This window comes from Cervus elaphus, chromosome 13, assembly GCF_910594005.1.
Source record: "Cervus elaphus chromosome 13, mCerEla1.1, whole genome shotgun sequence".
NCBI classification, from domain to species: domain Eukaryota; kingdom Metazoa; phylum Chordata; class Mammalia; order Artiodactyla; family Cervidae; genus Cervus; species Cervus elaphus.
This window is the reverse complement of record NC_057827.1, coordinates 47,878,600-48,022,778: the sequence shown is the minus strand read 5'-3', so window position 1 is coordinate 48,022,778 and position 144,179 is coordinate 47,878,600. Positions and strand designations below refer to the sequence as shown.

The 144,179-nt window shown below is 37.6% G+C and overlaps 2 protein-coding genes across 4 annotated transcripts; both read left to right on the top strand.

Moving 5' to 3' along the window:
• The first annotated feature begins 36,530 nt into the window (after positions 1-36,530).
• Positions 36,531-120,132, top strand: BAZ1A (bromodomain adjacent to zinc finger domain 1A). Of its 2 annotated transcripts, XM_043921526.1 has the most exons (27): positions 36,531-36,668; positions 37,120-37,290; positions 48,779-49,057; positions 74,599-74,742; positions 76,564-76,665; positions 79,387-79,474; positions 82,589-82,723; positions 83,531-83,630; positions 84,387-84,553; positions 86,559-86,654; positions 87,642-87,780; positions 89,065-89,211; positions 93,408-93,503; positions 93,629-93,853; positions 95,002-95,167; positions 95,545-95,658; positions 98,500-98,624; positions 101,166-101,762; positions 103,646-103,809; positions 104,488-104,642; positions 105,695-105,843; positions 112,364-112,611; positions 112,697-112,923; positions 114,834-115,303; positions 117,200-117,342; positions 118,665-118,752; positions 119,140-120,132. In XM_043921526.1, the coding sequence occupies exons 2-27, from the start codon at positions 37,178-37,180 to the stop codon at positions 119,334-119,336; spliced, it is 4,674 nt and encodes a 1,557-aa protein (XP_043777461.1). In that variant the 5' UTR covers positions 36,531-36,668; positions 37,120-37,177; the 3' UTR covers positions 119,337-120,132. The 2 variants fall into 2 exon arrangements, with proteins under 2 accessions (XP_043777461.1, XP_043777462.1); XM_043921527.1 differs by lacking the exon at positions 93,408-93,503.
• Positions 120,133-134,422: 14,290 nt separating this feature from the next.
• On the top strand, positions 134,423-138,984 carry CFL2 (cofilin 2). 2 transcript variants are annotated; one of them, XM_043921981.1, is made up of 4 exons: positions 134,423-134,827; positions 135,904-136,211; positions 136,326-136,402; positions 136,487-138,984. In XM_043921981.1, exons 1-4 carry the CDS (start codon positions 134,825-134,827, stop codon positions 136,597-136,599), a joined length of 501 nt encoding a protein of 166 aa, XP_043777916.1. In that variant the 5' UTR covers positions 134,423-134,824; the 3' UTR covers positions 136,600-138,984. The 2 variants fall into 2 exon arrangements, with proteins under 2 accessions (XP_043777916.1, XP_043777918.1); XM_043921983.1 differs by lacking the exon at positions 134,423-134,827 and adding an exon at positions 134,874-134,964.
• Positions 138,985-144,179: the final 5,195 nt, after the last annotated feature.

The window sequence follows — 144,179 nt, the reverse complement described above, 5'->3', positions numbered from 1 at the left end:
AGATAATAAGCATGAGTTAAAACTGCAGGTAGCCATGTCCTACAGTGGTACAGAGTGGAGGCTCTGAGGTTTGCCTGAAATAGTCACATTTACTGGATGAGTAATATTTACTGGGTGAGTAACCTTAGACAAGTTGGTTAACCTCCTTTGCCTCAGTTTCTTCTATAAAATGCAGATAAACAGATTGTCTACTTCATAGGGTGGTTATAAAAATTATGGGCGATAATACAAATAAAGTGCTCAGAACACTGATGGCACATATCAAGTGTCCAATAAATATTAGATTTTTTTAAAAAAGGAAGACTTAAAATGGAAAGCTTTTGACATCAACTCAAAGGGAGATTCTAGTTTCCAAGTGGCATTTGTTTGCATACAAGATTTAATACAAGGATACATTGGCATTTTCTTTTGGCAGCCTGACTCATCTCGGTCCCCAATTACTGCCCTGGTAGGGCATCATTTTTGGTGTCCTAATTTCCTGGCTCATTTTGGTGCTTGACCTGATGTCAACATTCTCCCTGACATCCCGGTGACTAATGCTGAGCATACCACAACTCCCTTCTGGTTCTTACCTTACCTGCTTTACTTTGGCGACCTGACCCACCTGTTCTTCCGGGCTTTCGGGAATGCATCACTCCAGTAGCCCTCTACAACCTTCACCTTTCATCCATTTTAATAGTGCAGCATTCCAGCTCTGACCTCAGCTCCAAAGGACTCTGATGGTTTTGGAAAGTTGTTAGGAAAAAGAGTTGAAATTGAGTTGAAATTGAGGGAGGGGCTTTGAATAGAAGTGCTTGTGTGTCTCTATATCTTATTGACTAAGATGTCCAATGTGTGCCGTTAATGATTAAATTGGTCATGCTTTTAGGACTATTCTTTTTTTCAAAAAATAGATACAATAGAAAAAATTGGTTAGCTTATAGACTAAACTATATTCTCTTATCCAAATCAGAGAATATGCTAGACAGTAAGTCTGTATGACCATAAAACAGGCACTACTATCCACTTGGTGGCACCTGAATTGTAAATGTCATGGCTCACAGAAAATAATACATTTTCATAAGGTTGGCCCTACTAAAATTAAACCTATAACATGACTACAAAAAGTCATTTTGAAGTGATGTCCAGTGATCAATGCAATAATGCAGAGAAAAGAAAAGGAAAAGTGTCAATGTTGATTGTAAAGGTAAAGAAATAGAAATAAGTGGTTATGGGAATAAATGGTCACAGTATAAGTTGTGTAAAAAACACAAATTTGATGAAAAATTAATATTTGTATAGCACTTTACAATATACTATTTTATATACTCTACCTCATTTATTGGAACAGTATTATAACATTGATGCTGGTTATACATTGTACACTTTCATTGTACAATAAGAACATTGTTCTTATTTTAAAGAATTTTTGGAAAGACAAGAATTTAATAGACTAAATTAAGGGAGGGGGAGGTGAGGTGATTTGCTCAAGTTCACAATTTAGAAAGAGGCAGAACCGGTACTTAATTACATTTGCTCTGATTCCAAGTTCTGGACTTTTCCCATTATATCACGCTGCTTTCCTAGCACATGGACTATATTTATATGTGTTGAAAAACCATCTAAATAATCTTTTTAAATCTCCATTCTTATGAATCTTCAAGAAGAGAATACGTTTTACATAATTTTATCCAGTGGGTAAGCAGACTCTTTAGGCATAATCATCTTGAGGTTCTTTTTAATTTTTGATGACTATCAGCCTACTTCTCAGCAAAAGTTTGTGACTTATGATATCCACCCCACACGTATATATTAACAGAGGCGGCCAGAGCATCTGCTCTGAAAAGGTATCATTCAATCAAAGGCAGGCCTGTGTAGGTGACCAGGTAGATAATTGTCTTACTAGGTCATAACCGTCTGACCAGGCCACAATTCATAACCTCACAAGAGGCTGGGTTGTTTACGTGTTCAGGGCCTTTCGGCTCCCCTTTCCGCCCTAACCCCACCCTCGCCCCCAGCGATCCAGCGACCCAGCCTCGCCTGCTGTCGCGACTTCTGAAGCTCTCCTGGGGGGAAAGGCAGAGTTAAGCTTCCGTAGTCTTTGGCAAGAGCTGGAGCTGCGCACCCCCGCAGACCGCCCGGAGTTGTTGGCGCAGAGCGCTGGCCCCTGTCGCCGGCTGCGGCTGCCGGGAGCCGCGAGATGCGCGAGTCCGCGGCTCAAGAGGAGCGGCGGGCTCTGGGGAGGGCGGGGAGGATGGCAAGGCCCGCGGAGGAGTCGCGGCCCTGGGGCAGGATGCGAGGACCGCGTTTAGGGCGACCTGGACGCGAGGGGTGAGCGCCGGGCCCGCGGGGAGCGTAGCCGCGCCTCCCACCCGGGGTGAGTAGCCAAGTTCTTGGGTTAAGGCAGGCAGAATGCAAAACTGATCTGCTGCGAACAACCAAGGAATGCCTTTATTCCACAAGAGCATCGGAAGACTCCTGTCTAGACTCACTTTCTAATTATAAAAGTCCTTAATGGTATAGGCCCGGCTGGGGTCTTAACACCACTTGTTCCCAAACCTCTTGCTGAAGCACAGTGCTCATCTCTAGAGTTGACTCCTCTTCTTAACAACCTCTGTTTTGGTTGGTTTGTTGAAGTTCAGCCCGTGGTCCAGTTCTTTTCTTCCTCACACTTGATGTCTTGTTTTATAGGCCCCCTAATAAGATGCTGTGGTGTAGAGTGTAGTCAGCCTATGATATACAATCAACAAAACATGTCTTATTGAATTAAAACTTACTTTTAAAATTGCCCACAATGTAGTCATCTTATTAACAATATCATGTTAAATATTTGCTGTTGTTCAGTCGCTAAGTTGTGTCCGACTTTTGGCGGCTCCATGAACTGTAGCAGGCCAGGCTTCCTTGTCCTTCACCATCTCCCGGAGTTTGCTCAAACTCATGTCCATTGAGTTGGTGATGCCATCCAACCATCTCATCCTCTGTCTCACCCTTGTCCTCTTGCCCTCAATCTTTCCCAGTATCAGAGTCTTTTTCAGTGAGTCAGTTCTTTACATCAGATAGCCAAACTATTGGAGTTTTAGCTCCTGCACCAATCCTTCCAATGAATGTTCAGGGCTGGTTTCCTTTAGGATTCACTGGTTTGATCTCCTTGCTGTCCAAGGGACTCTCAGGAGTCTTCTCTAGCACCACATTTCAAAGGCATCGATTCTTTGGCGCTCAGTCTTCTCTGTGGTCGAACTGTCACATTTGTACATGACTACTGGAAAAACCGTAACTTTGACTGTATGGACCTTTGTCAGCCAAGTGCTGTCTCTGCTTTTTAATACGCCGTCTAGGTTTGTCATAGCCTTTGTTCCAAGGAGCAAAAATCTTTTCATTTCATGGCTGCAGTCACTGTCCACAGTGATTTTGGAGCCCAAGAAAAGAAAATATGTTGTTTCCCTGTATATTTGCCATGAAATGATGGGACTGGATGCTATGATCTTAGTTTTTTATTTATTTATTTATTTATATGTATATTTTTGATCTTAGTTTTTTAAATGTTGAGGTTTTAAGCCAGCTTTTTCACTCTTCTCTTTCACCCTCATCAAGAGGCTGTTTAGTTCCTCTTTGCTTTCTGCCCTTAGAATGGTGTCATCTGCATATCTGAGGTTGTTGATATTTCTTCTGGCAATCTTGATTCCAGCTATGAGTCATCCAGCCCGGCATTAGGTTTAAAAGAGAATATAAGATGTAGCTATTTTGTGCATGCTCAGTCGCTTCAGTTGTGTCCGACTCTTTGCAACACCATGGACTGTAGCCTGCCAGGCTTCTCTGTCCATGAGATTTTCCAGGTGAGAATGCTAAAGTGGGTTGCCATTTCCTCTTCCAGGGGATCTCCCCAACCCAGGGAACAAACCCACATCTCTTACATCTCTTGCATTGGCAGGCAGACTTTATCACTGAATCATCTGGGAAGCCTCAGTCATTAGGGCAACACAAATCAAAATTACAGTGATACTACTTATATACCACTTCACACTCACTGTGATGTCTATTATTTAAAAAAAAATAATAAATGTTGGTGAAGATGTGGAGAAATTGGAATTCTATGCATGGCTGGGGGTTGTAAAATGGTACATACTGGGAAACAATATGGCAGTTCCTCAGAAAATTAAACAGAGTTGTCATAAGATCCAGCAATTCCAATTCTGGGTATATACCCAAAAGAATTGAAAACAGGAACTCAAATAGATACTTGTACTTCAGTATTAATAACAGTATTATTCACAATAGCCAAATGGTAGAAACAATCCAAATGCCTATCAACAGATAAATAAACAAATGTCATATATACATACAATGGAATATTATTCAGCCTTCAAAAGAAATGAAATTCTGATACATAGTACAACATGGATGAACCTTGAAAACATTGTTCTAAGTGAAATAACACATTTTTATTTTGTTTCAATTTGATTAATTGAATAATCCTCCCCATATTAAGTAGCCGCTTTTATATTCCAGATTCTTTTGTTTTAAATTGTATTTCTCTGCTTACTATTCAATTTAGCTAATTTGCCTATTGCCTATTCATAATCCATTACCACAATGTGAAATTATTACTGCTTTACAATACAGTTTAATATCTTTTTTCAGAGTTGTATTAGCTTATAAGATAGACTTGAGATGTTCTCTGTTAAAGAATAAATGTCCTTCTTATTTACTTCAGCTTATGAAAATTTTTTTAATCTTAATTCTGAGATACTTTTTGCTACCTCTCTTTTTGTATGACCATAATATTTTATAACCATGCCTATAGATCTTAATTCAATATAAAATTTTCAGCTAGAAATAGAGTCCTATGACATTGTCCTACAGCTTTATTTATTACTCTCAGTATGGTCTATGGACTAACCCCACTAATGTTGTTTGGGAACTTGTTATAAATTCTGAGTCTCAGGCCCTAGCCTAGAATTACTAATTCAAAATCTGCATTTTAACAAGATTCCCCAAGTGATTTGTATGCACATAAAAGTTTGAGAGCAGTGTACAATAGAGATTTCCCTGTAGAATAGAAATTCACAACCTTCACTGAACATTAAAATCACCTGGGGGAGCTTTTAAAAAATACTGAGGATGGACTGCACCCCTAGAAATTGATTTAATTGGTCTAGGGTCAGGACCCTTGGCACTGGTATTTTTAAAAAACCTCAGTTGCAGCCAGAGTTGAGAAATAGTGCTCTAGAATTACAGTTTGCCATTGTCAGGGTCCCAGTTACTTTAAAAGCAGGAAAGATGCCTTTATTATCTGATGTGGTGTCATTAAGTTCAGTTCAGTCGCTCAGTCGTGTCCGACTCTTTGCGACCCCATGGACTGCAGCACACCAGGCCTCCCTGTCCATCACCAACTCCCAGAGTTTACTCAAACTCATGCCCATTGAGTCGGTGATGCAATCCAACTATCTCATCCTCTGTCATCCCCTTCTACCACCTTCAATCTTTCCCAGCATCAGGGTCTTTACAAATGAGTAAGCTCTTCGCATAAGATGGCCAAAGTATTGGAGTTTCAGCTTCAACATCAGTCCTTCTGATGAATATTCAAGACTGATTTCCTTTAGGATAGACTGGTTGGATCTCCTTGCAGTCCAAGGGACTCTCAAGAGTCTTCTCCAACACCACAGTTCAAAGAAGCATCAATTCTTCAGCACTCAGCTTTCTTTATGGACCAACTCTCACATGCATACATGACTACTGGAAAAACCATAGCCTTGACTAGATGGATCTTTGTTGGCAAAGTAACATCTCTGCTTTTTAATATGCTATCTAGGTTGGTCATAACTTTTCTTCCAAGAAGTAAGCATCTTTTAACTTCATGGCTGCAGTCACCATCTGCAGTGGTTTTGGAGCCCCCCAAAATAAAGTCAGCCACTGTTTCCACTGTTCCTCCATCTATTTGCCATGAAGTGATGGGACCTAATGCCATGATCTTTGTTTTCTGAATGTTGAGCTTTAAGCCAACTTTTTCACTCTTCTCTTTCACTTTCATCAACTGGTGTCACTGGGGTGAAAAAAAAAATGTGAATCAAAAGCATTATTCATGTAACTTGCATCTCTGAACTTAGTCTTCATGCCTAACTCACTTGGCTTTTCCCTCACCATTTATTTGGTTTCCTTGATAAATGACTCTTGCTTCCTGCTAGCCACCTCTTCATCTTTCTGTTCTGACACCCAGTAAAGATTTCAGACTTGTCTACCATTTCTAATAAGATTGATTCCTGCCTATGTTTCTGTTCTCCTGCCTTAAATATTCCTGTTCATGAACTTTATATAATCTGATCCCTTGCCTACTAATTCCAGGTTTGATTTAAGAGCTTTTAATTCCTTGTACAGCTAAAATTCCATACTCATGAATAGCTATCTCATAGTGATCAGCTCCACTTAACTGTTCACCCATGGTGATTAGCGAAGACGGACTAAAGAACTCCCCTGATAAAGCAATCCAGTAACTTTAGCAGAAGAGGAAAGAGGATTTGTTTTGTATGACATTTTGAGAGAATACATCTTATTTATTTTGGCTCCTAATCAGCCTCTGTGCTTCCATGTTGCAGGTTCTCAAAATCAAGCTTTACCCTGAGTATTATTGAAATATAAACTATTGAAAATTTGCAAAGTAACCAGTCTACAGTTTTCCAGAAACCTTCTTACCCCATCCCTTTAAAATATTATTTCTCAGAGATTACTAACACCGATGCTAAAATAAATGGCCAAATTCTTTCAGCATCAAAGTATATAATTCTCAGGAGTTCTGGAGTCTTGAACTCTGTTGGAGTAGCTGATTCTTATTATTTCTTCACCTACTATGAGCTTCTAGTCTGTTTTTAGGTTTGTTCACTTAACATACCTAAATGAATGAAGCACCATAGTGTGCTGAACTTGGACAAGCTTGAATAAGCAAGGAGTTTCTCTCCATTTAGAGGTGACAATATGTATGTCCCCAACCAGTACAGACTCTGTGAGAATGAAGTAAATCCCATGACCAGTATGAAAAGGCAAAAAGATATGACACTGAAAGATGAACTCCCCAGGTTGGTAGATGTCCAATATGCTACTGGAGAAGAGTGGAGAAATAACTCCAGAAAGAATGAAGAGATGGAGCCAAAGCAAAAACAACACCCAGTTATGGATGGGACTGGTGATGGAAGTCTGATGCTATAAAGAGCAATATTGCATAGGAACCTGGAATGTTACGTCCATGAATCAAGGTAAATTGGAAGTGGTCAAACAGGAGATGGCTAGGAATCAGTGAACTAAAATTAACTGGAGTGAATTTAATTCAGATGACCATTATATATACTATTATGGGCAAGAATCCCTTAGAAGAAATGGAGTAGCCCTGATAGTCAACAAAAGAGTTCGAAATACAGTACTTGAATCCAATCTCAAAAACGACAGAATGATCTCTTGTTTGTTTCCAAGGCAAACCATTCAACATCACAGTAATCCAAATCTGTGCCCCAACCACTAAAGCTGAAGAAGTTGAAGTTGAATGGTTCTATGAAGACCTACAAGACTTCTAGAACTAACACCCCCCAAAAGATGTCCTTTTCATCATAGGGGACTGGAATGCAAAAGTAAGAAGTCAAGAGATACCTGGAGTAATAGGCAAATTTGACCCTGAAGTACAAAATGAAGCAGGGTTCACTTGGCTAACAGAGTTTTGCCAAGAGAACACATGGGTCAACTCCCTCTTCCAACAACATAAGAGATAACTCTACACATGGACATCACCAGATGGTCAATACTGAAATCAGATTGATTACATTCTCTGCAGCCGAAGATGGAGAAGCTCTATACAGTCAGCAAAAACAAGACTGGCAGCTGACTGTGGCTCAGATCATGAACTCCTTATTGCAAAATTCAGACTTAAATTGAAGAAAGTAGGGAAAACCACTAGACCATTCAGGTATGACCTAAATCAAATCCCTTACGATTATACAGTGAAAGTGACAAATAGATTCAAGGAATTAGATCTGATAGAGTGCCTGAAGAACTATGGACAGAGGCAGTGATCAAGACCATCCCCAAGAAAAAGAAATGCAAAAAGGCAAAATGGTTGTCTGAGGAGGCATTACAAATAGCTGAGGAAAGAAGAGAATCGAAAGGCAAAGGAGAAAAGGAAAGATATACCCATTTGAATGCAGAGTTCCAAAGAATAGCAAGGAGAGATAAGAAAACCTTCCTCAGTGATCAATGCAAAGAAATAGAGGAAAACAATAGAATGGGAAACACTAGGGATCTCTTCAAGAAAATTTGAGATAGCAAGGGAACATTTCATGCAAAGATGGGCACAATAAAGGACAGAATGCTATGGACCTAACAGAAGCAGAAGATATTAAGAAGAGGTGGCAAGAATACACAGAAGAACTATACAAAAAAGATCCTCATGACCCAGATAACCATGATGGTGTGATCACTAGACTAGAGCGAGACAACCTGGAATGTGAAGTCAAGTGGGCCTTAGGAAGCATCACTATGAACAAAGCTAGTGGAGGTGCTGGAATTCCAGTTAAGCTATTTCAAATCCTAAGAGATGGTGCTGTGAAAATGCTGCACTCAATATGCCAGCAAATTTGGAAAACTCACCAGTTATCACAGGACTAGAAAAGGTCAGTTTTCATTCCAATCCCAAAGAAAGGCAATGCCAAGGAATGCTCAAGCTACTGCACAATTGCACTCATCTCACACGCTAGCAAAGTAATGCTCAAAATTCTCCAAGCCAGGCTTCAACAGTATGTGAACTGTGAACTTCCAGATGTTCAGACTGGATTAAGGAAAGGCAGAGGAACCAGAGATCAAATCGGCAAATTCAGTTGAATCATTGAGAAAGCAAGAGAGTTCCAGAAAAACATCTGTTTCTGCTTTATTGACTACTTCAACGCCTTTGACTGTGTGGATCACAACATACTGTGAAAAATTCTGAAAGAGATGGGAATACCAGACCATCTGACCTGCCTCCTGAGAAATCTGTATGCAGGTCAAGAAGCAACAGTTAGAACTGGACATGGAACAACAGATTGGTTCCAAATTGGGAAAGGAGTACATGAAGGTTGCATATTGTCACCCTGCTTATTTAACTTATATGCAGAGTACATCATGCGAAATGCTGGATTGGATGAAGCATAAGCCGAAATCAAGATTGCTGGGAGAAATATTAATAACCTCAGATATGCAGATGACACCACCCTTATGGCAGAAAGCAAAGAAGAACTAAAGAGTCTCTTGTTGAAAGTGAAAGAGGAGAGTGAAAAGCTGACTTACAAGTCAACATTCAGAAAACTAAGATCATGGCATCTGGTCCCATCACTTCATTGCAAATAGATGGGGAAACAATGGAAACAGTGACAGACTTTATTTTGGGGAGCTCCAATTCACTGCAGATGGTGACTGCAACCATGAAATTAAAAGATGCTTACTCCTTGGAAGAAAAGCTATGACCACCCTAGACAGCATATTAAAAAGCAGAGACATTTTTTTACTCACAAAGGTTCATCTAGTCAAAGCTATGGTTTTTCCAGCAGTCACGTATGGATATGAGAGTTGGACTATAAAGAAAGCTGAGCGCCAAAGAATTGACGCTTTTGAACTGTGGTGTTGGAGAAGACTCTTGAGAGTCCCTTGGACTGCAAGGAGCTCCAACCAGTCCATCCTAAAGGAGATCAGTCCTGAATATTCATCGGAAGGACTGATGCTGAAGCTCCAATACTTAGGCCACCTGATGAGAAGAACCGACTCATTAGAAAAGACCTTGATGCTGGGAAAGATGGAAGGCAAGAGGAGAAGGGGACGACAGAAGCTGAGATGGTTGGGTGGAATCACCAATTCAATGGACATGAGTTTGAGCAAACTCTGAGAGCTGGTGATGGACAGGGAGGCCTGGTGTGCTGCAGTTCATGGGGTCGTAAAGTGTCAGACATGACTGAGAGACTGAACTGAACTGACTGAGCTCAAGTCTCTTTTTTTCAACTTACAATCATATCATTCCCTCAAGAAGTAGGCCTATTTCTGTTTGAAATATTTCTTTCCACAACCTCCTGAAGAGAATCTGCAGGTCAAAAATAAAGAGAATTTTATTATCAAGAGAGAAATTTAACATCTTCGGTATTTTGGGCTTACAGTTAGAGTGCTAAAGGCAGACTTGGCTCAGCAAATATTTATCAACAAGTCACTTGTAACATATTTTATGATCTGTCTCAAAAATCTGTCTTTCCCAACTTCAGAATAGTAAAAGGGGAGAGAGTTAATTATGATGACTGAAAGGCTAATATTTACTCCATTCCTGGAACCCATTTTATTTGATCCTTAGAACAACCCTCTGAGGAAGGCACTAACTCCCATTACTGATCAGGAAGTAGACACAGGATCAGGAAATAAACACAGACACACATTGTTTAGTTGCAGCTATTAAAATCCCAGAGTTAGAATTCAAACCCAAGCCTGCCTGACTTCAGGGAAGAACCTGAAGTGAGAAACCATCACACAAACTGCTGTCTTATATGCTGTTGTTCTTTGCTACACTAGAAAGGAAAGGTACCTTCCTGCCTGCCTTCCTGCTGTCAGGGGGATAGCAAAGACTCAGATTTGAAATGGCGCTTGGAAGCTGCTGACTAAGCAATTTCATCTCTTGTTAATTCCATCCCTATTGTGTGTCTGGGGCTTCTCTGGTAGCTCAGTGGTAAAGAATCTGCCTGCAATGCAGGAGACCCAGGTTTGATCCCTGGATTGGGAAGATCCCCTGGAGGAGGGCACGGCAACTCGCTCTGGTCCTCTTGCCTGGAGAATCCCATGCACAGAGGAGCCGGGTGGGCTGCAGCCCATGGGGTTGCACAGAGTTGGACATGACTGAAGCACCTAAGCTCAGCAGCATTGTGTCTGTGGGCGTGGGTTTTGGTTTTTGATTTTGTTTTGTTTTTATTAAACATTCTGCTTTCCTTCAGGAACATGTGAAAAAAAGAAGGGTGGGGAAATGGTCCTTTTCTAGGGCCTCTGCTCTATTTTTGGAGGAGGGTATATGGGCTCAACAGTGTCCAGAGGGCCTATTTAAATGCATGCTTTCTTATCTGTCTTTGGCATCCCTGCAGGTATCTGAAACAGATGAAAATATGGACATAACCCTCCCTCCAATATTTTATCTATGTTATCTATATCTTTTTTTAAAAATTGTTTTAATTTATTTTTTAAATTTTTGCCAGTGCTGGGTCTTCGTTGCTGCACAAGCTTCGCTCCAGTTGCAGAGAGCACATGCTCAGTCTCGCAGTCGTGTCCGACTCTCTGCGGCCCCGTGAACTGTACAGCCCGCCAGGCTCCTCTGTCCATGCCCTCCTTCGGGGGATCTTCCCAACCCAGGAATTGAACCCAGGTCTCCCACATTGCAGGCGAATTCTTTATTTTCTGAGCCACCAGGGAAGGCCAAGAATACTGGAGTGGGTAGCCTATCCCTTCTCCAGGGGAACTTTCTGACCCAGGATTCAAACCAGGGTCTCCAGCATTGCAGGTGGATTCTTTACCAGCTGAGCTACCAGGGAAGCCCTATACTATCTGTATCTTTATATTTTGAGCACAGCACCTGATTATAGCCATATATCAAAATTGTGCACAAAGAATAACTGAGAAAAGAGAGTAAGAACATGCAGAGGGCAGGGGTCACGCCCTAACTGTGGTGCACGGACCTCTCACGGCAGTGGGCCCTCCTGCGTGGGGCACAGGCTGTAGGGCGCACGGGCTTCAGCAGTTGCAGCATGGGGGCTCAGTAGTTAGGGCGCCTGGGCTTAGGTGCTCCGCAGCATGTGGGATCCTCCTAGATCAGGGATCAAACCCATGTCTCCTGAACTGGCAGGCAAATTCTTTACCACCAAGCCACCAGAGAAGCCCTATCTTATCTGTATCTTTATATTTTGAGCTCAACACCTGATTATAGGCATATAATCAAAATTGTGTACAAAGAATAACTGAGAAAGGAGAGTAAGCATGTTTTTCTCTAATAACTTAAATGTTGAGTAATCTCAGCTTTCCTAATAAAAGAGATTGAAAACACATGTATATCTTTACTTCACTGTAATTGTCAATAAGTCACCTTTCCCACTTCAGGATTGGCTCAGTTGCTGATTATGGGCAACTTTAATAGAATGTTGAGGTTATACTACTGTTTTCCTGTAGGTTACTGGTTTTTAACTGCTGGGAGGGAAAAACCAGTAGAATAAATAGAATACATTCACAGCAATATGAAATTCAGCCTGTAACTTTCCAACACCAAAAAAAAGGTAATTAATTATTTCTTAGCTGTTTAGAACTTTTGTTATCTGTAACTGCATTTAGTATTTATGATTTGACTATTTTGAATACTGTTTGGAATCAACTGTCTAATACTCCAGCTTGTTTGAAAAATTGGGAACAAGGTGAAGTTTTTCTCATGAATCCTTTACTCGTTTTCTGTGGCATCTTTCTGCATTCTCCACCCTTCCAGGGACTTGTGTTCTGCCGCTGATCTCCAGACTGCCTACTGTCACCATTGCAGACTCATTAGCTTGGCAGCTGTCCTTTCTTTCCCTTTCGGCACTGAGCTCCTGTTTCCTGCAAGTCTTCCTCAGGTTAGTAACTGATAAAATAATTCAAAACTAACATGTTAATGGCTGACAGCTGCCTTGGGAATCTGGGGCAGCGGTTTGGGGAAGGTATCTCCCTATGGCTTTCAGATCCCACCTGGAAAACAGATTAATTAGCTTATCTCTAAGAGGGGTCTTGTTCCTAACCAAATTAACTGACAAGTACTGTATGTTTGGAAAGCCTATATTGTTTAAATATAAAATATTTCTTTATTAAGAGGTTATTTGCTTAGACTTAAGTATGTCTTCCACGTGGGAATTCTTTTTTTTTTTTTTGAACATCCAGATTTGAAGTGAGAATTAGGAAACTGATCCCAAAATCAATAGCAGAAACTTATCTTTTTTCTGGCTTTGTTGCTCTTAGATATACCCCTATATACAGTCTTATATTAATCTTTCATAAAATAGGAATAAAATGTGGCCATATCCATAGAAATGTCATGGAAATTAATGATTATTCATTATATTTAAAATATAAAATTAATAATAATTATAATTAAAATCATAATCTTGTGGTTTCTACAATATTACCATTTATAAAAGTACACAGGTCTAAATATAGCATTATACATTTATCCTTTAAAATGTGTATAATGTTAATTCATATCAATATTAAATCAGGATGGATAAAACTTTGGAAATGTTAGACACTCAAAATGAATTTGCTGTAGAATTTAACTTTTGTGCATGTGAACTTTTTCCCTACTTAGCAAGTCAATAAAATAAGAAAGCGATTGGAAATTTAGCACTAATTATTTGTTCTAAATCAATATTGCTGATTGATACAAACTGAGCTATAATTTTGTTTCACATATATATTTCAGTATATACATATTTTTTCAGTATATATTTCAGTTGCAGACCTCATGAATCTGGTTTTAAACTATAGTACCTAATTTGGATTTCTCCTTGAGGGAGAAATTGGAGGAAAAATTTGCTTAGCTTTGAAAGCAGAATTGTTTTCAGATTATGCTGAAAGATTCTTGTATATTTTTACTCTCATCCAGATACTTTAATTAACTTTCAATACTTTGTGGACAATTTGAATTATATGTACTTCTTTCAGTTAAATAAAAAGAAATTTTGGACTATCACATGATCATGATTAAACATTGTGCATCATTTTACCAAACATTATATTTGCTCAGTTATTTTGCCCATGTGAATGATGAATCATAACTTTTTGACTAATTGGTAGTATAGACTGAAATGTGCAGACAATGGGGTTGCTTTTTCATTGTTGCATCAAATTGTAAAAATTAAATTGGATCTACATTTTCAGAGTTTAATAAGTCAGAGATAAAACTCAGAGGTAATTTGCGAATTCTGCTTATTCTTTCTGATCCATTTTAAGTAGATTATTCTGTTTACCTGTGAATTCTTTAAACATTTGCTGTACAGTAATCACTCAGTTATTCAGCATGGATTTATTAGGTATCCTTTATAGGCATAGCACTTGGCTAAAGGGTATTTGAGTATAATGACCCTATTTTCTAAACCAAAACAAATAGGACTCATGCTCAAACAAATATCTCTGGTGACTGTGCTTCTGTATCATAGAAATGAAAACCATCTAGGACAATCTCAAGCACAATGTTGCCAAATACACATTACTTGGAAAAAAATAAAGACATCTAAAAGGTAATAATCAAGTGACGTGTTGAATATCAATTATATGTCAAGCACTTTGTATACAGTGTAGTGTACCTAATTTTTACAGCAACCCAGCAAGATAGGTGCAATTATTTCCATTTTATACTTGTAGATGATGATGTTTGGAAGTGGGAGTGAGATGGTTATGTAATTTGCCTGATATCAAATGGCTGGTCAGTGCCAGAGCTGAGTCTCAAAGTCAGAGCTGATCTAACATGGCCTATGGTGTCCTAGTATCTCAGTGTATTGATCCTCGTGGTTAGAAAAGAATGAGGAACTCAAATATGATACTAGCTGTGGGTAAAATGTTTGATAAATGAAGCAACTAAATTAAATTATGTTACTAAACAATTTTGAAACTCTGAAATGCACTATTAATATTCACATTTTTCTTTTACTCAATAAGGAGGCTTATTTATGAGATTCTATTGTTGAACCTTCTTTTCTAGAATAAACCTTGTAGAATTTGTAAAAAAAAAAAGTAAGGGAAGGAAAGGATGGGGAAGGGAATCAGAAGTCAGACAAATCTGGGCTGACTATTGGGTATATGGCCTCTACTACTTAGTAGTTGTCTGACTGAGCGAGTCGACTTAACTCCTCTGAGCCTTAATTTTCTTATGAGTAAAATGGGTTTAATAATACCTATATTGAGGGATTATGAGGATTTAATTGAGATAATACATATATAGCACTTAACACAGTGCCTGCACATAGTTAGCATTCAGTAAATGTCATCTGTTATTTTTTGCTGTTGTTATTTTTATTATTTCATAGTAACAGTTCAAAGAAGAGTGACATTGATATATGCTAGTAAAAATGTTATTGCTGGTAAAAATTTTTATAACATAGATCTTCTGATCTCATGTAATTCTCTTTTATCAGATTTAATAATTAAACTAATAAAACTATTTCTGAAAGGTAATTTCATTTTTTAGAATTTTGCTTTTTAAGAAGTTTATTACTTTTGTGCTTATAGTAAATCTAGATGAAGCAGTAATAGAACAGAATTAACAAATATTTATTGAGCAACTATGTGCCAGGCACTGTTTAGGAGTTGGGGCTCTAAGGCTGAGCAAATGATTTCCTCATGGAGTATACAGTCTAGTGGGAGAAGCAGAAGAATCAAATAATCACACAAATAAACATAAAGTGGTCCTTGTAGTAAGGGCTACAAAAAGATGCAGATGGTGCTATGAGAGATTGTAGAAAACATATTTAATTTAGCTGAGGAAGTTATGCTAGGCTTCCATGAGAAAGAGACAGATGAGCTCTGAAGGATGGGCACAAGTAACTAGCAGAAATGCCTGGGAAGAATATTCCCGGTAAAGAAAGCAGCATCAGGAAACATCAGGAGCGCCAGGGACTGAAAGAGAGTTTGGATAAGGATACCCAAGCAGTGATTGGAATAGGAACTGGAGTAGGTGAGAGGCTAGAATGACCAGGATTTTGAAGGCTGTGCTAAGGCTTTAAGGACAATAGAGAGACAATGAAGTTTGTAGAGTTCAAAGTGACATGATTCAGTTCAGTTCAGTTCAGTCGCTCAGTCGTGTCCGACTCTTTGTGACCCCATGAACCGCAGCACGCCAGGCCTCCCTGTCTATTGCCAACTCCCGGAGTTTACTCAAACTCATGTCCATCGAGTTGGTGATGCCATCCAGCCATCTCATCCTCTGTCGTCCCCTTCTCCTCCTGCCCTCAATCCCTCCCAGCATCAGGGTCTTCTCCAGTGAGTCAACTCTTTGCATGAGGTGGCCAAAGTATTAGAGTTTCAGCTTCAGCATCAGTCCTTCCAATGAACACCCAGGACTGATCTCCTTTAGGATGGACTGGTTGGATCTCCTTGCAGTCCAAGGGACTCTCCAGAGTCTTCTCCAACACCACAGTTCAAAAGCATCAATTTTTTGGTGCTCAGCTTTCTTCATAGTCCAATCTCACATCCATACATGACCACTGGAAAAACCATAGCCTTGACTAGACGGACATTTGTTGACAAAGTAATGTCTCTGCTTTTTAATATGCTATCTAGGTTGGTCATAACTTTCCTTCCAAGGAGTAAGCGTCTTTTAATTTCATGGCTGCAATTACCATCTGCAGTGATTTTGGAGCCCAAAAAAATAAAGTCTGACACTGTTTCCACTGCTTCCCCATCTATTTCCCATGAAGTGATGGGACCAGATGCCATGATCTTAGTTTTCTGAATGTTGAGCTTTAAGCCAATGTTTTCACTCTCCTCTTTCACTTTCATCAAGAGGCTTTTTAGTTCCTCTTCACTTTTTGCCATAAGGGTGGTGTCATCTGCATATCTAGGTCTTATTAAAAAAGAAAATCTCTAGGATGGAGAGCTGCTAAGAGAGAAGGAAGAATAACTACAGGTAGAGCAAGAGGGCATGGAACTATTTGAAGCCAGGGATGATTGGTTCACCTTTGGATGGTGTTCATGGTGGTGATAGGAAAATTAAATTTTATTTGAGTGATATTTAAAAGAAACAAAAAGTTTTTTTATGGATTGGATCATGAGAACTAAAGGACAATGAAGTAAGTGGTTTTACCATGAAATATAGGCATGCTTTAGAGATAAAGTAATTTGGGAGCTAATTGTATTCACAACCACCACAGCAATAAATCAAAACAAAAACGCTCCTAGAATGTAGCTGAAGACTAAATGCTATTAACAGATAAAATATTTTATCTACACATTATTGACTATAAAAAGCATTAGTGAAAATCTAAACTATTTCTGTTTTTTGGTGGTAGCCATGACGTGGAACATTTACATGTCTTCTTACAAAATTTGAAATGGTGTGTTAGATGTACTTTCAAATTTGCACATGCAAATTGTGGTTGTACTCTTCCTAATGATGCATTAATCTTGATCATCTTTCATCCCAGCATGGTAAAAACCTTTGCAGATGTTAAAATTCACAACCCCTCTGACAAACAGCTCATAAGTAATTAAATGCTGTCATCTACCCACTTGATGTATGAATCGTGTGTGTGTGTGTGCGTGTGTGTTCAGTCGCATCTGACTCTTTGTAACCCTATGGATTGTAGTCCACTGGGTTCCTCAGTACACTGGATTTAGTTTGCCACTTCCTACTCCAGGGGATCTTCCCAACCCAGGGATCGAACCTGAGTTTCCTATGTCCTCTGCACTGGCAAGCAGATTCTTTACCACTGAGCCACCAGGGAAGCCCCAATATATGAATCAGTTCCTGGTTAATATGCTCTCTTACCTATTTAAAGTGAAATATTAAAATTTAAATAATAATAATAATGAGACAAGTCACAGAGAAATACAAAGGAGTTTAAAATAACTAGGAAAATTCCTTTATTCAACAACAGAGCTCTTTTAGAAATATGTGAAATCTTAAGCTTATACTAGTTCACGGTGGACCTAAGACACTGAAAATTAATTCATTTTTCAAGAAATATTTATAGATGTCCACAGTGCATCAGACATGCACTGGAGGGGGTAATACAAAGATGCATAAATACAGCAGCACTGGGCCCTGTCCTTGAGGAGCTACCTGTCTAATGAGGGAAGCCATTAAGGAAGCAAATAAATACTACAAAGTGACAAGTGCTGTAACAGTTCCAGATCCAGTCTGGTCTCTCAGTTGTGTCTGACTCTGCGACCCCATGAACCGCAGCACACCAGGCTTCCCTGTCCATCACCAACTCCCGGAGTCCACCCAAACCCATGTCCATTGAGTCGGTGATCCAACCATCTCATCCTTTGTCGTCCCCTTCTCCTCCCGCCTTCACTCTTTCCCAGCATCAGGGCCTTTTCAAATGAGTCAGCTCTTCACATCAGGTGGCCTAAGTATTGGAGTTTCAGCTTCAACATCAGTCCTTCCAATGAACACCCAGGACTGATCTTTAGGATGGACTGGGTGGATCTCCTTGCAGTCCAAGGGACTCTCAAGAGTCTTCTCCAACATCACAGTTCAAAAGCATCAATTCTTCTGTGCTCAGCTTTCTTTATAGTCCAACTCTCACATCCATACATGACCACTGGAAAAACCATAGCCTTGACTAGACGGACCTTTGTTGATAGTAATGTCTCTGCTTTTTAATATGCTGTCTAGGTTGGTCATAACTTTCCTTCCAAGGAGTAAGCATCTTTTAATTTCATGGCTGCAATCACCATCTTCAGTGCTTTTGGAGCCCCCCAAAATAAAATCTGCCACTATTTCCACTGTTTCCCCATCTATTTGCCATGAAGTGATGCAACCGGATGCCATGATCTTAGTTTTCTGAATGTTGAGCTTTAAGCAAACTTTTTCACTCTCCTCTTTCACTTTCATCAAGAGACTCTTTAGTTCTTCTTCACTTTCTGCCACAAGGGTGGTGTCATCTGCATATCTGAGGTTATTGATGTTTCTCCCGGCAATCTTGATTCCAGCTTGTGCTTTTTCCAGCACAGCGTTTCTCGTGATCTACTCTACATATAAGTTAAATAAGCAGGGTGACAATATACAGCCTTGACATACTCCTTTCCTGATTTGGAACCAGTCTGTTGTTCCATGTCCAATTTTAACTGTTGCTTCCTGACCTGCATACAGGTTTCTCAAGAGGCAGGTCAGGTGGTTTAGTATTCCTATCTCTTTCAGAATTTTCCAGAGTTTATTGTGATCCATACAGTCAAAGGCTTTGGCATAGTCAATAAAGCAAAAATAGATGTTTTTCTGGAACTCTCTTGCTTTTTCGATGATCCAGTGGATGTTGGCAATTTGATCTCTGGTTCCTCTGCCTTTTCTAAATCCAGCTTGAACATCAGGAAGTTCACGGTTCATGTATTGCTGAAGCAAGGCTTGGAGAATTTTGAGCATTACTTTACTAGCGTGTGAGATGAGTGCAATTGTGCGGTAGTTTGAGCATTCTTTGGCATTGCCTTTCTTTGTGATTGGAATGAAACTGACCTTTTCCAGTCCTGTGGCCACTGCTGAGTTTTCCAAATTTGCTGACATATTGAGTGCAGCACTTTCACAGCATCATCTTTTAGGATTTGAAATAGCTATAACAGAGGTGCTTACAAAAGTGCTATTCTACTGATGCACAAGGATATTGTCCTGTGAAAACAAAAAATACCTTCCTAAATGTAATAACAATCACTTCAGAGACTCTGCTCATGATACCAATTTTTCTAAAGCATGAAGCTGTGTTCTTGTACTATGAAATAATGTGAGGGGCCTCACAAAATCTATGAATATAAGCTGGTTCTGTGTCAAGCATCTACTTTAAACCTCTGATTTTATAGATTCGTCAACCCACTGCTGAGAAAACTGAGTGCCTACCACTACCAGAAGTTTAGTGAATAGAGTTAATAGCAGAGACTAAATCTCTTTGGAGTGGGTAGCCAATACCTTCTCTAAGGATTCTTCCCAACCCAAAGATCAAACCCGGGTCTTCTGCATTGAGATTCTTCTGCTTTGCAGGCACATTCTTTATCATCTGAGCCACTAGGGAAGCCCACTGTTTAAAACATGTACTTCAACCTTGTTCTTGATTCAAAAAAGGAAAAACTACTTCAAATCTCTGTAAATTCATACAATAGAGATGCAGAAAATACAGTCCAGATTATTTCTAGTGTTCATTCGTTCATATTCCTTCACTCAGGATATATTAAATAGGGTCAGGTCTTATTTTAGGGGAGGAAGGCCGACTCCCATCCCAGGAATACTGACATGCAAACAAGTGGATACAATGTGTTACAGGAGCTCTGTAAGGGAGTAAGGACAAAAAGAAAGAGATTTGCAGCATTATGGGTGTTTGGGGGCGGGAGTACAGGAAGCGCTTCCTTGAGAAGATAGTGCTTAGTCTAATATGTATTCTTAATCTGTACTTGCAAAACAAGGGCTTGGTCTATGCAATTATATCTGACTTGTACAAAATTTGGAGGCAATAGTTGCTTTTTTTCGGGCCAATTAAAGTTATGTAAGAACTTTGCTGCTGCTGCTGCTAAGTCACTTCAGTCATATCCTACTCTGTGCGACCCCGTAGATGGCAGCCCGCCAGGCTCCCTTTCCTAGGTCCTGCTTATTTTGGAAATTTTAGCCCTAAGTTATTGCAATTTATGTTTTCTCTGACTGTTGACACACACTAATGAGCTTTTGTTCTTGAACAGACTGGTTGCAACAGCTTTGGAATGTGTTTGTTAAGTTAAAAGACAAACAGAAACACTATAGTTCAAATTTAGCTTTCTATTAGACCTGCTACTTTGCTTCAGACTTTCAACTGTGCACAGATAACGCAAAAAACAGATAAGTGCAAGTTGCTGAGAACTTTCTGTGCTGATTGCCTCTTGGGAATCAACATTTGAATATACTTCCCAAGGTCTGAACATACAGTAGGAGTGGACTCCGGAAGATACAGGCGCCTACCTAGTTGTGAAACCCATTATTATGAAGAACAGAGTCACAGCCAAATGAAATTTTAGGCTGTCCTTGAGGACACTCAGAGAGAGTTATGTTACTAATAGATGATTTGTAAGCCTGAAGCCCTTCAAAAGATTCAAGCAATATTCAGGCTGAAACAAAACCTGCTACTTTGTTAAAATAGAGAGAATATACTTTTTGTTGTGAATCTAAGTCCTAGGAGAGTCAGAGACAAAATAAATATAGATAGCAAGCCCCAAAGAATCTACTTTTATACTGAGTAGCATTGAGCTACCATATGAACCAAGGTGGCAGCTGTTTAGTTGCTCAGTTGTGTCCGACCCTTCTGTGACCCCGTGGACTATAGCCCTCAAGTGTCCTCTGTTCATGGGATTTCCCAGGAAAGAATACTGGAGTGGGTTGCCATTTCCTACTCCAGGGGATCTTCCCAACCCAGAGATGGAGCCCACATCTACTGCATTAGCAGGCAGGTTCTTTACCACTGAGCCACCAGGGAAACCCAAGACTCAATGACCTTCCTAGAAAAGTGAAGTGTTGCTGTTGCTTAGAGGCATCAGAGTGGTGTTTTTAGTGGGTTAGATCAGGGGACTTACAGGAACTCTGAGGAAGAACAGAAGCAGCATAGGAATAGAACTGAAATGTGTGAGTGGGGGTGTAACTTTGAGGGGAGGACACTAGGACAACATATAGACAAGGTTGGGCCCAGGTTGTGTTATAATGGGTGCCTGTACAGCCTTTTTTGGCCCAGCATTTTTTAAAAGGTAAAATCAAGTTAAAATGAACATGAAAGCCTAGAAGTAGAAAAGAGATCTCTCAGGTTGCAGAGATAAGGCATGATTAGTCCCATTCCTGGTGGGAGGGTGAATAAAAGCATTGACCACTGATTTTGCTCCTACATATAATAGAAAGGGCGGCATGTCTACAGTAGAAAAGTAGAGAGTTCATGATGGCATGGGCTTCCCTGGTGGCTCAGAAGTAAAGAATCTGCCTGCAGTGCAGGAGCTTCAGGAGACCTGGGTTCAATCCCTGGGTCAGGAAGATCCTCTAGAGGAGGACATGGCAACCCACTCTAGTGTTCTTGCCTAGAGAATCCCATGGATAGAGGAGCCTGGTGGGCTACAGTTGATAGGGTCACAAAGAGTCGGACACGACTGAAATGACTTAGCACACACAGGATGGTATGATAGTTCGATTTAGAATAGAAAACTTGCATTCCAGATAGGGCAATGAACCCATCTATCTCTATGTGTTGTTTTGTTAAGTCCCATTTTTCACTGGAAAGAGCATTCTACGTGCATCCGGTAAGGGTCTGGCACACCACAGATTCTAGTTCTTTTTCTTAGCTTCCACTGGTGGGCTGTGTACCATCTTAAACTTTTTATTTTGAAATTATGGTAGAGTCACAGGAAGTTGTTTAAAAAATGTACAGAGAGATCCTATGTACCCTTCACTCTCAGTCTGGGCACTTTTTGAGTGGGATCTTTCTTCCCTTATATTTCCCAAATGGTTACTGCTACTCTATGGGAAAGTTCTCTTGTAACCAAACATCTTTCTGAAACTCTCTTATTAGTAGTAATAGTTTTTTAGTTGACTCTTGGTTTTCTGGTTTTACGTCATCTATACATAGTCATAATTTCTCTCTCTCTCTCTTTTTTTTTTTTTTTTTTGAGACTATACCTCTTATTTACTTTTCTTATCTCATTTATTAACTAACTTCCTGAACCAATGTGAGGAATAGCAACAATTATGGGGATTTTTTGTTTTCTGTTTTGGTGGAAATGTAACCAAAATTTTAATGTTAAGTTTGAATTCTGAAAAAAAAGATGAATTTTGCTTTATAAAACATAAGCTTTATTGTATCTTCATTTATCCTTTTGTTTGTTTACAAACCAGGAACAGACATTGAATCTGATCAAGTTCTCTTTCGTTCTGTCTCAAAGCAATCTTGGATTTTTACTCTTTTGAATCATTAATGTGGTGAAATTAATTTATTGATATCCTAATGTTGAACCATCTGTGCATTCTTGAAATAAGCCCCACTTGGTTAGGGTGTGTTATTCTGATACTTTACCACTGAATTTGGTTGCTAGTATTTTATTTGGGAATTTTGGCATCAGTTTTCATAAATAGTGTTAATCTGCTGTTTTCTCTTTTTTGCCACTTTTTTTTTTAATTGAAGGATAATTGCTTTACAGAATTTTGTGGTGTTCTGTCATACACTGTAAGAATCAGCCATAGGTACACCCATGTCCCCTCCCTCCCGAATCTCCCTCCCATTTCCCTTCCCATCCCACCCTTCTAGATTGTCACAGAGCCCCTGTTTGAGTTCCCTGAATCATACTGTGACTTTCTTTTATGTGTGTCTGTGTGTATGCTGTGTGCTTCAGAATTTTGTTCTCAGATTATTCTAACTTTATAAAATGAATAACAATAAAGCTTTCCACAGCATTGTTTTCTAGATTAGATATTATTGATTGTAATCTATGTATACCTCAAGGTTTTGGTTGAATTTGTGTAGAAATATTTATGAGCCTGGAATCTACCTCCACTCTTTATAGATAAGGAAATTTCATTTCCCAAGGCTTTGTGTACCAACTGAAAAATTAAAACTTCCATCTTACCAAGGCATTTGCTTTCTGCAACAGCCTGTTGGTTTCTCCAGCATGATGAATTATCCTGAACTATTATAGGGATATCTGGCAAATAAGGGATTCTTCTCATCTGATAGAACAGACTTTATGAAAAGCTTCAATAATCTGACGTGGAGGGGAAATGAAACTTCTGTATTTGTGAATTTCCCATATATGATCACCCAGTGGTTAGCTGTCCCTCCCATCCCAGCCCCCACTTGCAGCTTCACTTTTAGCCTATGGGGGAGAACCAGTCAGGCTTATACTTTCTTTTGAAAATACTCTTTCTGGTTTTGAGACTTTCTGCTGCTACCAAAAACCACTAGAAACTGACTGAAGTCCATTCTTTAAGCTAATGCCTTCTCTCTGAACAGTATACCTCTGGCTCCAGCCTCCTTGTTCTTTTAGACTCCACAAAATTTACCTAGTAAGCTTTGAAACATAGACAAATTTCTCTAACGTCTATTAACAAAATAACATTTTCTCTGTATTTGCTGGCCTTAAGCTGAGTCAGTAGAAACAATAACTCTCCTTTGCTGTACAGGGCAACTTTGGGTCTTTTCTTCCCTTGCTCATAAAGCCCAGAAGCAAAATTAAAGCACTTTTAATAGCGGTTCTTTTGCCCCCCTTCCACCTAACAAAAATTATTCTGTTTATTTCAACCACTTAATATCAAAATCTTTTAAAATGTAAAGAAGTATCACCAAAGAAAAATCTGAATGGCCAATAAACATATAAAAAGATAATTAACTTCATTAACAATCAGGAAAGTGTAAATTTAAGCTACATTGAGGTATTACTACATACTCACCTGAATGGCTAAAAAAGAGACAATACCAAGTATGAATGAGGGTATGCAGTTACTAGAACTTATATAATGCTTCTGATGAGAATGCCAATTTGTATGACTACTTTGAGAGAGTTTGACTAATAAAGCTAAAAATACGTATGTCCTATTTCATTCTTATCTACACACTCACATGTCCAAGAAACATGCACAAGAGTATCCATAGGTAAAAACTACAAACCAATATTCATCAACAGAAGAATGAATAAATTATGGTGAATGCCCAGTGATGAAAATGAATAATCTACAGCCATGTGTAAAAATATAGATGAATCTCATAAAAAATGGAGTACAGGCTACCTTCTCTTTCTTTACCTGGGTAGTGGTTTTTTTTCTTTCTTTCTGTGTGTGTGTGTGTGTGTATGTGATAATTCATTGAGCTGTATATTTTGTGCACTGTTCCATGTAATTCACAATGGAAAGGATTTTTTAAAAGTGCATGTATATACAGTATATATATGTAGTAAATGTAGTATATACACACTGAGACTCTTGAACAGTATGTTGAATATCATTTTGTCTTTTCTTAATGATTCAGAGGCTCTAAGTTGTTGTAGTACTGGGCTGAAATAAACTTGATTTATGTGGAACTTTTTGTCCTACCATTAGATGACTCCAAATCCATGCTTTTTAAATTCTTGTATCTGGTTCTGAGTGTGTTACTTGAGTCAGAAGCAGTCTGAGTCACCTTCTGAGTGGTAGAAATGATATCTGACTTTTATACTAGCTTGTAGTTATCTCTATTTTTCAGTAAAATGTATGATACAATAAATATGAATATGTATTTTCTTGTTTGTATTAGAAAGCCCTTAAGATGTAAAAGGAAAAATTCCTCTAGATGATTTCAAGAAAAATTTAGCTAATTTTCTGTCTTATTCAACATCTTACTGTGATGACAGGAGATGGTCCTATTTCTCTCTTAAAGATACTCCTATGGATGTAGAAATACAGTTCTTTTAAAGCCAGGATAAACTGACTTCTTATCAGTCAAGGAAGGAGTTTTCAGGAGTGGTCAGAATGCTTAAATGTTAGACAAATTGAGAGGCATGAGAACTGCAAACAACCTTTGGAAGAAAAAAGAGGTAGCAGCGGGTTAGAAGAGTGCTGTGGAATATGGGGTATGGTGTGGAATGAGAAAAAGAAATGAAAGTAGGGACATAGAGTCATCTTTCAAGCTGAGACATGACATGTATATTTAGTGTGGTTGGATGGATCCAGTGAAAGAGGCAATAATGAAGCTGGGTTTCAAAGGAGTCTTGTGATAAAGGTGATAAAATCAACAGCTTCAGTAGAAGGGTTAATCTTGGGAAAATAAATTCATCTTTACGTGTGTAGATAGGTGGTAAGCGAGAAGACAGAGGTGTTGTCAGCTAACAAATATTAATGCCAAGAATGCAGGGATCTTGTTTTCTTCTCTGATGAAGCCCAAGTCTCTAGAACTGTATCTAACATATAAAAGCCACTCAGAAATATTTATTGAATAAATGGATTTTGATATGTAACCAATCTGAATTCTAATCCCAGCTCTTCTACCTACACAGAGAGGGATTTGGGTGATTTCTTTACCCTACTATACCTCAGCTTTATTATCTCTAAGACAAGAATAATAATATTGGAATGTAGTTCTCCTATACATGTTTGTAACATAAACCTTTAATCTGAGCCATTATGACTTTCTTATATTTAAATATTAAGCTCAGGGCTTGGCAAAGACCTTTACACCTAAAAGTTGCTCTCTAAATGATTTTAATTTAATTTTTATACTTAATTAAGAGGAATAAACTTGCTGTATTTTAGATCATATCTTTATATATTTTTCAGGAGTTTTCTAGCTGTGGGGCCTTAATTTTGTTGAGATAACATTAAATACACATTTTATTTTTGTGAAATTGCAAAAATAACTTTTTCTAAAAGTTGGTTATACAGTTAGTTTTTACACAGCTCATTCTTTAGCTCTTAAATCCAAATACTTAGCAATACATTCCAGCATGTTCTCTAACTTCATCAACAATTAGAAAGGCAGTATAGTGGACAAGGGTGAAAGGTATCTATTTTTTTAAATTTATTTATTTTTTAACTGAAGAAAGGTAGCTTTTTATGCTAGAAGGAGAATAAGGTGTATGTGTAGAGCAGAGAGGGGAAAGCACTGTCAACTTTCCTGATAGAAATTTCCAAAACGTAAATAACTTTTATGAAGTAAGATTAATTGTATCTAAATTAATAATGGAAAAAATTAGTATTCTCATGATGCCTTCTAAGTTTAAAACTGGAATGCCCACTTCTCGTGCTAGCATCTACATTTGTTGCTATAGGGATCGCCCAAGACTCACGCTTATGTTCTTAAAAGAGTATAATTGCTGTTGTTACAGACATCAAAAAAATTCTGACTTATGACTAAGAGATAACCATCACATGACAACTCTAAGTGCATTTACAATTTTAACTCCTTGGAAACAGATAAGGGCAAAGTAGTACTATATTATTTATTGTTTCTTAGAAGTCAGCCTCCCAAATCTCACAATTATTTCTTGATTAATCATAGCTGAAAATATTTTATGATTAATTTACCATATGATTTCTGCCCTACTGAAACTTAAATTTTGGAACCTGCGAGACAAACATATAGGATATACATAAATAAGACTGCTCTCAATGGCACCCCACTCCAGTACTCTTGCCTGGAAAAATCCCATGGACGGAGGAGCCTGGTGGGCTGCAGTCCATGGGGTCGCTGGGAGTCGGATGCGACTGAGCAATTTCACTTTCACTTTTCACCTTAATGCATTGGAGAAGGAAATGGCAACCCACTCCAGTGTTCTTGCCTGGAGGATCCCAGGGACGGGGGAGCCTGGTAGGCTGCTGTCTATGGGGTCGCACAAAGTTGGACACAACTGAAGTGACTTAGCAGCAGCAGCAGTGAGAATTCAAGCCACTATCAAGACAACGAGGTAAAGTTTATATTACTTAGTAACACCAAAAAAGAGTAGTAAGTTGGTAGTTCTGAGGGAATCAAAGTGAAGGAAAAAAAGGTTTTTTAAAGGATAACATGGGCTTGAATTTGTTAGCGGGTCAAAAAAGGAGCAACTGAGGGGAGATACTAAAGAAACAAGCATGGGATAAGATCCAAGAGGTTGAAAAAAATTATGGTCAAAAGCACAGCTGTAGCCTTGGAAAGAAGACAACAGAGAAGGAAAAGAGGGTGAGGTGAAAAGAAAATTTGGGTTGAGAACAGAAGTCATACTGAGTGGCCCAGATTTTGTAAATAAATGAGGAGGCAAGATGCAGCTAAGAAAGGAAGATGAGGTTGGAGTTTTGAGAAAAATGAAGAGGTTTAGAAAAACTGTTGTAGCATGGTCAATAGAGATGGCTTTAAAAGACATTAGTGTGTCCATGAGGCCCTAAGATTAGAGAGCGTGTGTTTCATAATACCTTCCAATGATAGATCAGGAAGAAGCAGCAGAAAGCAAATGCTGGGGCTGATTCATGGTGCGAACACCAGTGAGGAATTCTGGAGTGCCAGTGAGGGTCTAGAGCATCCTGACACTTGGTTCGAGCACCTGAAGAGCAGAAAGAGTATCAAGAGTTTTATTTATTTAGTAAGTATTATTTACTTTTGTATACCCATCAATTGTGTGTGTGTGTGTGTGTGTGCTCAGTCATGTCCAACTCTTTGTGACCCCATGGACTGTTGCCCACCAGGCCCCTCTGTCCATGGAATTCTCTAGGCAAGGATACCGGAGTGGGTTGCCATTTCCTCCTCCAGGGGATCTTCTCCACCTAGGAATCAAACCTGGATCTCTTGCATTTCCTGCAATGCAGGTGGGTTATTTCCCACTGAGCCCACTCTTCCTAATGCCCAGAGGGCATCACTGCTTTGATATTCCATGTCTAAAATCCAGTGCTTCATCTTCCTCCCAAACCTATTTCTATACCCGATTGCCCCAACTTTGTTAATTATGACCTTTCTGGTCTCCTATGTCTGAAATTTCTGAATCATCTCTGACTTTTCTTCTCTCTCCCTTGATGTGTAATCAAGTTCTGTCACTAAATACATCCACTGAAATATTTCTCCTGGCTTCTCTTCCTTCCCATTGCCAAGGCAATATTCAGGCTGTTGTCATTCCCTCGTCCTTCTCCAGTGTCCTCTCAAATGGTTTCCCTGCCTCCAGGCGCCACTCAATACAATCAGTCTTACCTACCACACCTAGATTAATCTTCATAAAATGTCAGTTTGTTGACTCATTTCTCATCTCAGAAAATCTTCAAGAAGCTGTGGTGGAGTCCCCAAGGGAACAGGAAGACCCTAGAAAAGCTCATGTTTCAGTGAGAATAGGGGCAGTTGATGTAGTCAGGAGGAGATGTTGGTTTTAGAGAAGGCTTCCCTGAAGAGTGACAGGTGAAGAGAATGGATGGAAGAAAGCTGGGAACCACCAGGGTTTAGGGAATAGGCTGAAGAGGAAGAGGTGATGGCTGTGACACTCAGGACAGTTCAGAGAGATAGAAGGAAAGCCAGAGTAGAATGTGTCACAAAGCCAAATGTAGGAGAGGATGCCAAGGAACAGAATGAATAAGGTGGACTCCTCCTTGGTTAGAGTCTATTGGATTTGGCAGTTAGGGGTTTAGAATCAAAAGCAGCTTCAGGGAGGAGTATGGGGAAGCTACAGAAGGTTGAGAAATAAAGAAGTAGAAACAAGGAGCATAGGTTTCCTTTTTTAAATGTTGGTTGAGGAAGAGAAATAGTGCCTAAGATCAAGAAAGATGTACTTAATCTCCTCCCCACCCCCACCCTCATGAAAGAAACTTGCAGCTAGATTATAGCTGAAGGGCAGAGATCTCAGTAGTGAAGGAAAGCCTAATATTGGATAGAGGGAAGATTGATGGAGCAAGACCCTAAGGAGGTCTGAGGAGATAGAAACTAATGAGGGGGGAAAGTCTTTGTTCACTGATAATCCTTTTACTATATACTGCTGCTGCTGCTAAGTTGCGTCAGTCATGTCCAACTCTGTGCAACCCCATAGACGGCAGCCCACCAGGCTCCTCTGTCCCTGGGATTCTCCAGGCAAGAATACTGGGGTAGGCTGCCATTTCCTTCTCCAACTATATACAGCTGATTCTAACTATATATATTATGGTTGTGTATGGTTATGGTAAAAATGCATTATGAAATAACTAGATGAATTTTTGCAACTTGGAGAGGTAGCAGTTGGATGAATCATGGCAGAAAACTCTAGAAGTAGGAATTACTAATAACCTCAGCTTGAAAGAGCTAAATCATTATCATTAAAGTTCAAAGGTATCATTCATTATTGCTGTGAAAATCAGCTGAGAATTAGGAATATTTTCATCACTGGATATATTATTTTTCTATTGCTTTTCTAAAAACTTACCAGAAACTTAGTGATAGGTCCACAACACAGGTCTCACTGGGCAAAATAAAGGTGTAGGCAGGTTTATGTCCCTTTCTGGAGGCTTTCAGCGGAGAATCCGTTCCCGTGCCTCTTCTAGCTTCTAAAGATCACTGCATTCTCTGGTTTATGGCCCCCTTTCTCCATTCCACACCAGCAACATCGTATCCCTCTGACCTTTATTAAGTCCTTCCTTCTATCTCTGACCACACCCAGAAAGGTTCCCTACATTTGAGCAGTCACATGATTAGATTGGGCCAACCTGGATAATCCAAGCAGCTTGCTTCATCTCTAGGCCCTTAACCTTAATCATATCGGCAAGTTTCTTCTGCCATGTACAATGACATTCAGACTCTAGGAAATAGGCTGTAGACATCTTTGGGGGCTATTATTATCCCTACCACACTGGAACCAAGAGGGAGGTCTTTATTTTAAGAAGGACGATTGAAATGGAAAAAAAGAGAGGTTATTTAGTATTGGGGAATTTGGTTTTTGTTCCTAAAATAGGCAAGATGTTTATTCTGGTAGATAAACTAGTTTCTAGATGCCAGGAATGTGGGGTCTAGATGCTAGGAAGTCATTGAGAAACATCTTACTGGTAGTTGAAAAAACTTTTTCGGATGAAAAAGATACATTTCAGTTGTGCTAAGACAATAAAAGATGGGTGTTTTGACCTAAACATTTAGACTAGAGAAAATAGGATAGTAGCATGACTGCTGGGTTCTAGGTCTGATGATGGCAATGGAGGTAAGAGGGAGAAAATCCTAAATGTCTTAGAGTAACATTAGCATGTTTCACCAGGAACTCTTAGATTAGAATTAAATGTTCAGAACTGGTTTCTGAATTTTAACTGTCTTAATTCTCTCTCTTCATCCATAATTGCCAGGCAGTCCATGCATACATTGCAATGTGGGGCTAGTTATTGGTGTCAACGTTGCAGTATGCCATGAATACCATGCTTCAACCACTTGAGCCAACTAGTAAAAAAGATGGTGGTCCTAATTACAAATATTATAAATAATAATCATTTAAATATTATAAGGAAAAAAATGAAAGAATTTAGCACATTTCTATAATAGGTTTGAGTGCTACTATGTTCCAGGCATGGTAGTAAACTTTTTTAAAGATTTTTAAAATACATAGTAATATGTAAAATGCTATCTGATGATAATAGGTTGTAGCCTGAACACTAAAGAGAAAGAAGAACAAAGTAGTATATTCCAGTATTTTATACTCAGTACTAACAGAAATTAGTAAATGAGATGGCAAATATTAGTGCAACTTTTATCTGGTAGCTATTTACTACAGATAAACTAAAACTTAAAAATTAGTTTTGCAATTGATAAAAATAAGAACCCTGTAATTCAAATTTTAAAACTTTCTACTTGTTCCTTATATGTCTTATTTTTAAAAACAATAATTAATCTATTTGGCTGAATGTAGTATAACTTTTTCTGTAAATTGATATAGAGATAATAATTAACGTAGTCTAGAGAGAGTTTCTTGGCTGTGTGTAATCTAAATTCTATTTCTAGGATAAGATGAAAGCAGCCACCCATCCGACTCTGTTTCTTTCACTGTAATCGAATTAAGTTTGTATTTTATATATCCATCTAACTTCTCATCCATCCAACAAATATGTATTGAACTCATGTCATGGAAAAAGCCCTGTGCTAGGCCCTGTAAAATATTTAACAGACATTTTTTACTTTGTATTTGCAATTCTAAACTTATTTCCAATTGTGTTGAGGACTTTATTATATTAGCTATCTGTCCTGACCTGGCAGCTTACCATCTAATCTCTGTATCTTAAAAATTTTTATTTGACTTTCTACAAGTGAAAAAATCTTCCTTTGATCCCTGTCCCCCAGCAACTCTTTTCCCAGAGGCAACCAGTGTGTTATTTTACAGTGTCTTTCCAGATATGTTTTATGTATCAAGCAAATATGTATATACATTAAGTCTGCATTTAATATACACTAAATGCATATTTTAATGAACTTTTTTTTTACTTTCTCATTCTTTCTTATGTCTGCATACCATTCCATTATATGAACACATCATACTTTGTTTAATTATGGAAATTTCCATTAATTTTAAGGTTATGCTATTTCTGACAAAGCCAAAATAGAGTCTAATATTCAAATATACTTATGGGATATTTTCCTAGAGATGGAGATTTTATGTACATTTGTAATTTTGGATAAATATCACCAATTTGCCCTTTACAGAGGTTGTACCTGTTTCCCCAGACTTACCAACATATGACGGTGATCTTTGCAAATCTGAAGGATGAAAAATGTCATCTCTGTGTAGTTTTAATTTTTATTTCTCTTATATGGGTAAGGTGGAGAATCTTTCTATATGTTTTAGAAGCCATTTATGTTCTTTTTTCTGTGTATCTTGGCTTATTGTGATTTATTATTATGATAGGAAAACAGGAAGTTATACATAAGGGAAATCATCCCTTTGTCAGTGAGTTGCAAATAATTCTTTCCCCAGTTTGCTATTTGTCTTCCAACTTTGTGGTAGCCTTTGTCATGCAGAGACTTTTAATGTTTATTTTACAGAATTATCTTTATGGATTTGGGACTGTGAGTTATAATACTTAGGCTTTCCCTGCTCTGAGATAATTTTAAAAATTCTCCATGGGTTCCTATAACAAACATTCTTGATCATTACAAGTTCTAAATGCATTGTATAGTGCATTGGCTCAATTTCCCTGCTTCAATTTATATCTGAGCTAGATTAGAAAATCAGTCCCTTGGAAATATAGAGTAGTAGTAAGGAGTTTGGACTCCATAGAGTTGATAATTTCATTTTTTCTGCTCCTGGGGTATCTGACCTTGAGCAAGCTACTTAATTATCCTCTCTGAGCCTCAGTGGCTTCATCTGTAAAATGGAAATGATAAATAGTACTTTGTTGAGAGAACTGCATGAGATGATTCATTTAAAGCCTTTAGCACAGTGCTTGACAAGCTGGAAGCATTCATTAAATGTAAACTATTTCTGTGATGATGATGATGGCCACAGACATTCTTTCAACTCCTACTTACCATCTCATAATTCATATCTTTAAGGGGTTGAATAAAAAATGAATTCAAAAATTGCCAACATTCCTACTTCAGCATTAACTATCCAATCTCCTCTTAGGAGTTCTCAACTTGGCAGTATATTAGAATCATGAGTTGATTTTCTTTTTTATTTGAGTTGATTTTTAAACCCCAAACACCGGGGTCCCTAACCCAGAGATTGTATTAATTAGTCTAGGATATGACCCAAGCATCAGTATCTTTCAAAAACCCCTCTGGTAATTTCACTGGGCAGCTAAGGTCTAGCACCTCCATCTTAATACAAGGCCAATGGTTTCGGGTACTCATTGCTTCTAAAGAATAATATATAAAAATATTTTATAGGCAAAATTGCCATGAATTATAAAGACATTAAAAAGAGATCAAGATCCCCTAGAGGAGTACATGGCAGTTCACTCCAGTATTCTTGCCTGGAGAATCTCATGGACAGAGGAGCCTGGCGGAATGCAGTTAATAGGGTCGCACAGAGTCAGACACGACTGAAGCGACTTAGCAAGCATGCAGGCACGTAAAAAGAGATCATAGAGTTGAGACAGGTGTCAGAGATACTAAGGAAAGGAGTTACGAAGTTGAAGATATTCCTTGTATATATTTATAAGACACCTTTCTCAGCTATCCTCTAAATACTTGTATAACTGCTACTTAGAGGCAAGGGACATTAAATGTTTATATTTGTTAGATGTGTTTACTGAAGCATGGAGATAGGTCTTGTCAGCTCTTCAATTGGACACATTTAAGATTTGTATTACCCCAGTTGCTTTTCTGGGTAATTCTCAAAAACTGTTGTTTCTGATCACGAGTAGTGTATCTTATCCCCTTACACATTTTAGCAGTTTAGGAAGGATCTATAATAGTATTTTAGCTCATTTATAGATACAGTGCAAGTAGGGTATACCAGAAAATTAAACGTTATCAAATCCACGTCTAAAGAGACTAGACAAGGAGTCAGGAGGCCTAGATTTCAGTTCCTGAACTTCCATTTCTTCAGCTGCAAAATGAGAGAATTGAGTTCCTAAAGCTTAATAAAAATAATTTTTAAAAAAATGTGTTAAAAAAAAAGAGTTCCCAAAGCTTTCTTTCAGTTCCAGATAATTACTGTCTCACCAAATCACCTAAGTAAAGCCTTTCTTAATCATAGAAGAAGACAGGCAAAGTATTCTAGCTCAAGCTTTTAAAAAAATACATATTTCATAGTCTTGTCTTCACCTATCCAAGGCAGTATACCTTCTCAAATATTAAACTAGTCTTGATGGTATTAGATTGGTATATGTCCTGCCTAACTAGTATATTTACACTTTACATTTAAGTGGGGGCCACTGGTTTCTTCATCCAGAGGGGTAATGGAGTGGAGGCTTGCATCTTGAGACTTGAGAGGATATGCTGGAACATGAGCTTTCTATTGCCGTTCAAATCATGCCCTGTGAATGACTTCATTTAGGACCCACCCTGGGTCCCCCTTCTATATTTTCTTTTAATCTTTTCTATGTCTCTTTTTCCATTGTATTACTCATGGTCATTAGGACTCACACAATTCTTGTATTAGTTATTTGCCCTTACATCATCTCTTTCCTACAAGATTATACATTTTTGAAGTCAGGATACACTTATATTGTATCCCTTATATAAGCTAGTACAGTGTCTTGGCACATAAATGGAGGACAAATGTTTAACTGAATTAAATTGATAAAATTTTAAATTAATTTCATTGTTTTCTCTTTTTTTCTTTGTGATACTCTTTCATAGTTTCCTTTACAATGTTTTCAATTTTTAAAAAACACAAAGTCCTATTTCACGACAGTATCCTTTCACTACTTTCTGAATACAGCAATCAGTTTTTCACTCTCAAAAGTCAAGAAGTAGTAAAGAAGCAAGAAGGTGATCATGATACCACTATATGAAATTAATAATACATTAGGTAAGTTTTCAGTAGTAAACATGTAGGATAATTTTAGGAGAAATGTTATTTTGAGGTACCTTAGCCATGCTATCGATTTGATCAAATATAAGCATATAAAAAATAAACTTTGAATGTTAATTATAGTTTACTAAACATGTTCCAAAATAATAACTATGTATAACAATGGTTAAATATCAGAAATTAAAGTAAATCCTATGTATGTAACTCAGAGAACTGAGTTATGATGGTACTGAAATTTGGGTATGGTAGTTGGGAAAATTAGATGGTAGTAGTTTGAAGTAGAGTAAAATTTTAATTTTAGGTTAGTATAAAGAATCCAGTTGTTTAAAAATTTGTATTTAATAAAAGTAAAATCAACATTACTATTTTTGATCATGATTTTAACAAGATTATTTTAGCTTAGCAAATAGTGAGATCTAAGAAATATAAATACTATATAATCGGATAAAATTTCATCTAATTTTAGCTTAACAGTTAAGGTGGGATTTTGAGTTGTGAGAGTGATAGTTCAATATTGGTAGAAAATTATCCACTCTCCTTGTCCCCATTTTGAGTTTATCTTTGCGGGTTCTAACATTTTTATCTGGTAAGTTACTTTATAGGTAGGGAATTCTATATTATCACTCAGTGTACTAATTGGAGACCAGTTTAAAACACCAAATCTTTGTGTTCATAATTTTTTGAAGACTTTATCCAGGCTAAAGAATATAGTTACTACTGAGAGCATTTCCAAGCTTCTTCGACTGTAGACTAGGTGCATTAATTTTATTAATGATTTTTGAATCACAAAGTTTTATTTTGCTAGCCACCATAGAAGTATCTTAAAAGAAGATTAAAAATAACTCTTGAGATTTGGATAGAATTCTAACATTTTCTGCTCCAATGTATATATAAACTTAATTTGAAGATACAGAGATGATCCCACATTGTTTCTATAACTGAGATCATTTCATAGTATTACTGCATCCTTTTTTGAATGACTGTTCTTCAGACTTAGTCTTTTAGACACATTCTTACATGTTAATCTGCAAATAAGCAAATTTCAAGGGTAGCAGCAAAAATGACCATTTAATACAAAGATGGCAAACATTTTGACAATTCTTTTTAATTCATAAGTCACATGTATTATATGCATTAAAATTAATTTCACAAATGGAAATCATAGATATGGGAAAGTTGTTTTAGGGGAAATTTCAGTAGTAAATTCATAATCTTTGAAATTCTGGGCGATTGAACTAAATATTGATCCCTTGCATATATTTTCAGCGGCGTATTCTAAACATTACTTTTTAAAGGTGTTGTTTTTAAATATGTGGGGGTCGTCCTGTAGGCATGATGACATTTTCTGCCGTATACTTTTCTTTTTGGTCTTTTCTTCTGCTAAATCTTTGAATTATCCTAAGTATTAAAGAGCACGGCTGTCAAGAAAAGTATCTTCTTTTCGAGATGAATGTTTACACTGGCAAAGTATTTTATTTTAGACATGAGAATTCTAATTCTGAAGAAGAAAATTTCAAAAGGTTATTCATTTCTTATTCCTTATCTCTCGTCCCATCCTTAAAATACAAGTTAAATCTTAACCGGAATCCTTTTCCCATCGTGGAACCAAGCGCTGGTACCAAACTTGAAGAGGAAGGCTTTTACTTTGTTAGCCATGTGTTTATGAAACCCCAGCGCTCTCCCCAGATCTTTGGGCTCATAATCGCAAACATGGAGGATGCTTCTGATTCTTCACTAGGGGTTGCTCCATTAATTAATAATGTAGCTCTCCCAGGCTCTCCGCCGTCTCTTCCTGTATCAGTGACAGGCTGTAAAAGTCATCGAGTAGCCAATAAAAAGGTAGAAGCGAGAAGTGAAAAGCTCCTCCCAACAGCTCTTCCTCCTTCAGAGCCGAAAGTAGATCAGAAACTTCCCAGGAGCTCCGAGAGGCGGGGAAGTGGCGGTGGGACGCGATCCCCCGCGCGGAGCCAGGCCGTGGCAGCGGGAGAAGCGGCGGCCGGCGGTGCGGCGGGGCCGGCGAGAAGCGACCCCCCGGGGGGACAGAGCCTCCCCTCGCCGCCTTTGTAGTTGAGAAGGTGGAGAAGTGGCAGCCGGCGTGCTCGCAGGTGAGGGACTCGGTGTGGTCGCTCGGTAGCCGGCCGACGCCGGCAGGGAGGTGTAGGCGAGCGGGGGAACAAAGCGGAGCGGCGCCGGGGTCCGCCCGCAGCGAACTCCCTCGCGGCGTCGGGCCGGCCGGCTGCGCGCCGAGCACGTTGTGAGCCCGGCGGCGGCGGCAGGCAGGGAGCGGGCGCTGGGGGAGGGGGCCGCCTCTCCCGCACCGCCCGCGGCAGGGCGTCCGGCCCCATTGTGAGCCGGCAGCCGGGCGTGCGGAGGTTGGGCGGCTCCGCCGGTTCACTACCCTGGTCGCGACAGCAGCCACCTCGACTCGGGTGGCAGCCGCGGTGGGTCAGTCACACAAAAGGCAGCCGAGCTTCCCCCGGCGCGCGGACCGGCCCACGCCGCCGCCGCCGAGCGCTCCCTACCTTACCGGCTTTCCTTTCCCTCCAATTTTGATAGGGAAGCGGGGCCGGCGCGGGCGGCCGAGGGTCCGGGTGAGCCCGCGGGCGGACGCGAGATGCCGCTGCTACACCGAAAGCCGTTTGTGAGACAGAAGCCGCCCGCGGACCTGCGGCCCGACGAGGAAGTTTTCTACTGTAAAGTCACCAACGAGATCTTCCGCCACTACGAGTAAGGGCCGGGCCGGGCGCGGGGGGTGCGAGGGAGCGTGGGGACTCCCTCCCCAGCGTCCTTTTGTCTCTCTCCTTTTCCTCGCCCCGGGCTTCTGGCGGGGCGACTCGAAAGTGACGGGTGGCTGCGGGCCCGCGTTTCTCTGGCCCCCAGATCCCGACCCGGTGACTGCGCAGGGGCCCCCGGCGGCCCGAGCGGCCGCGGCGCGCGTGAGGGACAGCCGGCCGGGGCGGAGGAGCCTTTGGTCCCCGCCGGCTGCGGGGACCGCTTCTAGTCGCGGCTGCCACCCGGCCGCCGAGCGGCGGAAACTCCCCGCCTCGCCCCTCCCCGCCGCGGCCACACGCGCGCTCCGGGGCCAGTTCCGGGATCCCCGCCCGGCGGCCGAGGGGATCCCCTCTCGGGTCAGCGGCACGGAGTCGCCGTCCCCCGGCCCGGGGAGGGAATCCCCGCCCCCGGGGGCAGGAAACGGCCGGGGCTGGGCGTCGTTTCCCTCGGTCAGGAGCGGAGCCTGACGTTGGCGCTGCCCCGGGTAGGGGCGGGGGTGGGGTGGGAGCAGAGTTGAGACTCGGGGAAGCAAGGGGGGGTCCCCGACGGGCCGGGGGCCGTGGAGCGCGGGACACCGGAGCCTCGGCGGGCCGCCCCCGGTCCCGTGCGGCTAGGCCTTGTAGTGTGCGAAACGAGCCGTGCGCTCTGTCACCGCCTCTTCTTGGTGACTAACTCCCGGCCCCGGGGAACTTGGCGTCTCCGCCCCCGGGAGACCGGGTGAGGAAGAAGTCGGGGCTGGGCGGGGGAAAAGGAGGGGGAGAGAGCCGGGCCATGGGCGCCCCCTCGTTTTCACTTTCCCGTAGCCCGGAGCGCGGCGGTGGGAGTTGGGGGAGGGGGTTAAGACAAGTTCAACTCCAACCCTAACCAGCCTCCTCTTTATCCCCCTGAGCATGTGGACCGCCTGACATGTGCCACTCGCTATTGTTTTGATAAGAATCCGGAGCTGCTGCGTGTGTAGTTTCAACCCCTAAAATTTTAGTCCCTTGCCTGATGTATCCCAAGAGATCGCCTTGTCCTGTGACACCTAACAACGGGGTGTTTCAGATCTCTGTGTTTAAGCAGGATCTCCAAGTGAGAACCTGAGTTGATCAATCGCTGGAACAGCCGGACCCTCCCTTTTTCTTATGCTTTATCCTCTCCACTCAGAAGGAATCCCTTTGTGGCTTAGAAACTAAGTGTTATAGCAACCAAATAAATTGTGTGTAGGAGGCACCTTTTCTGAGTGGGGGCTTGATGGAAGGAGAGCTTTAGGCATCTGCACCTGTCTGAGGAATGAGCAGTGGTTAGGAAAGACGTTTCCTTTAAGCTTTTATTTTTAAGCAAGTCCTCTTTTTCTCCAGCTCCACAGGAGTTACACGTAAACATGTTACATCTAAAGAAGTTTTTCAGCACACAATACTTTTAAATAAATAAGAGTGCACATCTTACTCTGCTCCTGTACAGACTTGTTTTGTTACTCAAATAGAATTCATTCTTGTAACTACTTAAGTGAATTTGGATTAAGTAACTTGACAAGGATGTTGTCGTATTTTTAAAGAAGATTTAAGTTAAAATCCTTGGTAATTCTGAATTTTTTCACAAAGTGTATTTAAAAGTGTCAACAAGATAGGAAATGGGGTTAAATTTCAAACTTTTCTTCTTTCATGTAAGCAGTCATAGTTTTTGAGACACTCTTAGAAGGGAGCATAAATATGACCATTATCCTTTTTGAATTAAACACTTTTCAAATACTTGGGTTCTTGATAATTTATTGTTAATATAATCATGGAGAAATCCGAAATGCCAAATAAAGGAAGAGACTTTTGATATTCCAAACCTACCTTCCATTAATTTTAAGGAACTGCTTTCTTTATCATCTTATGACTTTAAAATTTAAAAAGAAAAAAAAAGAACTAGTTTTTTTTGGTTTGTTTTCTGTTTTCTCTGTGCTGAAGTGTTTGGATTTTTGGAAATTACGAGCAGTTTAGAAGATAGGGTTGGTTTGGGAGCAAAAATACTTAATATATCCTGAGCAAAGCAGAACTAGAGATGTTCTTGGTTATTAATGTTTATGACTTTGAATTGCAAAATTGGAAGAAGATTGCCATTTGTGTTAATTAAAATTTATTTGAATTACTTTCTCTTATATGATTACAAAGAGATTTTTCTAAAAATGCATTCATGATGAATGGTATATGGTAGTCTGCAGATTATGGTAATCTGACCCTTGCCACAAATCTGGAGAAACTGTGATGGAAGCTTCTGTTTTCACTAACTCATTAAATTACAAATTGATTTATGTGAATTTGTTTGAAGACTATCCTTTAAGTGCATAAATTTGAATATTCTTTTGTATTTATTTGAAGATCACTATGGTCACCTATTTGCTCAGGTTTTTGATTTCTTGAATATAGCTTTAATCAGTCTTAAAGATTTTTACAATAGCTCTTCACCTCATTCACTTCCCAACACAAGGCAAAGTAACTGCCTCTAACTCTGGTTAATAGAGGTTGCCAGCGACTTTTTACACTTGATCTTAGCCAAAAGGCCCAGAAGCGATTGCCAGCGACCTTTTAATTGCTAAGTAGTGTTTTGTCTACCTTACTTGATATTATAGCCTAACACTTCCTCCTTTGTCCTTCCAGCAGCAGTGGTCACCAACCTCCATTTTATCTAGTGTAGCATCTGCAGTTATTGCTCTGTAATGTAACGTGTTTGTTGCATCACATTTTCTTTTTCTAGACTCCGAATTCTTTGAGACAGGGACTATGACAAAGATGTATTCTTATCATAAGTATAATCACTTATACGGTTCAAACTCCTTTATTTATTTTTGAACTATATACTCTTTAACTAATTGCTGACTCTTGTTTGACCTGCTTTCCACAAGTAAAGAAGACCTAAAAAATAGCACATTAACTGTAGGCAAATGCATAAGCTAGAATGCAGAAGAATGAAACTGAACCACTGTCTTATGCCATAAACAAAAATTAACTCCAAATGGATTAAATACTTGAACATAAGACCTGAAACCATAAAACTCCTAGAAGAAAACATAGGTGATAAGCTCCTTGACATAAGTCTTGGCAATGATTTTTTAACCCAACACCGAAAGTAAAAGCAAAAATAGAGGTTCTACATCAAACTGAAAAGCTTCTGCACTGCAAAAAGCATTAACAAAATGAAAAGGCCGCCTACTAAATGGAAGAAAATATTAGTAAGTCTTACATCTGATAAGGGGCTAATGTTCTAAATATATAAAGAGCTCATACAATTCAACAGCAAAAAATAACAAAACAGTTAGATTTAAAAATGGACAGATCTGAATAGATAGTTTTCCAAAGAAGATATTCAAGAGCCAACAGGTGCTTTACATCAATAATCATAAGGGGCAGACAAATGAAAACCATAATGAGTTATCACCTCACACATGTTAGAATGGCTATTATTATAATATCAAAAAGACGAAGTAATAAGGGTTGGGGAGGATGTAAAGAAAAGCGAACTCTCCTGCACTAGTGGTAGGAATATAAGTTGGTGCAGCCATTATGGAAAATAATATAGGGCTTCCTCAAAAAATTACAAATAGAACTACCATATGATCCAGCAATTCCACTTCTGGGTATTTATCCAAAGAAAATGAAAACACTAATTCTTTTTTAAAAGATATATGCTGCCCCAGTGTTCATTGCAGCATTATTTCCTGTAGCCAAGATAAAGAAACAACCTAAGTGTCTGCTGATGGATAGATGGGTAAAGAATACACAATAGAATATCATTCAGTCTTTAAAAAGAATGATATCTTTCATTTGCAACAATTCCTATGGACCTTGAGGACATTATGCTAAGTGAAATGTCGGGCAGAGAAAGGCAAATACTATATGATCTCACTTATATATGAAACCTAAGGGAAAAAATATAAGAAAAATGAAGCTCATAGATAAAGCAAGCTAAATAAAGTACATAATTTACTCTCTTAAATGAAATAAACATTTATTCTATAATTTAGTTAGCTGACAACAATTTCATTAAATTTTTTTTTTTTTTTGGTCTGTGGAAATGGAATAGTTAGGTCTGAATCCCAGAAATGCTAGTTTTTCAGGATAGGAAAATGATTTGTATTACCAGGTGACTTGAATCTCCTTAATAAAGTGACTTCTTTTTTTAGGCATGTAGACTCTTGGAATGTATTTCCCATCTTTATGTGAGTCACATTTTTCATATACAATACAGGAATCTCTTCCACAACATCACTGACAAACCAGCTTTATGTTTCAACCTGACTGCAATGAAAAGTGTGACTGGTTTATAAAACATCCTGTTTTCATTGTTCATCAGCTCTTCCCTTGTTGATTCAGTCCTTTCTGTCCTCTTTTTGCAGATGAGAAAGCTGAGATCGGGGTAAAAAGAATTAAGTCCAAGATCAGTGTCCCAAACTACCTGTCTAGCAATTGGTGACACTATCCGGTTCACATACCTAAGACTCTAGAGCTCGTGTTCTTAGTTACCAACACATAATGCTTATTACGTGTTCCCTGGTGGCTCAGATGGTAAAGCATCTGTCTATAATGCAGGACACCCAGGTTCAGTCCCTGGGCTGAGAAGATCTCCTGGAGAAGGAAATGGCAACCCACTCCAGTATTCTTGCCTGGAAAATCCCATGAACGGAAGAGCCTGGAGGCTGTAGTCCATGGGGTCGCAAAGAGTAGGACACAACTAAGCGACTTCACTAATGCTTATTTTAGAGAATTCTTCATAATATTTGTTAAAGTTTGCATAAGTATACACCAAAAACATAGGGACTGCTGCCTAGATCTTTGTGTAGGTACCACTATCTGCTGTCTGCTCAGATATTTGACTTTTTTACTATACCCCCAAGTATAGTTCTAGATATTATATGTACAAACCAGAATGCCATTAACTTAACAGTGGGCAAAACTGTCCTTCACATAGACAAGTTCCCAAACTCATAATCAACTATGTATGAAATCAACTAGGTTTATCAGAAGACCATTTCATGAGAAAAGGGTTTTCAAGGAAAGCTGGATAATCTCAATAACTAGTGACTTCAAACTAGATGTTCAGCTTCACTTTAGGAATAAGTCTGCCACATGGCTCAGATACTTTACCTGGTCTCAGAGTCCTTTTTCTGTGGATGGTATAGCAGAGATTCCTAAATACTCGTCAAGTTTTAACCTTTTATCTGCTTCGCAGGCTACCATGTTTCTCTTCTTCAGGCAGAGTATGTATATCAGTTACTTATAACAGGCCAGCCTGAAACTTAGTGGCTCAAAACAACCATCCCTTATAATTGCCCTCTATTCCTCGAGTTGCCATTGTGGCTTTTGCTGGCCACTCTGTGCTCGTTTGGCTCAAGTCAGGCTAGGCTGAGGCTAGATGGAGTGAGAGGTAGCCTCAGTCATATGTCAGGGACCTCAGCTCGGGTGGCTTTACTGAGATACAGTTGACAAATAGAAATGTAAGATACCTTAAGTGTACTGTGTGATGATTTAATATATTCATAGTATATGTGTATATTAAATGGCATTTCACACCATGTGGTCTTTCATCCTTAGAAAGCTAACTTGAGACCCTGTATTGCTATTCCTCACCTTGCATTCATGCAAAGTAGCTTAAGTCGTGTCTGACTCTTTGCGACTCTATGGACTGTAGCCCAACAGGCTTCTCTGTCCACGGGATTCTCTAGGCTAGAATACTGGAATGGATTACCATGCCCTCCTTCAGGGGATCTTCCCAACCCCAGGATCGAATCCTGGTCTCTTGCATCTCCTGCATTGGCAGACAGGTTTTTTACCACTAGCGCCACCTGGGAAACCCGTTCCTCACCTTAGTGTCATCTGAAGATTTTAGGAGCTTACCTTGTAGGTCACTGTCTAAGTCTGACTGAGGCAGCCCTGAGGGCAAAGTAATAGCTTGTTAAAGTGTATTTAAACTTTATATTTTTAATTAATTGACCTCCCCCCCACCAAAACAAACCTAATTTTCCTCTTGCAGCTTTTTCTGTCTATAAGACATGTTTAGTATACGATGCCCATAATTAACACTTAATCTGCTCTTGTAACCCCTTCAGTGAAAGCAATTGTTAGACTAACCCATGCTGTCTTTTTTAATAGTTACTACTTTTCTAAGTTCATAAACCATACTTTCCATCTATTGCATGCCATATGCTGTTTTAGTCCAGTCACGTTAGTTTTTAACCTATGGCTGCATTTCTCAGTTACTAATTATTTTGCTGATTCAGGAGTTTGCTTATGTCAGATTTTTTTCTGCAGTTTTGTGCTGGATCTTTCTTGTTGTATGTCTAGTTAATAGTTTGGGCCATTAAGTAAATAGAGTATGCTTTGCATTTATCTTTTCTTGATTGTATTTGGTTTCTGTTTTTTATGTCACTTCGTTCTTAATCTTAATCTGCTAGGTTTTTAGTTTTCCAGATGCTCAGCAAGTTAACAGAAATGTTGCCCTTAGAAGTGTGTTCTCACCAGCGCTTGACCTGGTAACTCAGAAGCAATTTTTCCTTAAGAAATAATAGTAAAGGACAGGGATCATCAAACAATTTCTTAAAGGGTCAGGTAATATTGTAGGCTTTCCAGGCTGTTAGGTGTCTGTTGCACCTACCCAACTCTATGGATGTAGTGAGAAAGCAGTTGTAGGCAATACCTAAATATATTGTGTTCCAATAAAGATAGAAAGACAGGTGGAAGTCTGGATTTGACCTCTGGTCTAATACTATGCCCATTTCTAGTAAAGAGGAGTGTTGAAGGAATGTATTATAGCAATCAGTTGGAGAAATAATAATCTATATTAGTCTAAACTGATATAAAATAGTACTTTGTATTTTATAAATTTTTCCTCACAATAATAAAAATGTGCTTCTTGGAAATTTTTCATTATTTATAGCCTTATAATATTGAAATTGAAGAGGCACTGTAACCTATCCCCTAGAGTTCAGTATTATTAACAAAACCCCACACATTTGAATGAGTATGATGAATGGGTGAAGAGCATAATTGCAGAAGTGGAAGTAAGTGAAGGTATATAATGTTAGAGATGGTGCCATGTTGGTAGGGGGTGTTGAATAGGGAGAGATAACTTCTGGCTTTTTTCCCCCTTGCTTCCCACACCACTGTGGTAGTATGTCCTGCCTGCCTCCTCCTAATGGTGGGTTTTATGCACAGCAGGGCTATAATGTAACAACAGCTTTGCAGAATAGATAAGCACAAAGGAAGCAAACAGTAGAAACCCTTTATAAGAGGCTGTGGAAACCCGGGTGAAGAAAGGTAGCTCTAAATCACTGGTTGTTGTCTGTTTACATGTTTAGTGGAAGTTTGTGGTACTTACACCATTCCTCTCCTTGGTACTTTGAACAGTGATAACAGATCTAAATAACGTTTATTCAGGGAGCTCAGCTCCCTGCTCTGTGATGACCTGGAGGGGTGGAATGAGGGATAGGGTGGGAGGGAGGCTCACGGATGAGGGGGGATATATGTATGCATAAGCTGACTCACATTTTTGTATAGCAGAAACTAACACAACATTATAAAGCAATTATGCTCCAATAATAAAAAATTAATCAAAATAAATAAGTAGTGTTTATTGCAGCGCAGTCTAAACTTCCCCCTGCCATGGCTGCAAATACCCCAGCCTGTCAGATACCGACTTACAAAGGCTAGAGCTGTGTTGTCTAATGCAGGAGCCATTGGTTATTAAGAACTTGAGATGTCACCTGTCAGAATTAGGATGCACAGTAAATGCAAAATACTTACTGGATTTTGAAGACTTAGTACCAAAAACAAAGGTTAAATATTTCACTATTGATTACATATTGCAATATTTTGAAATATATTGAGTTAAATAAAATGTATTGATTTCATTAGTATTTCTTCAAAAGTTTTTAAATGTGGCCACAAGAAAATTTTAAATTGTATGTGTAGCTACCATTTTGTTTTTGATAGCAGTGTCTTAAACTAGTTGGGCTTCCCAGGTGCCTCAGTGTAAAGAATCCAGCTGTCAATGCAGGAGATGCAGGAGACGTGGGTTTGGTTCCTGGCTTGGGAAGAGCCCCTGAAGTAGGAAATGGCAACCCACTCCAGTATTCTTGCCTGGAAAACTGCACATGGACAGAGGAGCTTGGCAGACTACAGCCCATGGGGTTGCAAAGAGTTGGATGTGACCGAGCACAAGCAGAGACTAGTTAATGTGTAAAATAGCTAGATTTGAAGTATATTTTTCCTTAGAGTTGGGGCTTCCCTGGTAGCTCAGTTGGTAAAGAATCTGCCTACAATGCAGGAGACCCCAGTTCGATTCCTGGGTCAGGAAGATCCGCTAGAGAAGGGATAGGCTACCCACTCCAGTATTCTGGCATGGAGAATTCCATGGACTGTATAGTCTATGGGGTTGCAAAGAGTCCCACACAACTGAGTGACTTTGACTTCACTTCACTTCCTTACAGTTGACTATGAGTAAGGAGAGCTGATTGTAAAGTTACATACAGATTTTTGGCATGTGGAGATTAGCACCCCTTCTTCCTCTCTCCTCACAGTGCAGAAGTCACCTGTAGTATACTGCCGCTGCTAAGTCACTTCAGTCGTGTCCGACCCTGTGCGACCCCATAGACAGCAGCCCACCAGGCTCCCCTGTCCCTGGGATTCTCAAGGCTAGAACACAGCTTAAATTGTTAGAATATCTCATGCACATTAAGTATGTGGCTTGGGAACCTATGTTTGTTTCTAAAGGAAAAAGTTTAAAACTTTTTATGAAGCTTTCTAAGTGAACTGCAGTTTTAGGCAGTAAAAAGACCTCTTCCAAGATCTATCTGTTCATTCATTTTATTCTGCACTGTTGATAACACTCGATTGGGTATGTCTCTTGCCTCTCACTTAGCTAAATTATTTATCTGACATAGATTTTATTATAAAAATCAGATTATATTCATTGTTTTTTCTGACATATTTTTTCTTCAACTCTACTTTTCCATTTCATCCTAATTCTTAATGCCACTTCCTCCCAAAGGTGTTTCCTAACATTTCTTGATCTTTTGTGCCTGTCTCTCCTTGTTCCGTTCCTGTGAATCCCAAAGGATATCTGCCTCTGTCTAGTAAAGATCATCACTTTTTATTTTAATGATGTGCACCCATTATCTCCATTACTAAAGGGTACATACTTCAAAAGGATTTTCCTTTGTACTGAATTAGTCTGGGCTTTCCAGACTGGGCACTAGTGGTAAAGAACTCGCCTGCCAATGCAGGAGACACAAGAAACAAGGAGGTTCAATCCCTGGATTAGGAAGATCCCCTGGAGGGAGGGCATGGCAAACCACTCCAATATTCTTGCCTGGAGAATCCCTTGGACAGAGGAGCCTGGCAGGCTACAGTCCATAGGGTCTCAAAGAGTCAGACACAACTGAAATGACTTAGCATGCAGGCACAGTCAGGTAACTTGGCTGATGTGTATTATCTCTTTAGATCTCATTTATGTTAAGGTATGATTAGTTTCTCTTTACTTCTATAGGTTTCATTTTTTGTTGTTCTTGTAGACTACAGACAAATATACAAATGAAACTATCTTAATGGAATTACTCCAAATCTTCTTTGGAAATCAGACCCTACTGTAGGGGTAACCTGTACAGATATACTAATGACGAAACATGCATGTAATAGTTTTTAACAATTTTTAGAATGACAGTAGAAGGAAAGGTGCATCTCAGGAAGGAGAAAAAGTTAGAGAATTGTGAGTTATGTTGGTTACACTAATTGTTGAAAAGGAGACCAAAATATAGAAGAGGGCAAAATATTCACCCAAATCTTGCCACTTAGAGGCAGTTATTGTTAATCTTTTTGCATATTTCTAACCTTTTCCATTTAAAAATATTTTTGTTACAAAAACATGAATACTCATCATAAAAATTCAAATAGGGACTTTCCTGGTGGTTGAGGGGCTGAGACTCCACACTCTCCATGCAGCGGGCATGGGTTCAGTCCCCGGTCAAAGAACTAGATCCCACATGCCACAACTAAAGATCCTGCATGCCTCAACAAGGATCAAAGATCCCGTGTGTTTCAACTAAGACCTCAAGCAATCAACTAAATACTTTTGAAAATTCAAACAATATGGAAATATTTAGAATAACAAATTTTCTTTTCTTCCTTCCCAGTTCCTCCCTTTCTCCATGGGGAACATCTGTTTTTGGTATTTGTATAAATACAAACCTTTGCACATTTTTGCTATTATTATATTAATGCATGTGGAATTGTATCATTCAGTGATTGAGTTTTTTCTACTTAATATACCTTGGAAGTCTATCTCTATAATAGATCTCTTGCATTTTAAAAGTGACTGAATTAAAGTTTTGAAGAGAAATCAGTGCCATAGTAAGAAATCCCAGCAGTGTAGAAAAACACCGAGTAGAATGGTCTCTTAATCCCATCCCCATTCTGTAGCTGTTAGCTTGATTTTTGTGTTAATATAACATATAATATATTTTGTATTATAATTCCAGAAATATTTTATGCTTCCTTAAGTCATCTTTCTCTGCTTTCCTTCCATCTTTCTTTTTCTTTCTTTTTTAAATTTTAACACAAGTGGACCATATTCTATAGTTTTAATAAGCTTTTTTTATACATTATTACATTTTTTTGGAGTGTAGTTGATTTACAATGTTGTGTTAGTTTCAGGTATGCAGCAAAGTGGCTCAGTTACACATGTCTACTGTCTACTTTAGATTCCTTTCCTGTAATAGGTTGTTACAGAGTATTGCGTAGAATTCCTGTGCTATTCAGTAGATCCTTGTTAGTTATCTATTTTATATATAGTAGTGTGTATATGTCCATCCCAATCTCCCAGTTTGTCCCACCCACTTTTTCCCTTGGGAACCATAAATTGTCTTGGTAAGCTTTTACTTTGAAAAAAATACAGGATGGAAGCAAACTGGAAAGTTGTCTTTCCTGTTTACATTATTTAAGAACTCTCTTACTGTTTAATGGCTGTGAGTTTTCATTGTATGAAGTACTATAATTTATTTAATTTTTCTCTTATTGTTAGATGCTTAGTTTTCCCAGTTTTTCACTATTATGTTAAACCCTTTCAAAATTCATAGTCAAGTGCTTGAATTCAGTGTTTGGACTGCTTTGAAATAGAAAGCTTAAAAATTAGAAGGAAAAAGAAAGCTGAGCTTATTTTGTTTCACTCAGTTTCAAAACTGATAGAAATCACAGTCCAGTCCAATTTTGGCTGAATGTACCTTTAAATTGAAAACTATAAATGTCTAGTTTAAATATACTTTTTCTTATGTTTGTATTAATGTGTAAATTGACCAGTCCCTAAATTTTTGTATGGGTTGTATGATTCTGTGTAAAATTTTGCAATAAAGGCTCAAGCCTTTGTCAGCTTTTAATATAAAACTTGTGAAATGACAGGTAATGCATTTTTGTTTTTGTTTTTGAATCAGTGACTTTTTTGAGCGAACCATTCTGTGCAACAGTCTTGTGTGGAGCTGTGCTGTGACAGGCAGACCTGGACTCACCTATCAGGAAGCACTGGAGTCAGAAAGAAAAGCGAGACAGAATCTTCAGAGCTTTCCAGAACCACTAATTGTTCCAGTTTTATACTTGACCAGCCTCACCCATCGTTCACGCTTACATGAAATTTGTGATGATATTTTTGCGTACATCAAGGATCGATATTTTGTTGAAGAAACTGTGGAAGTCATTAGGAACAATGGTGCAAGGTAAAGTACTTTTAATATTTTCTTTTGATATACATACATTCACATTGCTCAGATTCAAAATACACAAGCAGATGAAATGAGGAAAAGCTTAACTTTGACTACTTTCCGGCTACGATGTTATCCTCCCCCCAGATAACCCTTGTGTTAACAGTTTCATATGTATTTTTCCAAAGCTGATTTTGGTATAGACCACCAAAAACGTGTACACACATGCATACACACACACAGTTTCCTACCCCTTTCAATGCGAAAGGTAACATACTGTACATACTGTACACACCTTTTTTCACTCCAAATATCTTGAAGATTGGTCTATTTGCTTTATAAACCATTTTCCTTCTTTTTCATTTACTGTGTGTTTTATTATATTAGAGTTTCATCTCTCTTTTTTGACGGTGAAAAGATCGTAGATAAATATCTCTACTATGTTGTCATTATGTTATCTATTAAATATGCCTATATTTCTTGCTGGGTTTTAGTAGTTCTTTGATAAGATGAAGACTACATTTTTGATAAGATGAAGAGAATTTTTGCTAAGTTCTCTTCTCCCTTACCCAGAAAAAAGTGGATTTTTCATATATGAAATTTAAAATGAGTTTATCTGTGGCACTAAGTTAAAAATTATCATTGCTTTTCTGAAATGTTAAGAATTTATGATTGGCTAGTCACTGATGCTTATTATGGTAATCTTTATTTGCATTAAAACTTTTTATAGCCTCTTTTGAGACAGCAACTCTTTTGGGATGCCTTTTTTTCCCCTTCTTTGTTAACCTGAATGCAAATTTATTTCTTTTTGAATTTTAAACTTCAGCAGCCAAAACTTATTATATATGTTCTTAATTATATGTCAATAATTATGTTCTTTATTATCTTATTGTGGAGAATCATCACAAGTTTATGTGTAATTTCAGAATAATGTCCTTAATATAATCCATTTCACTTATTAAATGCTACTGTATATGAATGTTAAAAAGCCAAAAGATATTTATATTATGTTTGATTTTGGGTGAATTACTGAATAAGTTCTTTTAACTGTAGAAGTAAAAAATGGTAAAAATTGAAGCATTTTTCATTTGTCTCCTGACATTTAGTAAAAGACATGTCTTTATTTTCAAGAGGAAAGATTGGTATGTCACCAGTAATCCCACCAAGAACATACCAATCTGTATCACGAAAAGGGCCTATTTGGGGATGAGGGCATTTTTTTTCTCCTTATAGTCATTATTTTATTTGACTTATGCCAATAGTGTTTTTTAACTCACAAATCATTGCGATACATTAACCTTTAACACTAGGTTAAATATGGCTTACATCTAGGAATATAGTTGTTTAGTGTTTCTTGCATAGCTTTTTTTAGTTGTACCAACTATCTTTGGCTTCAGATAGTTATTGCTTTAATGACAGTAGTAAACTAGGATACATTGTAGAAATGGGAAATCTGAGAGTCACAATTTTGTTGTTTATTCATTAGAAATACACTTCTGCCTTATGAAGCTTTTAAATGGTAAAATATAAGAAATTGATATTTTTCTGAGTAATTTAAGGCTTTATTTTCATAATACATATTGGCTGTTCTTAATCTGTGTGTGAAAGGAGAAATCATGGATGACTCAATCTTTTTTTCTTTGCCTTTAGCAGCGGGGTGGATGATAAGATGCAGAGGCCTCAGGAAGTAATACTGTCAGAGCCTAGGCTGCTTCGCTGTCATCTCAGGCCCAGATATTTCTAATTGCTCCGATTTTGTCTTTCATGCAGATACTGCTTAGGTGATTCATGAGTGTCACTTAGCGGGTAGACGCCAGTTGTTGGAGATGTAAAAAGGATTAAGATGTCCTTTAAGAGTTCAGTTAAGGGAGAGACAAACATGTCAACTTGTGGGATATTAAAATAAACACATGAATGAGGTGATTCAGGAGCAACCAGGTCCAGAGTGCCTGTAGAGGCTAGGCTTGAGTTTCCTACCCTCGCGCTAACACTGGTTATTTTGGTCTTTTCATCTTTGCCAGATTTGATGATATCTCAGTGTTTAATATGCTTTTCAGGTCCTTTGCTCATTTTTCTTTTGGTTTGTCTGTGATTAGTAGATTTGTGAGAGGTCTGTTAAATATGAGACATGCTAAACTCTTTGTCACCTTGTTGCAAATATTTTTGTTTCATTTTTTGCCTTTTTTTAAATGTTCAGTAAATGTAAAGTTAAAAGGACTTTAAAAATATGCATATGGAATACTAGTAGAATTAAGGAATAATGAATAAAAATTCAATAAATACACATTCACCACTTGGTTTAATAAAATATCTTTGTCATTGATGTTTGTTTATAGTTTGAGAAAAAGTATAAATTTTTAGTTTTATAGGAGGCAGAGTTGTGTGATACTGAGGTTTAGGCTTTGGAGTCAGACTGACCTTGTTGGACAATGACATCTTTTCAAGTTTTTGTGAAACTAAAGTGAGAGCAGGGTGGGGAGGTTGGAGGGGGCGGGTACACGTTTTTGAACTGCTGTATAAATAGAATATAATGTCATTTTACTGGGGGAATAATGCTGCTATTGGCCCACAAGTCTTATGTGGAAATTAGTATTTTTCTTCTATTATTGGCTAGTTTTTCTGTTGCTTTATATTATAATTAGGCTTCAAGCCTGACTTGAGATTTCAGCAACTTTAGGTACTAGTTTCTGCATACACCCTTATCCTTTCACCTTTTTCACTTAAATTTCAGTTTAAAAAACTTTAATATATATTAAGCTTGACTAAATTTCCTTTGGTTGGAATTGTACCACCCCCGTCTATTTATTATGCTCATGAACTTGGACAAACTCCATGAAATTTAAGGGAGAAGCCTGATGTGCTGCAATCCTTTGGGTCGAAAAGAGTCGGACACGACTTGGCGCCTGAACAGTAACATGTATTTGTTACTTGTGCCCGTGTCTCCTACATTGGCAGGAGGATTCTTCACCAGTGAGCCACCAAGAAAGCCTTTGAATTCAGTTTTGAGGTGATGATGCTAGTGGTAAGGTTCTGGTGTCCTCTGGGTGGGCTAGGGCAAACCTAGCTTCAGTGATGAGAGAAGTGTCATTGAGTTTCCTCAGGCTCTCTGTTGACTTTAACTGCAGGCTCCTGTGGCCTTTGTACCTAATTGTGTCTTGAGGCTTATCCTTAGGGGACTTATTTGGAGAATTCAATGGATTTCTCCCAGTGGCTGAGAAATAGCAGGCACTCACTATCTTCATGGGGGTCCATAGGATCCACAGTATGAGATCTGTATTCCTACTCCCACTTGCCACTCTCTGAAAGTTAAGAGTGTGAAGTTAGGGGAATTTTCTTCCACAGTACATATATTTTTATCCACCTTTGCTTTTAAAGTTTATTGAGATATAAGATTCACACTCTGTAACATTCACCCAGTGTACAACCCAGTGGGTTTTAGTTATGTGACTGTTTCCGCTATCTAATTCCAGCATATTTTCATCACCCCAGTAAATCCTGTACCAATGAACAGGCCCTCCCAACTGCGTTTTCCCTCAGCCCCTGGCAACCACTGATCTCTTTCCCGTCCCTGTGGGTTTGTCTGTTTAGGATATTTCATGTACACGAAATCATGAAGTGTATACCTTTCTTGTATGTGTTTGGTTTCTTTCACTTAGTGTAGTGTTTTTCAGATTCACCTGAGTTGTAGTATGTATCAGTATTTTATTTCTCTTTATTAATAAATTCTGCTGTATGGATCTGATAAATTTGAGTCATTTCCACTTTGGACAATTATAAATAATGTTGTTACAAGCATTCCTGTACAAGTTTCTATGTGGACATATGTTTACAGTTTTCTTGGGTGTATACATAGAAGTAGAATTGCTAAGTCATATGGTAACTCTATCTTTAGCATTTAAGGCATCTTCCAACCTTTCTAAGCAGATTCATCATTTTACATTCCTGCTAGCAATGTATGAGTGTTCCTGTTTGTCCACGTCCTCACCAAGCCATACATGTTTATTTATTATTGTAAATCTTTTTTTTTTTATTTCTTTAAAAAATTAATTAGTTTAATTGGACGCTAATTACTTTACAGTATTGTGGTGGTTTTTGCCATACATCGACATGAATCAGCCACAGGTGCACATGTGTCCTCCGCATCCTGAACACCCCTTCCACTTCCCTCCCCACCCTGTCCCTCTGGGTTGTCCCAGAGCCCTGGCTTTGAGTGCCCTGTTTCATGCTTCAAACTTGCACTGGTCATCTATTTTACTTACGGTAATATATGTATTTCAGTTCTATTCTCTCAAATCATCACACCCGTGCCTTCTCCCACAGAGTCTAAAAGCCTGTGTCTCTTTTGCTGTCTTGCTTATAGGGTTGTCATTACTGTCTCTCTAAATTCCATATATGTGCTTTAATAAACTGTATTAAATATATACAGCATTAAGTATATATTTAATATACTGTGTTTCTCTTTCTGACTTACTTCATTCTGTGTAATAGGCTACAGTTTAATCCACCTCATTAGAACTGACTCAAATGCGTTCTTTTTTATAGCTGAGTAATATTCCATTGTGTATATGTACCACAACTTCTTTATCCATTTGTTTGCAGGTGGACATTGTCCATCTGTTTTATTTTGCCATCCTAGTGGGTGTGAAGTGGTTTCTCTTTGTAGTTTTGATTTGCATTTCCTTAGTGGCTGATAATGTTGAGCATCATTTTATGTGCTTATTGGTCATTTGTGTATTTTCTTTGGTGAAATGTCTACTCTGGTCCTTTGCCCATTTTAATATTGAGTTATTTATCTTTATTACCGAGTTCCAAGAGTTCTTTGTGATTTTGGGTACAAGCCCCTTAGCAGATATGTGATTTGCAAGTATTTGCTCCCTTTTTGTGAGTTGTCTTTTCATATTCTTGATGGTACCATTTGCAGCACCATTTCCCTTTGCTTTTAAGCTTTTGTGTCAAAAGCATCTACCTTTTGTTTCTATCTCTGTTGGTAGAATTTAGCAGTGGTCCTAAAGACCTCTTCATGCATTAAAATTAGATTTACTTGAAAGAGCATGCTACGTTACAGAGAAGTGGATGGGCCCCTTCTTAGGCTGAATTATTTCAGTATGGATACTCTGGATCTCCTCACTTCAGTATTCTTATTGTCTTCTTTATTTTTAGATATCCCTCCTCCTTTCTTTTTTGCATCTTATAGATTAGGTGCTTCCCTCCTCACCGGAAGTTAGGTGCTTGCCTCCTCACCGGAACTTTCTGTTCTGAAATTAGCAATCAAGCTGACAGATTCTTCTAGAAGATCCTTTGTCATTTCTGTGTTAGATAAAGAGAACAGCAGGCTACCTGACTGAGCCACACCAGTTTCGTTCTTTATACGCCCATCTGCATTACCACCACCTTGCCTGCCAGTCATGCTGAAATGTTTTCTGCTTCTTCCTTGGAGCCTATGTGAGAAGTGAGGGGATGGGTGGTCTTGTGAAAAAACCACCAGTCAGGTCTCTGTGAATTCTTAAATAACTACCAGATGTTTGTATATACATTGCATCTGCAGATATGAAGCAGGGACTTATGGTTTCCATTTACAGATGAGGAAATAGATCCAAAGAAGTTGTGATTTTGGGCGGTGGCGGCGGGGGGGGGGGGGGGTAATTTTTTTAACATATATTTACTGATACCTGCTATTTACTTGCACTGTTCCAGACACTGGAGATTAAGCAGTGTACAAAGCAGAGTCATGGACTGTCCATTCCAATCTTATAAGTCATAAATGGCAGGATTTAAATTCAGATAGACCTGACTTACAAAATTATTTCTTTCTCTGTATCACTGTGTCCTTGGTTTTGGATTCTGCCATTTGTGATTAGCTGCATGGTTCTGTGCAAGTGATTTCAACTCTGAAGTTTCTGTCTTTTTTTCGTGTGTTAAATGGACCCTTGACTTACAGGGTTGCCTCATGGGATAAAATGGCATAATAAATGTGAATTTTTAAAAGCTATGTTAATATAATACTGTCTGTGCTGTAATTGTCTTGCTAGCATTTGAATGTGTTTATTGGTGGCCATGCAGTTGTGTTTTTAAATTTATTTTTAATTGAAGGATAATTTCTTTACAGTATTGTGTTGACTTCTGCCATACATCAACGTGAATCAGCCATAAGTATACATATGTCCCCTCCCTCTTGAACCTCCCTCCTACCTCCCACACCATCCCACCCCTTTACGTTATAGAGAGCCATGCAGTTTTATTGTTTTATTTTTGTTTGTTGGCACTTGCTAGTAGTGATGTGAGGCTACAGTAGGCGCCTGGGACACTGTAACTGTAACTCGGAATCAAATTTCCGTTACAACTCTGAAAGGAAACCCCACAGTTAAGAATTTCAGTGTCTTAGAAGACATAGTTGTTTGTTTTTGAAGACAGTCATCCCACATTTTTATGTTATCTTCTAAAAATACTACACAAGCAGATTTAAAATGCTATACAAGCAGATTTCAAGACATCCAAGTTTCAACTAATTTTTTTTTTTTAACCACCTTGATAACCATTGTTTAATGAAAGGTTGGGAGGATGGTGAGCTAGAGCTCAAATTCTTGCATGATAAACCCATCTTTTCTACCTAACCCCAGAACTAGAGAATTAAATTAGGAAAAAGGAGGTAGAAATTACACAACAAATAAACATTTTGGACTGTTGAGTCATCGTTCAGTGTAAAGAAAGAACTATAGAGTTTGAAAGAATTTTTAAAAAGGAGTCAGAATTGCAATTTTATATTTGGTAATTTTTTTCAGTTAAAGTAGGCTTTGGGCAGCTTGTTTTCAGATATTTTACAAGCACAGTCAAGATGTTCTGGGAGCTGAAAGATTCATAGGAAATGTGAAGCAACAGGTGTGAGAAGGTACTTCTAAAAGTAGATACACTGACAGCAGCAAGAGATGGCACCTTATAACAAAGGAGGAGATGGACTAAACATTAACTCCAAAACACACTGACCTGGCTCAGTATATACTTTGGTAAAGTTTGAAGACATTGCAGAATGGCAGTGTGCTAGATGTTTTCATTTTAATTCTCACAGTATTGATGGGTGACTCAGAACCTTTGAAAGATTATTTTCATATTGGTATTTACCTAAAGGAGTTGAAAATTTATGTCTACATAGAACCTGCACATAATTGTCTTTAGCAGCTTTATTAATAATTGCCAAAAGTCGGAAGCACCAAAATATCCTTTAGTCAGTGAATGGGTAAATAAATGGCAGCACATCCAGACAATGGAATATTAATTCAGTGCTAGAAAGAAATGAGCCTTCAAGCTTGAAAAGACATGAATGAACCTTAAATGCATATTACTAAGTGAAGCCAATCTGAAAGGGATACATATGGTAGGATTCCAACAATATGATTTTCTAGAAAAGGTAAAATGTGAAAAAGATAGTGGTTGCCATGAGTTGAGAAGGGTGAAAGGGAGATGAATAGGTTGAACTTGGAGGATGTTTGAGGCAGTAAAAATAATCGGTGGTGCTATAATAATGGACATATTTGTCCAAACCCGTAGACAGCACCAAGAGTGAAACTTCGTAACTCTGAACTTCAGGTGATAATGATGGTCAGTGTAGGTGCATTGATTATAGCAAGTGTTACTTCTCTGGTGTGGGGTACTGAAAGAGGAGGAGGTTATTCATGTGTTGGGGCAGGTAGTATATGGGAGATTTTTGTGTCTTTCAGTTTTGCTGTGAATCTAAAACTGCTCTAAAAAAACATGGTCTTTAAATTTTAAAAAGTTATGCTCTGCTTTTTAAGACTGAACTTTCTCATTTTTTAAAAATTTGCTTTTTTTCCCTATAAAAATTCACGTGTAGCAGAGAAAAGTAAAAGGTGAAGGCCTGGAGTACATTTCCCAAGTGCTCCTTTCAGAGGTAACCACAGTCAAAAATATAGTGCACAGTTTTTGGGGGGTTTTTTGTATACAACACTAAATTTAAAAAAAAAAGTAACTTTTTTGGTTAGCAATGGTTTGGATAGCTTCTTATATTAGAAAACCATGCACACCGTTTCTAATTGATTTTTGCATAAACTAGCTAAACTGTTTAAAAAGCTTAATTGGAATATTGCTTTTTCTGAGGGTGAAGAAAGTTATTTCGTTTGTTAAACCTTGTGTGAATTTGCTCTTTGAAAATAATGACCTGCATTTTCTTTCACATAATCTGTGATCTATGACTTAATGACAGACCTTTTCTCCAATGTAGGTTAAATCAGTACAAAAGCAGAATTGGATTTGCACCAAAGAGTTTCCCCTGTAACTAGATTTTCCAAATACTATCCCCATACTATTTAGATTTAACATTTTGAAATGTTCTCTAATTAAGCATAAGAGACTATAGTTTAGTATTATTTTTAGAACTGCCTTGCAAAATGAAGATTTTGAAATTCCTTTTAATCTTACAAACTGATATCAATTTTGGCATGAAATAGGGACCAACCACCTAGTTCCTTGAACACTTATCTATTCAACTATTAAGGTATATTCCCTCTGGCTTTCTATGTTGCATTGGTGGGTTGCTTCAAGCACTTTAGTCTAATGAAGTAAGAGAAAATTAGCACATAAACCTAAAATATAGAGAGTAGGTACTTATTATATATTAGAATTGGAAATGAGAAAATGAACTTTTTATCTTTGAGCTCTTTTTTGTATTGCTAACCTAAATGCTATTAATGAATCATAATTAATTAAAATGCATTAATATTAGGACAAAGGGAAATACTGAATATATTGAGGCGATAAGAGGAACATAAAAGGTGTAAGTAAGGAACAATATAGTTATTTTGATTTAACAATATGTGCTTGGATATCAGCAACTGGATCCAGATGATGTTAATCCAAGGAGAAGTTTTCGGAAAAGGGTTATTTGGCTAGAAATTTGAAGACAGAGAAAAATAAAAATTAGCAGAAAAGATTGAGGGGGAAGGCTTCTTATTTAGGTGCTAAGATAGAGTGTATAACTTTTTCCCAGCACACCACGCAGCATACGAAACTGCCCTGACCAGGGATCGAACCCATACCCCCTGCAGACCACCACGGAAGTCCATGGTATATAAATTTTAACAATGTATATTAGTTGAGTTGATTAGAGTTCTTTCAGATAAAGGCTTTCTATTGGTCAGCTTACTCTGCTACCCTTTTAAGGTCAAAGTTCCTGGTTCTTAGGCAAGGAGAGTCCTAAGGATCATCCCCAAATTGATGTTTCATTCTTTAATTGCTGATGACCCTAGTATGTTGATGATATAATTATTAATAGGGGAAAAAAGACTATTTCGGACAGCTGTTCTTTCTTTGGAATTCTTTAGATGTATATTATTGTATATACCAGAGACCCAGACTTACAACCTGACTGCTGTATTGTTGGAGTTAAAATTTAGAATTCTTATTTACTTCTATAATAATGTAAATTGAGAGGCCATCATCCTGGGAAATACTTTTTATGCCCTAAAAGTCCCTATTAAGTAGTCACAAAGATAAATGAATTTGTTTTTCTAAACATGTTTAATTCAAATAACATATAAAACTTCTGTTGTAAATTTTCTGTATGGACTCAACTGCCTGATGCTTAACAAAATAGTTCAGTTAAGTTTGGGCTGATCATACAAACGTATTCATTTTCTTCAGTGTTCTGAGGGAGGACCTTCCCATTTGCATTGGCCATTAGGAGAATCTGTCTAGTGCCTCTCAAAAGTCTTTGGTAAATATTGGAGGAGGGTAGTTGGTGCATGTGTGCGTGCTAAGTCACTTCAGTTGTGTCCAACTCTTTATGACCCTATGGACCTGCCAGGCTCCTCTGTCTATGGGATTCTCCAAGTAAAAATACTGGAATGGGCTGCCATGCCCTTCTCCAAGGGTGGTTGGTATCTGTGGCAGTTTCTTTATTAATCCCTTGTGCTAATTTGAAGTCTAAGAGTCAGCTGAGTCTCCACCAGGACTTATGATCTTTATCAAGGGAATCTTACTTATAGTAAGACAGGTGATAAAAATGGGGGATGGCAAGTAAATTGAGGTCACCTTTTTTCTTATATAAAAGGAAATCAGTGTTTATTTCAGTTCATGTCTTGTTTAATCGATTAGCAGCAGGATGTCAGTAGAATAGTAGTAGTCTTGAAGTTCTTAGTTCATTGTGACCAGAGAATCTTAGAGACGAATCTCACAAAAGAGAAGAGACTATAGCTACTTCTGCCCTGAAATCTCTGTTAGGAATAAAAGGGAAGTCCATTTCTATGTGGTTGTTACACAGGCTCAGGTCTGGGAAATTAGAGGCCTTCTGAATAAAATCTCTCTCCTACATCATCTTCTACTTCCTGTATGGTCTGTTCTATTTGGCCAGTATAAGATCACAATGGTTCCAAGTTATCTGTCTTTCTTAGACCAATTCAGAGACTATCAAAAAATAAAAGTTAAAAAGAACCTAGAGAAATGGCATAAGCTCAAATAATTTCCAGTGAATGGAAAAGGGGTGATAAAAGTACAAAAAAAGTCTACTCATCACTAAATGCTAGGCAAGGTCCTTTGTTTAACTTAAAAACATATGCCAAGAGAGTAATTCTGAGCAGATATTGGCACACCTTTTTAAAAATAAAGAGCCAGATAGGAAATAGATAGACTTTGACGTCCATATGGTCTCCAACACAGCCAGCCAACCCTGCCGTAACAGTGCAAAAGCAGCCATAGGTAATATATACGTGAGCATGGCTCTATTCTAGTAATTATTTATGGACACTGAAATTTGAATTTCATATTATTTTCATGTGTCACAAAGTATTCTTATTTTTATTTGAAGCTATTTTAAAATGTAAAAACCATTCTTGGCTCATAAACCACACAAAACAGGCAGTGAGTTGAATCTGGCCCTTTGACCATAGTGTGCTGACTGCTGGTATAGAGGAAAGATTACTTATGCTTTAAAAAGGGTTATAGAATAAAGTTTCCAGAGATCCCCTTTTAATCTGGAACCTTGGGGTACAGCATAAAGAGGTGGCTTTGTGTGTGGGGGGGAAGCTTTTGGAACCAACCTGAGTTACTAGCACTGGGAATCTTCTTTGCTCATCTGTAAAACAGTGTCTCCATTCATATAGAGGTTGTATTTGGTTAGCTTTTGCTGCATAACAAGCTATCCCCAAAACTTAGTGGCATAAATCAATAAACATTCTCATGTTTCCTAGTTGACTGGAATGTTCTTATTATCTGGAGCTAGATTGTCTAAATTGCTTACTCTGGCCTTACATGTCTGGGGCCTCAGCCCGGGGTGGGTATTTTCTTGTGGCCTCTTATCAAGAGGCTAATCCAAACTTGTTCCCAGGGTAGGAGTAGAGTTCCCAGCAGCAAGAGAAGGCAGTGTGCAAGCACCTATCAAGCCTCAGCTTGCTCCATGTTTGCTAGTGTCATAGACCAAAGCAAGTCACATGAGCAAATCGAGAGTTAACGTGGGAGGGGATCAAGGATGTGGGGGCCGTAACTGCAATAGTCTGTCACAGTGGTTAATACTTTTTGGCGCCCAGCATAGCGCCTGGCACATAAAGCACTCCGTAGATGTTAGGTCCTTCCTGTTCTTGTCAGAGACAAGTGCTGCCAGCTGGGATGACTCATCTTTTCTTGTAGCCAGTCACTCATTTTCTTACATCATCGTCACTGCTCTACAGAGTTCACTATATGACATTTTAGGGAGGTGATGGCAATGCCAGTAAGCTTTTGAGAGCTTACTATATGCCAGGCAGTGTTCTAAACTTTTAACTTAGACTGTCTTATTTAATTCCCACAGCAGCCACATGTGATAGGTGCCCATTTGCTCATTTTACAGTTGAGGAGTTCATGCACAGAGGTTAGCTAACTGAAACTTGCCTACGGTCACAAACAATGATGTTATCAAGCCCAGACAGTTCTCCTCTGTAGTAGGAATGAATGTGAAAAAAATACTAAACGAGAGCCCTTAAGCAGGGTTGAAAGATTATAAATTGAGTGTACTTATTGATTATTTACTTTTCATTTTACTTGAGCATTTTATAGTTCTGTCAAAGTGTGAAGCAACATAGGATTGTATATGATGTGGTTAGCTTAAGCTTTTTATCATTTACTCTTAAGACTGATCCATATTGTTGAATGTCTGAAAATTAACTGTCTTATGATCGTTGATTCAAAACGAAAAAACCTCCTGCGTTTAAACAGGTTCTTCTGTTATATTTTTAACCATTGTACTTATCAAGGTGCCTTAATGATTTTACTTCTGCATTCTGGCTATATAAGCTTTCTTCTTTTCAAATATTTTGCTTGCAGATGAAAGAATGCTATTGAGTGGCAACAAAAGGTGAAAGTAACTGCAAACATGGGGAAAAATAGAATTTTTATTTATGTAATTGTTTTTCTGTCTTTTGGCTCAGTTTCAAGGGAAGAAAAATACAACAGTTTATGACTTTTACTTACAGGTGGTAGGGAATATTCTGATTTAGTATTATACAAAGTCAAATTTTTTGTAATTCATTTATTGAACATTGCGTGCTCAGTGCTGTTGTAGGTATTGGGAAGAGGGTAGTGAGTAAGACAAGGACTAGTGACTTACATTCAAGTACAAGAGAGAGAAACACAAATCAGGATAATTTCAGATACTGATGAGTGCTGTAAAGAAAATAAAACTTGCTGGAATAATTTTGAGTCATTTTTTATTTTAGTCACTTAAATTCAATTATCTGAAAATCACTGTGTTAGATGCAAGTGGTTAATCAAGTGTCAGAAAAGCATTAGTACTTATTGTTCTCTTAGCATTATATAGCCTGTTGGTAGTAGGAGTAGAATTTTTAGGGCAAAGATAAGCAAAATACATATGAGTGACTAATGAAGGATTGAATAAGATAAATGCATTAAGAGGACATAGAGGAAGGAGAATGGAGGACGGGTAGTCAAAAGGTGGGCTTCCCTGGTAGCTCAGTGGTAAAGAATCCACCTGCCAATGCAGGAGATGCAGGAGATGTGGGCTCAGTCCCTGGGTCAGGAAGATCCCTTGAAGAAGGAACTGGTAACTCTCTCCAGTATTCTTGCCTGGAAAATCCCATGGACAGATGAGCCTGGTGGGCTACAGTCCATGGGGTCACAGAAGCGTCAGACACGACTTAGCAACTAAAAAATAACAGTCAGAAGGTACACACTCCCAGTTATAAGATAAATAAGTACTAGGGATATAAGGTACAACATGATGACTATGGATAATACTGCTCAATGATATACAGGAAAGCTGTTAAAAGTAAATCCAAGAATTCTCATCACAAGAAGAATTTTCTTTTTTTTTTTTTATTTATGAAATGCTGGGTGTTATATGAGATGCTGAATGTTAGCTGAACCTACTGTGGTAATCATTTCACTATATATGTGAATCAAACCAGCATGTTATATGCTTTAAGCTTATATGGTGATACATGTCAGTCCAGTTCAGTTCAGTCACTCAGTTGTGTCCAACTCTTTGCGAGCCCATGAACTGCAGCATACCAAGCCTCCCTGTCCATCGCCAACTCATGGAGTTCACTCAAACTCATGTCCATTAAGTCGGTGATGCCATCCAACCATCTTATCCTCTGTCATCCACTTCTCCTCCTGCCTTCAATCTTTCCCAGCATCAGGGTCTTTTCTAAGGAGTCAGTTATTTGTATCAGGTGGCCAAAGTATTGGAGTTTCAGCTTCAGCATCAGTCCTTCCAATGAACACCCAGGACTGATTTCCTTTAGGATGGACTGGTTGGATCTCCTTGCAGTCCAAGAGACTCTCAAGAGTCTTCTCCAACACCACAGTTCAAAAGCATCAATTCTTCAGCACTCAGCTTTCTTTATAGTCCAACTCTAACATCCATACATGACTACTGGAAAAACCATAGCTTTGACTAGATGGACCTTTGTTGGCAAAGTAATGTCTCTGCTTTTCAATATGCTATCTAGGTTGGTTGCTACTTTTGTTCCAAGGAGCAAGTGTCTTTTAATTTCATGGCTGCAGTTATCATCTTCAGTGATTTTGGAGCCCAAGAAAATGAAGTCTGACACTGTTTCCACTGTTTCCCCATCTATTTGCCATGAAGTGATGGGACCAGATGCCATGATCTTAGTTTTCTGAATGTTGAGTTTTGAGCCAACTTTTTCACTCTCCTCTTTCACTTTCATCAAGAGGCTCTTTAGTTCTTCTTCACTTTCTACCGTAAGGGTGGTGTCATCTGCATATCTGAAGTTATTGATATTTCTCCTGGCAATCTTGATTCCAGCTTGTCCTTCATCCAGCCCAGCATTTCTCATGATGTACTCTGCATATAAGTTAAATAAGCAGGGTGACAATATGCAGCCTTGACGTACTCCCTTCCCCATTTGGAACCAGTCTGTTGTTCCATGTCCAGTTCTAACTGTTGCTTCCTGACATGCATCCACATTTCTCAAGAGGCAGGTCAGGTGGTCTGGTATTCCCATCTCTTTCAGAATTTTCCAGAGTTTGATGTGATCCACACATAGTCAATAAAGCAGAAATAGATGTTTTTCTGGAACTCTCTTGCTTTTTCGATGATCCAATGGATACTGGCAATTTGATCTCTGGTTCCTCTGGCTTTTCTAAATCCAGCTTGAACATCTGGAAGTTCATGGTTCGCATACTGTTGAAGCCTGGCTTGGGGAATTTTGAGCATTACTTTACTAGTGTGTGAGGTCAGTGCGATTGTGTGGTAGTTTGAGCATTCTTTGGCATTGCCTTTCTTTGGGATTGGAAAGAAAACTGAACTTTTCCAGTCCTATGTCCCCTGCTGAGTTTTCCAAATTTGCTGGCATGTTGAGTGCACCACTTTCACAACATCATCTTTTAGGATTTGAAATAGCTCAACTGGAATTCCATTACCTGCACTAACTTTGTCGGTAGTGATGCTTCCTTCCTAAGGCCCACTTGACTTCACATTCCAAATAAAAGGTACTGTAATGCCAAATTAATTTAGTACTTCATTAATAATTTCCTGTGATTAGCACTAGATGGGCTGATGTTTACCTTTTATCTTTATAAAAATGTGTTTGTATTTTTCTTTATCTACTTCTTAGTGATTCAGCATGTTGATTTCATTGTTACCATATTAAAAATGCTTATTGACCATAAGGATAACAAAAAGTATTCAGATTATTTTGTTTGAGCTTCTAGCTCAAAGAATCTGAGAATGCAGGAAGTAATATATAAGTATAATTTTGTCATCTTAGTTTGTTATATTAAAATCTCTTTGCAAATTCTTATAATTTTTTATACACTATTTTTATAGACAGAAGTCATCTGATTTTGATTGATTTGGCTATCTCAAGTTGTAAGAACACCAATATATTGAGCTTCTTTCTATGAAAAACAGGGATTTTAAGATGAATTTTTGTGATGTTGAAATGGAAACAAATTTTATTCTTTTACATTAAAGAATAAAATGAATAACTTACATTCAGATAGGACTTTATGCTAAGTAGTAAGCTAATTAATTTTAATTAACGTACATTGGGCTTCCCTTGTGGCTCAGCTGGTAAAGAATCCACCTGCAATGTGGGAGACCTGGGTTCGATCCCTGGGTTGGGAAGAGCCCCTGGAGAAGGAAAAGGCTCTTCACTCCAGTATTCAGGCCTGGAGAATTCCATGAACTGTATAGTCCATGGGGTCTCAAAGAGTCAGACACGACTGAGAGACTTTCACTTTCAAGGTACCTTACTTTCTTCTGATAAAATTTATCCTTTTTAGTGTATAGTTCTGACTTTTGATGCATAGTTGTGTAATCCATCCCAATAAGATATAAAACATTTTTACTATTTCTTTGTGCCTCTTGTTACTGACCACATGGATCTTAGTTCCCCTGACCGTGGATCGAACCCCTGCCCCCTGCAGTGGTATTTGTGCCTCTTTGTAGTCACCCTTTACCTCCATCTTCTAGACTCAGGCAACCAGTGATCTGTTTTCTGCCTCATAATTTTGCCCCTTCCAGACTATGAATGTAAATGGAATTTTGGGTCTATCTCTGAACTCCCTTCTATTGAATTGTATGGCTGTCCTGCCAAAACTACAGGGTCATTCTTTATTGTAGCTTTTTAGTGATACATATATATTACTTCCATCTTTTACTGATTTTTCCCCCATGATGTGAAATGAATGCTTTTAATTGGAGTTAATATTTTCCTAATGTTTATCATTAGCATTTTTAAACTAAACTTTCTATTTTGATATAACTGTCGAATCACATGATGTTGTAAAATAATTCAGAATAATACAGAATTTCCCCCACTGGTGCAGTATCATAACCAGAATATTGGCATTACTATATCACGGTACGGAATATTTGTATCACTGTAAGGATCTCTCATATTGCTCTTTTATGCCACACCCACAAATCAGAGGTTGTTAAACTTATTTTCCTACTTCAGACTTTATTTTCTGGAACAAATCTGACTTGAAAAATCTGTATTGCCAATGACAAGGTAACTTTCAAGTTTGAAAATCTTAACTCAGCTTTTTTGGCTGAATTGAAGAATACAGTACTCTGACTCAAAATAAATTTAACATATGTCAAGTTATAAACTGATTACTGTTTAATAAATAGAATACCTGATGGATTGCTCATATCACTTTTCCTTATCAGCTGGTATTTGACTCGTGTGCCTCTAATAGGACAAATATTAGTGGCATTAACAAAATAGGAATTTCTGTCTCACATAGAACCAGGTGCAGAAGTTGTAGTATAAAGGCAGGTCCACAAAGTTGTCAGGAACCCAGGCTTTTTCCCGTGTTCTGCTCTTTCATCCCAAGGTTGTGACATTGTTTTCTTTGTTCAGGATGGCAGTAAAATAGAGGAAAGGCAATAAGGCCTGCTTCTCTTCCTTGCCTCACACTGAGGCCAAGTTAAGTGCTCTAAAGTACTACTATCATTTTGAACTGAAGTGACTTGCTGCTGAGTCTGTTGTGGCTTTTCATTATGTTTAATGTTTTGTTTTTTCTGATCTGCATATGTTGGTCTTTCCTCCTCACAAGGTTATCGTTTTTGTTGGCATCAGCATAAAGCTGAGCCCACAAACACCTTAAATAACTATTAACTTGAATACACTAGTTGGAATTTTGTATAAAGTATTTTGGTGAGACTTTCATTAATTTGACTGATACTTCAACCAAGCTTAAACATGTGGCTTTAACATGATATTTTGAATACTAAAGAGTTTAAACAGTATATTGCTAATATCCAAGTATTTGAAACTTTAGAGATATGTAGGATATAGCCCATATCTTAAATATAGAATTTTTCTTTCTAGAGATTTTTATTTGCTATATATATCTTTTAATAAAAGATTTAGTCTTTAGTAAGAATCTAATGATTCTAGTTGTCTTAGGATATTTAGGCTTATAATAAGTCAAATGCCAATTGGAGAAATAATAAGATGTGGTTCTCAGGTCCACAAAGAGTCTCAGAGCATTTCAGGATGAAACATTCTTTGAGCTGCTCTGATCAATTTGTCTAAAAAGTGAGAGATTACAAACAAAGCAACCTTTCCTGACCTCTTCTTCCCCACTGACAAGTGATCAACATAATTCACAGTCTTTTTGTTTGAAGCAGCAAACTTGTTGAGTGGTCTAGTTTCCTCCACTTAAAATGAGGTATCACTTAACCTTGAGTTTTTTTAAACTCTAAACTTCAAATTAAGCAGGTTTTACTCTGTTTCTACCTATAAATTTGAAGTAATTATTCAAGCACAACATTTTAAAAATAAATGTTCTTGGCACCTATATTTCAAGGAAATAAAAGGTAGCACAGGTAAGCAAGTGTGAAGCATGCCATCAGTTCAGCATTTTCCATTTTTAGAGACCCAAACAGAGAAGGGCAATCTTTTATGTCAAGCAGGTCTCCCTGGGTTTCTAGTCATCTTTTCTTTTGCTGTTAATTAATTATCTTCTACCCAAATGCCTTGTAAATGCATGTTTCAATTCTAGAATTTACTTTTATATTAATTAATTTGTATTTTGGGATATAAATTAAACTATGTGCATGCATGTGTGCAAAGTTGCTTCCGTCATGTCTGATTCTGTGACCCATGAACTATAGCCCGCCAGGTTTCTCTGTCCTTGGGATTTTCCCGGCAACAATACTGGAGTGGGTTGCCATGCCCTCCTTCAGGGGATCTTCCCAACCCAGGGATCGAATCTACATTTCTTACGTCTCCTGCATTGGCAGACATGTTCTTTACCACTAGTACCACATGGGAAGCCCCAAATTGAACTATAACTATTATTAAATGACTATTAAAAACAACTTTTGTGGGGGAAGACATATACCATTCCAGAATATTCTAATGAAAGACTGTTTCCAGTTTACCTGGTCACTATTAGAAATTTATGACTAACTTCTGCTATATCCTCATCCTGTGCTTGCTGCTGTTCCACAGACTTGCTTTCATTCTGAAACATGTTTTAAGTTTGAAATGTGTTTTGGAGAGGCTCCAAAAGTGCCTCTTGACTACTTGGGCTTAAAGCTCTGAACTACTCTTGTGTCAACATAGTGTCGTGTTCCCCTTACCTCCAGTAATAGAGTGGAAGATTAGAAGATATATGGGCTTCAGAGTCACATCATACCATTATTGGTTGTGTGACTATAAGCAAATGATTTAACTTCTCTGACTCTGAGTTTCATCTTCTGAAAAATGTGTCCCTTGAGGAGTTGATACGAGGAGAGAACTTTGTGTTAATTATGTACTTATCTGGCACACAGGAGCTCTAGTAATAATAAGGACCATCTCTTGATTGTCATTCTCTGCCGCTGCTAAGTCGCTTCAGTCGTGTCTGACTCTGTGCGACCCCATAGATGGCAGCCTACCAGGGTCCCCTGTCCCTGTCATTCTCCACTCTGTCCTCAAATAATGGAGCATGATTTTAGAGTTGCCATACTCTCCAAGACCCACTGCTGCTGCTGCTGCTAAGTCACGTCAGTCGTGTCCGACTCTGTGCGACCCCATAGACGGCAGCCCACCAGGCTCCCCCGTCCCTGGGATTCTCCAGGCAAGAACACTGGAGTGGGTTGCCATTTCCTTCTCCAGTGCATGAAAGTGAAAGTGAAGTTGCTCAGTCATGTCTGACTCTGTGCAAGCCCACAGACGGCAGCCCACCAGTCTCCTCCGTCCACGGGATTTTCCAGGCAAGAGTACTGGAGTCGGGTGCCATTGCCTTCTCCCCAAGACCCACTAACTGGGTCTTAACTCATGATTCTTTAACCGTTTTTTAAACCCCAATCTTTTGGGGGTTTAAACTGCCTAGAACTAAGAAATTACAGCAAGTGGATTTGAAAGAGAGCCTCTGGAAATCTATTAGAACATGTTGACTTGACTTCTTGCAGTTAACTGAAGTTTAGACAGGCACCAATGAGAGGCACAGCCTTGATTAGATTAGCAGAACTTGACCTATGGTTTGGGTGTGGTGCGAAGTGATAGTAGCACTGATAGTAACTAGAATAATTTATATATAAAACATTTACTACATTATAAGCAGTGTCTCTTGGAAAACTCAGCAGTGGCCACAGGACTGGAAAAGGTCAGTTTTCATTCCATTCCCAAAGAAAGGCCATGCCAAAGCATGCCCAAACTACCTCACAGTTGCACTCATTTCACACACTAGTAAAGTAATGCTTAAATATCTCCAAGCCAGGCTTCAGCTGTACGTGAACCGTGAACTTCCAGCTGTTCAACCTGGTTTTAGGAAAGGCAGAGGAACCAGAGATCAGATAGCCAACATCTGCTGGATCATCAAAAAAGCAAGAGAGTTCCAGAAAAATATATATTTCTGCTTTATTGACTATGCCAAAGTCTTTGACTGTGTGGATCACATCAAACTCTGGAAAATTCTGAAAGAGATGGGAATACCAGACCACCTGACCTGCCTCTTGAGAAACCTGTATGCAGGTCAGGAAGCAACAGTTAGAACTGGACATGGAACAACAGACTGGTTCCAAATAGGAAAAGGAGTACGTCAAGGCTGTATATTGTCAGTCTGCTCAGTTAACTTATATGCAGAGTACATCATGAGAAACGCTGGGCTGGAGGAATCACAAGCTGGAATCAAGATTGCTGGGAGAAATATCAATAACCTCAGATACGCAGATGACCATACCACCCTTATGGCAGAAAGTGATGAAGAACTAAAGAGCCTCTTGATGAAAGTGAAAGAGGAGAGTGAAAAAGTTGGCTTAAAGCTTAACATTCAGAAAACTCAGATCATGGCATCCGGTCGCATCACTTCATGGCAAATAGATGGGGAAACAGTGGAAACAGTGGCAGATTTTATTTTGGGGGGCTCCAAAATCACTGCAGATGGTGACTGCAGCCATGGAATTAAAAGACGCTTACTGCTTGGAAGGAAAGTTATGACCAATCTAGACAGCATATTGAAAAGCAGAGACATTACTTTGTCAACAAAGGTCCGTCTAGTCAAGGCTTTGGTTTTTCCAGGAGTCATGTATGGATGTGAGAGTTGGACTGTAAAGAAAGTTGAACGCCGAAGAATTGATGCTTTTGAACTATGGTGTTGAAGACTCTTGAGAGTCTCTTGGACTGCAAGGAGATCCAACCAGTCCATCCTGAAGGAGATCAGTCCTGGGTGTTCATTGGAAGGACTGATGCTGAAGCTGAAATTCCAATACTTAGGCCACCTGATGCGAAGAGCTGACTCATTTGAAAAGACCATGATGCTGAGAATGATTGAGGGCAGGAGGAGAAGGGGAGAACAGAGGATAAGATGGTTGGATGGCATCACCGACACAATGGACATGAGTTTGGGTAAACTCCAGGAGTTGGTGATGGACAGGGAGGCCTGGCGTGCTGCGGTTCATGGGGTCACAAAGAGTCAGACACGACTGAGCGACTGAACTTAACTGAAGCAATGTCTCTATAAAGCTGTACTGTTTCCTTCTCCCTTATTTCTCTGCCAGGGAATTGTATTTCTGTCTGTTAATTTTCTTTTAGTTTTAAATTAATTAGCTGTTAAATTACTGTAGCTCTGTGGGCCCCACAGGAATCATAGACTGTTCCCTTCAGTGAGCTGTCAGACCATTTAGGCACCACACCAACTGTCCCTGTGCCCAGCATAGATGCATTTATTTTTCCTCTGATGGCAGCCACTCCTGCCACTTAGGGACACGTACCTGCTGCTGCTGCTGCTAAGTCACTTCAGTCGTGTCCGACTCTATGTGACCCCTTAGACAGAAGCCCACCAGGCTCCACTGTCCCTGGGATTCTCCAGGCAAGAATAGTGGAGTGGGTTGCCATTGCCTTCTCCGAAGGGCACGTACCTAGACTCTGCCAAATGAAAACCACCTATTTTTCCAATTTAAAGAAGCTTGTTGCAGGTTCGTGAAAAGCCTCCTTTATCACCTCCTGTTACTCTGAGCCGTATGATCCCTGCATGTCATATCTAGGCCCTTCAAAGTTGGTTCCATTTCACTATTGCTTATTTTTGTGCAGTTCATGTCACTTAAATTACAGAACTTTTTAACCATCAGACTACATAATTTCCTGTAGATGTTCCTCTTTAGAAACACTGGTTTGTTTCTATCAGCCAGTGATGAAAGTTGACCTGCAGTTCTTTTGACACTATTTCCATTGGCTTGGTAGGCTTGGTAATTGGGCCTTCTTCAGCTTCACTGTTGAGACAAAAAAAAAAAAAGTTTGTTTTTTTTCTCAGTTGTGGTAAATAAACATAAACTTTACCATTGTAATCATTTCTAAGTGTATAGCTAAGTGACATTAAATACATTCACAGTGTTGTGTAACCATCACTACTATTTCAAGAACTTTTTCATCATCCCAAACAGAAACTCTGTACCCATTAAGCAATAGCTCCCCATTTCTCCCTCCTTTCTGCCCCTGGTAACCTTTATTCTACTTTAAGTCTCTGCGAATTTGCCTACTTAAATAAGTGAAGTCATAAAATATTTTTTTTTTTTTAAAATATTTGTTTTTTTCAGATCACCAGCCCAGGTTGGATGCATGAGACAAGTGCTCAGGGCTGGTGCACTGGGAAGACCCAGAGGGATGGGATGGAGAGGGAGGCGGGGGGAGAGGGGTCGGCATGGGAAACACATGTAAATCCATGGCTGATTCATGTCAATGTATGGCAAAAACCACTAAAAAAAAAAATTTTGGTTTTTTGTGTTTGGCTTATTTCACTGAGCATAATGTTTCCAAGGTTCATCTGTATTGTAATATACATCAGAATTTTATCCCTTTTTACGGCTGAATACTATTCCATTGTATGTGTATATACTGCGTTTTTTAATCTATTCATTTGTTGATAGATACTTGAGTTGTTTCTGCCTTTTGGCCGTTGTGAATAATGTCATTATGAACATTGGGTTGTACAAGCATCTGTTGAGTTCCTATTTTCAGTTCTTTGGGGTGTGCTGGGAAGGGGAATTGCTGGGTCATATAATTCTCTAATTTTTTTAGTAACTACCATATTGTTTTCCATAGCAGCTGCATCAGTTTACATTCCCACCACTAGTGTACAAGGGTTCCAGTTTCTCTATCCTTCTCAATACTTTCTTTTTTTTTTAATAATAGCCATCTTAGTGGGTATGAAATGGTATCTCATTGCAGTTTTGATTTTTCATTTCCTTTATGACTAATGATGCTGAGCATTTTTTCATGTGCATTGGCCATTTGTATCCCTTTTGGAGAAATGTCTGTTTCGATCCTTGGCCCATTTTTTAATTAGTTTGGTTTTTGTTTTATTTTTAGTTTTAAGGTTTCTTTTGTTTTTTTGTCTGGTTTGTGTATCAGGGTAATGCTGGCCTTAGGAAATAAGTTAAGAACTGTTCTCTCCTTTTCAGTCTTTTGGAAGATTTTGAGAAGACTTGGTATTAATGTTTTAAAAGTTTGGTAGAACCTACCAGTGAAACCATCTGGTCCTGTACATTTCTTTGTTGGGACATTTTTGATTACTGATTCAGCCCTCCTAATAGTTACAGATCCATTTAGATTTTCTACTTCTTCTTAAGTCAATTTGTATGTTGCTAAGAACTTATCCATTTCATGTAGGTTATCCAGTTTGTTAGTGTACAATTCATGGTATTCTGTTATAATCTTTTCCAACTTTTACTTCTGGTTTTAATAATTTGAGTCTTTCCTCAATTCTTATTTAGAAGTAGATTAGTAAGGAATCATATATGATGCTTGAAATGAATTGAGGGAAGAAGATAAAATGCTTAAGGGTTTTGTATTTACCCACATAGTCTATATTTTATTGATTATTAAACTTCAGGGTTCTGTGGAACGAGTTGTTTTCTTCTATTTGTGTATAGTGCAGAATTCCTAGCAGGGAATCCATGGTCTTGATTTCCTCTGCCAACCCACTCCAGTATTCTTCCCTGGGAAATCTCATGGACAGAAGAGCCTGGTGGGCTATAATCTATGGGGTCGCAAAAGAGTCAGACATGATTTATTGATGAAACAACAACAAATAGCAATACTAGTTTTTGTTGGAGATACTTAAGATGTTCTCCTAAAGGAGAATATAAGCAAGCATATGCTAAAATGTACACTAATGAAAATAAGTTCAGTTATCTTGTAAACTTCAATCAGCTTCCCAAAATGAGTCAGCTCTAAATATAGTTTGTCTTTCTGGAATTATATGCTTCTGTTTTGACTATAAATACAACATTTTACTTTGAAAATGTAGGCAAAAGGCCAGCTTATCAGTTTATAGGATCAAAGGAAAGATAATAAACAACTTGAGACTGGGCGAGGTGCAGCAGGAGTAAGAGAACGAACTGCCTCTGGAACCCTTGCCGTCTCCTCTTCTCTCACTGCGCAATGACCTGTTGCACGTGGCAGAAAACTTGGCTGCTGGCAGCCCTGGAATTTTACATTATACAGATTCCATGATGGGAGAGGAGCTGGTTTTTACTTTTCGATTGCAAATATTTAAATCTTGGAAAAGATAGATTGATTCAGCAAAAAGGTACCCACTGGGTAGCAACTGACTCTGGCCAGGGTCTTGTGGAAGCAGGTCAGCTCTACTATTAATACAGGTGGAGTATGGAGGGAATGAAGTTCTTGGAAGAGGAGGGTTGAGTGGACAGGCAGCTTTAAAAATGCCCACAATGTATCAAAACTTGTTTATGCTATGGGATAACCAAATGAATGACACAGTGAGTAGACTGTCTAATTTTGAGCCACTGTTTCTCAGAGACTAGGGATTTATCCCATCGGTAGGTGTATATTTGCCTCACATATTCTTAGTTAGTTAATACCCTGGATTGCCTGAGACCTGTAGAGGAGCCATAGATAGAATTCCAGAAGTGCTCTCTCTTTTTCTCAGTTAGTGTGTGTTAGTCGTTCAGTTGTGTTCGACTCTTTGCGACCCCATGGACTGCAGCCCGCCAGGCTCCTCTGTCCATGGGATTTTCCAGACAAGAATACTGGAGTGGGTTGCCATTTCCTTCTCCAAGAGATCTTCCCAACCCAGGAATTGAACCCAGGTCTCCTGCACTGTAGGCAGATTCTTTACTCTCTGCCCCACCTATACCTTGCTATTACTTGTGACTTTTGTTTTTTAGCAACTTAGGATATATTTCACATACCATAGAAGTCACCCATTTAAAGTATATAGTTCAGTGGCTTTTAGTATATTCATAGAATTGTACAGCCATCACTACAAACTAATTTTAGAACATTTTTAACACTCTGCAAAGGAAGCCTATACTCAGCAGTCACTGCCAATTACGCTCCTCTTTCGCCTTCTCCCTTATTGCCCTTTACCTTCAGGTTCCTTGCAATCACTCATCTACTTTCCCTGTTCTGAATGTTTCATATAAATGGGATCATATATTATATGACCTTTTCAGTCTTGTTTCTTTAATTTACCATAATGTTTTAAAGGTTCATCCATACTATAGCATGTATCAGTATTTCATTCCTATTTTTTGCTGAATAATGTTCAATTGTAGGGCTATACCAAGTTTAAATTACTTATCAATTGAAAATTGGCACAGTAAAAATGAGATTGAGGAATATTTCAGTTGTGGTGAGTGAGTCTGAAATTGCAGCCCATAAAATCCAGATACAGCAGGCAGAGGTAAGGGAAGCCAAAGTAGGGTAGAGTTAGTGAGTAGGAAGCTTTCCAGAGATCAGAAATCACAATAAATGTTACTATGAGAAAGGTTATGATCAGAATTTCAGAATTTAAAATATTAAATGCTTTAAAAAAAATTCTCATAATACCAATCTGTATAATGAGATATTATGTAATATTTGATTTTCTAAACTTTAGTGATAAATATAATTGCTAAGAATCTTGATAGACTGATTTTTAAAATAAGTTTGTATTGTTTTAAATTGTAGCTAACCTTTACTTAAATTGGCTGTTTCTTAAATTGACGGCTTTCTTTTGTACTAAATTGATTATATTAATCACCCATAGTTTCTACAAAATTGCTTTTTACTTGTTCAAAATAGATTGCTCTGAAATGTTTGATTATAAAATATCAAATGATTTATGTTTTTAAATGTCTCATTTTCTTTCAGATTACAGTGCAGGATTTTGGAAGTCCTCCCTCCATCACATCAAAATGGTTTTGCTAATGGACATGTCAGCAGTATAGATGGAGAGACTATTATCATCAGTGATAGTGATGATTCAGAAACACAAAACAGTTCTTTTCAAAATGGGTAAGTGATTTTTATCAGCTTTTGAAATGTATGAATTCTTTGGCTGTCCACATTTTCACTGACAGGGGCCCAGGTTCAGTCCCTGGTTGGGGAAATAAGTTCCCACAAGCCACACACAGCTTAAATAAATAAACAAGTGTATATATTATGTATGTATGTATGTCAGATTGGGTACTGGTAACCCACTGAAGTAACTTTTTCTTCTTTCTAACCATACACTGGTATATACTGTGCATCTAAACAATGTGGTTCAACAACACATGTTAGAGTTTGCAAAACTGAAATTTACCTAGTTAATTCTAGTCAGCTATTGAAGAGCAATTGAAGCTCACTTCATTCACTTACACTTATGCATTCCACTTTTGTTTACTTGGGAAAATTCATTCTGTACTTTATTTTTCACTTTATGGTGTATATAGTAAAGAAACTGTAACTTTCTGAGCTTTATGTTTCACTTTATAGTACATATAGTAAAGAAACTAACTCTGAAATTCAGTCAATTGACAGTTTTGGTCAGCTGAGTGTTCTCAGAGAAAGTCATATAAATCCCTATAGATTGACTCTGCAGTGTGTGTACTATATTTGTATCACTTTGTATCTTACTTTCGTTGCCCTATGCTTCTCTTTATCATCCTTTCATATCATTTTTTTCTCTATAACCTCCACTTATATCCCCTTTACATATACACTGGCATTCTAGAGGCAGCTTTTCTAGAATCTAACCATTTCACTCTACTACCTTATTCTGTCCTGCCAACATTTTTTTCTGCTCAGTCTATTGTATTGCAGTTTTCCCACTGATATCCCTGTTTTCACTCTATCCCCCTGTTCACAGCCAAGATGATCCTTCAGAAGTGTTAAGTTAAATCATCATCACACCAGTATTCAGAATCCTCTGGTGTCTTTACTCAGAGTAAAATTTAAAGCCCTTCATGGTGACCCCATCACCTGTCCCAGCTTTCACCTCTCTGACTGGACCTTCTTTTTTTTCTCACTGTTTATTCTGCTTCTTGTGCAAACCATGCATGCTTCTCTGTCAGGACCTTTACACACTCTTTCTCTCTTACTTTAAAAACTCATATCCCCAAGGTTTTTCTCATGAGTTGCTCACTCATTTCTTTCAGATCTCTGCTTGCATGTTAACTTTTTGGAAGGCCTACCCGGTCCATTTATTGGGGACCATCACTCTGTACTCATTCCCTTCATAGCAGCTCACCCCACCCTGTTGTGTATTTCGTGTGTCTCCTTACTGTGTTTCTGTTCTGCTCACCACTGAATCCTTCGTCTTGATTAGTATTTGGCACACTGTATGCTCTGAACTGTTTAGTGAATGGATGGATGGATGGATGGATGAATGAATGTACCCTCAAAGGGAGGAAAAAACGAGAAATTGGTGGGGGTGGGAATTAAATGTGTAGCCCTTTGCTAGTTCTTGAAGCAAGGTAAACTATATTATCTCACTTTTGCTCTTGGATTACATAGCTAGGAAGAAGAAAGTAAATCCAAGAAGAAGTAAATCCAGAGCTATTTGTTTGTTTATAAATTTGTCTAAACTGGGTATTCTGCTTACTTATCTGTAGTTAATTTCTTCACTCAAGGAAAACTTATTGAATGAGCAATTAAAATACCTATCTAACATAAAATAGCGCTTTGTACTATTTTGGCTAATAAAATAGTGAGGCATATCAGTAACATAAAATCATAATTAAAAGCTAAATGCATTCAATTCTGTTATAGTATGTTTTTCAAAACTAGATTTCATTTAAAACATCTTGTTTCTAAACAAATTATTAACTTATTCATATCTTTGCTTTTTTTTAGAAAGAAAAAAGATGTAGTTGATCCCTTATTATTCAAGTACAAGGTGCAACCCACTAAAAAAGAATTGTATGAGTGTGCTATTGTTAAGGCAACACAAATCAGGTAAAATTCCATATCTTCTCTATGCTGGTTTAAAGTAGAATAATTATATTGTTCAGTTTATGGACCAATGAATAGTCTAGTTTTACTGAGTTTTTTCCTTTTTTTGCTTTTAGCTCAAGATATGTTTTTTATATAATGTAATCCCCTGTTTAATATTTTTCACTTTTCTATTTAATTTTTGACTTATACTTTAAATACAATTCTGCTAGATCTTGGTTACGGTCTTATTAACTCATTTTCTTCTTAATTGGTGGACCAGAGATTATAAGATGGGAAAGTTATGCTTGATAACAGAAGACTTAATTGACTTGCAGCTCTTTATTAGCATCAAATGATAATACTATACCTATAATAAAGAAATAGTAATATTCCTGTAAGGTAGCCTTACTATGATAGAGTAGCTCTGACAAGGAGGACTTCCTTCAGTGACCGAAAGGTTATATGTGCGCTGTCTAGTATGATGGAAGTGTGGCTAGTAATAGTGCAGAATTGAAGTTTTTATTTTAATTTTATTTATTTAAAAAATATGGCTAATAGGTGCCATGTAGAACAATACATTTCTTGAGAACTAGTGTATTTAGTTAACAGCCAAAAGATAGTTACTTTCAGTTAGTATATGGTGCTGGGCTCCTTTTTCAGACTTCTTTTTCATGTAGTCCTTCCTATAGTTTAGGAAAAAATACGTATTTTGGGGCGGGCCATTACTTAAGAACTCCTATATTGTTTGTTTACTCATAGAAACTTTTAACATAGCATTTTTTGAAAAGGAATACATTAAATTCAATTGAAATATTTGCCTTCTTTCCAGAACCTTTCTAGAAATACTTGTATGTTTATTTTTTTGTCTTCTGTGTGTGGTGATGGTACTATTGTGGTTGCTGTTTTTTAAATTGGAGCCTAAGGAAAATGAAAAATAGAGTATTTTTAGTTTTGATGTAATATATTTATTTGTGTATTTATTGTCTCTTCTCCACTAACATGTAAGCACCCCAAATGCAGAGATGTCATCTACATTGTTCAACTGCTGTGTCCTTGGGCCGAGAAGAGTGGCAAGCAAATGTCACTCCAAAATATTTATGAGCATCTGCTATGTGGCAAGCACTGTTCCAGATGCTGAGCATATAGTAGTGAACTAAACATAATCTTTGCCCAAAGGAGCTTATAATCTAGTGACACATAGTGAGTGTTTGATTGGTATTTGTTGAATGAATCCTCAGGATTATAATCAAAATCCACTAAAATAAACATTTAGCTCTATGTTGTTCTTGTTTAGTCGCTAAGTCGTGTTTGACTTTTTTGAGCTCCCATGGACAGTAGCCGGCAAGGCTCCTCTGCCCATGAGATTTTCCAGGCAAGAATACTGGAGTGGGTTGCCATTGCCTTCTCCAGAGTATTTTTAGTTTTAATCATTCTCACTCTTTAATTTTAATCTCATGAATTTGCTGGCTGCCATATGAAGTTTAAATACAAAATATTTTACAATTTGATAAAACCCATGTTCACTTCTGTTCACAATATCCATTTGAATGTTGATTTATGTAGCACTATGTGAGCTCAGCATTTAGAAAACTGAGATCATGGCATCTGGTCCCATCACTTCATGGCAAATAGATAGGGAAACAGTGGAAACAGTGTCAGTCTTTATTTTTTTGGGCTCCAAAATCACTGCAGATGGTGACTGCAGCCATGAAATTAAAAGACATTTGCTCCTTGGAAGGAAAGTTATGACCAACCTAGACAGCATATTAAAAAGCAGAGACAAAAAATAAATAAATAAATAAAAAGCAGAGATATTACTTTGCCAACAAAGGTCCGTCTAGTCAAGGTTATGGTTTTTCCAGTGGTCACGTATGGATGTGAGAGTTGGACTGTGAAGAAAGCTGAGCACCGAAAAATTGATGCTTTTGAACTGTGGTGTTGAAGACTCTTGAGAGTACCTTGGACTGCAAGGAGATCCAACCAGTCCATCCTAAAGATCAGTCCTGGGTATTCATTGGAAGGACTGATGCTGAAGCTGAAACTCCAATACTTTGGCCACCTCATGCAAAGAGTTGACTAATTGGAAAAGACCCTGATGCTGGGAGGGATTGGGGGCAGGAGGAGAAGGGGACGACAGAGGATGAGATGGCTAGATGGCATCACCGACTTGATGGACATGAGTTTGAGTGAACTCCGGGAGCTGGTGATGGACAGGGAGGCCTGGCGTGCTGCGATTCATGGGGTCACAAAGAGTTGGACACGACTGAGTGACTGAACTGAACTGAACTGACTACATGGTAGTCTGTGAATTTTGATTATGTTAAGAATTTTAATGGTAATACTTGTAGGGATGATCATCTAATTTATAATATTTGGTTTACTCTGTGTAGTGTATTTTCCTTGAGGTTTATTTGATTTCTAAGTGGTTCCTAAGCAACAAATGCATATACTGTTTTTGTAATAGACTTTTATGGTAGATCCACTCAAGTAGATCTCATAACATTCTACATAAATACTTCTTTACATATAAATATATATATATATTCTCTCCATCATTTTTGTTTAATGAAATAGTAACATAAATACTTCTGTATAAGTTTCTTGTAACTTATAAATACTATTGGAAAATGAAATGTTCTTTTCCTAGGTTTGAAATTGAATTATGGATCTAAAGAGATTATGGAGCTCAGATTGAATTCTTGGATATTAACACTTTTTTCTTTCTCCTCCTTTTCCTTATAGCCGGAGAAAACACCTATTTTCTCGTGATAAACTAAAGCTTTTTCTGAAGCAACACTGTGAACCACAGGATGGAGTCATTAAAATTAAGGTAGTTAGAACAGTGATATTATTTGTTGAAAAGAAGGAAGAAAGAGAAAAATGAGTAGTGTTATAAGGTTGTAACATTGCAGAAATGTTACTCCAAAGTTGCTTGAAAATAGCTTTCTTTATCTGGAGCCAGTTTTTAGTAATTTTCTTTGTATTCATTGGATTAAATACTGTTTTTATGCAATTGCTAGACATGCTAGATGCCTCAGTTACTTCCACTGTTCTCCTTGTATAAAAAGGTCCACCACGATAAATGTGAGTAAATGGAAAACTATGGGGGAAATTCCCTGGCAGTACAGTGGTTAGAACTCTGCATTTCCATTACACGGGGCTCAGATTCGATCCCTGGTCAGGGAACTAAGATCCCACAAGCTGCACGGCCAAAAAAAAAAGGTGAATGGGTAGTGCAACTAGAGTTTTCTAATAGTGTAATGCTGGCTCAGAAAAACAGATCCAAAGAACAATGCTAAAATAGATCCTACTAGGTAAGAAGATAATATATATAATAAAAAGAATCTCAGAGACCAATACTAAGCAGATAGATTATATTTCATTAATAACTATTTAGAGGGAAAAAATCAAGTTTAGGAACCTCATATTGTATACTCAAGTAAAAAGTTAAATGGTAAAATAAAACTAGTGTTTTTAAATGAGAAATACTTATATTGGGAGAGAGACATTATCTAAGTAAAACAATAGAATGGATTAGAGAAATTATGCATGTGTCAAAAGTCAGCTACTGTATGCCTAAGATTTGTGCATTTCATCATATGTATATATTACATCAAGAGAAAAGATATGAAGGAAAAGGGTATTTGAGTTTATGTGAAAAGTAGTATTTCACCTCTCTAGAGACAAAGATAAATAGAACTGGGACACTTGGTTAACTACTTGGAAAATAGTTGGATCTATCTGGAAAAATGTTGGGTCTAACTCAAAAAATAAAAAGGACATAAAATAAATCTTAATGTTATTTATGCTAAAGTACTTAGGTGGAGCAATAGAAAAGAAATACCAAAGATGAGATTGATTTGACAATATGAACTTATGTAGAATTAAAAATGTCATGAACAGATTTAAAGGGCAATTGCTGAAGGGAACGATACTTTGAGTGAATACATTGAGGAGCTCAAATCAATTATAAAACATGAGCACTCCATTAGAAAAACAGACATCAAAATTTACAGTGGATGAAGTATAAAAACTTGAAAACATGTAAGGTAAAATCATCTGAAAGAATTTTTAAAGTGTTTTTCTTGATAAGAGAACATGATTTAAGTATTCTTCTGTCTATAGTATTGAACAGGTAGTCATGTAAAATGATGCTTAAAAAAGTTGATGATTTAGACACTTGTGATAAATGGCTAGAACAGTGCCTGACATTTGATAGACAGTCAATGAATATGTGTAAAGCTGCTTATGTGTATCATAAATAGCCAGTTGGCCAGTTCATCTCATTTTATAAGATTTCTTCCACATCAACGAACAAAAATAGCCCAATTAAGGAACAAATGGTGATGGACATAAGTTTTAACCAAGGAAAATAAAGTCAATAAGTTTGAAAAGTTCAACTTTACTTAATAAATAAAAATTATAGTAAACATTTTTCTCTTATGAGTATAATGAAGGATGGTTAGTGGCTATTCTAGTATACTTGTACACACACACACACCCTTAAAACAACCAAGTTTGATACCTAGTATGGTGAAAGATGGTTAGTGGATATTCTGGTATACTTGTACACACACACACACACACACACACACACACACACCCTTAAAACAGCCAAGTTTGATAACCAGTATAGTAAATGTAGACTGTTGTTAGGAATACCTGCAAGAACACAAAGATGTGGGATTTTTTTATTGTGTGTGTTGTGTGTGTGAATAAGGATACCTTGGCAGTTAATATATTAAAGCCTATTTGATCCTTTTTGGGTATGTGTTTCAGAAGAAGCCATCCACTCATACTTAAAGTACTGTTCTTTATGAAGTGAAAGTTGCTCAGTCATGTCTGACTCTTTGCAACCACATGGACTATACAGTCCATGGAATTCTCCAGGCCAGAATACTGGAGTGGGTAGCTGTTCCCTTCTCTGGGGGATCTTCCTAACCTAGGGATGGAACCCAGTCTCCCACACTGCACGTGGAATATTCACAGGTTATTTAAGTGGTACAGTAGACAGCCATCTTAATGGAATTTAATGTGAAATCTTAATGAATTCTTCATTTACTGTGTTAGGTATTAAAAGCTATGTTATACCAAAAGTAAAAATATTATATAGTAAATTGAATTCCCAGTAGAAGCAATCCTATTTTATTAATAACTTAAAATTTATATCATCACATTTTCTGTATTTCTGTAAATAGCATTTTTTTTGGAGAGGAAGAAAGAAGATAGTCTTTGCTGTTAGACCAAAACTTACCTTCAGAATTGCTAATCGAAAATAAAAGAAGTTTAGAGTTGGACATGGATGAAAGTAGAAGGAAAGAAAACTCTTGATTTTAGCAGATATCCAGGAACCACACAACTTACAGTAAAAATGAGGTTGACTTCTATGAACTTCAATTTTGAGTTGAAACTTTATAGAAATTTATCAATATTTCTGCTTTTATCCAGACCAGCTTTAAAATTTGATACATAAAGTATTTAAGTTATCACTTCAAACTGGAGGGGGAAGTCTAAACGTTCAGCAGTTAGGCTAAGAAAAATTTATTGATTTAATATAGTGTATTTTTTAGTATTTAATATATGGATTATTTATTTACTAGAAAGCCTCATACAAAATTAGTCAAAAGCAAACAAAAAAGATTATTGTATAAGTGAAATTTTGAGATAATTTTAGAATTCAGGAAACCGTTGAAGCATTCTTGAAAATTTTATGGTGAAGAAATCCTTTGAATTGTAGTTTTCTTCCTGGTAAAGCTGATTAATTATGCAATTTTTAAAAGGATCAAGAAATAAAATGTATGTTACTACACAATACACATAAAATTCTAGTGCTTTTGACCTGGTTTTTAACAGTAATCATATGACATGTTAGAGCTTATCTATATATGATTTACTAATGTGTTATTATTGTACCCTGTGTCTTCTCTTTTTTTTTTGAATGAAGGAATCATCTCTTTCAACGTATAAAATATCAGAACAAGATTTTTCTTACTTCTTCCCTGATGATCCACCCACATTTATCTTCAGTCCAGCTAACAGAAGAAGAGGGAGACCTCCTAAACGAGTATCTGTTAGTCAGGTAAATAGAGAACAGATAAAAAGTACTCAGTAATTCTTAATAAAACTAACCAAAATTAAGAGTAGGGTTTGACTCCCTTCACCCCTGGACCCTGTAGGAAGGAACACTTTCCTTCACACAAGAACAGGGTGTACTGTATGTTGACAACTGCTTAGCAGTGAGGCTTGTAGAAGTTTCAGGTGTGAGTTAGATATGAGTCTCATGCCACAGAGGTTTCATTCTGAAATGTAAGCAGTTACTAAAATGTAAAGCAGGATGAAATACAGGGAATAAAGTATGGAACTGAAATGTAAAGGTCATTTGAAACATAAGAGATAATATCACAATTAAGCAGGCTAGAGACCTTAATCTACCAAGAAAGAAAGTAAAAATAAACTTGATATCTTTAATATTGGCTACAAAAATGTCTCTGATGTGTGTTTACTCTGCCTCTTTCTTATTTGATGTCTACACCAGGTAGTTTTAAGTACCCTGGAATGTTTTTGTTTGTTTTTCTAATGCATATTTTTAAGGCTCCCCTTATGTATTACTGGTTGTTTTTTCTGAGAGGTTTTTGTACTAATTTGTTGAACTACAGAATTAACTGATATTCTATATGTTACTATGATTAGAATTATTAGAAGTTCAATTATATTTTAGAATAAAACCTTAGTATAAAGAAAGTATAATTGATGAGGGCTTTAAATTTTGTCGTTTTTTATTTTAAGTGTAAGAAAAAAGTAGACCAGTTTGTAAAAGTTGTGGTTCTACAACTTTAGTTTCTTGGGTTTTATGTGTGTGTTTTGTTTTTAATTTTATTTTTTTTAGGAGGACAGCATTGCCAGTAAACAGACTATTGCAGGTTATAGGAACAAAACTACTAAAGAAAGAGACAGACTTTTAAAGCAAGAAGAAATGAAATCACTGGGTGAGTTTTAGTGCAAAGGATATACCAAAGACCTTGGCAAACAGAAGAGGCTTAATAAATGTCTCCAATTCCTTCACCTTCATTTGTTGTCTGCCCTCTTAATACCTTTTTTTGTCTCCAAAAACTGTTTAGTTACAGGAAAGTGGATTTCTCTGTGCCTAGGTAGGGAATGTTTCTAAAATGTCTTATTTCTGGTTTTGTCTTTCTTAAGATTAGTTTTTTCCCTCAAGATAACTATTAATTTCTTTGATAAATGAGACCTCTGTTTATCTCTTAAAACAACATTTCAAGGTATAACATACCCTCTGTTAAACTGACCTAACGCTCGATTAAGCACAAGTTGGCGGTTTCTAGCCATTTTTGTTTGATTCCTAGAGCCTTATAAAACATTGTTTCCCAAATGTGACTATATTCATGAATCACTTGGGAATCTTACTAAAATGAAGATTCTAAATTAGTAGGCCTGAGTGGAAGAAAAAATTCTGCATTTCCAACAAGGTGGTACCTTGCTGCTGGTCTTAGGACCACACTTTGAGTAGCAAGGCTTTGAAAGGCAGGTCTGTGTTTGTCCTATGGTAGAAGTTTGTCGTCAACAGAGAGGACTCACTCTTCCCGTTTTAATCACCAGCTGACTCCCTCTGTGAGGTTTTCTTGATCTCATTTAAACCTTAAAATATTTCTGAGGTTCTTTTGTTACATTTAAAAAGTGTGTTATTTTCTGTCTGTGTATAATTCTAAGTCTGATCTTATCCACAGCTTTTGAAAAGGCTAAATTAAAAAGAGAAAAAGCAGATGCCCTAGAGGCAAAGAAAAAAGAAAAGGAGGATAAAGAGAAAAAGAAGGAAGAATTGAAGAAAATTGTTGAAGAAGAGAGACTGAAGAAGAAAGAAGAAAAAGAGAGGCTTAAAATAGAAAGAGAAAAGGTATATCCAAGTATATTAGTTATACTCTCCACAAATAGAAAATAGTATTCAACATTTTGTATATTTAAATTCATGGTTAATTTTAAAATACTTTTATAACTCATTTACATTTATAGTTGTACATAGAGCACTGATAAACTGTTTTGGGATATCTCCATTTTCCTTGGAAAATTTAATGAATGATTTAAGGTTCAACGTATATGAGTGACTTTACACCTCAGAGCCTCTTCCGAAGTACAATTCTAACATTGCTTTTCTTCATTGTTTAGATTTCCATATTTAGGGAAGTAAAACTTTCAGAAGAAAGCTACATTGTTAGAAAAATACAATAAAATGTATGAGCAATAAGAATTAGTATAGTGTTCTTATTTTCCTTGAAGAATAAATATCTTTGTTTCGGCAAATCTTTGATTATCATCTTCAATGGTAGATATTTCGTAGAGAATTCTATAGTTGGTCTCTTCTGAAGTCCATCATTGTCATTGGTTTTCTGGATATTCATAAGTCCCCTTGGAGAAGGACATGGCAACCCACTCCAGTATTCTTACCTGAAGAATCCCATGGACAGAGGAGCCTAGTGGTCTACACCCCATGGGGTCGCAAGAGTCGGACACGACTTAGCGACTAAACCACCACAAGTACCCTAGGTGATCATGTTATATATTATGTTCATTTAAATTGCATGTGTTTCTTGAATTATTTCAGATAGGCCCTTGGGTAGAGGTAGGGAGTGTCTGATATGTGTTTACTCCAGAAAGTGTAGAATACAAGGGAAAAAAAACCACTTGTAATCTAAATGGTAATATTTAGAGATAGCATTATTGCTTTGATTAATTTATTTCTAATCCTTATTGTGGCACTTAAAGAATAAGATCCAGCATTTATAATTTTGTATATATATATTTTGTTTAACATTATTATAAACATTCTGTCCTGCTACTAAATAAACTAAGTAATGTGAAATTTTTAGTGACTGCATGTAATATTTAATCAAATAGATACAGGTAAGCACTTTACAAGGATTGTGTCTCTGGATTCATTTGTAGAAGTGAAATATTAGGTCAAAGGGTAAGAACATGTTAAAAACTTTCTGTACCTGGTAAACATAGGTATTTGTTTGTCAGATGTGTTGTACTTATGTATACTGTTAGCAACAGTGAATGAAAATACCCATCTTATTACACCCTACAAGAATTATTCGGGTGGAGGGAGGGCTTATTTCAGCAGGCCACTCAAAGCACAGGTAAGTTCTGTAACTGTCTAGGTGTTTTCTGTTAAACTTGAGAAGTGTCCACCTGTTTACTTTCAGTGTTACTAAATTTTAAAGAAAGAATATTAACATGCATTAAACATATATGTTATTACATAGCTAATGTATATTTATTAGAAATAATTATAAGAAATATTTTGTTTACATTCTGCCTTACCAGAGACTTTTTAGGGTCAATATTTATCCTGCAGTTTCAAATACCAGAACCAAGAAGAAAAGTTGTCAAAAGACCACTGAGCAAAAAGTCCACCAATTGTACTCTAATATTGCTTTTACTTACTGTCCCCTCTGTGTGTCTCTAGGCAGTTAGTCAGGTTTAAATGAATCTTGAAAACTAATGTATTACAAATATGGGGGGGTATTTTAGGTACTCTTATAATTTCTTATCTCTTCACTTGAGATCTAATTGATTTAAAGTAGAGAAAGCACTGCTATAGACAAGGTCAGATTGAATTCATGTTTATCCAGGAGTTGCTATGTTGTCAAACATCTTTCAACTTTGTAGCAGTTCTATCAGATAGGCATTGTTTTGATCAGTGGTTTTCACACTTTTATGTACAGCAGAATCCCCAAAAGAGCTTATTAATACATCAATTGCTGGGTCCCAACCCTAGAGTTCCTAGTTCAAGAGATCTAGGTAGGGTGCAAGTATTTGTGTTTCCTACTAGTTCCGAGGTGATGCCGGTGCTGCCTTATAAATATCTCATAAGAATTTTTATTGACCTTTCATTTTAGGAAAGAGAGAAGTTGCGTGAAGAAAAGAAAAAGTATATGGAATACTTAAAACAGTGGAGTAAACCCAGGGAAGATATGGAATGTGATGACCTTAAGGTATAAGCATGTTATGTGATATTTCACACACCTGTATAACAGAGGAGATAGCCGATTAAGCAAATATGTATATTTAGAGTACCAGGATAGCATTGTTAATATTTTATAACAAGCTTTGATAATGATTCTTATCCTGTGGAAATAGTTGGTCATCTGTGCTATCCTTGATAGTCCAATAACCACTGAGGCCAGGCAAACATTTAATTTGGTTACTGGACAAAGATTCTGCCTGCAGAAATAACCAGAGTATCTATACCAAACTCATTCATCTCATTTTATAAGGAACCATTTCTAAGACAATAGATGGTGGATTAATTTTGTTCCATATCCTAAGGAAAATACCACACTGGTGGTCATATTGATATGGCTAATGCCTTGGCCTCAGAATCTAGATTAGGAGTCACTCCTAATGTAGTCAGAAGTACAGCTCAACCTAAAGTTATGCTGTTAGTTGAATGAAAGAAAAAGTGATTTAGTAAGTGATTTAGAGACTGTGATTTAGTAAAGTTGAATTAAAGCCACAGCATCTATAACTTTTTTTATTTTTTTATTTTTAAAGTTTCAGATAACAGGGTTTCATTCAGGATAGGAAAGAAAAAAGTAGACAATTATACTCAAGCAAATAGAAGGGTAGAGTTGGTATTAAATGAGTTGGGAAAGGCTGCATGCATTACAGATTTTAGAGGGAAGGAGTTCAGCTTTGGACCTGCAGTTATATACATACACCCTGATGTTTGGGAGAGAAGTCTGGGTTGGAGATAAGTATTTGGATGCAGTCAGCATACTAATAACATTTACAGCCATGAAACTTTATTATGAGCTAGCCTAAGCATCTATAACTTTTAAAGTTCCAAAAGTGATTATAATGAACATCCAGGGTTGAGAAATGGGAAATAGTTCTTATTAGGTAAAGAATATATCGTATCTGTCTTTGTACAATTTCCTATACTTGGTTCAAATAGTTATATAAATTGTTTAAACTTGCAGGAACTTCCAGAACCAACTCCAGTGAAAACTAGACTACCTCCTGAAATCTTTGGTGATGCTCTGATGGTTTTGGAGTTCCTTAATGCCTTTGGGGAGCTTTTTGATCTTCAAGATGAGTTTCCTGAGGGAGTGACCCTAGGCAAGTGCTATTGCTATGTGATAATTCACCCTAAAATTAGTGGTCTAAAAGAACAAATTATTCTCTCTCAAAGTTCTGTGGAGTCCTTGGACCCAGCTAGCCAATCTTCTCTTAGGGTCCTTCATGTGATTACAGTCACAGTGGCTGGGCCCGGAGTCCCCTGAAGGCTCACCTGGCTCAGTGTTCAAGGTGGCTTCTTCACACACATGCCTGGGACCTCGGTGCTCCTCCACACGGTGTCCCGCTTTGTCAGAGCAGCCTGCACTTACGTGGCAGCTGAGTGCTCCAAGGGGCTGGACACGGAAGCTGTCACTTTTCTTAAAAGCCAGGCCTGGAACTGGCAAGCCTTGCTTCTGCCATATTCCATTAGTTAGGCCTGCTGGGATTCAAGTGGGTGAAGGAATAGACCTCATTTCTTGAGGGTTGCATGGTATGTAAGTGCAGGGAAGGGAGGGATTGACGGCCATATTTAAAGACAAGTTACTGCCTAACTTTAACTTTTGATTGTTTCTCCTCTGCATTTACATACTGTTACTTTGTATGTACATCATTTATAAGAACTAAATTAGTATGAGAAGGGCTTTAAATCCCATTTTAGATTTTTAGCTAACCTATAGAAAAATAATCTTCTTTAGATCCAAATAAAAATTCTAAAAGGATTTTAATGCCACTCTTATTTTATCGACTGTATTCTTTAGGAGGGCTTTCACATTCCCTTAGTTTTTCTTTATGAGCTAGGTGAGGCATGAATCACTGTGCCTTACAGATCAAGAAAGTCTAAACAACGCTGGTTGAGGTAAGACGTTTAGGGTAGGTGAATTAGATGAGAAACACTTATGACCTGAACACAATATTAGGATTATAGCTAATGCTGATGATTACCTCTTATGTGTACTATTTGGTAAACAGTAATGTCCCACATAGCTCTTAAGAACACTGGGACAACAATAACATCTTTGGTGTCATTACTCAAATTAGAGTAAGATTATAATTTTTAATATATGACTAATTTGCATCTCAGGCTTAAATTTAGATGAAATATTGTATCAACTGAGGCTAATTTGGCTTTCTTTGAATGCAGTGATTTTTGGCTTATGATTTTATTGTAATTACTAAAAATTATTTTGTGATTTCGCCTTAAATAATATTTGGCTTTACTTTGATGGGCACATAAGAAAATAGTTACACAGGCTATTGTTGATTAAAATGTTTATTGTTCCAATGGAGTTGTTTTTCCAGTATGTGACCAGAACTTTAAATTCATTTTAAACATTTTATTCACAGAAGTGTTAGAGGAAGCTCTTGTAGGAAATGACAGTGAAGGCCCACTATGTGAATTGCTTTTTTTCTTCCTGACTGCCATCTTCCAGGCGATAGCTGAAGAAGAAGAGGAAGTAGCCAAAGAGCAAATAACTGATGCTGACACCAAAGGTCAGAATTCACTATTATTGCTGGCTGTGATAGTAGCTTTGTAGTGAAATAAACTTTTAGTTAAGTTTTAAATTAATTTGGCTTTTACGGTTATAAAACATGGTTGTTCAAGTTACTTGATTTTTGAATCATATACTAGCAACACATTATCAGTTGTTTTACAAAAGCTTTGTTTTAATATATCCTGTTTCTGATGACCTTAAAAATGCTGCAACCCTCACCCCGCCAATCTATCTTGTTTTTTATTCCTTTAGATTTCTCCTGTGATTTAGGAACCTTACAAATTTCATTGACCAGTGTCTGTAATTCCAAGAAATTTACTGAATAGCACTGAGTTTTTGTCCCCATCCAAGAAAATACTTCAATTGTTGTTATTAATGCTTTAAAAGTATTATTATTGATTTCATTTCATATCTGACAATTTTTAGATCAGAGTTAAGTAACATTTAATTTTTAAATTTTGCTACTTTGAACTAGAAATTTTGCTCTTTAATTTCTGTACAGTTAAGTATCTAGAATCTGTGTGGTACATATTAATATAGTAATAATTCTTGGGGAAACCTTTTTTATTTTTAATACAGAGTAGAGTGTTCACTGTTTTATTTAGGTTTTACCTCAGTCAGAGGAATTCTTAAGCATTTATATTAACAGGTTGATTTGACTTCCTGAATAATATTCTCTGTGAATTTTGCCACCTATGAGATAGGACCATTAAATAAACTTTAGTGTATTATATAGAAATACACGATAAGAAATAGTTTAGAGCCATCTTGATAGCAGAATCTTAGTAGGAAAAAAAATGGGACATTTCTCCATTCAGGTAGCATGGTTGGCCTTAGATAATTGGAGCTAATTTCCTTTATGCCTGGTCGATGGAGCAATAGGAGAGTCATGAGTATGTAGTCAGTTCGATTGTCTTTTGATTTTGCAGCCTAAGTTCAAGCAAAATATATTCTCTTGCTTGAGTGCTAATCACTCTAGCTCCCTTATCAAGACCATTTTAGGAATGTGGTCTTCATTGTCATCTCAGATGATTTACTCAGTTTCATAAAAGGGAAGGGAAAGGGGTATATCCATTTATAAAACTTCCAAAGATTTTCTAATGACAAGTACCACCGCTAAAGATGGATGATCTAAGACAGACTGTGTAACATATATTCATTCTTTTAGCCTTTAGGTTGTCTTAATGACCAATAACATCACAGGGTTATTGACCAAATTCTGACCTTAATACAAGACATAAAACTTTGTTTAAGTCAGAATTTGAATTAGGTGAATTTTGTAGTTTTGGAAGCCTTAATGACAAAAAGTGGGGTCTAAAGGAAATTGTATTGGAAAAATACAATGTAATGTAAAGGAAAAATATATGTAACTGTTGATGCTTATATTGCCATTTTATTTTCTATTCATGACTTCTTGTTCCTGTAATTTTTTAGTATATGTGCTGCCAAAGCGAGCACTCCTGTAATTTCTATAGCTCTACTCCTATACCAACTGTCTATAAAGTCTGCCTCGGAATAAGTATTGATCATTAATAATGCTTCTTTCAAAACTATTTAAATGTATGGAGGGAGAAAAAATTACTTCAAAAATTTCGCTCTGCTCTCATTTGCCTATTACCACACTTTAAGTGGTGACTTCAATTTCATTAAGGGCCCCAGACTGTTCCCCCAGGTATTTTTCATATATTCTGCCATCTCAGTAACAAAAAGGCTTTTCCGTAGTCTTCCTGAAAGCACCTGAATAATCACATGGGATTGAATATCATTTACTTCTTCATTAGTTGGCCTTATTTTGTAAGGTGTTTCTTGATCCTTTTAGAAATGGGGAAATTGGGCAGACAATAAAAGCATGTATTTACCTCAGTGATGAAAAAACATGAGGTTCAGTGAGGTCATTTACTGAAGATCATGTAGAGAGTAAGTGATTGCATAACTACTAAGACACCATATATGTGTTGTTTTATCCTCATACCACCGTTATAAGGAAGATGTAATTATTTTCTGCCTTTATATGTAAAAGAAGCTTAGTCTTAAGGAATTTAATTAACTTGCCCAAAGACATGTGGCTAATAAGAACTGATGGATACAAACTCAGGCACTCTGGACTGGAGCCTCGTAATGATTACATTTTATTACCTTATAATATGGCAAAGAAGTAACTATCTGTCAAGAACATGTAATTTTTTTGGCCTCCTTGTTTTTATATCGAATCTTGGAAATTTTGACCAGCAATTTTTTAATTCTTACATTATAAATATCAGTTCCTCTCTTTAGTCTTACATCATGAACTTAAATGCCTTTCACAAGTATAGGGACAAAAGCATTCTCCTGATATATAATAGTTTTGTGTATTGCTGAGATGTTATTGTTTAGTGTTGAAATTATGTGTACCTGATTGTAGATTATGATGATGATAAATGTATCTGTTTCAGGTGGTCATCCCCCACACAGTTTAGCTGTATTCTCTTGGTATGATGTATCCAAGTGACTGTATCAGCAGATAAATCCTAGAGTGATATTTACAGTTTCATGAAAGAGCACTTTGGTAGATAGTTGAGTTGAAGAATATGTGTTAGCATGTTAAACACAACTGAAAGTAAACCATCATTTTGTTGGTTGTCCATTTCCTGAGGCCTTTATAGCCTTTGTCCTAGGAAGTTATAACTTACTATAGATAAAATAAGTTGAATTGCTGCAAAGGAAGAGAGCCAGTACACTTATACAGCTTTTTAACTAGGACTTGTTAATTTTAGAGTGCCTATATTAATTTTAAGTTTGTATGGCTTTGTATGTACAACGAAAATTGAAAAAAGTTTTACATCTAGTATTTCCCTGGTGACAAACATTATAAATGTCTGTCATTTCGACTAAGTTCATGGCCTGGTAGGAATAGCTTATGTGTATATGTAACATTTAGTTAGGTAACTTCTCCTGTGTGGTACTGTTTATGCCTCAAATGCCGTGGAATTGTCAGTAACTGTAATCAGACATTTATCCCAAAGGGCCTTTTTCCTTTAGTAAAGGACAGCAGTTCTTTTCTCTAAGGTTCATTTTTTTTAGCTTGTGAACTTTGAGGAGGGAATCATAAAGTAGAAAGTGAAGGACCCACAGAACCAGGTTAGCTAAGTGATTTCCCAGCTGTAATCCATGGAGGCCTACAAATTGTACAGGGGTTCCTCTCTGCTAGTGGCGGAGAGTTGAAAAGATGAATGGGCAGGATTATCATCTCCATTCACTTTATATGGTGCTTCCAAGAAATACTTGAAGAATTTGAAAACTGCTGATCTTGACTTAGCGCTATAAAAAAAAAATGAAGCCAATTAAGTGCCTGATCTAAAGGCTACGTAAGTAGGAACTAGGGATGGACAGAGCTAAGAGTAGAATTTACATTATCTGAGACTTAGTCTGAAGCTGTGTCTACTGTGGTAGAGCAGAAGGTCTTTTTATCAGCTTAAAAGTTTTTTCATTGGTGACATTTTAATTTTATTTTCTATGTAAGGAATAATTGTATATCCTAATGGTTTAAATATATTTGTGTCAGTAGACTTGCTCTTTGGTCCTATTTGTAGCTTAAGCACTGTTTTCAAAGCTGAAGCAATTTACTTAGAAAATACAGGGATATCTTCCTATTGTTTCATGGATCAGAGAGTTTTCAAAATAAAAACAGGCAATTTAAATGAAGAGATAAATCTGTGGTTAAGTGACAGTAGTATTGTCTTTAAGTTCTTTTAGCTCTTTTTCTGTGTTGGTTTTGTGATGATTACAACTTATACTTTGTTATGATTCAGTATTTGTAATTGAATATTTATGAAAGATTTGGATATCTTCAAATAGATTCTGATTTTCAAAGTAGACTTTCTTTAAAGTTATATTGAGCAAGGTAATTTGTCTTTCATTTTAAAGTGTATTTTACCATTTTTTTGGAATGTGTATGTGTATCTTGTTGGTAACTTGGAAATTGTCTTCTTTATGTGAAGTAAGGGGAAAATTAGTGTGTAGTGCATATCTTAGGATTTATAGTTTTAGTTGGAGCCTAGGCAGAATGTGAATGATGCTTGTGGTACTTAGTGTCAGTTCTTTTGAGGTTCCTGAATGTTAAGCTGTTTGCTGTTTCTTTCATCATTTTAAAAGGGCATTATTCCCAAATATTCAAGCTTTGATTTGCACTAGAATAAAGTATTTATTTCCTTAAAGATCTAACAGAGGCTTTGGATGAAGATACAGACCCCACAAAATCTGCACTGTCTGCAGTTGCATCTTTGGCAGCTGCATGGCCGCAGTTGCATCAGGGTATGTGTGGGTTTTATTTTTTTTATTTTTTTGATTGCCTTTTTATTTTTATAAAGGTATATTTTACATTACTGAGGATTTATTGTTTACATTCTAAATGACTCTTTCGTTTTTGACGACTACAGGCTGCAGTTTGAAAAGCTTGGATCTCGATAGCTGCACTCTTTCTGAAATCCTCAGGCTACACATCTTAGCTTCAGGTGCTGATGTAACGTCAGCAAATGCGAAGTACAGGTATCAGAAACGAGGCGGGTTTGACGCCACAGATGATGCCTGCATGGAGCTTCGCTTGAGCAACCCCAGCCTAGTGAAGAAACTGTCAAGCACTTCAGTGTATGATTTGACACCAGGTAAACTTTGCAAGTTAGAATTTGTATAACCTTCCTACTTATGCCCAGAATACTCGGTAGCTGGTGAGAAAATTTTAGATGACACTCAGTTTTAAAAGAAAGAAAGAAAGCAGTCTTTTAAAATAAAATTTTCAGAATACAAATAGTGACCTAAATTAACTACAGTTGTTATATTATTAACTTTAATTATTTATGATTTTCTTGTCTTTTTCTCTTTGGATTTTCTATTACTTTAAAAATGGTTAGTTTACTACATCTAGCAAGTCTAGAAGGATAAGTGGGAATTACCTAACTTTCATTTTTATTCATTAGTATATCAGAAAGGTAAGCTGTAGCTGCAGAATTCTAACATTCAGTTGAGTAAATGTTTGAGCAGTGAGGCACAATATGTAAAATTAAGATGGTTATTTTTCACTTCCTTTTATAGATAAAAGTAAAAATTGTAATGTACAAATATATAGTATTGAATTTATTATGCTTATTTAAGGAAACATATAATAAGAGTACCTAATTCCTAAGAGTCATGTAGTTTAAAAAAATTTTATTGTGGTATAGTTGATCTAGCATTCATATAATTTTTTAAATTTGTGGTAGTGTTTTTGTACAGTCTTTTCTGAGTAGCAGTTTACCTGTTGCCATTTGTGTGTGTGTGTGTGCGCGTGCGTGTATGCGTGCTCAGTCACTTAGTCATGTCTCTTTTCAACCCTGTAGACTGTAGCCTGCCAAGCTCCCTCTGTCCAAGGGATTCTCCAGGCAAGGATGCTAGAATGGGTTGCCATTTCTTCCAGGGGATCATCCCGTACCAGGGATCGAACCCATGTCTTGCGTCTCATGTGGTTATAACTTAGTTTTGATTTGAACTTCATACATAAGCCTAAAATTAAAACTTAAAAATTAACTCTTTGCAATTAGAAAGTTTTTCATGTCTGTTTCACTAGTATATAAGGTTGTTATTAGTATTTGAAATGCGTTGTATATCACATAACTGTTAATTGGATTCAAAGTTGTTTTTTTTCCATAAATGCTACTAGCCTAGTTATTCTTAAGAGACTCTTCCCTAGTCTTTATTAAATATTTTCACATTGAGCCACAAATTAAATTTTTTCTTGTCATTGATAATCCAGAAGTTTTTTACCAATTTTTGGCAGGAGAAAAGATGAAGATACTTCATGCTCTCTGTGGGAAACTACTGACCCTAGTTTCTACTAGGGATTTCATTGAAGATTATGTTGACATATTAAGACAAGCTAAACAGGAGTTCCGGGAGTTAAAAGCAGAACAACATCGAAAAGAGAGGGAAGAAGCAGCTGCTAGGTGAGAGAGAATTACAGTCCGTTGTGCTAATGAAAGCTGTTTATTTCTTTGCCTCTAAAAACATGTTGGGGACTTCCCTGTGGTTAAGACTCCACACTCCCCATGCAGGGGACATGGGTTCAATCCCTGGTCAGAGAACTAAAATCCCATACATGCTGTACAGCACAGCAAAAAAAAATAAAAAGTAATAAAACTTATTAAAAAAAAATAAAACCATGTTGGGCTGGAATGTGGCACTGGTGTACCACTGAGAGGTTCTGAATAGATTACTTTATAATTTTGTGATAACATTTGGAGCATTTTCTGTAATTGGGTGGTTAAAGATACTAAAAGTTAAAAGTATCATATAGACTATAATATTTTATTTTAACTTTCAGAATTCGTAAAAGGAAAGAAGAAAAACTTAAGGAGCAAGAACAAAAAATGAAGGAGAAACAAGAAAAACTAAAGGAAGATGAGCAAAGAAATTCAATCGCAGATATATCTGTTGGGTATGGTTTGAATTACACTGCTTATCTGGATGACATAAAGAATAAAAATCAGCACCTTAAACTCTAAAATGCTTTAGAAAACTAATTTTCTGTAGTTTTGTAATAGTGTCAGCAAGCTTGTGAAGTTTACATACAGCCAGTTCTCAGATATACATGTGGTTTTTTTTTTTTAAAGCACTTTCAGGGACTCTAAAACTCGTCCTAGCATCACTGATAGTATCTCTCCCTCCCGCCACCATCGTCACGGTTGTACTCTGGGTTTCACAGAGTTCCTTCAAGCCTTTTGAGGAAGAGATTGGAACTTTCGGTAGAAGGTGGAAGGAGAAGATGTCAGCGCCTTAAATAATTCAGTGACTGCCTAAAGTATTTTATTACATAGCGACATTATTAGGGATGAAGATTGGCTGTGAAGACAAGTGGGAACTTTTCCTATATTGTAGATGGCAAATCATATTCAAAATTAACAGAAATAATCATTCTAAAATAAAATTTGCAAAAGAAATTCTAAAAATCTCAGTATTCCAAATTTAGTATATTGACTTTTGATTATACTTTACATATAAAAATACCAGTTACATCTTAAGATCATAGGTCACAAACTTGGAACAGTTGTATTTTATATGGCCATCAATAATACTTTAAGGGATTTATTTGGATACCTTGAGAAAGTTAATATTAGATATGACACCTAAAGTACAAGCAACCAAACAAAAAATAGACTTCACCAAAATTGAAAACTTTTGTGCTTCAAAGAACACTGTTGAGAAAGTTAAAAAAACAACCCAGAGAATAGAAAAAAAATTTTATAAATCATATATCTGATGATGGTCTGACATCCAGAATGTATAAAGAACTCATACAACTCAATAGTAAAAAGACAACGCAGTTTTGAAAATGGGCAAAGGATTTTAACAGGCATTTCTTCAAAGAAGATCTATATGAAGCACATAAGAAGATGCTCAGCATCATTAGTCATTAGGGAAATGCATATCAAAACCATGATGAGATAGTACTTCACACTTATTAAGATGGTGGTATTTCAGTTGAGGGACAATAACATGTTGGTGAGAATAAAGAAATTAGAACTCTCATACATTGCTCACAGGGATGTGTAAAACAGTGTGGCTGCTTTGGATAAGTTTGACAGTTCATCTGACAATCTAAACCATATGTTACCATGTAGCCAGCAATTCCACTCCTAGGTATGTACCCAAGAAAATTAAGAGCATACATTCACCCAAAAATGTATACATGAAAGTTCATAGCAGCATTATTCTTAATAGCCAAAAAATTGTCCAACCCAAATGTCCATCAGTCCATCAGTTGATGGATAAACAAAATGATATACTGCTTCTGTGGTATATCCTTATAGCAGAATGTTATTCAGAAATAAGAAGGAATGGAATTCTGATACATGCTACAACATGGATGAACTTTGGAAACATTATGCTAAGTGAAAGAAGCCAATCACAGAAGACCATGTAATTATTCCATTTATAGGAAGAGTCCAGAATAGGCAAATCCAGAGCAGAAAGTAGAATCAGTGATTACCAGGGGCAGTGAGGAAAAGGAATTGAAAATGGCTATCCAGTTTTTCTTCTGAGATGATGAATTAGATAGAGGCAGTAACTGTACAACCTTGATAATATTACTAAAAACCACTGAGTCATACACTTTAAAATGGTGATTTTTATGGTATGTGAACTATGTCTCAATTTTTTTTATATACATATTTTTCCAATTACGTCAGTTATACATAAAGTACTATATTCATTTAAAGTATACAAAATAATGATTTGATCAGTGTATGTATTGTTAAATGATTACTATAACTTAGTTAATATTCGTTGCCTCATATAGTTGAAATTATTTTTTACTTGCAATATCTCAGTTTTTTAAAAAAAGAAATTAGGCATGTAATAGATCCCACCACTTCATATGTTTGTACTCATCTAACCTCACTCATTTACATTATCCCTCTGTCTCCTAAATACATTGAGTTTGCAAAACTCTTTGAATGTAGAATGTAAATGGTGGAATTCAAATTCCACACAACTTTAGTTTTGATTTGGACAATCCAGTGGTAAAACATCCATATTGTTCCTACTTACTGTACCTGAATTTGTCTACTTCTCCCTTCTACTGTTTGTCTGTTTATATCCTTTTATACTCTGAGCCACCATTACCTCCCACCCAGCTACCTGGACTAATTACAGTGGCCTCTTGACTGGTCTCCCCTCATCTGCTTTCTATCTCAGATGATTTTCCACATAGCAGCAAGAGTACCTTCTAATCATGTCATTTCCCTTTTCTAAACTCTTCCACTTTTTCCCTGTAGCTTCTCCCCACCCACCCCCATTACTCTTTGAATAATGCCCTACTAGGCCCAATATGATCTTGCCCTGATTTTCCTCATTCGTATCTTAAATTGCTTCTTTTTTGTTTACATTCCTGTTAAAATTACAAGCTCCTTCCTTTTCCCTGAGCTCAGTGCATTTGCAGGTTATTCCTTCTTCTAGGAATAAAGATTTCTTCTTACCTGCCACCTCACCCCTCCCAGTCTCTTTAGTCTTGCAGTTTAAACATCACTTCTTTAAGCAAGCATTTCTTGATCCCTGAGATTAGAGATCAAGTTCTCCTCAAAATGCTTTCATAGCATTTGAACTTCTTTTTTAGTATTTATTACATATTTTAATTTTGCAATGATTTATATCATTATCTGCAAGACTATAAACTCTGTATTATCTTGTTCACTACTTCCTGAAGGATAAAGCCTGGCACTTCATAGGCAGGCAATAAATATTTCATGAATGGAATTATAAATATTTTTTTCTCCTTAAGGGAGGAAGAAAGGGAAGATTTTGATACTAGCACTGAGAGCAAAGAAATAGAGCAAAAGGAACAAGATCAAGATACAGTTACTGAAGATGAAGATGACCCGGGACCACATAAAAGAGGCAGAAGGGGTAATACAGAATTTCTTAAGGGCATGCTTGCTTGTTTTTAATTGATAAGGAATATTATTAATTCACTATTCTGAAATATATATTAGATTACTTCCATTTGTGATTCCAAGGTGTGTTGTTGCTTTTTTGTATTTGCTACTTTATGTTGACCAAATAGAAATTTTTATTCTATAATGTACCCATTCAACATTGAATGCCTTTTAGATGCTAGAGATGCAAAGATCAGTAATGCTTGTAACTGGTGTCATATTGCTGAGAATGGAAATCTCTGCTGCCTTAAAGTAATCTCATAAGTTGGTGGAGTAAAGGAAATACATTTTTTTTTAAAGCTTGTGATACAAGTTACTTCTGAGGATCTCTAACCATTTTCACTTGATAACTATTAAAGGAGATACTTAAGTTTATTCTGTGCCTGTAATTTGGACAGTATCTCTTTTTTTACATTATTTTTTAAATGGTTATTGTAAGTGGAAAGAAAATCTCTTATACAATACCATGGAGGCTGTATTCTCTGACTACAATGCAATTGATTTGGAAATCCAAAACAAATCTTACACTATTAGAATTTAGAACATACTTCTAAGTAATTAGAGTTTCAAAAGAGAAGCCCTAATAGAAATTTAAAAATATTTAAAACTAATTAATACTGCATATTGATGGATACAGTCCATACAAGTCCATACTTATTGGATACAGTCCCTCTACTTACAGGAAAATTTATAGCTTTAATACATATTAGGAAAGTAGAAAGGCAAATTGTGCTAGGCATTCATGTAAGAAGTTAGAAGTAAAAACTAGAATACTCTCCCTAAATATAAGGAGACAATAGATATGAGTAGAAGTTAATAGACAATAAAACTGTAATAGAGAAAAACAACAAAGCCAAAAATCTGTTCTTTGAAAAAGACACAAACTAGACAAACCTTGGTTTAATTGATTTTCAGGGGAGTAAGGAATCACAATAAACAAAGTTAGGGCTAAAAATTGAAGCAGCATAACTAGAGATAGAGTAGAAATGTAAAGATAAGGGGATAACAGCAATTTAATACCAATAAATTTGAAAATAGAGGGCAAAAAGCAAAATCCTAGAAAAAAGGCAAATTATAGAAATGAACTAATACAAAGATTAAAAATGTGAATGGCCCTAAACCATTAAAGATCTTGAATTAGTATTAAAAACCTTCCTATAAAGAAAACATTGTTCCTAGGCAACTTTGTGGTGAATTCTGCCAAATTTCAAAGAAGCAGATAATTCCAATCGTACACAAACCCTTTCAGGCAAAGGAAAGAGAGGAAACAGCCCCCAACCATTTAAACAATTTGACAATGACTGAAACAGGAGAGAAGTCTAATTCTTCAACACAGCGTAAAAGGCCAGCCAGGAATCTAGGTCCTTCTGTTTGTTGGTACTGTCATCCTTGAGGGTTTGCTGCCATCCTCATGTTCCAAAATGATTTATCACCCTGTCTCCATTCTATCTAGGGAAAACGGAAAAGAGGCATAAACCCAGAGGTTACGTAGAATGCTTCTGCTTCCGTCTCTTTGACCAGCAGTTTCTAATGTAGCCATGTTTACTGGGGAAAGAGGATCTGGGAAATGGCCTTCTCTTGGATTGCTAGGTGCCTGCTGATAATTAAGGCTTCTGTTACCTTAAAGCAGTGGTTGTTAAAGTACAGCCCATTGGCCAAATCCTCCCTGCCCCCTGTTTTAATACCACCCATGTTTTTACATTTTTCAATAGTTGGAAAAAAATATTTAAAAGAGTGATACTTTGTGACTTGTGAAAATCACATGAAATTCAGACTCAGTGGCCATAAATAGAGTTTTGTTGGATGTAGCCATGCGCATTCATCTGCGTGTTGTCTGTGACTGCTTTCATGCCACAGTGGCAGAGTTGGGTAGCTGTGATGGAAACCATATGACCCACACAGCCTGAAATATTGACTAGCTAGCCCTTCATAGAAGTGGTTTGCTAACTTCTGCCTTAGAAGAAGGACTGAATGTATGGCAGAATAACTAGCAGACTCTGGCACACTCTCCAGTATGGAGATAGAAGATTTTTTGAGGGTCTCTTTATATATAAGTGGGCCGATTTCTTACTAACATAGTGTATTAGTCTATTCATGCTGGCATAACAAAATGTTACAGACTGTGGTTTAAACAACAAAATGTTTTCTCACAGTTCTGGAGACTGGAGGGTACCAGTCAGGGTGCCAGCAGGGTTAGTTTCTGGTGAGGCTTTTCTCAGCTGATGATAGCACCTTCTCACTGCGTCCTCACATGACCTTTTCTCACCCACAAGGGGAGAGAGAGTGCCCTGGTCTCCCTTCCTCTTGTTTAAAGACACCAGTCTGACCTTAATTACCTGCTTAAAGGCCCTGTCTCCAAATTCAGTCACATTGGGGTTTAGGACTTCAACCTACAAACTGGGGGTGTGTGGGAGTGGCACATAGTTTACTCCGTAATGTGTAGTAACTTGGGGTAGCTTGTGTCATGTTTTTCTAGTGAAAAATTAAAATATGATGATTGTTTCAATTACAGGGAAAAGGGGACAAAATGGATTTAAAGAATTTACGAGGCAAGATGAGGTCAACTGTGTAACAAGAGAGCCTCTTACTGCTGAGGAGGAAGAAGCTTTAAAACAGGAACACCAACGAAAAGAGAAAGAGCTCTTAGAAAAAATCCAAAGTGCCATAGCATGCACCAATATCTTTCCCTTGGGCCGTGACCGCATGTACAGGCGGTATTGGATTTTCCCTTCTATTCCTGGACTGTTTATTGAAGAGGATTATTCTGGTCTCACTGAAGACATGCTGTTGCCTAGACCTTCATCATTTCAGAATAATGTACAGTCTCAAGCACCTCAGGTATCCGCTAAAACTGGAGATCCTTTGATGTCTGAATCTACCTCCAGCATTGACCACGGTCCGTGTGATGATAGTGCGCAGCTGCCAAAACCGGTGCACAAGCCAAATCGGTGGTGCTTTTACAGTTCCTGTGAGCAGCTGGACCAGCTGATTGAAGCCCTTAACTCTAGAGGACATAGAGAGAGTGCCTTAAAAGAAACTTTGTTGCAAGAGAAAAGCAGAATATGTGCACAGCTAGCCCGATTTTCTGAAGAGAAATTTCACTTTTCAGGTAAAATTGCAATGAAACCTGTTTCCTTTATTTTTCTCTTCCTGTAATCTCTGGGTCAGGAGTAAACATTTTTCAAACTATCAAGAGGTGTATTTAAAACACTTTCTCTTTCATCTGGACAATGCTGTCAGTTCTTGAGTTAGAGAAATTTGCTAGTTAGAGAAATAAGGTTTTCTAGATTCTCCTGGGTTCCACTTGGGTTATGAGAAACACATCTTAACAATATGAGAAGTTACATACTCTTTCTGAGCTCATTGTTTGATCAGTAGATTGAATACTTGAGGCACTAGGGTTACCATCGAGTTTTGAGATCTGATAGTGAGTGAGGTCACTTACTAAAGGTTTTAGCCGAGGGTCCAGGGACAGGTTCTATTAGTGATCACACCTTAGGAGATGGGCTGCAAGGACAGTTCAGGCAGGTAGCAGTATTTCCTATTTGATGACTGGTCTGTTGATGACAAATAAGAGAAAGAAGTAAGGCATTTTTAGGTGTAAATGGGGTTTTATAGGTAGAGTGATCTTAAATTTAGGGTTATATTAATACCATGACTACTTTAGTTCTCTAAGAATTGTTGATCACAATTCTTTAACAGCTTTGTTGAGATTTAATTCATTTGTCATACAGTTCACCCTTAATTAAAGTGTACAATTCCATAGTTTTTTATATATTCTTAGATATTTTACACAGTGAATTTTAGAACATTTTCATTATCCCCAAAGCTGGTATTGTATAATACATGGTCTTTTGTGACAGGCTTCTTTTACTTAGCATAATGTTTTCAAGGTTCATTCAAGTTGTGCCATACATACATCAGTACTTCATTCTCTTTATGTTCATTGTAGACTACATTTTAGTGCATTTTACGGATCCATATGTTAGTTGATGGACGTTTCTATTGTTTCTGCCTTTTGGCTATTATGGAAAATGCTGCTTTGAACATTTGTGTATAAATTTTTGCTGACATATGTTTTCGTTTCTCTTGGGTATATACCTAAGAGTGAAATTACTGGGTCATATGGCTTCCTCATTGGCTCAAGTTGTAAAGAATGTGCCTGCAATGCACGAGACTCAGGTTTGATCCCTGGGTCAGGAAGATCCCCTGGAGGAGGGCATGGCAACCCACTCCAGTATTCTTGCCTGGAAAATCCCATGAGGAGCCTGGTGGGCTACAGTCCATGGGGTTGCAAAGAGTTGGATACAACTGCAGCAACTTGGCATGCACACATCATCACTATGCACTATGGTAATTCTGTTTAATCATTTGAGGAACTGTCATCAGACTGTTTCCTGAAGTGGCTCACTATTTTATGTTGAAGGTTAAATTTCTCCACATCCCTCTCAATGCTTGTTATCAGACTTTTTTATTCTAGCCATTGTAGAGGTGTGAAGTGGTATCTCATTGTGGTTTTGATGTGCATTTCCCAAATGACTAATGATGTTGAGCATCTTTTCATGGTTTTATTGGCCAGAGAAAAAATGTGTTCAGGGAAATTCCCTGGTGGTCCAGTGGTTAGGACTCAGCACTTTCACTGCCATGGGCCTGCATTCAATCCCTGATCATCAAACTAAGATCCTGCAAGCTTCATGGCACAGCAAAAAAAAAAAAAGAGAAAGGAAGAAAAGTGTGTTCAGATCCTTTGCTCATTTTTTAATTGTATTATTTGTCTTTTTATTGAGCTGTAAGAGTTCTTTATATATTCTGTTGGATAGATACAAGTCCCTTATCAGATAAATGATGTGCAAACATTTGCTTCTTTTTTTCCCTGTACTTGAGGACTTACTAGGTGTTTTTATATCTACTGTGTCACAATCATACAGTCATATGGGTAATTATATTTTTTAATGAGAAAATCATAATAAAGATGTCTGATAACTATTTCAGACAAACCTCAAACTGATAGCAAACCTACATATAATCGGGGAAGATCTTCCAATGTATATGATCCATCCCAGATGTCTGCAGAAAGACAGCTTGAGTTGAGGCTGAGAGATTTTCTTTTGGATATTGAAGACAGAATCTACCAAGGAACATTAGGAGCAATCAAGGTTTGTACCTGTTCCCATTTTTAACTTGCCTAATTACAAGAATTTTGGTAACTTATTTGATATTTTATGTTTGTTAACTTATTTGATATAGTCAAGGCATGTGTGTTCTGAATAAATAGCAGGAGTGATACATTTTTTATAATTAATTTTATTTCCCTGTATCAAATTATATATATATAGATAGAAATCTTTCTTAAAACCTTTTTTAATATTAACTTTTGGTATTTAAAAAATATCTGTTTTACGGTATTTTCATCCAAGATGTTGAAATGTGTAAGGATATTTTCTTCTTCCTTGACTAGCTCCTGCCTGCTCTGCTGAGTCTGGTTTGTTTATTGGTTTCTTTGTTACCTTTTTAAAATCTGTAAGTAATTCATGCTTGATATGTGTGTTCTGTTCATTCCTTTGCTATCATCTGTCACTTTTTTGCTACTGTCAGGTGACCAACCTTAGAGTCATTTATAATTTCACTATATAGAGAGTAAGGCATTAAAGCTTCCATCTATGATTGATATGAACTCCATTTTGGCCACTTAGGAACCTTATTTTTAGATCTCTCTTTGATTCACAATCTGTTCTAGAATATTCATGAATTTTTCATATGTACATTGAACTTCATACTTCTTAGGAACACTACATGCCATTTTTCAGGGTTAGTAAATTTGAGTTTTGTTACAGGTTACAGATCGACACGTCTGGAGATCAGCGTTAGAAAGTGGACGGTATGAGCTGTTAAATGAGGAAAACAAGGAAAACGGGATAATTAAAACTGTGAATGAAGATGTAGAGGAGATGGAAATTGATGAGCAAGCAAAGGTCATAGTAAAAGACAGGTACAAAAAGGATTTTCTAAAGTAACCATCACTTTTTCTTGCCATTTTATGTTTGTTTTTAAGAAAATGTTTCTTTTTCTTCAAAACATTGTCTTAAAATCTTATTGTGAGGACAATAATATTTATCACCACTGAAATGATGACTTTGCTAAACCACAAGTTCTCTCTTACCTCTCTTAGTACTAAAGCAGCCAGAAGACAGCTTGTTAGGATGATGGTGGTTATTCAAGTTTCTAAAAAAGTCTTTGAACTTAAAGTTTTATTAATTTCAGAAAGTAGCTTTACATTATCCATTTTTCTTTTCTGTAAGAGAACTTGGTAAACTGTAATAGACTAAAATATTATTTGAGCTATTAATCAGAACTGATTTATCTACAGACAGATAATTTTACTTTTTCAGATAGCATCTGCCCTTAGGAGAAGTTTATTGTCTAGAAGGAAATGGTGGAGGGACCTTAAGCTAGCAATTACAGAGCAGGGTCAGAGTTCTGGTAGAAGTGACTGTGAAACTGAGACCTAAAGGTGGAGAGGATATGAAACTGGGAGGAAGACGTTATACAGGTTTTCAATAAATGAGCTTGCATTTTTAAATGGTCGTTTTAGGTGCAGCATGGAGACTTATTACAAAGAAAGTAGGATTGGAGGCCAAGGAACTAGTTGGTTAGGAGGCAGCTATAAGTAAAAGTTGAAGCATGAGATATAGAGATGAGCTGCCTGAGCTACTCCTCCCTTAAGGCCCATCTGGTATTACCTCTCTGAAACCTTTCCTTAGCCTTCTAAGGAAAGGCTTCTTTCCTAAAGCCTTCTAAGCCTTCTCTCATCCACCTTCCCACCTCTCTGTATTTGCCCTTGTGATGTGCCTAAATGACATGATAGTTTAGCTCTTGATTCATGTTTTTCTCTCCCTTTCCTGGTGGCTTATGAGAACTCCTAGAGATTGAGGAAACCATTTCTTACACAGGTATAAGTAAGGATTTGGATAAGTCAGTGGACTCAAGTTTCATCTAATAGTGGTTTTAAGTACTATAAATGCTTCAATGTTTTAATTGTAGACTTTTGGGCATAAAAACAGACTCTCCAAGTACTGTCTCAACTAATGCAAGTACACCACAGTCAGTGAGCAACGTGGTTCATCATCTTGCAATGGCACTTTTTCAAATAGAACAGGGTATTGAGAGGCGTTTTCTAAAAGCTCCACTTGGTGAGTATCTGTTTTTAATTCAAAATATGTTATATTTTAAATGCTTTTCAATTACCCCTTAATTAATAGAACTTTACTGGCTGACAGAATAAAATTGATCAACTAATCTGAAAATATAAGTTCTTTCAGGTAAGATTTATTTAATAATACTTTAAAAATTTATTCTAGGTATTCATTCATTTCAATGAATGTCTGTTTAACTATTTCTGTCAGTCTCTTTTATGAATGTTTCTTCCAAAGAGATTACTAAGTCCTATGACTCTCCAGACCCTGAATAATCAAACACTAAATGTATTGTCATTTAAAACAGAACCTCAAAGAAACTACTTAAATGCCCCCCATTAAGGGTATGGTTTAATAATGTGGGTCACTCACCTGAGCATGTGTACGACGTGCTAAATCAGAAATATCAAGTGTTTCAGGGTACATAGATGAGGAGGTGCTCTACAATATATGGTTAGGATGACAGAAATGATTCTATCATGAGTGTGTTTCAGTAGTTATGAAATTAATCTGCTTTTTAGGACTAATCTAGGAAACATAATCCTTATGTTTTTAGGAAAATATGTTTCAAGTTCCAAATCAGTTTTCATATCATAACTGCCTCTAGTTCGCTGTGGTCTTTCTGAAAAACTGAATTAATTTATAATTCATTATATTGAGATAGTTTATATCTCAATAATAAAGTACTAGAAGAAACAAGTTGTTTTAAACCATATCTTTTTGATCTCATATTGAGAGAGAGACTTGAGTAGACTAAAATCCTTTAAAAACAATTTTAATGTTAATTTTTTGAGTAGTAAGAACAAAGTTTTCATAAATATATGGTACTTGAAACATTAGTATATTCATAAATTATCTATTTTTAAAATGAAGAATTTGTAGTCAGTATCTCATTATTCTAAGCCTGTCCATATTTTAATTTTTTTTATAAATTGATAATTCCACCATGAGCTTCATAACTCACTTTTCACATTGAAAGTAACATTTGTAAGAAATAGAATACATATAATCACAAAGATTCAAATTTGTATTTGTTGTATCACTGTTAATTTTGTCTTTGGTATTTCCTAATACTTTCTGTGTTGAAATCAAATTATATATATAAGGGATCTCTGTATTGTTTCTTAACAAACACATGTGAATTTACAGTTATTTCAATTAAAAGTTATTTGTAAGTCATAGGACTCTTATAAATGTAAAATGTTATTACTATTAATTCTGTGATTCCAAAAGGGGTATGGGAATAAAATGTAATTCTGCTGATTTTTCCACTTCTGAAATTGCCATCAGTTAAAGCTATTTATAGGTTTGGTGAGGGGGGGATCAAATTTATTATTTAATATATTTGTATTTTCATCAGTACCTTTTATTAAATATTTAGACAAAGGGAAAAGTTGACACTGAGCGATATTGCAGTTTACTTCTAATAGATTATACAAGAACAGAGAACTATAGTGTTCCCTATGCTTGTTTGTATACAGCAGTGTTTAGACATTCATTTCATCCTGAGACATATAAAAGAAAAAATAAATGAAATAAGACAAGTTCAACTTGCCTTACTTATTTTGTAAGTGTTCAGCTTACTTTACTTTGTAAATGTTGGTCAGAGTCAGATGTTGATCATTTGTAATAATGGATGTTACCATCTACCATTGCTGCCTCAAAGTTAATAGAACTGGTGTCTGTAACTTTTTAAGCCTTTGAATGATCTATTTGGAATGAGACAGCAGGAAATGGAAGTGCCTCTAGGGTTTTAAGGTAGTCTAAATATTTGGAGCAAGGTAATCAAGAATATATACTTAATCCAGGAGAGAAAAGGGTATTCCACTTTATGAATGTTTGAGATAGAAAACATTAAAATTCTCTGGTTTTGATAATTTTTCAACATAGCAAATTAACTATAGTAGGAATTTTCCCAGTTTAGCTTCAGAAATTATTTCAGTTTCTTGAAGAATCAAGTAAGAAATAAAATTTCTACTTATATTCCACCTTCTCTAGATGTCCCTCTTATTCTAGTGATCAATCACATTGATAAAACTTGACTTTTTAAACTTGGGGAACATAATCATATTTCACTTAATTTTAGGTAAGATGTGATATTTGTTTTAGGTTGGTAATATAATTTATTAAGTCATGCTTATGGTTAAACCCTTAAGCTATGGGGAGGGGATTGTCAAACTAACTTTATCAATTTGAAACTTGGTAGCACAGAAATTAATAAAGATCAAAAGGGAGATAGAAAAAAAAAGGGGCAAGAAAAAGGAAGATCAGTCTAGTGTGAGAGATGGTAAATATTTAACTTTTTAAAGAATTTTATATTTTTAAGGAATAATGATTTTACTTTACTGCTGAATATTGATTTACATTTTTAGCTTTTGAAGGAAAAACCTTAAATTTGGTTTTTTGGAGAGAGTAGGGTGGAGGGCAAGCTTATATAAAACAGTATCTTCCTAAAATTTTTCTTTTTCTTGATACATTTCATACCTCAGCTAATCAAACTCTTTTACCCTGTTATATAAAAAATTGACATTGTTGAACCTTAATATACTTAGTTATTGTTAAAGAATGAACATCTATGGAATTTACGTGTACTTCTTTTACATATAGTATTTATTCACATTGTTTTTTCCTTTATGAGCATAGGGAGAATTCTGGAGTAGGAGATGTTATTGTTTTATTTCCTAGGGAAGCCTGCATGGCATGGTGACATGAATTACTGTGTAGTGGTAGTTAGCAGCATAAAATCTCCTGGTGTGATATTTGATCATATGAATCTACCAATATTTTATATTAGTAAAATGCTTTTAATTAGCCATATCTTGAGGAATTTATCTGTGCTAGCTTAATGGAAAATGAAAGACATTTCTGCCCTTGAGAATTGTATAATCTGGAGAAGCAAAGTTTAAGATGAGAAAACAACAGAAAAAATGGAATCAATTTTATATACTATTTTTTAATCCTTTTTTAAGTAGTTATACAAAAATAGAAAAATATGGACATCCATTTATATTTCATATTTAGAATATTTTAAATGGATTGGAGTAGGTGGGATTAAAAAGGGAGCTACCACTGGGTTAATTTTCTTAAAGCATCTTTTTTGATCAAAACCTATAGTTTCACCAGCCTTTGAGTCAAGAACCAGTCAAATTGACTTTTAATGTTCCAAAGGTTTGTCATAATTTTTCTTCCATTCTTTCACATTGGTCTCTGCAATCTTATTTCTTGCCATTACCAATAAGAATACCCTCTGATTTACCCAGAAATATTTCTTTAAGATCTTTGAACTAGCAACTCTTGTTGCCTTCTTCCTTGGAGAGTCCCACTTAGGGCAGAACTTTCCATAAAGACTTATGTTAGAAAATTAGGATAAATAGAAGCACAAAATGAGAGGATGGAAGAAAATCACATGAACTATATTATTGCATTTATGTCCCTCTTTGCTAATATTTCTCTTTAGCTTTGTCTAAAGAGTCATTTGACCCATCCATTTTTCTCCTTCTCTCATTGAGTTATAAATCTCAATTATTTTTAGAGATCCAGATGCTTTTTCAAATGGCTTGGTCATTTACACATACCTTCAAATGTTTATTTCTTAAGGCATATTAAACAGTTATTTTATATAGTGTCTAATTCTGTGTCTCATGCCTCTTTATGGGTCAGATTCTGCAGGCTCTTGATGATAGTGTTTTGTTTCCACATGTGCCTTGTGGTTGTTGACTATTAACTCTCATTCCTTAGAACTTAATCTGCAGAAGTTGCTTCATTACAGAGATTTGCCCTTGTTTCTGTCATACCTGAGGTCACCAGTTCAGTTCAGTTCAGTCGCTCAGTCATGTCCGACTCTTTGCGACCCCATGGACTAGCACGCCAGACCTCCCTGTCCATCACTAATTCCCGGAGTCCACTCAACTCATGTCCATTGAGCTGGTGCCATCCAACCATCTCATCCTCTGTTGTCCACTTCTCCTCCCAACTTCAATCTTTCCCAGCATCAGGGTCTTTTCAAATGAGTCAGCTCTTCGCATCAAGTGGCCAAAGTATTGGAGTTTCAGCTTCAACATCAGTCCTTCCAATGAATATTCAGGACTGATATCCTTTAGGATGGACTGGTTGGATCTCCTTGAAGTCCAAAGGACTCTCAAGAGTCTTCTCCAACACCACAGTTGGAAAGCATCAATTCTTCTGTGCTCAGCTTTCTTTATAGTCCAACTTTCACATTCAAACATGACCACTGGAAAAACCATAGCCTTGACTAGACAGACCTTTGTTGGCAGAGTAATGTCTCTGCTTTTTAATATGCTGTCTGGGTTGGTCATAACTTTCCTTCCAAGGAGTAAGCGTCTTTTAATTTCATGGCTGCAGTCACCATCTGCAGCAGTTTTGGAGCCCGAAAAATAAAGTCTGCCACTGTTTCTCCATCTATTTGCCATGAAGTGATGGGACCGGATGTCATGATTTTATTTTTCTGAATGTTGAGCTTTAAGCCAACTTTTTTCACTCTCCTCTTTTACTTTCATCAAGAGGCTGTTTAGTTCTTCTTTATTTTCTGCCATAAGGTGGTATCATCTGCATATCTGAGGTTATTGATATTTCTCCTGGCAGTCTTGATTCCAGTTTGTGCTTCATCCAACCCAGCGTTTTTCATGATGTACTCTGCATATAAGTTAAATAAGCAGGGTGACAATATACAGCCTTGACGTACTCCTTTTCCTTTTTGGAACCAGCCTGTTGTCCATGTCCAGTTCTAACTGTTGCTTCCTGACCTATATACAGATTTCTCAAGAGGCAGATCAGGTGGTCTGGTATTCCCATCTCTTTCAGAATTTTCCACAGTTTATTGTGATCCACACAGTCAAAGGCTTTGGCATAGTCAATAAAGCAGAAATAGATGTTTTTCTGGAACTCTGGTCACCTGGACCACTTTAAAATCTTAGCTTGTGTTTTTTTAGGTTTTAAACCTGTTCAAGGCTTTGCTTGTAGTTACATAAAATAGATTTATTTCCGCTTTCCACCCAATACCATGGTCCAGATGAGCAGATTTCCTTGCCTGTTTCCTTCCTTACCTGTTTCCACCCTGACACTTTCAGGTGCAGCCTTTTGGGGCCCTAACTTTTAAGGGAGGATTCACCACATTGAGTGGGCCCTAGGTTTCATGTCCTATCTCTCCCTCTGGCCTAACAGTCAAACAAAAGTTCAAAATCTGCTAATGTTTGACTGGTCTCTTGCTTTATGACTTCACCTCATTGTGTACATCGTCATCCTCCCAGCTATATTAAAATTTTCTTAAAAGCAGGGGCCATAGAGTAGACTTGTTTCGTATCTTCTAAAATGCTGCATATTGGAGGGAAAATACAATGCAGGAATAATGATAACAGCAATAGCATTTGCACTGTGACAGAGTTTACATGTCTTATGTGTATTATCTCATTTAATCTTCCCAACAGCGCTCAGAGGTATAAGCTAGCCACATACTGCTGCCGAGGCACCTTAAGTAACTTGCCCAAGCTATATAGGGGAGCTAGTACTCACCTCAAGGCAGACTGACTCCACAGCCAATGTTTTCTTAGCTGTCATGCTACTATCCATGAGATTTCATTTGAGGATATATCTTGCAGAATTTTGATGTGATGTGGTAGGCGCTTTATAGTTAAGTATAATGTCTTAGGAAAACAAAGGTAGTTGCAGTAGTGAAGATCAATTCGAGGTCAATGTCACATGCCAATGTAAAATGATAGACTTGCTAGATTAATAGGGTCCAGTCAAATGATTCTTAATAGATTCAAATGTTTCTGTATAAAAATTGGTACTGAAAGTCCTTTTTAAGGGGGTATTAACATTTTTTAAATCTACCTTATTTTAAAAACAATATTTTTTTAGATATAGAAGGCAATATAGTTGGCATTTATACATACTTGATATTGTAGTAACAGTTTTATTGAACCATATTTCACATATATAAAATTCACCTTTTTTTAAAATTGTTCAGTTCAGTGGTTTTTAATATATTCACAATTGTATAGTTATCCACCACTATCTAACTTCAGAACATTTTCATTAGCACCAAAAGAAACCTCAAATATGATTGATACTTAACTTAAAGAGCAATTCATCTTTTATCTGCAAATGAGGCAATAACATTCTTGATTCATATGAATAGTGGCTGACTTATTATTGTATTTAGCCAACTTTCAATCAATAAGATCAAGATTTGATACAAAGAACTAGATTGCTAGATTCAGAACACATTGCCCTAAGTTATTTTTCTCTTTTAACTGTTGAAATCCCCAAGCATTTGTTTTACAGATTTAAGTAATTCTTCATGTCATAAACAAGGTGTGGCTCAGCAAATTTTCTTTATCTTGAATTTTTTGTTTCTAATATCAACATGGTCTTTTTGTGAAGTATTAGGAGAGAAGAACTCTAAATTCTTACCTACTTAACAATACCAAGAAAAATAGTACTAGGAGATGTCTAGGGTTTGCCTAGGAAGTTTTAATTACTTTCCCTTTCATTTAAGATGCCAGTGACAGTGGGCGTTCTTATAAAACAGTCCTGGACCGTTGGAGAGAGTCTCTCCTTTCTTCTGCTAGTCTATCCCAAGTCTTTCTTCATCTCTCCACCCTGGATCGTAGTGTGATATGGTCTAAGTCTATACTGAATGCCCGTTGCAAGATATGCCGAAAGAAGGGTGATGCTGAAAACATGGTACTTTGTGACGGCTGTGATCGGGGCCACCACACCTACTGTGTTCGACCAAAGCTCAAGGTATTTTTCTTCTGCTTCTGCTTCTCAGATTAGAATTGAGATTTTGAGTGAGAGATGATTACTGATCATTTGTGTGATTTATCAGACTGTGCCTGAAGGAGACTGGTTTTGTCCAGAGTGTCGGCCAAAGCAGCGTTCTAGAAGACTCTCCTCTAGACAGAGACCATCCTTGGAAAGTGATGATGAGATGGAAGGTAGTATGGAAGGTGAGGATGATGAAGTTGATGATGATGAAGAAGAGGGTCAAAGTGAAGAGGAAGAGTATGAGGTAGAACAAGATGAAGATGATTCTCAAGAAGAAGAAGAAGTCAGGTAAGTCCTAACATGCAATAAAACGAGAGTTTGTGAGTCATGACTAGGCAATCTCTTGACTTTTCAAATACAAATGGAGTGGTTGGGGCCTCTAATTTTTAAAAAACAAGTGTGCAGTATAGTGTCGTAAAGTTCCCCTTGTTTTTTATGTATTATAAACATATGAAATTATTCCCAAGGGAGTATGGTCCTTGTGTGAACTTAGCCAGATAACAAAGTCAAGTATGAGTTTAAGTTTGGATAGGATGTCAAGTCAGAGCCTCATTAAGGTTGATATTACTTAATTTTTTACTTAAAGTAGCAAATAAGCAGTCCAAAGGACAGCTAGGAGATACAGATGAGCACAGCTCTGGGTGCATCTTTTGCTTTCTCAAGAAGTTATACCCAAATATTGGTGATCTTGGTAGTCAACAGAGAGAAATGCCAGGAAGCACGTTGTATTTTTATACTCCCGCCACGTCAGCACCTACTATACTACTGTACCACACTACAAGTATTTGACAACTTAGTGCAAGCTGTGTCACCCAGCCCTCATGAATGGATCTGGTTATTCCTGCTGGGCAGTCTCTTCCTGTTTGTCCCTAAGACTCTCCCATCCCTTTTCAACATTTGAACTCCATGCATGTGGAATCACTTCCCAGGTGGTTCAGTGGTAAAGGATCCACCTGCCCACACAGGAGATGCAGGTTCAATCGCTGAGTCAGAAAGATCCCCTGGAGTAGGAGATGGCAACCCATTCCAGTATTCTTGCCTGGTAAATGCCACAAGAGAGGAGCCTGGAGGGCTATAGTCCGTGGGGTTGCAAAGAGTCGGACAGGGCTGAGCGACTGAGCGTGCACACATACACGTGGAATCCAGAACGTGAATGTGCAGCAAGGGCAGCTGGCACTGACACAGTCCCGGAAGGTCACAGCCTGAGGGAGGTGAGGAGAGAGAGCCAGCCCCTCTGTTACAAGCAAGTTCTTTAGTAGCTCCAACTCAACAGTGTTATATTAAGCATAAAGACAATAAAGAACCTGGAAAATTCTTGGAAATATTTTAGGCAAACCAGAGGTTCAGGTATGTGGGGAGATGGATATAGGAGGCTTAATGGGATTGTATCATCTTTGTCTACAACATAAAGGCAATTAAAAGGTTGAATATAGTTTTGTATCTTACAGTAAACATCAAAATATAGCAAAGAGATTCTTGGCCTGGTGTTGAGGAATAGTAGGTTCAAGGCCTACTTTTGTGGAACCCATTGGCCAAAACTGTAGGTTACCTCGGTATCAATAATAAGGAGTGACAGTCTCCTGAAGCATAAGGAAACTAAAGATTTGCATTTTAAGTTTTCAACATGATCAAGTCTATTTATTCAGTTCTCCTGAGGATCTGATTATAGTTTATTCATGACTTAGGATTTGATTTTTACGATGATGTCCTGGAGTTACTGAGAAATATTATATGTTCTCCTTGCATTACAAAGAAATGAATAAATAAATAAATAAATGAAAGCACATTTTAGATTTCATCAGTTCTAAGTTTTAAAAAAAAGTGAAAGTTGGTCACTCAGTCATGTCCAACTCTTTGCAATCCCATGGACTATAGCTCTCCAGGCTCCTCTGTCCATGGAATTCTCCAAGAAAGAATACCAGAGTGGGTTGCCATTTCCTTCTCCAGGGGATCTTTCTGACCCAGAGATCAAATCCAGGTCTCCTGCATTGTAGGCAGATTCTCTACCATCTGAACTACCAGGGGAAAAAACTGAGTAATAAGGATGTTGCTTATCCATGTGTTACTGAGGACAAGTCTCAGTAACACATAAGTTATGTGTGTTAAACTCATTGGCTGAATAGTAGAACAAAGGGGATAAAAGTATCATATGTGCATCATTGCTCTGTACAATAATTGTTTTCTAACACTGTTTATAGCCCACCAAAACGAGGAAGACCTCAAGTTAGATTATCAATTAAAACAAGAGGGAGACTTAGCTCTTCCTTCTCAAGTCGTGGCCAACGACAAGACCCTGGAAGATACACTTCACGGAGTCAGCAGAGTACACCGAAAACAACTGTTTCTTCTAAAACTACTGGTAGAAGCCTAAGAAAGATAAAATCTGCTCCTCCTACAGAAACTAAATCTTTAAGAATCGCCAGTCGTTCTACTCGCCAGAGTCATGGCCTGCTGCAAGCAGATGTATTCGTGGAACTACTTAGTCCTCGTAGAAAGCGCAGAGGCAGGAAAAGTGCTAATAATACACCAGAAAATAGTCCCAGCTTCCCTAACTTCAGGGTGATTGCCACAAAGTCAAGTGAGCAGTCCAGTCCTCTAAATGTTGCTTCAAAGCTTTCCCTCCAAGATAGTGAATCCAAGAGAAGAGGCAGGAAAAGACAATCTGCAGGTATGAAGATGTCTAAATTAATCTATTTTCACCTAAGAAAATTGAGTAATCTGAAAAGATTGAATGTTTAGATGGTTTGTATCCTTTTTGAAAGGCTGTCCACTGTACAGAGTTTTTAGGGAGCAACCTGACCTGAAGCATAATGTTCAAAGAAGGGGCAGCTCTTTGGGGAATAAAGGTCAACTACACTGCTAGTATCGGTGGTAGTGTAGCAGAGTACTTGAAAGAAATTTGCTAACAGCATTTTGTGTTTAATGGAGAGATTTGGCCAATACTTGAACAACCTCAGTATATCACATTATAACACATTTCATTCTCATCCACCTTTGCTTCCTTCAAAACACACACACTCAACATCACCTAGACAAGCTACAATTGGTAATTTGGTAAGGTTCCCACCTGACATTGAATTTGGGGGCAAGGGAGAGTTGGAAACATTAGTATTGTTAGGGAGCGATTACCAGCTATCTTTTTTATTCTGATAATTATTTTTAATATTTATATATAATATATAAATTGTTTACATACTATATAGGGTTACATTTTTGTCATGTTTATTATATGATAAATTATTTGTCATATTTATCTATGTAATAATCTCTTTACCCATTAATCTCTTTAATGCTATCCTCTTTTTTCTTTATCATAGTGGTAATAAAACCTTGGTATTTCAAAAAGAAATTACACATAAAAAGTGCTACTCGTCATTGACATAAATACACTACTGTTTGTAAAATAGATAGCTGATGGGAAGCAACTGTCCAGCACAAGGAGCTCAGCTCTGCTCTTACGACCACCTAAAGGGGTGGGGTGGGGGAGACAGCGGGCGTAGAAGGCTCAGGAGGGAAGGGCTATGTGTATACTTACAGCTGATACACGTTGTTGTCCAGCAGAAGCCAACACAGCATTGCAAAGCAGTTATCCTGCAATTAAAAAAAAAGAATGCTAATTACTGTTCTTTGAAGAATTTTAGGTAGCTTGTACTACATAAACACGTGACAGGATTAATTCATTGGTGAAAGAACGCAACATAATGCAGTCATCAGGTTCTCAGGTTTGGTGGGTTGTGGATATGAGGTAACTTTGTACCAAGATCTAATTGAGCTTTTCCTATCCTCTTACTTGTTTTGCTCTTCCACAATCCTGAACCCCAAGCTATTTGGAAAATAATACACCTGAAGCATTTTTACTTAAAAAAAAAAAAAACCTGCTGGAAAAAAATGTTTTTAGCCGATTTGTAAACTTACTAACCTAAGGACAAATAAACAAGGAAATGTGTGGATTTACATTTAAGCAGGGAATTTAAACACCTGGATTCATCTATGGACTATACTGCCCTTTTCTACTAATTCATACACCTTAGATCTCATTATATACGTTACATTTTATGAGAAAGCATTTTGCTTTAAGAAAGTTCTCCATATGAAGTTAGATTTATAAGAACAGTCTTTTATTTCATGGAGAAATATTTTCTATTATGCAAGGTAATTTATAAAGAGTCCAGGTTTCTAGATCTGAAGAGGTTATTTTCTTAAGGATGTATTTCAGGAAATACCAGACGATTGCTTGCTTCATCTTACTGTAGTTGAAAACATATTTTTAGAACAACCCAAAAACTTTGTGTTCTAGAATTACCTTTTGTATTGCACTCTTTTTACACCAATCTGTTCCCAATGAGTCTTTATTTCTATTTGAAATTTTTAAGATCAAAAGGAAATAATGAATACTTGGTCCAGATTTACCTGTCTCTCAGAATATGTGTTAGTTTAACATCTCAGTGTGTAGAGTGTTGATTTTCTGTTTGAATGTAGTTTGTATTTATATGCTGTATTTAACTTATGGTGACCAAATACTTCATTTTAGCATCACCTAAAGTTAATATAATTATTTGTTCAGAATCATCCCCTATGACACTTAATCGAAGGAGTTCAGGTCGACAGGGAGGAGTTCACGAACTGTCTGCTTTTGAACAACTTGTTGTGGAATTGGTACGGCATGATGACAGCTGGCCTTTTTTGAAACTCGTTTCTAAAATTCAGGTAATGATTCTGAACTGTATAAAATGTATTTGTGTATATTATCTGATTTAATCTGCATGGCAACTTGAGGCGGTCAAAATGCTTATTTAGTCACTGTCTACTTAGAAAACAAGGCAAAACTTGGACAGTTGGTTCCTATGTTGAAGAAAATGAAGTTAGCATAGTCTCCTCAGTCCCTTCAAGTTCTGTGACTGATTCTTATAATTGATGACAGTGTATTGCAATAACCACCGTTTTTATTCTCTGTAATGAATATGAATAGAGTTGATTCAACTAAATACCACTTTTGGTACTTCCCTTATGTTAAACAGTGTTTCTTAAACTTTAGCATATATCAGAATCAACGGAGGGCTTGTTAAAACACAGCTGACTGGGCCCCACCCCAGAGTCCTTGAGTCCCTAGGTCTGGGATGATGCCCAACCATTTGCATTTCTGACAAGTCCCCAAATGATGCTGATAGTGCTGGTCCAGGAACCACATTTTGAGAAACACTGATGTAAAAGGTACTCTTAACAGAGATGGCATAACCTAACTAAGGGGTTTGAGATGGTGCTGTGGTTATTTATATATGTTTGGCAGAATATGATGTGCCATAACAGAGACAGGCCAGTGTTAGAGTACTGTACTGGAAGTTACACTGTCTTGCAGAAGTAGAAAAGAGAGGATAGATTTGAGCATTTCAGAGGGCATAAATAGCAGGAATTAGAAAGTTTTTTTATGGAAGAAAAATGGGATTTCAACAGTGAGAAATGGAATAAGGACATTTTAGGGAGAGTTAAAGACCTAGAAAAGAGAATATGGGAATGGTGGATAGTTTGAATGGAGCAGAGGGTGTATTAGAGGGGCTCAGACACAACTGGATTGTAAAGGGCCTCATTTGTCAATATGAGGTGAAGGTTTCTCAATGAAAAAGTGACATCATCAGATTTCTGTTTTGAGACTTATAGAGCCAAAATGTGAAGAGTTAATTGAAATAGCATCTTATAAAAATTAGCTCTCAGTTCCAACTGTAACTTGTTTTTCCTGAGTAGTTTTTTGTGCCAAATTTTGTTATACATATTTTATTCTTCATTACAAATGCAGTTGTGCTCATTAAAGAAGTTTTTTATAGATATATGTATGTATGTATATAGAGAGAGGCTTTTACAGTATCAAATAATCTTTTACATTATAATGACTAAAATGTATTATGTAATTTTAATGGAATAATAGTATTCAGAGGTTAACATTCAGTTGCTTTTAAGTACAAAACTTGCATATTTTTGACTACTTATCTTCAATAAATTTTCTATAGGAGAGATATATTTGAATTATTTTACAGGTCCCAGACTATTATGACATCATCAAAAAGCCCATTGCCTTAAATATAATTCGTGAAAAAGTGAACAAATGTGAATATAAATTAGCCTGTGAGTAATTTATGTTTTTCTCTGATAATTATTTTAAGGAAATAAAGGCTGTTTTTCTTTCAATGATGCATATTAATGTAATTGTGTTGATGGCATCCCAAGAAATCCCTAAAATGCTTATACATGCATATATGGAAATGAAAGATGGATGGGGATTAGATGAGTTAAATATATTTTATAGAATCTGATCTTAATAGACATTCTGTACAGTTATATAAAATACATCTAATTAAATATTAAGCTTCAGTTCTGCCACCTTGTTTCAGTTTTCAATTTCTAAAAAAAAGTGGACTTACATTTTCTTAATGAGATTTCCAGATATGATACCAACAAAGATTATATTTATAATGGACTTTCATTTAATCTTATTTGGTTTTTTCATTCTAGCTGAGTTTATCGATGATATTGAATTAATGTTTTCGAACTGCTTTGAGTACAACCCTCGTAACACAAGTGAAGCAAAAGCTGGAACTAGGCTTCAAGCATTTTTTCATATTCAGGCTCAAAAACTTGGACTCCATGTCACATCTGGGAATGTGGATCAAGTTAGCACACCACCGGCTGCAAAAAAGTCACGAATCTAATTTTGTCCTTCTAAAGGATATGAAGAAATCAAATTGTTCATGAAAATGGAACATTAAATCATGCTCTAAAGCAGACATATATGTATAAAGCAATAACAACTGATTGACCACACTGAAATGTGGCCTGCACTATATTCTCAACTTTAATATTAAGCACTCAGGAGAATGTAGGAAAGATTTCCTTTGCTACAGTTTTGTTCAGTATCTAATAAGTTTGATAGATGTATTGGATACAGTACTGGTTTACAGAGGTTTTTGTACATTTTGAGATCATTCATGTGTCCCAATATCTCAGAAAATATTTTTTCACCTATGATTTATTTTGTCATTAACCTTTTTTTAGAAGTGTGGTATTAAGGGAGATTTATCGACACAGAAAAATCTTCCATTATAGCACAGTCTAGGAAAAAGTGTATACAACTAAGAATTGTTTAATGAGCACATTCTTTCAACACTACACATGAATGAATCCAATTTTATATCCTTGAAGTGCTGTACCAGTGCTGGCTGGAGGTATTGAGTCTTGAGTTTATTAACTAGATATTTATTTAGCATTCAAAGTAATTTGTGAATTTGTTTTGTATTTATAAAATTTGTACCTGGAAAATGTTCTTTAATTTTTTTAAACATTTTATTGTGTTTTTGTTTTATTTCTCTAACTTCCTTAATGATCAGTCAATAAAGGTAACACCCTCCCTTTTCCTTGACAGTTCTTTCAGTTTTACACAACTGTATTATAAGTTTCTATGTACAACTTTTTAAGTGTACAAATAAAATGATACATTTTTTTCAAGTATTCTGAGTTTCTGGAATTTTTTACAAATCAGAATTGGACTTCTACATGTAATAAATACAGACTATAGGAACCAATGTTTTATTGTACCTGAGTCTCAAGCTATGAATTGAATCTTTTCTGCCCAAACCCTTTAGGAGTAAGATACCTTCTGTCAGAACAGTAACATTCTATCCCAGGGATTCTTATTAAAAAGAGAAAAGAATGTTTGGAATATACCCACCTGTGTTAAGAAACAGAACTCTGAAAATTTTTTAAAAATAAATGCTATTTCCTATTCAGACAATAACCAGTCTGTTCCAGCCATAGAAAAAAAAAACTAGCCTTACAAAATAGGGAGCCTAGACCTCACCCTCATAAGGATAAAATGAAGTGCCAACACCCCCACTGGTGTAGGGCCACAGATGACCAAGTAGAGATCCTGGACTTTCATCCCCATCAGCCAGTAATGGTGGGTCCCTCTATCCCTGCACGGTGTCAGTGGAGACCAGGTGCAGGGCCAGGACTCACCCAGCAATAACGAGAAGCACCCAGTTTCTGGTGGCAACACAGGCTGAGTGGGTAACCTTGACTTAGCTTGCATCTGGCAGTCACAAGGTTCAGCCCCAGCTTCTCCTGTCAGTGGGGTCTGGGAAGGCCAGCTAGCTACTGACAGATGGTTTAAATAGCATCTGGAGTCTCACAACACAAAAAAATGTCCATGATTCAATCAAAATTATACCAAGAGCCAGACAGTTCAAATTGAAGGGAGAAAAAAGACACCAACACCAAGATAACATGTTAGGACTGACAGATTTTAAGCCACCGATAAAAATGCTTCATAAGCAATTTTAAACACACTTGAAACATGAAAAAAATAAGTTTCAGTGCACTAGATTTCTATTGATACTGTAACAAATTACCACCAATTTAGCAGCTTAGACAATGCAAAGTTAGTTCTAGAAGTCTGACAGGAGTCTCACTGGGCTAAAATAGTTTCCAAAGGGTTGCTTTCCTTTCTGGAGGCTCCATTTCCATGATTTTTCTAGATTTCAGAGGTTACCCACATTCCTTGGCTCATGACCCCCTTCCTCCATCTTCAAAGCTGCCAACGTTACATGTCTTCATAGTTTCTCAGTGGTTTCTGTGCTTGCTTCAGTAGTCACATCTTCCTTGACCACTGCCAGGAAACGTTCTCCCATTTTAAGGACCCATGTGATTAGACTACACCCACTCAGACAATTCAGGATAATCCCCCCATTCAAGGTCCTTAAAATTTTCATATTTTAAAGTCTCTTTTGCCATGTAAGGGAACAGATTCATAGGGATTCCAGAAATTAGGACGTGGGCATTTTTGGAGGACTTATCCAAAATATACAAAAACTTTAAAATGAAACAATAAGAAAATGAGCAACCCAATTTAAAGATGGGCCAAAGACCTTTAGACATCTTATCAAAGAAGACACATAGATGGTAAATGAGCATATAAAGAGATGCCACACATCATATATCAAAGACATGAAAATTGAACAACACACATCATATATCAAAGACATGAAAATTGAACAACAAGACACCTACAGACCTATTAGAATGGCCAAAATCCAGACCACTGACAACCCCAGATGCTGCTGAGGATATGGAATAACAAGAACTCTCGTTCATTGCTGGTGGGAATGCAAAATGGTTCAGCAGCTTTGGAAGAAAGTTTGGCAGTTTCTTACAAAATGTATCGATGTAACAACTACACTCCTTGTTATTTACCAAATAAGTTGAAAACTTAAAACTTATGTCCACATGAAGATCTATATACTAATGTTTATAAGCAGTTTTTTTCATAATTACAAAACCTGGATGCAACCAAGATATCCTTCAGTAGGTGAATGAATAAACTGTGGTACAAATAGACAATGAAATATCATTCAACACTAAAAAGAAATGAGCTATCAAACCATCAAAAGACATGGCAGAACCTTAAATACATATCCCTAAGTAAAAAAAGCCAAAAGGCTCCATACTATATGATCCCAACTATATGACATTCTGGGAAAGCCAAGCCTATTGAGCTAGTAAAAGGATCAGTGGTCACCGGAGATGAGGGAGGAGGGTGGGATGAATAGGTGGCGCTCAGGAGGTTTAGGAGGCAGGGAAACTACTCCATATGATACTATAATGGTGCGCATGGGCTTCCCTGGTGGCTGAGAGGTAAAGAATCTGCCTGCCAATGCAGGATACACAAGTTCAATCCCTGGTCCAGGAAGATCCCCTGGAGAAGGAAATGGCATCCTACTCCAGTATTCTTGCCTGGGAAATCCCATGGACAGAGAAGCCTGACCAGCCACAGTCCATGGGGTTGCAAAAACGTCAGACATGACCTAGTGACTAAACAGCAACAACATATCTTTATATTAGTATTTGTCCAAATCCATAGAATGTACACCAAGAGTGAACCCTAATACAAACTGTGGGCTTTGGGTGGTAACATGGCATTGTAGGTTCATCAGTTGTAACAAATATACAACTCTGAAGGGGTATGTTGATAATCTGGGAGACTATGTATGTGTGGGGGTAGGGGTATATTGTGAATCTGAATCTTCCACTCAATTTTGCTATGAACGGGATAATTTTTAGAACAGGAAACTAATCTGTATGATACTATAATGATGGCTACATGTCATTATAGGTTTGTTAAAACCCATACAACATACAACACAAAAAGTGAATCCTAATATAAACCATGGGCTTTAGTTAATAATAGTGTATCAATAGTGACTTATCAATTGTAACAAATGTACCACACTAAATGGAAGAGACTAATGTGGGTAACCACTCCAAAATCACTGCAGATGCTGATTGCAGCCATGAAATTAAAAGATGTTTACCCCTTGGAAGGAAAGTTGTGACCAACCTAGACAGCATATTAAAAAGCGGAGACATTACTTTGTCAACAAAGGTCCATCTAGTCAAGGCTATGGTTTTTCCAGTAGTCATGTATGGATGTGAGAGTTGGACTATAAAAAAGCTAAATGCAGATGAATTGATGCTTTAGAACTGTGGTGTTGGAGAAGACTCTTGAGAGTCCCTGGGACTGCAAGGAGATCCAACCAGTCCATCCTAAAGGAGATCAGTCCTGGGTGTTCATTGGTAGGACTGATGTTGAAGCTGAAACTCCAATATTTTGGCCACCTGATGCAAAGAGCTGACTCATTCAAAAAGACCTTGATGTTGGGAAAGATTGAGGGCGGGAGAAGGGGATGACAGAGGATGAGGTGGTTAGATGGCATCACCGACTCAATGGACATGAATTGGGGTAAACTCTGGGAGTTGATGATGGACAGGGAGGCCTGGCGTGCTGCGGTTCATGGGGTCACCAAGAGTTGGACACGACTGAGCGACTGAACTGAACAGAATACAGGTAACCAGGATTAGGAGCTATATGAGAATGCCGTACTTCCTGCTCTATTTTTCCATAAACCTCCAAGTGCTCAAATAAATAGTCTATTAATTTTAAAAAGTGGCAAAATGGATTAAAAAATATGATCTTCCTATATGCTGATTCCTATAAGAAATCACTTCAAATTTAACTAGATAGGTAGCTTAGAAGTTAAAAGGATGGGAAAGATATAGCATGCAAATATTGACAAAAGAAAACCAGGAGTGGCTATTTTTTAAAAAAATATTTATTTATTTGGCTGCACTGGGTCTTAGATGGGGCATATGGGATCTTCGTATCAGTATGTGGAATCTATGGTATTTGAACTCTTAACTCTTAGTTGCAACATGTGGGGTCTAGTTCCCGGACCAGAGACCAAACCAAGGCCCCCCTGTGTTGAGAGCACCGAGTCTTAGCCACTGCACCACCAGAGAAGTCACAACCCTGTGTCTTTTAAGCAAGTTTAAGCTCTTCTTTTTTTTTTGAAGAATGTTCAGTGTAAATTAATAAATAGGAGTTTCCTGGTGGTCCAGTGGTTAAGACTCCATGCTCCCAATGGAGCGAGCCCGGGTTCGATCCCTGGTCAGGGAACTAGATCCCACACGCCATAACTAAAGATCCTGTGTGAGGCAACCAAGACCCAGCACAGCCAAATAAATAAAGAAATAAAAATAAATGGATCACTTTCTCATTGTTTCAAATTCTACCCTACTCCTGAACTTTATTCAATATTCCATCTCTTATTCTTCTATATTCACCCCAAGCCTGCAAGTTTCCATTTGAAGGGTTAAAAGAAGCAATATGATTGAGTGATTCAGTCTTCTGCAGAAGACTAACACTTTCCAAGTTCTCAGATCTAGGCTATAGGATCAGATGATGAGAACTATGCCAGTGACATAAGCACTGAATGAAGTACTTCTGTCTCTCTCTGGGCAAAATGGAAGCTTCAGAGATAGATGAGTTTTTGATGTTTTCTATCTCATTTTATAATGGTGCTTATTTTTGGTCATTAAAAGTTAAGAATTGGTAGAAATGAGAATGTCTCCTAAGTCTCAAGTATCTATTCTTAATTGAAAGGAGAGAGAAGCAGATATAACCAATGTACCTCTTTGAACACTTGTACCTGCTGCAAGGACTATCACTGAATTCTCTGCTTTGCCATTAGAGTTGGTAATGGGTTGTTTAAGACTTTTTGCACACAGAGTTGGGCCGATAAAGTACCAAACACATAGGGGATACTCAATAAAACAGCATGGCCTCTAAATCTGCAGGAAAGGAAGCCAGGTTTCCTTTGTTCTGGGTTGTATTACAAGAGCATATTTTACTTTATTCTGAGATCTCCTGGATCTCAGTAAGGCTGGGCAATCACATTTTATTTCAGAGGAAGAAAAAAATTGTTTTCAAGTCATATGCTTCTTCCTTACTACTCTTCCTCCATTTCAGCTCAGAGCTTTTTCTCTCTAAAGTCTAAACTAACAATGTCAGAATCTACACTATATTGTACTTAACTTACCAAGTGTTTTAACACTTTAAACATCTCTTAGGGCAAACAAAGATAAAGGGCCCACCAGTCCAGACTATTTCTTGACAATTTCTTGGAGAAAATAAGCAAACTACAAATCAAAAGAACTTCTGGAAATCCATCCTATGTAATATAAAGCCAGCAGTCTGTAACTAAAGCAGCTTATGAGTTGATGAACTCTGAACAGCTTGGCTACATCTGGTAGAATTAGAGAAAGTGTGTTGAGGGTTCACATGGGTTAGAAATCCGAGCAGATCAGTGACTCTGAGCCTGAACTCTTTGCTAGTAGATTCAAAAACATCTGCCACTCACCCCACCCGAAACGTAACAGGAGCTCTTCATCTTTCTAAATATATGTGTTACTTTGAAGGTAGGAATTTGGGGGCAGAATCTTGAAGAGTGAACTTTTGAGATTAAGGCTTTAGCAAAATTATTTTACACAGATCAATAGGCATTCATTACATTTTAAAAAATATTCTGACATTGAAAACGCATAAATGGTCAAAAAGAAACTAAGGATTTAAAAATCTTTTAATAACTTAAAATGTTTCCTTTGGTTATTCCTACTTCAGAGGGATTTCTCAAATTTGTTTCCAAAAGCATGTTTTTACATAACCAAAGCAAGTTGTCCCATTAATTTGGAAAGGGCTTTCCAAAGACACAGAAATGTCATAGGACCCAGCCAGCCACACAAGCACTCCTCCTGAGCACATGTGGGAAGCCCAATAAAAGCCCACATTCTCTGAAGCTTTTCCCATTCTTCGATGGTGCTCCTTCAGAATTATCCGGGATTAGAGGCCTAAATGGAAAAACAAACCTTAACATTATTTGAAGAATGTATAGGAAAATATTTTTATATCAAGATTAGAAAGGACTTCCTCTCTCTCTCTTCTCTCTCTCTCTTGCCTAAATAATAACAAAAGAAGGAACTGGCTAAAATCACTGAGAATAAATTTGGGCTGAAATAGTTCCCAATTAAAAACATATCCTTTGATACTGAATAAAATCCATCTGGGAAAGTGGTGATCCCCACCTTGGGGAAAGGGTTCAAAGACTGGAACCTTACTTTGAGTAATCACACATGAGGACTATTAGGATAGATTTGGTTCCATAAAACAAAAAACAGTCCAGGCCAAGTAACAGCAGCTTAAATAAGACAAATTTCTAAAAAAAAAAAAAAAATAAGACAAATTTCTCTATCATATATGTAAAAAATGAATCAACAAAAACCACAATTAAATAGTTGGAAGACCATAAGGGGAAGCGCTCATGCCCTGTCAGGATAGCAGAGGCCCAGAGGAAGAAAGACTTCTTTCATGGCAAAGATTCAGCCAATGAAAAGCCATAGATCCTTTGTTTAATATAGCCTGCCTACTTCCCTCCATATAAAAAGCATGGGGGGCGGGGAGCGCGGCAGGGGTGGTGGGGGGAGGTTGGAGTTCCCTGGTGGTCCGCTGGTTAGGACACTGTGCACTGCGCTTTCACTGTTGTGGCCCAAGTTCAGTCCCTTAGCTAGGGAACTCAGACCCCACAAGCTGCTTGACACAGCCGAAATAAATAAATAAGTAAATAAAACGCACTCTCCTCCCCTTACCCCGAGAGGAACTGCATGTGGCCAGCGCCATGGTTGGGCTTCCCAGGTGGCCCTAGTGGAAAAGAACCTGCCTGCCAATGCAGGAGACATAAGTGACACAGGTTCGATCCCTGGGTCAGGAAGATCCCCTGGAGGAGTGCATGGCAGCCCACTCCAGTAGTCTTGCCTAGAGAATCCCATGCACAGAGGAGCCTGGCAGGCTACAGTCCATGGAGTCGCAAAGAGTCGGACACAAGTGAAGCGACTTAGCACACATATGGCAGCGCCACAGTGAAGTGAAGTGAAGTCAAGTCGCTCAGTCGTGTCCGACTCTTTGCAACCCCATGGACTGTAGCCTACCAGGCTCCTCCCTCCATGGGATTCTCCAGGCAAGAATACTGGAGTGGGTTGCCACTTCCTTCTTCAGGGGATCTTCCCAACCCAGGGATCGAACCCGGGTCTCCCGCATTTCAGGCAGTCGCTTTAACCTCTGAGCCACAGCAGATCCTGAATTGCAACTCTTTGCTGATCCTGAGTAAACCCATCTTTGCCGGAGAAATATCAATTTGTTTTAGGTCAACATATATGAGTCCCAAGGAAGACTGTCCAGGACTACTGTGGTGGCTCCACAGTCATCAGAGACGCCGGCTCCCCCATCTTTCTGCTCCATCATCCTAGCATCTGGCTTTCATTCTCAAGGTCATCTCAGGGTCCAGGAGAGCTGGTAGTACGCTATGAAATCTGTGCCACAAGCCAAAAGTAGGAAGGGCAGAAAGAGTACACCTTCCAGGTGACTCAGCTCCTTTGAAGCAGGCTTCAGGGAAGGCCACATAACATCAGTTGAATTGATCATATGGCCACATCTAGTCAACAGAGGCAGAAAATTCAGTCTGTTAGCTGGGGGACCTAACTCCAAATAAAATGGAGACTGATGCTCTTTGGTTTACTAAAGTAGAAGGGAGCCAGTGGACACTGGTAGCACCGGTAATCTCTATTACAATCGTCGAACTCATTTGAAAGGATACAAATTTCAAGCACTTATAAAGGAGGCAGATTTCCTGGCATGATCTATGTTTAGATTTCTATTCCATTCTTTTTGCAATCTCAAGTGAACCAAGAGTCATCAGAGTACTGGGTCCTGCCCCTCTCCACCTTTCTGTTGACAGTTTGTGGAAGGAGAAACAATTTTAAGTCAATAAAAGAAGCCTACTTCTGCTTGGGTTCTTGATTGGTCTCTGACCTTGGAGCAAACCTCTCTTTTAGGGAGGAAAACACTGGAGTTCTTAATTAGAGTTAAATCTAAAGACATTTTTCTAATTAAACAAGTAATTGAAAGCAAAATCACTTAGGTAAAATGTCTAAATTTTAAAAATATCACTTCAGTAGAAAACATCAAAGCCTCCAGCTCACTCTCCCCATTTCAAACCTTTTAATAATTGCCTGTAACATTTAGAATAAAACTCCAAAGTCCTTAACAGTAGAGGCTCCCCAATCTTCTCCGTTTACAGTGCCCTTGTTATAGTAAAAAAAATTTTCACAGCACTCGTGGGCCGGAAGAGATACCTAACAGTTCTGTTTATTAAGTATCTACATTCAAACAATATTTATGTCTTAGCAGCTTTGCACCTGCTGGACACTGCATAAGTTCTCAAACCTTGGAATCATGTTGGACACAATCACCCTCATTTCCAGCTCCACACTGATTTTCTCGACGGACTTGCTCTTTATCACACCAAGTGCGGAGAACCTCTTGGGTGGAACTGTAGAGGCATCTGAAGTTAAAGCGTAAAACCGAATGATTTAGTAGTTCCCTTTGTGTCCGACAGATGGCGCTATGTTTCCCATTAAAATTTAAAGCATCTGCGGCGCCTCTGAGAGTTTGGCACAAGGTTTATAGGTCCATTCACTGGCCCTGCCCACTTCTTCAGCTTCATCATGTACTTCTCTCCTTGTCTGGAACACTTTGGCACCACTGGCGTTCCCCCCCACCCCCGACCCCGCCAAAGGTTAAGCTCTGGAGAAGGAAATGGCAACCCACTCCAGTATTCTTGCCTGGGGAAACCCGTGGAAAGAAAAGGGTAGCCTGGCGGGCTACTGCCCATGGGGTGGCGAAGAGGAGGACATGCCTGAGCGACTGAGCACGCAAAATCAGGCTCCTTCCTTGCTCGTTCTTTTTTTCATGCTGTGGTTTTGTTTGTGGGACTCTTCAACCAGAGAAACCTTCCTCAGCTTCTCTAATCTGTTAATATACCAGGGCCCCTGGTTACTTTCTCACTAGACTACAAGATCCCTGAAGGCAAGGGGCTGTGTCTATTTTGGTCATCTTATACTCAGTGCCTAGCACATTTCCTGGCACATAGTAGAGACTCAGTACTTTAAAAACAAAAGCAACTACGTTCCTACTGACGTGCTTATTAAGGAATCAGTTTTCAGACCCGCAAGTAACTAGTTGTGAAATACAAGAGAAATTCTTTATAGTCAGTTAAATTCATCAGCAAGCAATTAGAAATCTAAAAATTGACAACATTTTACAATGTGATTGCCAGCATACCTGTAACAGCATATAAAAAGCAAATTTGAGGGAAAGAGAATAATCTTTCAACAAATGGTTCTGAGACAACTGTATCTCCACATGTAAAAGAATGAAGTTGGACCCCCTACTTGCACATACTAAAAAAGAAATCTCAAACTGGATCAAAGACCTATTCCTGAAGCTGGAACTATGAAACTCTTTAAAAAAAAATAGAAGTTTACAAACCTAAATTAGGTTTCTTATGACACCCAATGTATATGGCATTTTTCTTTTGGGGGATAATTAGAATGTTCTAAAGTTAGATTGTGGTGATGGTTGCATAACTGTGAATATACTAAAAAACAATGTTGGTGCACTTGAAAGGGGTGAATTTTATGGTATGTGAATAATATGTCAACATAGCTGTTATTTAAAAAACAAAACACTGCTGAAAAGTCTATTACATCCCTAATCTCCTGCAGAATACAATTCTGACTGTGGACTTGTATACAAGTTCACAAGAGCTAGTACTTCCTACCATTCTATCTTCATTCTCTACCAAGGGCACAGGCTCCAGTTGTAGCTAACAACTTGGGGCTTCTTGTGCTTTATTTTGGTGCTACTGAGGCTTTGCCCTGTCTCTATCTGCCTAGTCAGCTTCCACTTGTCCCTTCAGATCCAACTTGCTCCAAACTGAGCTGATGGTCATCTTCTGTGTTTCCAAAGCATCTTGTATGTACCCCATTGGAGCATGCATTGGATTGTTCCATATACTGGCTTCCTTGAAAAACTTATTTTCTTCAAAGCGGGAATTTTGTTATTCTTACCTTTGTATTCTTTACCCTGGCAGAAACTCTCAGTAAATGATGTGAAGGAATGAATGAATAAATGAAATGAACAAACTCTTCTCATTCTTGATTTGGTTTTTGATCTCTTGCCTACTCTTCTTCATGTCTGTTAACATACAGTGTAGGTATATTACATTTTTTCTGTATTACATTTCTGTATGATTCTCTAGAATATAAAAATCCACAACTTTTGTAATAAAGTAAGCTAAACAAAGGCTCTGCACCTTAAATAAGTTACAAGCAAGTTTCTTTTCTCAGATGCTGTTTTTGTATGGTTTGTATAGTTTAGATAACCAGTTGCTACTTATTATCATGAATTCAGTCAACATTAGAAATAACTGATATGTGGATCTGATAAATGTGCTTGTGAGTAAATAAATGGAAACTAGCATTTATAACGGAGAAGGCAATGGCAACCCACTCCAGTACTCTTGTCTGGAAAATCCCATGGATGGAGGAGCCTGGTGGGCTGCAGTCCATGGGGTCGCTGGGAGTCAGACACGACTGAGTGACTTCACTTTCACTTTTCACTTTCATGCATTGGAGAAGCAAATGGCAACCCACTCCAGTGTTCTTGCCTGGAGAATCCCAAGGACAGGGGACCCTGGTGGGCTCCCGTCTATGGGGTCGCACAGAGCCGGACACGACTGAAGCGACTTAGCAGCAGCAGCAGCATTTATAAATTTAGAGTTTGAGACCATTTTGAACTACATTTCACTACTTAGTGTATTTCACTGCTGCTACCCTGTACCTCATCATCTCTTTCCTGGACATAGACGCTAAGTTCTTTTATTGTGAGGGCATTTTCCCAAATTAGAAAGAACTGAAGATGAGACATGGAAGACTCAAAATGAATTTTGTGGATGAGGGAGTGAGTCACAGAGATCAGACTCCAACACACATTTCCCATTATGTTTATATTCTAGTTCTAAGTTCAAATTTGGATTTAGAAAAATGCATGACTTGCCTCCTGACCAGTCTTTTAGCTCAGGCGTGGGTTATGAAGATGTCAGATGAAGCAGGCATGTGGGTGGAAAGGTACATTTGGAAGTGATGAGTATCTTTACGTTTACATTTATCTTTGTCAGGAAGTGGCTGTGGGAGCTGAATATGATGTGTCTTGACAGGGAGTGGGGCTTGAACAGAATGTATCTACATAATCTTCTGGATGCATCGCTTCAGTCAAGACTTGAGGGGATGGGGAGGGAGGTGGGAGGAGGGTTTAGGATGGGGAACACATGTACACCCATGGCTGATTCATGTCAATGTACAGCAAAAACCACTACAATATTGTAAAGTAATTAACCTCCAGTTAAAATAAATCAATTTTAGGAAAAAAAAGACTTGAAAAACCATTCTGAGCTTTTATATGCCACAGGAACCATATTGTCTGCTTCGTGGAAGAATATGCATTAAGGGGTGTTCACTTTTCCAATTTTCTAAGAAATCTTCAGCAAACAGAAATCTTTAGCTGAGCCTTACAAATCAATAACAGTGAGGTCTGGGATTGCCTCATGACTGCTGCCTGTGTGTTGGTAAAGTCAAGCTCTCCCCTTCACTCTGTACTGGGGGTAATAGCCCCAGGGTTCCTTTTTCTGTACTGGAAGGAGCTTTACATACCCTATTTCACCTGATGCTCACCACAACCGTGAGAGGGAGGTGGTAACATAATCCCCATTTCACACGTGAGGAAACAGCTGTGGAGCAATTAAGTAAATGGCTCGGGATTACATCGCCGCCTTGTTAGAGCTGAGATTCCTTTCAGATCCATCCTCTTTGAGGCTACCTTCACTTAGTTCCTATGATTTTTTGCAGCTGGAAATTAGAAATGGAGAATTAGAGTTTTGGTGGCACTGGTGGTAAAGAACCCGCCTGCCAATACAGAGACATAAGAGATGTGGGTTCAATTCCTGGGTCGGGAAGATCCCCTGGAGAAGGCCATGGCAACCCACTCCAGTACTCTTGCCTAGAGAATCCCAGCGACAGAAGAGCCTGGAGGGCTACAGTCCGTGGGGTTGCAAAGAGTTGGACACCACGGCAACAACTTGGCCTGCATGCACACAGTATTGTTTAGGGTCCGTCTGTCCCACCTGTTAATCTTTACTTCGGCCTTGAGATGGCTAAAGAGAACAGATGTGGCGTGGTAGGCAGAGTAACTGCCTCCCAAACATGTCCCTGTCCTGTGAATGTTACCCTACATAGCCAAAAGGGCTTTGCGGATGTGATTCAGTACATGATTTTGAGATGAGAGATTATCCCAAATTATCCAGTGGATCCAAAGTAATCACAATGGTTCTTAGCGATGTAAGAGGAAGCAGGAGAGAGTGAATCAGGGATATGACGACAGAAGCAGAGGTACAAGTGATGGTGCTGCTGTCTGGGGGCCACAAACCAAGGAATGTGGGCAGCCTCTAGAAACTGGAAAAGGCAAGGACACAGATTTTCCTCCTACAGCCTCAAAAGCAATGAAGTGCTGCTTTTAGTCCCATGAGTCATTTCTCACTTCTGCCCCTCAGAACTGTAAGAATAAATTTGTGTCATTTTAAGCCACTAGAACGTGGTAGCTTGTTAAGCAGCCACAGGAAACTGACACACATGGTGTCTGACACTCAGATCCCTCCACCACACAGGGGCCAAAATTCATGCAGCAATGCTTGGTAATGCTGTCTCTCTAGTAAGCGCTGGTAAGTTCTGGTTATAAATAACAGGTGTGAAGAGTTGTTACTGGTTTCTACGTCCTAAGAGCTGGCCTCACAAGGGCATGTATAAAGGTCTCATAGTCTTGAGGTGCTTCCTTTTTGTTCTCTTTCTAGCACTAAAGCATCTTAAAATTGTTATTTTATCATTTATTGAGTACCTGTAGGTGCATGTTAAGCCGCTAAAGTTGTGTCCCACTCTTTGCAGCCCCATGAACTGTAGCCTGCCAGGCTCCTCTGTCCATAGAATTCTCCAGGCAAGAATACTGGAGTGGGTTGCCATTTCCTTCTCCAGGGGATGCTTCCGACCCAGGGATCGAACTTAGGTCTCCTGCATTACAGGCAGATTCTAGGGAATAACCCTCCTCATTATGATTTTCCATCCCTAAATTTACTTAATCCTAAGAACACACACACCATTTCCTGAGAAACACTGGCACACTAGGAAACTGAATTTTAAAGCTGGAAAGGACTTCAGAGATAATCACAGCAGCTTTCCAGGTGGCTGCGTGGTAAAGAATCAGCCTGCAATGCAGAGGACCTGGGTTTAATCCCTGGGTCCGGAAAATCCCCTGAAGGAAACGGCAATCCACTCCAGTATCCTTGCCTGGGAAATCCCATGGACAGAGGAGCCCGGCAGGCTGCAGTCTATAGGGTTGCAGAAGAGTCAGACAGCGACTAAGCAACAACCACAGCTTATAAAACAGATGAAAAAGGTCTGCAGGGTTGAAAGTCCTTCCAATTTATAGAGATGGGGCAGTGCCAAGATTAATACTAGTTTCTCAGCTCCTAGCTCTCTTACCCTGAACTTCTGGCTTAGTTCACCTTGAAGTTTATCTGGACTATTTTGTTTCCAACAGTTTTAGTCATTAACAATTCTACGTTTTTAGAGCCAGTCTTCTTCACTTGAAAATAATTTAGTTATTAATCAGAGTTTTATTTTTTTTTTTAAATTTTTTTTTTTAATCAGAGTTTTAAATTCATTTTGCCAACTTTACAAATGAAGAAAGGTGAAAATGATAAATGTCTAGGAGAAAAGGTGATATAAATCAGCCCCAAAACTCATGAATGAAACAGTTTATTAATTTTTCATTGTATTAAACATAACCACATAAAATGTTTCATTTAAATACTTTCATTATAAACTCATAAAACATTGAATCTTCATGTAAAATTTCCTCAAAGTATACGGTGACAATTTTTTCTGCGATAAATGCAATGGATACTTGTAATAAGCATCAAAAAGGTTGAGTTAGAGAAGAACCTTGGCTCAGTCACATGGGTTTTGCTAGAAAAGGTTGTGATCGCCAAAAAGGGAGGAATCTCTACTCTTGGATCCACTTATTTGATGCCAGCTGTCAAACATGGGGGCCTCATGAGGAAAAGACTATTAGCAGAGAGTACAATCCTACTAAGTCTAATAATATATAAAAGAACATTACTAAAGGATGTTATTAATACTACCCCAATTTCCCCATATTGTTATTATTTCAACCTTAGACTTTTAGAAAGTGATTTCCCACCTCTGTTTATCCTTTGTTTTTGCTGAGTAATTCAATCATCTAGGTTAACCTCTGCCCCAGTGTTTATTCTCACTGAACTGATGGAAGGAGATCTAAATAATTTTCTCCATCTCTGACGGGGGTTTTCCAAAAAGACCCACAACGTAGGCATCCAATGGAAACCACAAACGAATAAAAGACACCCTGAGCGCCGTTCGCCTCACACACGCCCAACCCCGGGAGCAGAGGCCTGGCCCTCGGGAGGCAGGGTGGAAACGCCCTCCCGGGAGCCGGCTGGACCGGACAGATGGTGCCCCGGGGTTGGAGACCTCCCCGCCAAGGCCCGCGGCTCCCACCGCGGATGCACAGCCCGCGGGGGCCCGCCGAGCGCGCGCGGGGTCAGGCCGAGGACGCGCGGGGGGTGAGGAGGGCCGGCAGGCGGGAGGGCCGGCCCGGGGCGTGCCCACGTGACCGCCCCGCCCGCGCCGCAGCCCCCCGAGCCGCCGCCGCCTCTCGGGCCGCACTCCCGGCGTGCCCCGCACTCGCCGCCGCCCGCCTGCCCCCTCCTTCTCCTCGCAGCGCCACACCGCCGGAGCCCGAGCCGCCGCCGCAGCCTCCGCCGAGGGCACTATGGTAAGGCGGGCGCGCCGGCCGGGGGTCGCGGGGTCGGGGGGCCCGGGGGGCCCCGGCGTGGAGAGTGCAGCCTCCCGCGCGGCTCCGCGGGGCCCTGGACCTGAGGCCGCCATTTTAACCTGATTTCGGCCTCCAAGGTGGGCATTCCTGCGCTGCGGCCCCGCTGCTCTCTCTCCACCCGGCGGGCCTGCCCTCTCGCCGTCAGGCCCGGCGAGTTCGCTTTTCGGATTCCTGGGGGCGGGGAGGGCCCGGGCAGGGGGCGCCGCGCGGGGGGTCGAGGCCTGAGCCTCGCGGGCGGAGGCCGGGGCCGCGGGAGGGTCCGCCAAGCTGTTCCCCCGCTACCCCACCCAGGTCGCCGCCTTTGCCCTTCGCTTCCTTATTTTATTCCCACGCGCGCTCTCAATTCGGTTTGTGCGGTAAAACCCCTTGCTGAAGGCTGAGGGTCTTGAGGGCCTGTCATAAAACCCTTAGCGGGAGATTAAGGAGGTGGGAAAACTCTTGAAAATGCTTTCTCGCCGTAAAAAGCTTTTTACACGCGATCCGTTAGTTTTGAAGTGCCTGCATTTGAGCTGTGAGGCAATTATGTTGTAGCCGTGGGCGGTTTGGAGTTCACACTTGATTCTCTTTCCTTATGAGGAAACGGCACTGGCTAGGATGACTTTAAAGAAAAAAATAGTAGAAGCATTAACTGAAATCCAAAAGTGTTTTTTTAAGGCCTGCCGGGTTGACACAATACAGAAGGTATTTTTGCTGCTGCTCCTGAAGCTCTGACATCACCCAGTGAAATAGGAAACATTTCAGGGATGGGACAGCCTGTATTTGTCCCTTTCCGTCTACCTTCCACTTGCTTCAACCTCCCCACACCTTTTTTAAAAAGGATGAATGGAACAGGGTGAGTTAGAACCCTTAGGTGCATCGTATACTGATACTTAAAATGTGGCAAATCCGATGAGACGGCTTGCATGGTATGATGCAACTTTTGATGTCCAGACTACAGTGAATCCTCTAGAGCAAACAATAATTTTGGTTAAAACCGAATTACTTGTTCTGAATTTCTGTCCTTTTTTTACTTTCAGGCTTCTGGAGTTACAGTGAATGATGAAGTCATCAAAGTTTTTAATGATATGAAAGTAAGGAAATCTTCTACACAAGAGGAGATCAAAAAAAGAAAGAAAGCAGTTCTCTTCTGTTTAAGCGATGACAAAAGACAAATAATTGTAGAGGAAGCAAAGCAGATCTTGGTGGGTGACATTGGTGATACTGTAGAGGACCCCTACACATCTTTTGTGAAGTTGCTACCTCTGAATGATTGCCGATATGCTTTGTACGATGCCACATACGAAACAAAAGAGTCTAAGAAAGAAGACCTAGTATTTATATTCTGGTGTGTAAAAACAAAAGAAAAAAGTACTTTTAAAATGCAAGGATTATTAACATAGTCAGTTTTGCCTTTGTTTTTCTTTTAAATAGGATTCAACAATTTTTTTTTCCCCTGTAGGGCTCCTGAAAGTGCGCCTTTAAAAAGCAAGATGATATATGCTAGCTCTAAAGATGCCATTAAAAAGAAATTTACAGGTACAAGCATTGACTGTTTTGTGCAGAAGAATTGCTCCTTCTTAATTATAATAAAGTAATTGGATAATTTTTTTTTCTTTTTAGGTATAAAACATGAGTGGCAAGTAAATGGCTTGGATGATATAAAGGACCGTTCCACACTTGGAGAGAAATTGGGAGGCAATGTAGTAGTTTCACTTGAAGGAAAACCCTTATAAATCAGTCAAGTGCCATCTGGATCTTAAGGAGCTTCCATTTCTCCAGCTCAGTCAATTGGAATAGTATTAGGTTTTTTTTTTTTTTTTCTTTTCCCACTGGGTCCTTCCAACACAATGAATGAAGGAAATATCATTCATGTAAGCAGCCTATCAGTGATTGCCATTAGACTGTTTAATACTGTTATTTTTATGTAGAACCCAAGGAATGCCTTCCCATCATATTTTAGCCAAAACAACTGGGTATATGCCTCCTTTGCAGCAAACACTACAGTGAATTGTGATTGTCAATGTGAATAGCTTAGAACACTACAAAGGGTTAAGCTAATTGAATGCCTTCAAAATATTATCCACTGGTGAGATGGTAAAGTTTATTCAGTATTACTGATAGTTGCACTTGATTGCAGTTCTGTGAGGCTTGAGCATTCATACACCTCACCTGCCTTGGCAAGCCTATTTTTTTGTAACATGGCAGCACGGATATAACACTATGCATTAAAAGCACTTTTTTTGTAATAAATTTAATCCCCCACCAGAAAAGGAATGCCAATTAAGTTGTGTTAACTGTGTCATCAGCTCATCCTAGTACCTCAGTGTTCATTCCTTTTTCCTGAGTATCTTCTTAAAAGAAATAGCTGTTATTAATGCCTTTTTTTCCCCATTGAGTGTACACTACTGAATACATGTAGGAGTTTTATGTTTACTATGTAAGTCTTGCAACACTAAAGATATTTTGAGTGTCAGTCATGATGGCAATTTCTGTATAAAAGAGCCTTAAATGGAACATTGTTTTTGAGATCAAACTCCCCACCCTCACAAAAATGGCCACGTTGCAATAAAAATTGTGGCATATTACAGAACGGTTGCCTTGTTTTCCTTGGACATTTTGCAAAATACCATGTGAAGCAACTCCTAGGGTAAACAGCTATTATTAATCTCTGCACTGGTCATTTAAGAATTTTTTTGTACAACATTCTTGCATGATATTTTCCAGTTTGTTGATTTTATTTGGTTTAAAAAATAATTCTAAAGCTAATATAAAATATTGTTACAGAGGTATACTTTTATAAGCTTTATTTATTTCCTTATGTATTAATATGGTGATCAGGAATTATTTTTTGCACTTTGACATACTCTTCAGTATCTGATTAGTTCTCTGGATAAATTAGCATAGTTATTTTTTTAATTCACGTTTACATTTCTAAGTAGTTGACCAGTAGAAGAAACAGGAAGCTCTTATTGCCTATTTGGTCATAATGAAAATAATTTATAAAATGTTGTCCTTCAAAAGTTTAATAATACTTCTCCTGTTTAGGGACTTTAATTTCAGCTACTATTTCTTAATATATTTCACAAATTAAAAAAAAAAGTTTATATAGCAGTCTTAAAGATTAGTAGTGGAATTTGGCTGTGGTCCAGGCGGCTCTCCTTATAGAGAATTTGATCTGTTCAGTGTGAGCAGTTTGCTGTTAGCCAGAGCTATTTATGGCAAACACATGCTTTTGTATCTTGTCATAGTTATCCACAAATGGCAAAACTGGACTTGATTCTACTGGTATGCAAAACAGGCATGCTAGTAAGCAGTGGATTGTAGCTTAGAATTTAACCCCATAGCTCTGAAGAATGCTCTTATTAGAAAAAAGGAACTGAAAAATCCCTCCTTTTTCTGATGTCTGGAAGTAATTTGAGTTTAATTAGTTTTTTTTCCATGTTTTCAAAAGGTTTTTCAGATGAAAACAAAAATAGGAGGTAAATGTCTAGGTTTCCATTTAAAATTATATGAATGGCTTGGGAACTTTTGCACTGAGCAATTTTATTTCAGGCTTCCAGCTGTCCCTGTGAATTATCCTGGACATTTTGGTGGCTTTTTGGTAAGGCCAAACTCTTAAGTAAAGCATGAGAATACTGACATATACTAAACCATATGTGTAACTGATACTTGTACCATGAAATTTTTCATTATTTTCCTCATTCTAAAAAATAAGGGACTCTAAAGTTGTGCAGTCTCTTGTGTTTTTATAGCTGATTTCTCAACTTTTCTTATGTACCTCTTTAATTATATAATTTCAGAGGTTAAATATTGCTTTAAACTGTGGTACTTTGATTTGTTAGATTGACAGAACTGATACTAATATTAAGTTCATCTTTGAAATACATCTTTGTGCATAAAGCCAAAAATAATGATAATTAATGGTTCTTATGTTACTTGAGACTAATTTGACATTTGAAATGATCATTTTACTTTACAATCATTTACATTTGAAACAATGTTCCAGTTAGCTTTAAAAGGTATACGGTGCTAATTAGTAAAATATCGAGGACAATATTTTACTGCTAGCTTGCAAAATTATAAGTGTTTAAAAAATAAAATATATGAAACTATGTAAAGCTGTTGAGATGTGTTTACTTATACTTTGGGACACTAAAATTTTTTTAAACTAATATTTCAAATCAGAGAGGCCCCATTATCTTTAGTCTGTTTTTTAGGATTTTAGTTGATATACTTTCTCCATAGATAACAATATTCTTTGAAAACTAAGTGTTGTTGCAATTAATTTTGACATTTTTCAGACAAATGGGAACAGTTGGCATTTGTCCCAAACTGGCTATCAGCTGTTGTTTTCCATCATTATCAAAAATAATGTGGCCAACATTGTGTATTTAATGTGCCTTTCTGATAGTGTAAGAAGAGCCTCTTATTAGGTTTGAATTTCTCTGATGTGGATTCTTTGTAACAGCTAATTTATGGAATCCAGCAAATGAGCTCTAGGAGAAAATTATTTTTCCTTGTTAAAGAATAATCTCAGCAATGGTGATCATAGGGGGCTTGAAACACTTTTCCCTTAGGTTTGCCACTGAAAAATAATCTACTTTAGTTCTTTAATAGTAGTTTGAGATCCCAAACAAGCATGAATATTCATTTTGCTCTGAACATTAAAGCTACTAGAGATGTGCAGACAGGCTCCAATGAATATTGCTTTTGAAACAGCATGAATTGACAAATGTTCTGTGTCTCATCTCAGCCAATAAAGAAGTTTGAGGTTTTTATTTTTCTCTAGAACATCCAAATAATTGCTTTCTTTCCATGTAGATCAGGAGTCATCCTTCCACTTCAATTTCCTGTCAAAAAGCAGTTGTGCAAATTAATTTCTCTGAGCCTCAGTTTCTTCATGAGAATGATGATATCTGTCTACTATTCCTGATTGCTGAGGATCAAATATGGAAATAACTTTTTGGAAGACAGGAAAATACTATGTAAATATAATTATTTAAGCTTCACTTTTAAATATATATAGTTAAGAACCTGTTAAAAATAAGATTTATTGTAAGCCTTTGAACCTCTTTATTGTTGTAACTATTTAACATACAAGTTCTTTAAGGACTGATTAGCTGGTAAATTGCAACTGTTTCACAAAATGAAGTATAAAGGGTAGCCCCTAAATTGTTCATGACTGCTGTTAGTGTTTTTAGTGTAATTTTCTTTTTCACATGATCAGTGAGAGACTAGCTTCTTTTCCCCAAACTTTGAAGTAAAGAGTAAATAAAGAGATATTCTTGTTTCGGAACACTTGGCATAAATGTATGATCCAGGTTGTTGAAAATCTATGTTTATTAATTAATACTCAAAGTTTAGGTAGTGCTTCATAGTTCTCAAAGCACTTGAAATCCGTTTGATCTCCTTAGGTCTTCTTAACAAGCTAAACCGTATTTCTCTGCCGCACATGAAGAAACTGACGTTTGGAGAGGTTAAGGGACATCCAAGCTGTTGAGTAGCCAAATGGATTCCAGTCCAGTACACTTTTCACTCTGCGTTCATAGTGTAACATACAGTGAGTTACTAATTTTCTTTTTTAAAAGGTGGAATAATCAGTTTGAGCAGAACATAACTAATTATTTAGTATGTTTTTAAAGCATCTCAAAGAATATTTGAAAAATATTCTTGGAGTTTTTGTTTTCTAAGAAAGCCCATACTCATAAAAATCTGAAAATATTTTTACACTTCAAATATTTTCTTAGATGTTTCAGTATCACAAGTTTTTTGAAAACCATAAGGATTGTATAGACACATTTTCTAGAAAGCTGATACCTCTCAATCCTTATCCAAAATGTTGGATATTTTCCTCCCTCTGTTCCTCTACCCACCTTTCTAAGAAATAATACAGTATATTATGATGGTTAAATACTAGGACGTTGGTATCAGACTGTTTGGGTTCTTCACACATAGACCTTTAATACTTTCTAATTGAATGATCTTAGGAAAATCACTTAACCTCTCATAGTACTGTGAGGATAAATGAAAGCTGTTGGAATAGTTCTTGCATGTAATAAGCATTCAGTAGGATGACCCTAAAGTTTAGTCCAAACCATTCTTGAGACTGAAAGGGAGAGCTAATAATAATTATGCCTAGACAACAGTCTTAAACTGGTAGAGTACAAAGCAAATCAGATGTGTTCCTCCATCGAAAAGTCGGCTAATAGCAACATGTGATAGTTAGATAGAAGAAACTATTGACAACTCAAGGTTGTCATCATTTCAGTTATGGGTACTAGCTTACTAACTTGGGAGTCTCCTGAAGATATACTGTATTTTGCTCTTTTCAGTATGCTTTGCCAATAGCAGCTTCTCTTACTGTTGCTTTTCATCTCATGTGGACTTGGAAAGCTAAGTTTGCTAGACTTGTGTAGCAGGAACCCGGTAGACTCAGAGTGAGGGCTTGAGAGCACAATGATGATGGAGCACAGGAGCCTTCTAACATTCCTTTTGACTATTCAGAGAAAGTTGTCTGGGTTTTGGTTTTATTTTTTTATCAGTAAGGTTTGTGTGAGATCTGAGCTGTCGGTAAAGGAAATATTACTGTATTCCAGTGAGATGTCTAAAATACCATTAGTTAGAGAAGTTATATTTGCTTTTGATTGTAACTTTTGTCATTAAAGGCACAGAAAAAGAATTTGTTCCCATTATTAAGAGAGAGAAGGTTTAATCTTGCTCCAGCTTTTCTAGATTATTGAAACAATAATAGGATCTGAGAACAAACATTTGATAAATCTTTATAAAAATAGAAAATGCCAATTGATTTTTTTTTAGTTTGTTAGATTTTTCTTACATGTTCACTTGCAAGTAGCTTTGATTACTCTTCATCTAGACATGTAGATACTTCTCATTTACTCTTTTCTGTCAACTAATTTGATTATGCATATATGACATTTTGGTACTTTATTTGGCATAACAAAAATTTGGAACAGATTTTTTCAAATGTCTAGTTTTCTCACAGAAATGAAAAAGCATTTATGTTAATTATGTTTTGTAGTAGCACTTTTTTTCTTGTTTTATGTATTCCTAATAGTGGAATTTCAAATATTTCCTTTGGGAAGATGATAGTTACTGAGTGAATCACAGAATTCCTGGGCATGTGGCCCAAAACCTTCTATGTGTTCCTGTGAGCTGATGGGGCCCTTTTTTTAATTAGCTGTAAACTAAATCACCAGCTAAAAAGAGAGACAGTTCCCAAATTGGCATAATTTGACAGTTTTATAAAATGTAAAAGTGATAGCAGAATATTTGTTCTAGAAATCATAAAATTCTGCTGTACCACACAAGAAATAAGATGTGAAGGAGATGTATACTTTATGAAATAAGTAGAACATAATTGTATGTGAAGATTAAATTAATATTTAAGCCTTTTGTGTGTAAAATAGCTATGGTTCAAGGTAGGTTCCTTAACTCATTACTGTTTGTTGATAACTGTGTTTTGAAGGAATGTATAGAAATATAGTTTTCATTTCAAAAAGTCTTTTACATGAGAGAAAAGAGGGATGAGGAGCTAGCAAAATGGGTGTTAATCATTTTCCTATTTTAAAATATATTTAGGTTTTAGAATGTATCTGCATTTTTTTCTAAGGTTTAACTAAGTTTTAAAAGTAAAAAATAGAATTATTGATTTACCATTTTCAATGCCTTTACATATTGAGTAATATGTACACTTTGAATAATTACTGCGTTAGAATTATATGAAGTTAGTTTAACAGTACTTCCCTCCTGAGAGAGGAAAGAGAAGAAATAGAGGGAAGCACAAGATAAAGATTTCACCAGGTGCTATAAAAATCTGTATGGGAAGGAGCTATATGAAGTATATTTTTTTGTCTATTTAGTACAGTATATTTAAAGTGCTTGAAAATTCTGTAAAAAAAAAATTATATATGTATAAATACTTGCCTCTTTATTTTAATTTTGTTTTTATCTACCTGATAAAGAAAAATGCTTTATGGTTACCATAGTGTACCGGTTCTTAAGAAATAGCAGGTGATTGAATTAGGTATCTGTGCCTTGGCTTTAGAAAAAAGGTTTGGGGATTAGTTGAAGTGTCACTGCTACTGTAACAAAAAAATTTCCTCCTCTGAACTAGATACTTTATTTCACTCAGTTTTTCTGTTTGCAGTTTGTAAAATAATAGAATTTTTGAAACTGAGCCTTAGGTTAAACAGAGAAGGTCTAATGGTATTCTTGTAGGCAAACCCTAAAAATTGGGGCAGGTTAATATTATTTGTGCTGGATAACTCTTTAAAATAATTGTGTTTTTATTTCGAAAATAATATGTTCAGTGTAGAACCTCTGTAAAATACAGAAAGGAACAAATAAGAAAGTGAAAGCATGAGTTAATTTCTTAGGTTAAATTATTATGACTAATTGGAAGATTCCTATAGTTAAAACTAGTTTTAAGTTAAAACTATTAATGTATGCTGATCAAAGGCAAGATTTTATCCTTAAATATTATTTGTGCACATTCCTTAGTATTTTTCACCCTATAAAGAATTTTGTTGTGGCTCTAGACAGAGGAGCAGGTTTAGATCTTGAAAATCATGCATCGTCCCTACCTGAATGCTTGCTGTATGACTTGGGACCATCCACTGTAAATGTTTGAAGCCACAAAATGTCCCTGTATTTCTCATGCCACCTACTTTTCTTCCATTGGGATTTGATAACAGGCACCCCTTGCATAATTTTTATTCTTCTCCAGAAGAATTATTTTGGGCTTTCCAGGTGGCACTAGTGGTAAAGAACCCGCCTGCAAATTCAGGAGACACTGGTTCAATCCCTGGGTCGGGAAGATCACCTGGAGGAGAACATGGCAACCTACTCCAATATTCTTGCCTGTCGAATCCCATGGACAGAGGAGCCTGGTGGGTTACAGTCCATGGGTCGCAAAAGCGTCACACTCTTTCAGCAACTAAACAACAACCTTGCCAAGAGATTTAAGGTAAAACATAATGTATATATTTTGCACTAAGCCAGAAATACTCAACCTATATTTAAGAATTTGTGTTTTGTACACTGTTCCTAAAGGGTCTGGTAATCCCTCTGATTAAAGAAACGTACGATTTATGTTTGCTGTGGCAAAGCATGATCATCTTGGCCACTATGAATCACTCTGGAAACATTCCATCTCTGTTTCCCAATTACTCAGATCATTAGATCAAATTCAGTCCAGTTCAACAAACATGAAACACCTTTCATGATCTCAAAAGGTTTACATTGATAAAGAAAAGGCAAACATATAATCAAGTAATTATAATATAACGTGGTA

Coding starts and splice junctions, on each gene's coding strand:
- BAZ1A (XM_043921526.1), top strand. CDS start 37,178: ATGCCGCTGCTACACCGAAAGCCGTTTGTGAGACAGAAGCCGCCCGCG. Junction 104,643..105,694: donor AAGGTCATAGTAAAAGACAG/GTACAAAAAGGA, acceptor TTTTAATTGTAG/ACTTTTGGGCATAAAAACAG. Junction 112,924..114,833: donor CAAGAAGAAGAAGAAGTCAG/GTAAGTCCTAAC, acceptor CACTGTTTATAG/CCCACCAAAACGAGGAAGAC.
- CFL2 (XM_043921981.1), top strand. Junction 136,212..136,325: donor GACCTAGTATTTATATTCTG/GTGTGTAAAAAC, acceptor TTTCCCCTGTAG/GGCTCCTGAAAGTGCGCCTT. Junction 136,403..136,486: donor CATTAAAAAGAAATTTACAG/GTACAAGCATTG, acceptor TTTTCTTTTTAG/GTATAAAACATGAGTGGCAA.